This window comes from Myxocyprinus asiaticus, chromosome 44 (genome assembly GCF_019703515.2).
Source record: "Myxocyprinus asiaticus isolate MX2 ecotype Aquarium Trade chromosome 44, UBuf_Myxa_2, whole genome shotgun sequence".
In the NCBI taxonomy this organism is placed as follows: Eukaryota; Metazoa; Chordata; class Actinopteri; order Cypriniformes; family Catostomidae; genus Myxocyprinus; species Myxocyprinus asiaticus.
Window position 1 is genome coordinate 6,832,347 of NC_059387.1, and position 121,896 is coordinate 6,954,242.

Sequence of the window (121,896 nt, forward strand, 5' to 3'; positions counted from 1 at the left end):
TGAATGTCGATGTTCTCTGGACTTCGACTTTTCTAAGAAAACTATCCTATATTAAGACTGCTACACTCTCTGGTTGTTAGTCCCTGATTCCAGGGTGGTGCCCCGGCAATATTAATCCTTATTAATATTCTATTGATTTTGATAATTGATAGTTATCTTTGATTTGAATTATCTTTGATATTTATTAATTATTGCTGATAACCAAACCCTCTCCTGAATGAAGCCCCAACAATTTCAATAACTGTAATTCTACTAAGTCTAAATTAATGGTAAAACAAACACACAATGATTATTTAACAAACTATCATTTTTAAAACTTTTTATTTACAACTTTTTTAAAGCACATACACTTCATACAAGTAGGCTACTAAACACAACAATCCATATCACACAGCATCAAGAAATACAAAGTAAGATTTAAACAAGTTTAATTAAATTTTAATAAGTTTAATTCTGTGTATAAACTGGATGTTAAAACAAACATGCTTACATCGAACATATATCAAACTATCATGTATAAAACTTGTGAATTTATGTTTTATTTGTTATTTAAAGCTCAAACTCCTCATTATGACTAATGATTTGTAATTATTAATATGTTTAAGAAATTTATTATTTTACAGTTTTTATTTTATTCTCAATCCTAATATGTACACCATTTAAACATTATCGATTTAACAGTTGAGATACAGAGAACTATTTCAAAGTAATTTATTATATTTTATATTAAAATGATTTGTAAATTCTACAGTGTTGATGATAATTAAACCAAATGTTAATCATAAATTACTTTTAACATGATGCTAAAAAACACACTAACTTATAGTGGTCATGAGTTCATGCTATTCCACGAATCTTTCAACAATGTCCTCTGGTAATAAAACAACAACTTTTAAAAGGCCTACCCAGATAGCAAGTAGACCGATTCAATGTCTATTTTTGGTTGTGAAGGTCAAGATCAGTCATTAATACATTTTCGATGTTGAATCAACATTCACTTTTTGGTTAGTACATCAGAACGTTATTAGGTCGAAAATAAAACATCTATGGACTACTTGCACTGAGCCTCATGACGTACTTCTACTTTGAAATAGTGCGTCCCGCTAGTTTCCTGTTGTGGGTATACATCCGCCATTGCTGTTAAATTTACAAAACAACAGTTCAAAATGAATGTCCACAAAACGATTTGTACATTTCAAAGACAGCAAAAGCAATACAAGGAACACTGTTGTGTTCCGCTGTGTGCATCATATTCAAAGTTTAATGGGACGTTAAGTTTTCTAATCGAGGCCGATTTGAGAAAGCAGTGGTCAGTAAACATACGGTGAGACCATTTCATCGCTACTCCTCACCAAGGGCGTAGATTTGGCTTGAACATTGGGGGTGGGGTTACAGTGTGAAGAATTTACATGTTCCTGTCGATCATGGTATAAATATTGGGGGGGTTGTACTTGCTTGTTTTTATTATTGGGGGGGGGGGGTTACCTGTAGATGTAAATGTAAATGTAGCAGACATTTTACACCAGATCAACTTACTGAACCGTAAACCGCAGAGGGTCGAAGGAGACTAGTGAAGGGTTCTGTACCAGTGCTCTTTCATTGGAACAACTACATCCTTCCTACACCGCAGCCCAGTGTATGGGAGAGGTGAGAGACCTGTCAAGGTAAATGCTGTTGAACCCATACCCATGGATGTAGCAAGTGATCATGATTACTCTACAGTTCTCATGATCATACTTAAGTAGTTATAAAATACAAGAACTATCCAATGAAGTAGAGGACCTGAGGAATCAGCTACAGGAGCAGCAAGATTTTGGATTGCAGTGGTTTGTCAGCTCTGATGATGATATCCGATTCTACACCAGATATGCCAGCATTTAGCATAGCTAATGACATTTCTGTTAAAAACAAGCTATGGTGCATTATGTTGAGCTTTTTTGACGCTTGTTATAGCCTTACACGTTAAGTACAATTTACACAAGTGGGATTTAATGTAAATTTTATACATTATAATACAGTACATACACTGCTTCTTTTGTAAACAGATTTCCCAGCTACGATCACCTGATATCCTTTTGGTGGCTAATCGAACCATCTATTCACAAAATAGTTTGTGTTTCAAGGGCCAAAGTTGCTGCTAAGAAAAATTAAGAGGTTACCCATGCACACCCATGACTGTAACAGATACAGTACATTAGTGAGTACTAGTCACAATGATTTTACATTTAAGGGTGTTTCACCCTAAAATGAAAATGTCATCATCCACTCACCCTTATGTTAATCCAAACCCATATGACTTTCTTTCTTCTGTGGAACACATACTGCAAGATGTTATGCAGAATTTAGCCTCATTCATCATTCAGTTTCATTCTTTGGAGAAAGAAAAAGCTGTAATGAAAATGAATGAACACTGAGGATGACATTTTGCTAAACAAATCCTTTTTTTCCACAGAAAAGGCAAAAGTAGGTCATTCACGTTGGCACAACATAAATAATTACAATTTATTTTGGGGTAAACAAAAAAACTCTCAGTTAAAGATTAAACTTCAAAACACTCACTCAATACAGTATAACTTAACAGCGTTGCCCAGCCGATGATGTGATAAAACTTACCTTTAACATGTTATTACCTTCCCGGAGACAGCTGCTGCAGCCAGTCGATGAGATTTTTCTGTTCCTCATGTATCTGTCAGTTGGTTTGAAGGAGAGAGACCTGGGACATCGCTTCCATGTTCATCCATCCACAGTGAGCAGAATCATTTCAACATGGACAAACTACCTTTACACACTATTGGGATCAGTGTGTGTGCGGCTGTCACCAGCTGAGGTCAGAGCCAACCTCCCTGAAGAGTTTAACGACTTCCCAGACACTCAGGTGATCCTTGACTGCACTGAGCTCAGGTGTCAAACACCATCCTCACCACTACTTCAAAGTGAACTGTACTCAAACTACAAATCTCACTGCACTATGAAAGGACTCACTGGGATAGCCCCACATGGTGCTGTGACATTTGTCTCTCAGCTTTATGTTGGATCAATGAGCGATAAGGAGATCATTAAACAGTCAGGAATAACCAGTTTAGTGACAGAGGACATGGCACTTATGGTGGACAAGGGCTTCCTGATCAATGCCAGCTTACCAGGTGAGAGAAACACAAGTCATAACACGACTGAGAATGCATGTGGAACAAGTCATCAGGAGGATCAAAGAAAACAAACTGTTTGATGGTGTCATCACTCTTTCCCATTCTGTACACATTAATCAGTTGTTTACAGTTGCATGTAAACATTATCAGAACAAAGCACTAGTTAAGACATGGGTCAAACAAGAATCTCAATTATTTTTTGTAAACATTTATTTTGCTGTGAACTGTAGCTGTAAATGCTAAAGTACAAATAAGAAAATCACATTTCATATTTTAATAAACATTGTTTAATCACTTTTATTTCATTGGCCTTTATTTCGCTAAATGTAAATGTTAATTCTGATTTAATGTTTCATTGACAGGTATTTGTGCATGTATGTGTAAATGTAGAATAACAGAATAATAATCTGCCTTCACTCTGATATGTTTCTGTGTGTCAGTGTCACTGTAGATGTGCTGAACAAAATAGTCTTCCTTAGCCCACACCACAAAGTCACACCACTGCATTCCAGAGTTGTGATGGTGCCATGCTCCATTTGCAAATATTTGCAGTCATCAAAGTTTTTGGCATTAGGGCATTTTATATCAACAAGCCAAATTGAGGATATTCTGTGGGATCAAACACTACACCGCCAGGGGAGGCACCAAGCCAGGGGGCATCTGGGTGGATGAGTAGACCACAGGGTGAGTAGATGACGTTAGTCAACTTGCAGTATTCAACTGTAACCTCTGACTCCATTTCTGCTCTTCTCATTTCTGCTGTCTGTTTGCTCCTCCTGATGATGCGCTCTGCAAGGGACTCTGCGGAGCTCAGGCCTCTGACATGGCAGACCTCCCGAAATCGAGAGGGGGGTCACACTTGGTTTCCAAAGTTGCTGCCAGTCAGGACAAGTGCTTTGCTCACGTGTTGCAGCCTCAATTTTGTGAGCCATTTCTAATGGTGTGTTTAGGCTTTTAAGGTGTATGAGCTCTTCCTAAGTGAAGACAAATATATATTCATTGGGAGCGAGATTGTATCCTTCCAAAGGCAGGGGTGGAGTTGGTGGAGCATCATGCAGCATGATGTACTGTGACACTGAATTGGGCTGCTGGTAAGACAAGACACTCCCCTCATGGACCAACCCAAATGCACTGCGCACAAGTGGCTTGTCATGTGTCATACTCATGGTGGCAACAAGGGGCTTGTCTTCAAGGCTGAATTTTGAAATTGAAAATGTTTACAATTTAAACCTCCCAGCACTGCAAGTTGCACAACATGGTCACTCGACTACTGCCAACATTACTGACTGTTATGGATCAAATTTAGCAAATCTGGAGTGTGTTGACCTGTAATTTTTTATTTTTTTTTCACACATCCCAACCAGTTTAAGTAAAAAAATAAATTAAAAAAAGTATGTATGTGTATATATATATATATCAGCCACAACATTAAAACCACCAGCCTAATATTGTGTAGATCCCCCTCCAAAACAGCCGCTAAAATAGCGGCAACCCTCATCTCAGAACAGCATTCTGAGATGATATTCTTCTCACCACAATTTTACAGAGCGGTTATCCGAGTCACCGTAGACTTTACCAGTCTGACCTCTCTCATCAACAAGGCATTTCCATCTGCAGAACTGCCCCTCACTGGATGTTTTTTGTTTTTGGCACCATTCTGAGTCAATTCTAGAGACTAGAGGATTTTGTGTGTGAAAATCCCAGGAGATCAGCAGTTACAGAAATACTCAAACCAGACTGTCTGGCACCAACAATCATCCATACGATTATCTAATTAGCCAATCATGTGACAGCAGTGCAGTGCATAAAATCATGCAGATACGGGTCAGGAGCTTCAGTTTATGTTCACATCAACCATCAGAATGGGAAAAAAATGTGACCTCAGTGATTTGGACCGTGGCATGATTGTTGGTGCCAGACGGGCTAGTTTGAATATTTCTGTAACTGCTGAAACCTTAAGTATAGAGTTACAAGGTTTCTAAAAATGAAGAAATGGCTTCGTTTATACATCCAACTGAAGAGTATTGTGTGCCGAGGTGAATTTTTCACGATAGGGACAACCAAGTTTAGACCATTTTAGCGATGAAAATCTGTTGCAGGAGTATAGATTTGACGGTCACGCAATATGAGAAATCACTAACAAGCTGGAGGGCAATCTAATAGGAACACACATGAACCAGAAGTGTGCCCAGTATTATCTGCTCTCTGCATCTTTATAAACTGTACGAATGGAAGCATTAAAATCATACCGCAAGTTAATATCTCAAATTTTTAGGCCTCTACAGTATATCCTACACCACTAATATTCTTAATTTGGGATGGCAATCAGTCCTCTGCACAGTTATGAAAGCATCTTAACATCTTGCACCTCTAATACACCCCTACCTGGCACAGTATTTGAAAGGTGTCTTCCTCAAAAGGGCACTTGCCTGCCGGCTGTAAAAGCAGAATCCTCCATTAACTGGTCTGCATGCAAAACTCATTTACACAGAAAAAATGTGTACACACAAAAAAAGTATTTGAATCGGTTAAATTAGAGAATTGTACAGATACAAATGGAAATCCACCTGTGTATCCTCAAGAAAATAGGTTTGATGAAATATTTATGCAGTAGCCTAATTATAAACGACTGTGATTGGTGCATTCTGAAAAGTGCTGTGAAAACAAACAGGTGACACGTGACAATGCTGTTTATGTGCTGCTTCAGAGTCAGACAATAATTTACACATTAATAATGATACTGATAAATAATGATACTGATAAACTTTTAAAACCTTTATAATATGTTTTTATTTTAATTTTAAAGTTACAGTATTTTCTATGTGGTAAAATTGCCCAAGTGTTGTTCGGGGCAATTTCCGATCTTCTGAAAGTTGGCAGATATGCGGTGTCCATGGTAACAGTAGAATTGTATTATGGTAAAACCTCACTCATTGTAGTAAATCTCTTAACAGTTTCCCTTACGGCCCAAATGCTAGCTCCCCATGGGCTGAAGGTGTGGCGACACCGAGGCGTGATAGTCACATGCTGGGTGCCATGGCACCATGCCCACCACGGGACTTGAGTCTGCAGCCAGTGCTGAAGCAGTCTCATATGCATCAACCCGAGGGGAAGTACCGCCGCCGAGGATGCCATATGCCCCAGGAGCCTCTGAAATTATTTTAGTGGCACCGCTGTCCTCCACCTGAAGGTCTTCAGGCAGGCCAGCACTGACTGTGCACGCTTGTTCGTGAGGTGTGCTGTCATGGTGACCGAGTCCAGCTCCATGCCGAGAAAAGAGATGCTCTGCACAGGGGAGAGCTTGCTCTTTTCCCGGTTGACCTGAAGCCCCAGTCAGTGGAGGTGCTGAAGCACCGGGTCCCTGTGCGCACACAATAGGTCTCGCGAGTGAGCTAGGATCAGCCAGTCGTCGAGATAATTGAGGATGCGAATGCCCTTCTCCCTTAGCGGGGCCAGGGCAGCCTCTGCGACTTTGGTAAAGACACGAGGGGACAGGGACAGACCGAAGGGGAGGATCTTGTACTGGTATGCTCGCCCCTCGAAGGCAAACCGAAGTCTGTGTCAAGGGAGGATTGATACATGGAAGTACGTGTCCTTCAGGTCGATGGCCGTGAACCAATCCCGATGTCACACCGATGCCAGGATGTGCTTCTGCGTCAGCATCTTGAACGGAAGCCTGTGTAAGGTTGTGTTCAAGGTACGCAGATACAGAATTGGGCGCAACCCACCCCCTCACTTGGGCATGATCAAATAAGGGCTGTAGAAGCCCTTGTGCATCTCGGCTAGAGGGACGGGCTCCGCGCGAAGGACCGAGGCATCCTCGATTCGCACCAAGGTGGAGAGGATACCACTGAACCTGGGCGGACATCAGGTGAACTGGATCTCATAGCCAAGACGGATCGTCCTGATAAGCTATCGCGACTGGCGGGAGAGCACTAACCAGGCTCCCAGCCTCTGCGCTAATGGCACCAGAGGGACAATCGGTTTTATCATTTCCGGGGTGGGTGGTTCGTGGCGAGGTAGAGCCGACGCCCGACCGGGAAGATCATCCGGGGGTGGCGTACTGCTCTGCCAGCCCGCAACAGTGGCCGGAGGTTGGGGCGGGTGAGTGGCCCCGAGAACCGCCGAACTTACCTGTTTGCTGGCTTCCCATCTATGGAGAACAAGGGAACACGAGGTACTCGCGTCCCGCTTGCTGACCAGGAATACTTTCAGTGCTGTCGCGAGGGAATTAGGGAATGACCCAGGGAGTGAAGAAACTGTTCTTTTACCGACAAGTTGGGTGCCAGGGTCCAGTGGGCACCCGGCGATGTTATAGGTGGAGGTGCACTCATCTCGTGCTGGCCCAGGGGTGGGAGTGCAGCCCGTGTGCTCACCTGGGTCAGGCCAGTCGGAGTCAACAACCTCATTCCTGGGTCGCCTGTGTCAGGGCCGCTTCGAAGCCTGTCCGGGGTTCTTAGCGGCCGGCTGACAGGCAGGCGGTGCCACCTTCCTGCGGGAGAATCTTCTTCTCTGGGGGGAGCCGGGGACGACGCCACAGGAGGACGGACTTGGCGAGAGGCAGACAGAGCGTGGGAATTCAGAGGCCTGTAGGTAGCCGAGTCATGCAGTGGCAAGATGTGTTTTATGGCCTCCGTCTGCTTCTTTACTGTCGAAAACTGAATGGTGAAGTCCTCAACAGTATCGCCAAAAAGCCCCCCTTGGGAGATGGGCACATCGAGAAAGCGAACCTTCTCGGCATCACACATCTCCGCAAGGTCGAGCCACAGGTGTTGCTCTTGGACCACCAAGGTGGACATCGTCTGACCCAGGGCGTGCGCTGTGACCTTTGTCATCCGTAGAGCGAGGTCGGTCGCGGTGCGCAATTCCTGCATCAGCCCTGGGTCGGTCCTACCCTCGTACAGATCTTTAAGTGCCTTGGCCTGGTGAACCTGCAGCATGGCCATGGCATGCAGGGCAGAGGCAGCCTGGTCTGTGGCATTGTAAGCCTTTGTCACTAATGACGAAGAAAACTTACAAGCCTTGGAAGGAAGCCTTGGTCGGTTCCTCCAGGTGGCTGTGCTCTGTGGGCATAAGTGCACCGCCACAGCACGCTCTACCTGGGGAAGCGCGAACCGGCGGAGAAAGGCGCCTTCCACGACTTCGCGAGCTCCTCGTGCACTTCCGGGAAGAAAGGCACCTGGGCAGGGCACGGCTGCGAGTCGCGCCCCGAGCCCAGAATCCAAATGTCCAGCTGCGAACGCTCAGGGCAGGGCGGAGGGTTCCACTCAAGCCCGATGTTCGCAGCTGCCCGGGCAAGCACGGATGCTAACTCAGCGTCCGTTTCAAGAGCAGGAGCTCAGTCGATTTGTCCGCTTCCAAAAGCAGCAGCCCACCCTCCGATGATGCGACCGACAACTCATCCTCATTGCGAGCCCCGAACGAGACATTAAATCTGCCCTGAGGCGGACTGCCTGCATCGCTCGTGAACTCTACCGGGCAGAACGAGCTTGCTGGGGGATGGGAGGTCCGTGGGGACTGAGCCGGCGGATAGACTCCCACAACCCCATCCAAATTGCCCATGCTGCTCGCCGCCCCAGCCGCCTGTGCTTCATCACAGGATGGACCGGGTCGGGGAGCAGCCGCGGTGGCTCTCTGCTTCATAAAGAAAGAAGAGTACCACAACTGTCATCTGTCACCTTAAGCACAAGATTTCATGCTTACTGATAGTGGCACCTGGTGGCTGAGGCTGGTATCGCATGCTAATTATTAGCTAGCAAGCAAAAAAACAAAACAAATTCTCATGTGTTGCCTATTGAAGAGAAAAAAAAATTGGGGGAGATAAAACTATTTTTGGAGAGAAAAATTATATTTTTGGAGAAAAAAAATAGTACAACATAAACTCCATTAGGCACAGACACATAAAAAAAAAGAAATGTACCTAGTGAAATGTTATTATTTTTTTACAGTGCGGTTCAGGGCTTCCGTAGGTATTAATGGACAACAATAGATTTGGATAACCATCAGGAAATAAAAAAGTGTGAAAGTGTATCTATGCAAATGTTTGGGCATTTGTAAACGCCCCATTCACAAAGCAGCATGCTTTTCAGTGCTTTATTTAGGAGTTAGTGACGGTGATGAATTAGGAAAGGAACAGACACAACCATGTTCATTGCACCAACAAATGATTCTTCAGGTAACTAGTATTAAAAAATGTATTAACATATGTATTAACCAATTATAGGTTTAAATAGTTTGCAGAAGTGCAAGTTTGAATGTTTTAAGCTACAAAAACATTTTTTTTTTTTTTAATTTTAAGTACAAAACTTAGTTGTTATTGTTTTTTTGTTTTGTTTTTTTATAAGATTTTTAATGTATTGTATAAATTTGTCTGTATATTAAAATAATATATATGACTAAATTAGGTTACTAAAAAAGTTTTTTTTATGGGTTAGATCCTGTAAAAATAACTCCTAACAGTAAAAAATGCATGCAACCACTTTTACAGTTTTGGTATAAGTTTGTGTTTTATCAGTTCACAGGTTAAGGCAACGTCACATTTGTGTATTACTACTATGTCTTTGGACTTTAACCTGTATGGTAAGTTCATAAGAAAACATATTAAAGTATTAAACTCAATTAATATTATTATTATATAACATTAGTTTGACAGTAACAGTTTACAATAAGATTATATTTGTTAAAATCATTTAATGCTTTAGGTACTGTAGACTAACAATAGTTACTAATTTCAATTAATTTAATGCTTGGTTGATTATTAATCTTGGTTAATGTTAATTTATCAACTTCTACTGTTCATTGTTTGCTCTTGTTAGTTCACATTGCATGAACTAATGTTACTGTATACAATTTTAAATGTATAAATAAAGTATATATGTATTAGTATGTAAGTCTACAAAGATTAAGTAATGCTGTATTATTGCAAGTATGAATGCAGAAATGCAAGTATTGTTAATTGTTAGTTCATGTTAACTACAGTATGGCGTTAACTAATGTTGATTAATACAACATTCTATTTGAGAAGATTCTATTTGCAAACATTAGCTTATGCATTAGATATCATGAACTAACAATGAACAATAATTATTTGAAGCATTTATTAGGCTTGGTTAACTTTTATTAAGATAAGAAATGCAATTATTCATTGTTAGTTCCAGTTAGTTCTGCATTAATTAATGTTAATGTGCACAACTTTTAATTTTAAAATATGTTTGTGTATGTTGAAATTAACAATAACCCAGATTAATAAGTGCTGTAAAAGTATTGTTCATTGTTAGTTCATAATAACTGATGTATTTAACTAATGTTAGAATACAACCTTGTTGTGAAATGTTTTCAATTAATTATATGCTAATATGTAATGAATGTTTCGTCAGGTAACCTAAAAATGTTCATCGTTTGGTAGCAGCTAAATTAACTGGTTTCATTCAAGTTAAAATTATTATTGAATATGACTAAATTATCCTAAATACTTTAGGCTATGCCAACAAGAGTGCTTTTTAAGGGTCAGATCAAGTAGAAATATTTCAGAAATGCTATCTGAAACAGTGTACATACGTTTTGTGTGTGTGTGTGTGTGTGTGTGTGTGTGTGTGTGTGTGTGTGTGTGTGTGTGTGTGTGAGCTTTTACATCATGAAGGAATAGTCAACCATGAACATTCCTTGCCTGCCTCTTAACATAGTATCAAATGGCTTGTGGCACAAAGTAATAATACTACGTGGCCAAAGGTACGTGGCAAACAGGTTAGTTAAGTTCTTCTACACCTGACTCAATAAACAATTTTTATGGACCTCTCTTTGTACAGAAGGGCATTGCCATATTGAAACAGAAAAGATATGCTGACTGAAAATGTTTGTCTAAGGAAATTAATAGAATTAACTATATTTTTTATATATTTTGATGTTTTATTTTTCATAAATCAAAGAGATAATGCAACAAATCAGGACAAACCTAGAACAGGATTCGTTACTTTCACACTGACATTTCATGAGACGCAACCGGCTGTCAAAAACATATCGAGCTACACATAACACATAAGCTGCACGTAAGTTACATGTAGGTTACACATCTGTATTTTCTCAGGCACTTATTGAGTCTAAATAGATTCACAACTTACATTATTTCAGTAGTACACCCAAATGACAATAGTCATATCATACTGTTCATGTGTTGTACTTGCTATAGTTTACTTTTATGCTGTTTCTTCAACAAATAGCACATCAAATGTACATCAAATCAATCACTGAAACATCAGCACCACCTGTATGTGTATGTGTGCACACGCATATAAAATATTGATAATTTACCAGTGTTGACAATTCATTGCTGCACAGAAAATTAACGTGATTTAGTATTTAATTGTATGAACATACTACTCATGTCTCTATCCTGTGATAAACTTATATAGATATGAAATAATCATAAAAATATAATTTATGCAAAAAAGAAAAAAACAAATTATACTGTTACATACCTAGGATCTCTATTGACCCAATACACTTTTGGAACTTAAACCATTACAATCAGTGGTGAAAACAGTACAGATTTTTTTTATTTATTTATTTATTTATTTTTTTTTTTTTTTTTTTTTACTAAGTTAAAGTACTGATACTCAAGAAATAATTAACTTGAGTACAAGTAGAAGTACTGAGAAATATTATGACCCAGGATAGAAAGGGAAGTGGACAGCAAGATGCACAACAAAAAGAAAGTAAATCACAGTCTCTAGTTTGAGAAACAGACTCCTCGCAGGTCCTAAACTAGCAGCTTCTAAATGCCAAAGACCTGCATTGCTGCAAGAGGATTCTTGGACAAACAGAACATTTTAAGAATACAACATTTATTTAAATAGAAATAGCCATTTTTAACATTCTAAATGTCTGTCTACAGCTTCTACAAAGCTACATCATGTGCATTATGACTGAAACACATTCCTATTTCAGGTTTATTCTCATTCATGTATGCCCAAGTATTTTGGCTATTAAGTTAACATACTGTACAAAACTAATATAATGCAATATCATAGAGGAGGAATTTTATCCTCTATGATATTGCAACAATTATCCAGATATGGAATGAGTTTATTAAGCAAACGGTTATCAACTCCTGCATGTCAACTGAATAAAATATGGGAAAAATAAACTTTTCACACAGTGTTTAGTGAGAGATATGATTAATTCAAACACTAAACGTGGTTGTTCTGTGTATGTATTATTGTATTACAGTTGTAATAATAAAGTCTTAATTAACATTATGGTTATTTAACATATTGAGATATTATTATTATTATTATTATTATTAAGTAAATTGTAACATTTGGGTACATTATGTTTTGTGGTTTCTCATACCTTCTTTATATAACATCCATCCCTTGCACACTTTTGGCCTCTAGCGGGTAAGACAGGGCAGGTCAGTACAGTACAGCACCGGAAGAGAGAATGTTACCCGCTAGGACAGTTTATTTTGAACAAGAGGGGTGAGCGGTTACGGAATTTAATGCGGGAGTACAATACCGAACTGATGCGGATTGATAGAAGCGGAGAGCCCGTCTGTGCACGCGATGGTGTGAGGAACCAGACGGTGAGAGAAAAATATCAGATATTAATAAAACATGGGAACTTGTTGCGTGGGCATTTTTTGCCCCCATATTTTGAATTTCTGGGATATTTTTGTCAATTTTGGTGGCATTTTTGCCCCGAGGCCCTGTTAAAAAGTTTGTTTTAGACATATACTAGTAGTAAAGTAAACTAGAAATCCCCACATATACACTATATTGCCAAAAGTATTAGCTCATCTGCCTTTAGACGCATATGAACTTAAATGACATCCCATTCTTAATCCATAGGGTTTCATATGACGTCGGCCCACCCTTTGCAGCTATAACAGCTTCAACTCTTCTGGAAAGGCTTTCCACAAGGTTTAGGAGTGTGTTTATGGGAATTTTTGACCATTCTTCCAGAAGCGCATTTGTGAGGTCAGACACTGATGTTGGACGAGAAGGCCTGGCTCGCAGTCTTCGCTCTAATTCATCCCAAAGGTGCTCTATCGGGTTGAGGTCAGGACTCTGTGCAGGCCAGTCAAGTTTTTCCACACCAAACTGGCTCATCCATGTCTTTATGGACCTTGCTTTGTGCACTGGTGCGCAGTCATGTTGGAACAGGAAGGGGCCATCCCCAAACTGTTCCCACAAAGTTGGGAGCATGGAATTGTCCAAAATCTCTTGGTATGCTGAAGCATTCAGAGTTCCTTTCACTGGAACTAAGGGGTCATGCCCAGCTCCTGAAAAACAACCCCACACCATAATCCCCCCTCCTCCAAACTTCACAGTTGGCACAATGCAGTCAGACAAGTACCGTTCTCCTGGCAATCGCCAAACCCAGAATCGTCCATCAGATTGCCAGATGGAGAAGCGTGATTCGTCACTCCAGAGAACGCGTCTCCACTGCTCTATAGTCCAGCGGCGTGCTTTACACCACTGCATCCGATGCTTTGCATTGCACTTGGTGATGTATGGCTTGGATACAGCTGCTCGGCCATGGAAACCCATTCCATGAAGCTCTCTACGCACTGTTCTTGAGCTAATCTGAAGGCCACATGAACTTTGGAGGTCTGTAGTGATTTACTCAGCAGAAAGTTGGCAACCTCTGTGTACTATGCGCCTCAGCATCCGCTGACCCCGCTTTGTCATTTTACGTGGCCTACCACTTCGTGGCTGAGTTGCTGTCATTCCCAATAGCTTCCACTTTGTTATAATACCACTGACAGTTGACTGTGGAATATTTAGTAGCGAGGAAATTTCACGACTGGACTTGTTGCACAGGTGGCATCCTATCACAGTACCACGCTGGAATTCATTGAGCTCCTGAGAGCGGCCCATTCTTTTACAAATGTTTGTAGAAGCAGTCTGCATGCCTAGGTGCTTCATTTTATACACCTGTGGCCATGGAAGTGATTGGAACACCTGAATTCAATTATTTGGATGGGTGAGCGAATACTTTTGGCAATATAGTGTATGTCTAACTACATTGTGTTAATGTTTGACACATTTAAAACATTGCCTACCTTAAAAACAATTGAAGTTTGATCAGTGGTTAAATGTGTTCAGACGGTTCCATCATACCTGAATGAACGGCTCCTTTCCAGAATAAAATATGCAGAAAATCAGAGTATTACAGTTCTTGTATAGTGACAGGGCAGATTGTCTTGGAGAAACTAGAGAAGAGAGGACACTGGTGGCAGTTTATGCAAGCTGCTGTGATCATGATGATGTGCCCTGCAGACTTCCGTCGTGCTGCGCACAGCATGTTTTAGTTTATAAACAGATTTAGCGCTTATAAATTCTTCCCAAAAATTCAGAAATATGATGTTCCCTATCTGTCACTCACTCGACGTTGTGTCGATGTAGTGACACTAGGGGTCGAACTTGGGAGCCCCAATCACCTCTGACATTTGAGAAAAGGCCAATGAGAATTGGCGAGTGGAATTTGCATGCCACTCCCCCGGACATATGGGTATAAAAGGAGACAGCTTGCATTCACTCATTCAGATTTGTTCTTTGGAGCCGATCAGTGCAGAGCTTCTCACTGGTGTTTCATTCACCTCAAGAAGTGTTCAGGCTGTTGGATATATGGTGCATTTACAGCGGGTTCTCTTTCCTCACACGGATAATTGCAGAGAATGCCCCAGGGCGCTTCAGCAGCCACACAACTAAAGAGCATCTTTTTAAAGATGCCTTCCGTCTATGTGCAGTTCCTGGTTGCAGTCGGTATCTTTCATCCTCTGATGGCCACAATCGCTGTCTCACGTTTATGGGCCGTAGTCACGCTGAGACAGCGTTCGTTGATGGCTCGTGTTCATGGCAATGTTGCGATCGTGGCTTTCTTTCTTTTATAGAGGAAAAGCCACTCCAGCCACTCCCTGTCCTGGTCCTTCTGCTTGCATGCACAAGGCCACGGCGGCTAGCGCTGGGGGCGATTTGGGGGCTTCAACTGGAGCATTTCTGCTGGGTGAATCCCCACGAACCTCACATTACACACCATGCTTGTTTCCACCGGTTGAGTTCACGGATGAGTCAGGAGGCTCGCCCCAGGGTGTGCTTAATGCTCATTCAGGGCTTGAGATGAGGATGAGGTGTTGATCACAGCATCAGAGAGTGGACTTTTGTGGACACGGAGCTGACGGCCATGCTTGCCTGGGCCGACGCGAGCGTCGGGCTGGAATGGAACCCTCTACCCTGCCCTGAGCGTTCGCAGCTGGACAATTGGTTCCTGGGCTCAGTTGTGTGTGGTGCTCTGAGCCCAGGAACCAATTGTCCAGTTCCTTTCTTCCCGGAGGTGCATGAGGAGCTCACAAAGTCATGGCAGGCACCTTTCACTGCCCGGTCCCATTTCGTGGGTTCTTCCGCTCTCACTACCATCAATGGCGGGGCAGCCAGGGGGTACACGGAGGTTCCTCGGGCGGAGCAAGCAATTGCAGTGCACCTGTGCCCACAAAAAAGGCCATCTAGCGGAATCATCCTAGGCTCCCATCCAGGGCCTGTAAGTTCACATCGTCCTTGATGACCAAGGCTTACAGTGCTGCAGGACAGGCCACCTTCACCGTGCATGCCATGGCCATCCTGCAGGTCCACCAGGCCAAGGCTCTGAAAGAGCTGCACGAGGGTAGTCCTGACCCAGGATTGATGCAGGAACTGTGCTCGGCAACCGACTTTGTCCTGCGGGCGATGATGGTCACGGTGCGGGCCCTCGGGCAGGCGATGTCCACTATGGTGGTCCAGGAGCGCCACCTGGGGCCACTCACATCCCAGGCAAACTCAATCACGCAGAGGACATGCTGTCATGACAGGTGATGCTCAAAGGAGAGTGGAGACTCCACCCCCGGGTGGTTCAGCTGATTTGGAGTCAATTCAGCGAAGTGAAGGTAGAATTGTTTGCTTCCCAGGAATCCTCCCACTACCCACTATGGTACTCCCTGACCAAGGCCCCTCTCGGCACGGACATGCTGACACACAGCTGGCCTGCTTGCACAGACTCTGTGCAAAGTCAGGGAGGACAAAGAACAAGTCTTGTTGGTGGCGCCGTACTGGCTCACCCAGAATTGGTTCTCTGAGCTCACGCTCCTCGCGACAGCCTCTTCCTGGTGAATTCCCCTGAGGAAGGACCTCCTTTCTCAGGGACGGGGCACAATTTGGCACCCACGCCCAGACCTCTGGAACCTCCATGTTTGGCCCCTGGATGGGACGCAGAAGACCTAAGTGGGATACCACCGGCGGTGGTAGACACTATCACTCAGGCCAGAGCTCCTTCTATGAGGCAGCTATATGCCTTGAAGTGGCATCTGTTCATGAATTGGTTTTCTTCCCGAGGTGAAGACCCACAGAGGTGTGCAGTTGGGTCGGTGCTTTCCTTCCTGCAGGAGAGGTTGGAGGGGTGGCTGTCCCCCCACCTTAAAAGTGTATGTGGCTGCCGTAGTGGCACATCACGATGCGGTAGATGGTAAGTCCTTGGGGAAGCATGACCTGATCATCAGATTCCTCAGAGGTGCCAGGAGGTTGAATACCCCTAGGCCACGCCTCATTCCCTCGTGGGACCTCTCTGTAGTCTTGCTGGGCCTACAGAGAGCCCCGTTTGAGCCCCTGGAGTCAGTCAAGCTAAGGCCTTCTCATTGAAGACAGCCCTCCTGACTGCGCTCACTTCCGTCAAGAGGGTTGGGGACCTGCAGGCATTCTCTGTCAGTGATACGTGCCTAAAGTTCCCACTGCTCCTTTTAGGGATCAAGTGGTGAACTTGCAAGCGCTGCCCCGGGAGGAGGCAGACCCAGCCTTGTTGTTGCTTTGTCCAGTCATGCCTTGCATGTTTACTTGGACTGCACAGAGAGCCTTAGATGCTCTGAGCAGCTCTTTGTCTGTTTTGGGGGACAGCAGAAGGGGAAGGCTGTCTCCAAACAGAGGATTGCCCACTGGATTGTGGATGCCATCGCTTTAGCATACCAGGCCCAGGGCGTGCTGTGCCCCCTAGGAGTACAAGCACAGTCCACTAGGAGTGTGGCATCCTCCTGGGCTCTGGCGAATGGCACCTCTCTAACAGACATCTGTAGAGCAAAGACCTGGGCGACACCCAATAACTTTGCGAGATTTTACAATCTCCGGGTTGAGCCAGTTTTGTCCCATGTGTTAGCAGGTACGAACAGGTAAATATGTGGGTAGCTGGCTGGGTGACCGCTTGCACACAGTGCCTTTCCCCTCCCTGAGGGGATAACGTGCACTTTTTTTGTCCACGTGAGTTCCCAGGACTGGTGAACCCTGGATGTCATTCTTCCCCCAGCACACTGCGGCAGGCGAATTCGGCAGAGGAATACGATGCCAGGCCCAGTACTTGTGTAGTATGCCCTGTCAGGTCAGCCCATGTTCTTGGTGTAGGTGCTCCATATGTAGTGGTTCCCTGTCGGTAATCCCATATGAGGTGTTTTCCACAGTACGGTTTCCCTGTCAGTAAACCTGTGTCTTCCCCTGGGCAGAGCTCTGCTCTGCCACCAGTCGCTGCGCTTGTGGAGCTCCTCCCTTCTAGGTAGGACCTACCGCAGGGACTCCTTTCCATGTGTGGTACTTCCCAGTGGGTAAGACCATGGGATGTATTCCCCACATATTAACCTCCCTTCAGGCAGGATGTGGTCTCCGAAGTGTCCTTTGCTCCATTGGGGAAAATAACACCTTCCCCAGCACTAATATATCTTGGTCCCAGCTGTGAATTTTTATTTTCAAAGAGGAAAAGAGAGAAAAGGTCTAGAACAGCTGATGCGACCTATTCCCATTGTAAGTACGTCTTTTCCCCCCCTTGGGGTACAAGGGACTAGGCAACTTATGTGGGGCATTGGGAAGGTTACGACGTGGCGGTGTGCACTTGTTACTAGGCACATGGTAGCCTGCCTGCATCTGCACCTCTGATCCATGTAACACAGTTCAGCTGCTTGTGGCATTTTGTAAAGGGACCCCTAGTGTCACTACATCAACACAACATTGAGTGACAGATAGGGAATGTCTTGGTTACTATTGTAACCTCCGTTCCCTGATGGAGGGAACGAGACTTTGTGTCCCTCCTGCCACAACACTGAACTACCTACTGAAATGGCCGGGAGGCTTCTCAGCACAAATCTGAATGAGTGAATGCAAGCTGTCTCCTTTTATACCCGTATGTCCAGGGGAGTGGCATGCAAATTCAACTCGCCAATTCTCACTGGCCTTTTCTCAAATATCAGAGGTAATTGGGGCTCCCAAGTTCGACCCCTAGTGTCACTACATTGACACAACGTCTCGTTCCTTCCATCAGGGAACGGAGGTTACAATAGTAACCAAGACATATTTTTTTGTACTTTGTAATTGTGGTGAAAAATAAATGTAGCGAAGTTGAATACATTTTTAATCAACTCAAGTACTATTATTTATTTATACTTAAAAAAAAGTTGAAAAATGTGAAAAATGTACTGAAGTACTGTAACGAGAGTAGTTGTAATTCGTTACTTTCCACCACTGATTATATATATATATATATATATATATATATATATATTTGTAATTTTGCAAGGTTTCTTTTTCTTTTTACTACACTATTTATAAGAGATACTGTAGATTGAGTAATACTATAGAGGTGTGGATACAACTCCAAAATAATGGATGAGGTACAGGGGGTGGTCCTGGGTCACTAAAGACCAGAGTTATGTGTTTGAGAGTTAATAAAGCTAAATTTAGACAGGAAAAAAAATATAGTCTATAGGCACACTGGCACCTGCTTCATTCTCATTTTCTGCAGTGTGTTTTCGCAAAAGATTCCAGTATCCATCTACAGTGTTGGGTGTAACGCATTACAAAGTAATGTAGTCTAATCAAATTTCACAGTAACACAGTAATGTAACATGTTTCTTTTAAAATTAAGTAATCTGATTACAGTTACAGACATTAATAAAATTATGTTGCTTGGATTACACATTTATTGCTAAGACAATAATATTAAGTAGAATGTATTTTAAAATGTATTACGTTCCTATGTTGGTACTTTTATGTGTGTTGCTGTGTCAGCTAATGAGCATACGCTCCAACAAACCACAATGGCATAGAGGACACGTATCAAGGCGACGGCAGATGAGTGAGCGACGTTACTTTGGACGCAGTGGAGTGTAGTTGTTTATTCAGATTGAAAATGAGAGCGAAGCATTTCAAGTTTTCATGTGCTCACAGTCAATGTCAGCGAGCGCTGTGTCAGCATGCTCCCAGCCCTGGCTGGAGGAGAGAGGCACACAAGGCTGGGCCGGTGACAAATCTCCCTCAAATCTCCGCGCTCTACCCCATCCTCATGCGTCTCCCTCATGTGTCCCTCTGCAGCTGCCGCGGGAGGAGAGGGGATCGGCTTCGGGCGTATAAGGAAAACAGCGCTCATTCCCATCTGACAGAGGGATATATCGCTCACAAGGTGGAAACATTTGTGATGGCTCTTTTATGTTCTTTATGTATTGTACACAATAAAACACAATGCAATAGTGTTACAGATGCGCAAGTGATAATGGATACTCAATTCTTCCGAGCACAAGCAGGGAGGTAGAAATAATCCACTTTCTGTAAAGTTGTAAACACACACATGCTGCACATATACACACACAAACAGACATACTGTGTGTAACAGGTTCGAGGAATGAGGAAGCAGGAGAAGGTGAATTAAACTCAAAGGTAAAATTATTCTTTACATAAATACACGTTTTCTTGACTGCGTAACGGTAAAGCTTCACACAAGAACACTCAAATGCTATATATAGTGGGACTGGCAGTGGCCAACACACTCGAAGCTTCATCTGGGCTCTCTACCCCTCACTCTGAGGTCTGGCCCCTTTTATTTCCCCCGTCTCTCACCGTGAACAAAGAAACAGCAATTACCAGCAATTCATCTCAGGTGAAAACGTCATGGTTACTGGTGTAACCTCCGTTCCCTGATGGAGGGAACGAGACGTTGGTGTCGATGTAGTGACACTAGGGGTCACTCTTGGGAGCCCGAGACACCTCTGGTCTTTGATAAAAGGCCAATGAAAATTGGCGAGTGGTATTTGCATGCCACTCCCCCGGACATACAGGTATAAAAGGAGCTGGTATGCAACCACTCATTCAGGTTTTACGCTGAGGAGCCAATATAAGGTCCGGCCATTTCAGCGGGTAGTTCAGCATTGTGGCAGGAGGGACCAACGTCTCGTTCCCTCCATCAGGGAACGGAGGTTACACCAGTAACCATGACGTTCCCTATCTGTCACTCACTCGACGTTGGTGTCAATGTAGTGACACTAGGGGTCCCTATACAAAACGCCACAAGGCTGAACTGTATTACGTGAACTGGCGGTGTGTGGTGGGCAGACTTGCTGTGTGCCTCATAGCCAGCACACCAGGTCGACACGTAACCTCCCCAACACAGTTATGAGTGTCGAACGGCCGTTTTTGGGGACAAGTCGACTACCCAAAGATAGAGACAGGCTTAACCCAGGTGTGGCCTCTTTTCCCTTTCTCTTTTTCCACTCCCTAAAAAAGAAGGGGGATTATCCGACTGGGTCTAGTCGGGGGGTGTCCCTCCCAAGGGGATGACACCGCGGAGACCACACCTTGCCCCAAGAGAGGGGGGGATATTTAAGTGGAAGAATACGTCACATGGTCTTTCCAACCATGTGGAGAGCCTTCAAGGTAGATCCTGCCCAATGGGGGAGGAGTTACTACAAACATGGAGACTGGGGCAGAGGGGCTCTGCCCAAGGAAGACACAGTTTGCCAGCAGGGAAACGAATTAGCAGAAGATATAGATCACATGGGGTTAGCCTTACAGGGAACCGCCACATGTGGAGCACCTACCCCAGAACCAGGCTCTTAGTTAGCGCGTGTACTGGGCCGGCAGTGAATCTCTCCAAAAACTCGACTGCCACAGGGCTCGGAGGAAGTCAACCAGGGAACAAATTTTATGAACACTACTGGGAATTAATGGCGCACGTCTTCAGCTCAAAAGGAGGTGGAAGGCGCTATGTGCAAGCGATACACCCGGCTGGCTATCCCGGGCTTATCTGCTTGTGTTGCGTGCCACTACCTGGGATGAAACCGGTTCCACCCGGAGGTTGTAGAACCTTGCAAAGGTGTTGGGTGTTGCCCAGCCTGCTGCTCTGCAAATGTCTCTTAGAGAGGCACCTCTGGCCAAGGCCCAAGAAGCCGCTACACCACGGGTAGAATGGGCTCGTAGCCCTACCGGGCACGGCATGTTTTGGGCGAAATATGCCATAGTTATGGCGTCAATGAGCCAGTGGGCGATCCTCTACTTGGAGACAGCGCTTCCTTTCCACTGTGCACCAAAAGCAGACAAAGAGCTGCTCAGAGATTCTAAAGCTCTGCGTGCGATCCAAATAGATGCGTAAAGCGTGCACCAGACACAGCGACGACAGGTCTGGGTCTGCCTCCTCCTGGGGCAGCACTTGCAGGTTCACCACCTAGTCCCTAAAGGGGTGGTGGGAACCTTGGGCACATAGCCCGGTCAGGGTCTCAGGATCACGTGAGAGTAACCTGGACCGAACTCCAGGCACGTTTCACTGACAGAGAACGCTTGCAGGTCACCTACCCTCTTGATTGAAGTGAACGCAGTCAGGAGGGCAGTCTTCAAGGAGAGTGCCTTAAGCTCGGCTGACTGCAAAGGCTCAAAGGGGGCTCTCTGTAGACCCTGAAGAACTACAGAGGTCCGATGAGGGAACGAGGCGTGGCCTGGAGGGATTCAGCCTCCTGGCACCTCTTAGGAACCTGATGATCAGGTCGTGCTTCCCTAAGGACTTACTGTCGACTGCGTCATGGTGTGCTGCTATAGCAGCAATGTACACCTTCAAGGTGGAAGGGGACAGCCTCCCTTCCAACCTCTCTTGCAGGAAGGAAAGCACTGATCTGACTGTGCATCTCTGGGGGTCTTCCCGACGGGAAGAACACCACTTAGCGAACAGACGCCACTTAAAAGGCATACATAGAGGAGTCCTAGCCTGAGTGATCGTGTCTACCGTCGCAGGTGGGAGACAGCTTAGGTCTTCTGCGTCCCGTCCAGGGGCCAGACATGGAGATTCCAGAGGTCTGGGCGCGGGTGCCAGATGGTGCCCCTTCCCTGAGAAAGAAGGTCCTTCCTCAGGGGAATTTGCCAGGGGGGAGCTGTCGCGAGGAGCGTGAGGTCCGAGCACCACGTCTGGGCGGGCCAGTAGGGTGCTATCAGGATGACCTGGTCCTCGTCCTCCCTGACCTTGCACAGGGTCTGTGCAAGCAGGCTCACTGGGGGAAACGCATATTTGCGAATGCCAGGGGGCCAGCTGTGTGCCAGCGCATCTATGCCGATGGAGGCACAGCTGGACCACCTGAAGGTGGAGTCTCCACTCTCCCCTGAGGGTAACCTGTTGTGACGGCGTGTCCGCCATATTGTTGAGGTTGCCCGGGATGTGAGTGGCTTGCAGCGACTTGAGGTGCTTGTGACTCCAGAGGAGGAGACAGCAGGCGAGTTGTGACATACAACGAGAGCGCAAACCACCTTGGCGGTTGACATATGCTACCATTGACGTGTTGTCTGTCTGAACCAACACGTGCTTGCCCTGGATCAACGGCCGAAACCTCTGCAGGGTGAGCAGAATTGCCAACAACTCGAGGCAGTTGATGTGCCAATGCAGTCGCGGACCCGTCCAGAGGCCGGCGGCTGCGTGCCCATTGCAAACGGCGCCCCAGCCCGTTTTGGAGGCATCTGTTGTGACCACGACACGCCTGGGAACCAGTTCTAGAAGAACACCTGCTCGTAGGAACGAGAGGCCGGTCCAAGGGCTGAAAAGACAGTGACAGACCAACGTGATGGCCACGCGGTGTGTCCCATGGTGCCATGGCCGTCTCGGGACTCGAGTCTGGAGCCAGTGCTGAAGCGGCCTCATATGCATCAACCCGAGCAGGGTGGCCACTGCCGAGGATGCCATATGCCCCAGGAGCCTCTGAAGAAGTTTCAGTGGAACCGCTGTTCCCTGTTTGAACGCCTTCAAACAGGCCAGCACCGACTGGGCGTGCTCGTTCGTAAGGTGCGCCATCAAGTAGACTGAGTCCAACTCCAAATCGAGAAAAGAGATGCTCTGAACCGGGAGGAGCTTGTTCTTTTCCCAGTTGACCTGAAGCCCTAGTCAGCTGAGGTGTGAGAGCACCAGGTCCCTGTGTGCGCACAACACGTCTCGAGAGTGAGCTAGGATTAGCCAGTCGTCAAGATAGTTGAGAACGTGAATGCCCACACGAGGAGACAGGGACAGGCCGAAAGGGGAGGACTTTGTACTGATACGCCTGACCCTCGAATGCGAACCGCAGGAAGGGTCTGTGTCGAGGAAGGATCGTGGCATGGAAGTACGCATCCTTCAGTTCTACCGCCGCGAACCAATCTTGATGCCGGACACTCGCCAGAATGCGTTTTCGCATCAGCATCTTGAACGGGAGTCTGTGTAAAGCCTAGTTCAGAACTCACAGGTCCAAGATTGGCCTCAACCCACCGCCTTTTTTCAGTACAATGAAGTAGGGGCTGAAAAAACCCCTTCTTCATCTCGGCTGGAGGGACAGGTTCTATCGCGCCCTTCCGTAGGAGGGTAGCAATCTCCGTGCAAGGTAGCAGCGTTTTCGTCTTTCACCAAGGTGAAGTGGACACTGCTGAACCTGGGCGGATGCCTGGCGAAGTGAATCGCGCAGCCGAGTCGGACGGTCCGGACCAGCCCTCGTGACGGATTGGAAAGAGCAAGCCATGCGTCCAAGTTCCGCGCAAGGGGGACCAAAGGGACAACGTCATCGGATGTACCAGCAGGTGGGGCCTCGTGGCGGGGCAGAGCTCGAGGTGCCACACCACATCGTGGCCGTGCTGAGTCTAAGGACATCGAAGCACTTACCTGGCTCCTTATGACCACCCCCGGAACAGCCTGGGATGGGGGAGGAAGAGGCCTGTCCCTGTGACCCGTGGAGACTGTCACATCGGGGGTGGATTTGTGCCACAGCTGGGAGCTCAGGGGCGGGAGACCGCCGCTGAAGCGCCAAACCTGCCAAATGGAGCGGTGGATACGTAACCCAGGGAACAAGGAAACCGCTCTTGCTGAGCTCTTGAGTACTGCAGCCACTTGGGCATGCAGCACAATTAAATGCAAAAGGTAACAAAAAGATGAAGATCTGCTTACCAGCTCCAGAGCAGCGGGTTTCGTTGTCCCTGGGTCGCCCGTCACAAGGGCGCTTTGAAGCCTTTCACGGGTTCTGGGCGGCCGCGAGACGGGTGGCGTCTGCTTCCTGTGGTGGGCTCCACGCCGGGGCCGGGCCGAAGAGGTGGGCTGCGGCGGAACCGGTGCAGTCACCACAGGGGGACGTCCTTGGCGATGAGTAGACGGGGTGCGGGATCTTGAGCCGCGCCGGGGCAGGATATGCCGGCTAGCATCCATCTACTGCTCTACCATCGAGAACTGCTGGGCAAAGTCCTCGACGGTGTCGCCGAATAGGCCCGCCTGGGAAATGGGGGCAGCAAGGAATCGTGTCTTGTCGGCCTCACCCATCTCGACCAGGTTGAGCCAAAGGTGGCGCTCCTGGACCACTAGTGTGGCCATCATCTGCCCGGGAGACCGTGCCGTGACCTCTGTCGCTTGGAGAGCGAGGTCGGTCACCGAGCGCAGTTCCTGCATCAATCCCGGGGTGGAACTACCCTCGTGCAGTTCCTTTAGCGCCTTGGCGGACTTGCAGGAGAGCCATGGCGTGCAGGGTGGAGGCGGCTTGTCCAGCGGCACCGTAGGCCTTGGCCGTCAGAGACGACGTAAACCTACAGGCCTTGGACGGGGACTTTAGGCACCCACGCCAGGTGGCGGCGCTCTGCGGGCATAGGTGCACCGCGAGCACCTTTATCCACTGGGGGATTGCCGAATAGCCCTTGGCCGCCCTACCATCGAGGGTAGTGAGGGCGGGGAAGCTGAAAAGATCGGGACCGGGCAGTAAAAAGTGCTTCCCGTGACCTTGTCAGCTCTTCATGCACTTCCGGGAAGAAAGGAACGGGGGCGGAGCGTGGCTTTGAGCGGCGCCGCGAGCCCAGGAACCAATTACCGAGCCGCGAGGGTTCAGGGAAGAGCGGTGAAATCCACTCTAACCGACGCTCGTGGCTGCCTGGGAAAGCATGTCATCATCTCCGCGTCAGCCTGTGACTGGGCAATCGACCCCGAAAGGAGGAGCCCAGCTGAGGCTTCCAACTGGACGAGCCCGCTCTCCGATGCTGCGCTCGAGAGCTCATCACTTTCGCGGGCTCCGAATAAGAGGTCGAACTCGCCATGACATGAGCCGGCGGACTCACCCGGAAGCCCGATCGGGGCAGACGAGCGTGCTGGGGAAAAGTAACTAGTAATCTGATTACTTTCCCTTGAAGTAATCAGTAAAGTAATCAGATTACAATTTTAGAGAAGTAATCAGCAATCAGTAGTTGATCCTCCAGTAGTATTTTTTGAAAGTAACTTACCCAGCAGTGTCCATATACTGTATATTGTTTGCTGTGCTTCACTGGTATGGTTCACTGCCATTAGAATAATAACATCTCCACTTATTGCGGTGCCTCATGTCTACTCACATTAATGTAGGGAAGAGAGGCAGCACACATGAAGTGGGAAATAGTATCAATTGCATGTTCAGGGCTAGAGAAAGATATTTGAGGATATAGTGCTGAAAGATCAGCTCTTTCTACACCTTGAGTGCTTGCAGTGTATACAGCTGTGTAGTTTTGCAAGCTCCTCACATTAAGTGTAGAAATTGTAAGATGGGGAAACCACTGTCATGATGCCTCACAGTCTGGATGCAACCAATCTGCAGGCCGCTAATTGGTGACCCCTAATGTAGTGTATTTATGCCCAAGTCCAGAACTTATCTGCCCATCGCAGAAAAATGCAAAACTTCAATTTTTTAAAGTCTAAATTTTTAAATGTAAAACTAAAGTACCCTAGGCAAATGAAACCGGTGTTTATACAACGTGCTGCGTAATTTTACAAATAATTTGTTGAGAGTGACATCAAGGTACAGTTCCAGCCACAGAAGTAATGCCTAAGTATAAATTAAATGGGTCACAGAATGTTGGTTAGTTGCTGTTGAGTCAGGTCAATTCATTTTTATATCTATATTACTTTTAACAGTACAACTCTTTTCAAAGTAGCTTTACAGAAAATCATGCCTTGTGTCTTAAAGTCCTCAGTGAACAACTTTACAGAAAATCATGCTGTAATATTTAGAAACGCTTTTGCTAAGAAAGTTGATGTGTGGTCTTAAAGGTGCAATTAAGGTGATTGTGTTCATAAAAATGTTGTAAATTGCAATTTACAAAACAAGAACATGTATTAGAATCGGATGTGATTTACATTTTGGTTCTCTTTCAGGCTCTATGGGGACTGATGAATTGTAGAATCCATGTGAGAAGATTTTATTCCCCCCACCCTAAACATGCTCTTCAAAATAATAATTCAATTATAATTTCAAAACCTGACATGGAAATCAGTCATGAGGATATGGGAATCAGTTATGATGAGTGGAAAAGTCTACAGAAGGCTCTGGACTGGCCTAGTCCAGATCAAGAAATCACTCAGCTGGATCTGAGCACAAGTCCAGTTCACTCAACATTCTCTATTGTGGGACTCAATGAGAGTTACAAAGTGGGAGAAAAGATTCATGTTACTATCACAGCCAGAGACCACAACAACAACCTGAAAGCTTATGGAGGAGACTTTTTCCAAGCAAAGCTTTTTAATTTGAAGTTAAAGGTATGTTTAAGCATTTTGGTGAACAAACATTTTGAAAATTATTGAAAAAGAATGTGGACATAGTATAAAAATCTGCTATTTTTATACATTTTATCATCTGCCTACATCAGTCTCACATGAACCACAAACTGTCACTGTGTGCAATAGCATCCTTGTGCTATAGTGTGATATTGCAAGAGACAGACAAATTTTTTTAAATTTTTTATTAAATTAATAAGTGCAATTAGTGTGGATTAGACTGGATTAGTAGATCAGTCTTGAAATGACCAGCGCTTTGACAAGGAGCTGCACATCATATTCAACCAGGAAATGTCTCAATTTCTTGATGTTGTAAAGTGAGAACATGCAAGACATGGCTATTGATGAGAGGTCCTGGCTGGCTTTAGTGTAGTTGAACCAAGATGAATTGTGAGGTTGTGGTCAACAGACAGGATGGCTGGAATCACTAAGAGTTCTATCTTGGCAAGGTTGAGGTGAAGGTTGTGTTCCTTCACCTCAAGGCCGAAATAATAGAGAGACAGGCAGAGATATGAGCTGAGACGGTGGGGTCATCAGGCTGGAACGACAGTTAAAGCTTTGTATCATTTATGTAGCAGTTGTAGACAAAGTTATGTAAAAGGAATATTCTAAGTTCAATACAATTTAAACTCAATTGACAGCATTTGTGGCATAATGTTGATTACAATAAAAGTACATTTTGACTTGCTCCACATTTTCTTTGAAAAAAGACAAAATCTGGGTTCTAGTGAGGCACTTACAATGGAAGTGAATGGGGCCAATCTGTAAACATTAAAATACTCACTATTTCAAAATTATAGACACAAGGCATAAACAATATGCGTGTTAACATGATTTTAGTTTGATAAAATTGCTTACTAACCTTTTCTGTGTAAAGTTATAGCCAATTTTACAACTTCATTGCCATGACATTGTAATGTCAACAAACCATAAACCCCTAAAACAACCGTAAAATTATGATTCTAACAACTTTACAGCTCAAATAATACATGAGTTTTAACAAAATAATCCATGTAAGTGCTTTTATCAAATTATAAGCTTCACATCTCTGCCTTTAACCTCTTAACGATGGGCATTTTTTTAATTTAGCACAAAAACATGACGTATATTTTCTCAGATCTACAAGCAATCTGCATAAGCTATATATCATTTGAAAGCTTAAATCCTCAAACATCAACCTGTGCAGTCCGTTTTTCAATCAATTCACATTCAGAGCAGTCAATCAATCCAGTTCAAAGTGCACAATGGCTCATCCAAATGGCCATTGGACACTTCTGTGGAACGAGCTGGCCAATGGTTCTCTATTCAAGATCTGTCAGGCAGCTCATGTTGCAAATAGAATAACGTTGCCAAGGATACATGGGTTGGCCTAAATTGGTTTATGTAAGTGGCTTCAGTGACATCATTTTTTGTGATCTCCACGTGGTCACCCATAATGACAGCGGGTGATCGGCACCCACACATATGATTTGTGGGACATATGACTTCTTTTGAGAGATCGATGTTAGATTAACACAACTCAAGTATATTTGAGTATTTAAGAGAAAGTTGCATAAAGTTTTGATAAGAAATACCCTCTAAAATGGCAGAAGCATCAGACCCACGTGGAAGCTCTGACGGCTGATGATATACAGGTTGTGCGTGAGCTTATAATATTGTTCAATTTGCTTTTTTACTGCATTAACAAACATTTTCATATTTTATGACCACGAGATTTAATGTAATCACATTGTAATTTAATGTAATCACATTGTAATTACACTTTATAAATGGCATTGTTATGATAGTTATAACCTATTGTTGTGTTGTCACGATACCAAAATTTCAGTAGTCGGTACCGATACCAATGAAATTTCACGATCTCGATACCACAGCAAAAATATTCTAATATGGTAAAATGCTTTTGAACACACTCCTTTAGCCTATTTAAAGTTAAATTTCAATATAAATAATATTAAATTGCAAATGCTGTGATTTAATTCTATAAATATATAGTCTACATGTGTTTCACATTGGATTAGTGCTCTGTTTGTTTGTTTGTTTGTTTGTTTGTTATGATCAGAAATAAAAGTGTCTTCAAATTATCTGTGTTATTTGCTAAATATAATGTGCATATACAGTATCTTATTCTGTATCTTATACTGTATTTTATACTGCATATGTAAAAAAAAAAAAAACACCCCCAGAATGGCTTTTTATAAAAATCCAGCTGGACCTGTCTATAGAAAAGGCTCTCATGAAACTCTGTTTTGGTGACTATTATTCTCAAATTTGTGTTTTTATGGCCCACAATGACCAGTTTCATATATTTTCACCTCAAAACATTTCATACAATAAATAAATAAAATACAATTCTAAACACTTTCAGGTACATTTGAGCTTCTCTTATTCTAATCCTGTAATATTTTTTGTTAAATTTGACTTGAACATTAAAGTCCCACTTGCCACCTTTGAAAAGAGACCAGGGTTCGGCCTCTATGCCCAAGGGTAGAGCTGTTTTTTGCTTCTTATTTATTTTTTTTTATTTATTTTTTTAAGAATGGACATATGAGTCAAAAATGTTTTTTGTGGTAATCAACATTATGCCACAAATGCTGTCAAATATACCTTAACTGAAATAGAATATTATTTTGATGATTGGTCCGAGTGATGTAGTGTAAATAGATAAGATTCCTGAGGAAAACCAGTGGTTAGCTGGTGTGACTTGAACACCTCTCCTCTCCAGGGGACCTTAAAGGATCTGCCTGTGAGGTATGAATCAAACCATCCTAGCACAATTCCTGTGATGCCCAGGTCTGAGAGGGTGGACAGAAGGATCTGGTGGTTCACTGAAGCAGTGTAAAAAGCAGCAGACAGGTCAAGGAGGATGAGGATAGATGATTTGGAGCTCTTACCAGTTGTAGGGTTTCAGTTAGTGACAAGAGGGCAGTCTCCGTTGAGTGTCCTGTTTTGAAGCCAGACTGATGTCTGTCAAGTAGATTGTTCTTTGAAAGAAAAGTAGACAACTGATTGAATACAACCTTCTCAAAAGTTTTAGCCAGGAAAGGTAGGAGAGAGACCGGTCTGTATTTATCTACTACTTTGGGATTTTGAAGAACAGGAAAACAGCTAGATCTCATCCTTACCTGGAATTGCATTGGGGTTACTGAAGCCTGCTTGAAAATGCTGGGAAAGTTTCCAGTTGTAAGAGATGTATTGGAGATTTTTGTGAGCATGGGCATGATTGATGGAGAGGCAGTCTGCAGAAGATGGGAGGGGATAGGGTCAAGGAGACAAAAGCACTTTGTAGACCTCAGTCTCAGAGAGAGGAGAGAAAGAGGAAAATTGGGAAAAGAGCAATTATGGAAGTGTGGTATAGAGAACAGGCTGCTGATGCTTGCTACTTTGTCAGTAAGTCAAAGAAGTAGTTGGAGGATAAAGAAGAGAAGATAAAGCTGAAACAGTTTGTGCGAATCTGAGGTGTTACGGATCTTATTCTTGTAATAGTCAATCTTGTTAGCAGAAACACTAGAGGAGAAAGAGGAGAGAAGAGATTAATACTTGCTCAGGTTAGCCGGGTCTTTTGTCATACGCGTTTCCTCTCTGCTCCTCTAAGCTTGCTGTGGTGGTCACGGAATTCTCCGACAGCCAGGGGCTAGAGGGTGTGGCATGTGATGGCCTGGAGATAAGAGTACAGACACTATCAAGGCAAGAAGTCAATGATGCACAAAGAGCATTTGTGGCTATATTCACATCAAGTGAAGAGAAGTAGTTAGAGGAGGGAAGGGATGTAGAGATTATAGAAGAGAAGTGAGTGGGGTAGTGAGAGAGCCGAGGTTACAGCCATACAGAAGGATTACAAAAGGAGACCATAGGTGGCGTTCGTCCGGAGTGAGAGAAAGCGGTAGGGGTGCACACACCTGAGCCTGATAATATCTAACACCTGTTTCTAGTTGCAGTAAGCAGTGGGGAGAGCGGTATAAAGCGACCACGCCAGTGACGAGACAGAGAGAGAGAGCTACCAGACACAAAGGACTGTGCTGAGTGTAATCTGTTGTGTGATCCTGAGTGTTGTGCTGAAAAGCCTTTTTGAGTTGTTCTTAAAAACCATACCTTTGAGTTGAAGAACCCAGTTCCTGTGTCCGCCTTTCCCACCCTACGTCAAATCCTTTACAGGATGCTATAGCGGACATTATTTTGAACAGTCCACTGGCTTGAAAGAGAAAACATCTATGAGTTTTCTCTTTCAAGCCAGTTACTCTCATGGCACAGCAACAGTTAGAATAGAATATTGCTGAGTAAGTAAGATGAAGTCAATACATTTATAGAAATGTACCTAGCCCTCCTCAAGTCAAGTCAAGTTAAATTTATTTGTATAGCACTTTTCACAACAGACAGCATTACAAAGCAGCTGTACAGGAAATTATGCTAAGACATTTATGTTAAGAACTATTAGTGGTTAAAATGAGTAAACTAAGTAAGTGTTGTGGGTCAATGGTTAAACAAAATGATTTTGTATGCACTATAATTTTAGTGTTAAAGTCCTTTAAGTCATCCCAAATTAAGTGAGGAAATACACGTTGATGCCATGTCTTTGATTTTGGCGAATGGAGGCTTTTGTTAGCGGTTAATTCATTTTCTATGTAGTTCATTTTTTTAAGAGAGTGTTGTCCCTCCTTTAACCAAGATGATATAGGTATCATTCAGTGAGGAGCATCGCAGTCCAGCTGGAAGCTTATGGCATATCATTTTGGTGAACTCCATCCTGAGCCCATGCTTCAGACAGTGGCTCATGAAGAATCCCATGTCTTTCAGTTTGCATCAGTTCATCCTCTGTGAAGTCCATCTTAGTAAACTGAAGTGAAGTCTGATTGGCACATGCTGCAGTTTGTCATCATCACTCAGCAACATGCAGCAGTAGAAGTCAGACATCAGGCAGGACCAGAGATGGATCTGGCAGGCTCTGGTAACTTCAGGATATATATCTGATGTTTAGAAAGGGAAAGAAATAGAATAAAATTAGCGTAGAAGCCATTCACTTTAAAGCAGGGTTAAAGAATAAGAGAAGTGTTTCTGGTTCCGACAGACCTAATTAAAGCAGCAGAACTATGAATTGAGGGATAAACTAGGTGTATGCCTGGCTGAATAAATGTCGGGATAAATGTTTTTTTTTTTGTTTGTTTTTTTTTTTTTTGGCTTACTCTGAGTTTGTGTAGGAGTCGGTGTTGTTCTGGGAGCCGGACATTTGCTGGATTCCATCTCTAAGATAAAGTTACCTAGTGTTGCAGACTGCTTGTAGACGCTGTTGAATAGCAGAAGCACTGAGGCAAGGTTCTCGGGAGCATGCATAAATGTCACATTCTTTGGATTTTCCCAGCAAAAGCAACCCACTCCCTTCACATGAAATTCAGTCTACAGGCTTTAATAAGCAACCTAGGAAGTCCGGGAAGGGTTCATTTTTTAAGTTGCGTTACAAGCCATTCACACATTGGCAAAAACAAAAGGCGAATATTACATGAAAAATGTTACATATTGCACCTTTAATGAAGTGCATATTTTAAATCAAGTGAAAGTAATATACAATGGGTTTATTTTATATGAAAATAAATGGTGTAATTTGGTAATTTAGAGGTATATTAGGTATAAATACCATTTCAATTACAAAAGAAATGCTTAGGTTTAGTGTTATTACTTTAGTGAAGTTAGTTTTATTACATTTCTTAAAAAAATAAATAAATAAAAAAAATACATAATTACTGTATCTGGTGAAATTTGACCAGAATGCAAAGAGTGTCGGCCTGTAACAAACACTGTAGAGGGGCTAAATAATAACACATTCAGTTTAATAGCGCAGACTTTTGAAAGTCACTCTATCGCCCCCTTGAGTACTTATGTTTGTTAGGTACCGCCACAGTAACACAAGAAGCATGTTCAGTGAGTTTAAACAGACTGCACGTTGACCAAGCGCTCGCATCTGCATTTGCATGCTTGTTTGCATAGTTCATAAGAGACAGTTGTTCTTTTTCTTGTTCTTGTTCTTGTTCTTGAAGGCAGGTGTGTTTGGGGAGGTTGTGGATAACCGTAATGGAACTTACTCTGTTGCTTTTCTTCTGCCATGGGAAGGCCAGGCACAAGTGTCTGTACGTTTGATGCACTCCAGTGAGGTTGTACAGATACTTAAAAAATACGGTGAGTCATCATTCCCACGAAGCCACTATAAAGGTCACTTTGAGGGGCCAGGACCAAATGGAGCCTGGATCAGAGAAGTAGTAGAATGTAATCTTAAATGGGGCCCAAATGGAAGTTGGATTAAAGGTAACTGCTGCTGTGAGTATAAGGATGCCAAAACAGGGACGGTGTGGCAGTGTGAGAGACCAAAGGCACTGTCCTGTGACTACTGGGTGTTTCATGAAAATGGACATTTTCAAAGCCCATTAAATCCTTTTGAGAAGAAACTATTTGCAAGGTAATTCGAAATAAGAGGCACTCACTTGAAAACTATCATACACATTCTTAAAAATGTTGTATGTATTTATAGCATGATGTCTTATACAGGACGGTTACAAACAAACATATTACTGGAGACACACGTGCCATAAATGTCCTCCCCAACAATGCAGACCTCGGTATGTTCATATCTTATAAAGCTGATGCCTGAAACTAGTAATAAATAGCTAACACACCTTTTCAGTGCATGTACATTTCTTTGATTTAGGCTCGAAGGACAGATGTAGATCTGGCCTGACAACACCAGTTCCCGCAGGGTTCTATTTTCAAGATGTCTGGAAGTCTTTTGTGTGTAAAACTAAACACTTCAGTCGTACAGAAATGGGAAATTGTCTTAAAAACAAGATTGTCTACATGATGGGAGATTCCACCACAAGGCAGTGGTTTGAGTATTTCCTACGAACTGTGCCAGGCAAGTCAAGGTTTGGAGGGGTCTTACATCTTGAACGATTCACCCTGGCCGAGAGCCCCCCTTTTATGCTGATTTGGCACACCCCTTTTTATGGCTTATTTTTGCGTTGCATATGCTGCTTGCACCATTATTGTGCCACTAGATACGTAGATGAATCTATAAAATTACAAATAATAAAAATAACATAATATTACATTGTCACGTTATGCAAGGTTTGATGGCAAGAGTGAAAACACATATTGCTATTATACTGTATAATGTGACTGTACCTTTTTTTAGGCCTGAAAAGAATGGATCTCCACACAAATCCTAAGAATGGACCCGTGATGGCTGTAGAGTTGAAAAATAATATTATTGTTCACTGGAGAGCACACGGTTATCCTCTGCAATTCCGTAAAATGCCAGCTGCTGATCTGCATTATATCAGCAATGAAATTGACTATATAACAGGTGGCCGTCATACAGTTGTTGTCTTCACAATCTTTGCCCACCTGGTTTTTCATCCGATAACATTCTATGTGCATAAAGTTGCCAAAATTCGTCAGGCTGTCCTTGCGCTACTGAAACGTGCACCCACGACTACTGTCATCATCAAGTCTGGCAACACTGGCTTTACAAAGGTACACTGCATTTTAAAATTTTGTTGTTCTTATAATTAGAAGTGCCATGGGACTATAAATTCTGAGCATGAGCATATACATTCTATGGCCTCATCCACACTAATACGTCTTTGGTTGAAAACTGTTTTCTGTCAACATGATCACACAGAACTCGACATTTTGCTACCGAATGTTGCAATACCCTGACATCCACCCCATTCTGCTGAGTTACTGACAAACACCATCTCCCATCAGACATCTCTTCACCAACTGAAATGTGTTCCGCTTTTCCAGTGGTGCAAATAATAGCATGTTGCGTAAGCTGTTGAGCATGTTGCGTGCCAGACATGCGGGTTCTGGACCCACGGAAACCAGAAAGTAATTGGGTTCAAAATGAATCAATGAAAAGCGCAATAAGTGATGATAAATGATGTTTCATTTTCCCTCTAATGTAAGATTTTAAAATATTTAATCCACTGACAGTTAGGTTTAGGGTTGGGGTTTTGGGATAAAGTAAATAAAATATGCTTTACTCTTCACTATACTAAATTATTTATAACTAAAAACAACTCGCTTTCCATCACGTCCCTCTGTGGACATTTCACCCAAAAACTGGAGATCTCACTAGCCCATGTGTTCAACAAATTTCCAGTGTAAGTCACAGGGGGGCGTGATTAAAAAATTTTAATTAGTGTGGACGTGGCCTATAACTGATAGGAACACTTTTTGTATGTTTCTTGACAGTATTGTGGTCTGTTGCAGGATGAATATGGAAATGACTGGTACAGGATGCAGCTGAACACTGTGATGAGGGAGATGTTCAGAGACATTGCAGTGGTCTACTTGGATGTCTGGCAAATGACTTCCTGTCACTACACAGTTGAAGACATTCATCCAGCTGGTGTGATTGTCAGCAATGAGATTGATATGTTACTATCATATATCTGTCCTAGCTGAAACCTTATGTAAATACTTGAATTATTGTTGAATCTTGCCTTGCTTTTATGTAGGTGGTTACACAAATGACATGTGGGCATGTTAAATTAAAGGCCTTTTCTACAAATATTTACCTTAGGTGTAACATATAAACACTATGTTTAAAGACACATTTTTATGACCATAGACCAGGGCATCGCAACCATGTTCAAATAACTTTTAGACTGCAATATAGTCTCTTGTTTGTTCACTTTAAAAGTACAAATTCCATCTAGATATGCAAGGGTGCGCCTTATGCAATTTAAGATTCTACATAGACTTTATTGGACCCCTTGTAAATTTTATAGGCTTGGTCTTAAGGACACACCCACCTGCTGGCGATGCCATTTAGAAGATGGCGACACAACCCATGTTTTTTGGGGGTGTCGTAAGATACAGGAGTTCTGGTTGAGGGTCCAGAATTTATGGCCGAAGTATTAGGTACTCGGATCTCCTTTTGCCCCAGGCTCTGTATTTTGGGTGAGGGGGGCGGTCATTGATGTAGGAGATAAGTACATGAAGAATTGGATCATGGCCGGTGTTATGGTGGGCAGACAGGTTATCCTTAGAGGATGGAAGTCAGCTGGAGCCCCCTCGTTTCGTGAGTGGTGCGAGGAGATGGGCAGGGTGTCAGCTTGGGAAGAGTTGTCATATAGAAGGCTAGGCAACATGGATATGTTCATCAGGAGGTGGGGCAGCTATTTGGCCTTTTTGAAGGGCTCTCGGGGAGGGGCAGTGGAGGGAGACATGTTGTTTTAAATGTGTATGTTGTAGCCTTTTTGTTTTTGAACATATCCTTTTTTTTTTTTAAATGTATTTCTAAATATTTTCTTCTGTTTTATTGTTTGTTTGTGTGTCTTTGTCAATTGTATTTGACCACTGGGGTATCTGTTTGTGTTGGGTATATATATATATATATATTTGTTTTATATATATATATATGTTATATGGAATCAATAAAAACTTTTAATAAAAAAAAAAAGAAATAAAAAAGTACAAATTCACCCCATCCCCAGGTCCACCACTGCTGGTTAAATTCAAATCCCACTCACTGCTGGATGCCAATTTGTTATGCATCTAGACTGATACAATAAAAAAAAACAAAAAAAAAAAAAACATTTAAAGCAGTGCTGTTGCCATTAATGCATTAATGCATGTGATTAATTTAAAATGTATAACACAAAAATTTTTTCTTAATCGCGATTAAGGCATGTACTGATTTGACATTAGATTCTGACATTTTATTCAGCTCCGTGTGAGTTCTGAACACTCGTTAGAGGGTGAAACCCTTGTGATGTGTCCATCGGGGACATTACACACTACAAACAAACACACCACAGTGAGTCCGTGCTGTAGAAAGGACTTCTTAAAACAAATGCTGATGAGACTCAGTGTTTGTTTTATAAGTTTTTACAAAGTCAGCATTTTACACCATAACATAATTTCAACTTTGTACCTGTTGCTGCCGAGCTTCTGAAGCATGAGCTAATGATTACCAGACAATTCGGATGAATTATTTTTCCATTTGCAGTGCCAGCGCTAAAAGCAGAACAAGACGCACTTTTCATATGGAGTTCAACGCGGCGCTTGATGCCCTGAAACAAACTATGCGCATTCTATATTCAAAGTGAAAACACAGCCTGATGACGATAAATATTGTGGAGGATGAGGGTTTAAAGAGATTTAATTTGCATTGCAATGAATAGTAGTACTATCGATCAGTCAACATCCCACTTAGACTTTGGTAAATGTTTAATGTTACTTGAATTGGTGCTATTGTAGTGAATTTCTGTCTTTGTACTGTGGAGTTCGGAAAATGTTAATTAAGCATTATTGTTACATATTGTTTTGTTATATTGTGTTGTTCTTTCCAAAGAAGGAAATAAATGCATTCTGACAGGAAATAAGTAAATATATAGTCAAGGCATGTGACTGAATAATTTGTTCACAGCTGGACTAACCAGCGTCTGAAATGTTGCTCTGGTCATCCTGAAATAATGGTGTCTAGAAAATCCAAAGCCTGTATAGAGTTTGCAGAAAAAAAATAAGTCGAATACAAATTGAACTGCGCTGAAAGGTAAGTTTATTGACACTTTTGAAAAATATCTTATAGATCCGCACGCCAAAGTCATAAAGATATAGGAACGCACACATACTGCTCCCAGAACTGTGTGATGCGCTGTCGCTCTGAGACATGAGACAGTATTTTACAGTATTTTGTAGATATTAGGTTATACATCAATGGAAGAACCTAAGCAGACTAACCTGAAAAGTTATGTAGAGCACAGCTGTAAAGTTGGACATGTTTTGAGAACTGTAGATAATAGTTTATTTTAAAGCATATATTGAGTCTAGTCAGAAACTGAAGAGTGTGTTGTACCAAGATTATGTACAAGCTGAAGTCAGAAGTTTACATAAACCTTAGCCAAATACATTTAAACTCAGTTTTTCACAATTCCTGACATTTAATCTTAGAAAACATTCCCTGTCTTAGGTCAGTTAGGATCACTACTTTATTTTAAGAATGTGAAATGTCAGAATAATAGTAGAGAATTAGTTATTTCAGCTTTTATTTCTTTGATCACATTCCCAGTGGGTCAGAAGTTTACATACACTTTGTTAGTATTTGGTAGCATTGCCTTTAAGTTGTTTAACTTGGGTTAAACATTTTGGGTAGCCTTCCACAAGCTTCTCACAATAAGTTGCTGGAATTTTGGCCCATTCCTCCAGACAGAACTGGTGTAACTGAGTCAGGTTTGTAGGCCTCCTTATCGCACATGCTTTTTCAGTTCTGCCCACAAATTTTCTATTGGATTGAGGTCAGGGCTTTGTGATGGCCACTCCAGTACCTTGACTTTGTTGTCCTTAAGACATTTTGCCACAACTTTGGAGGTATTCTTGGGGTCATTGTCCATTTGGAAGACCCATTTGCGACTGAGATTTAACTTCATGGCTAATGTCTTGAGATGTTGCTACAATATATCCACATAATTTTCCTTCCCCATGATGCCATCTGTTTTGTGAACCGCATCAGTCCCTCCTGCAGCAAAGCACCCCGACAACATGATGCTGCCACCACCATGCTTCACAGTTGGGATGGTGTTCTTCGGCTTGCAAGCCTCACCCTTTTTCCTCCAAATATAACAATGGTCATTATGGCCAAAAAGTAACATTTTTGTTTCATCACACCAAAGCAAATTTATCCAAAATGTAAGATCTTTGACCCCATGTGCATTTGCAAACTGTAGTCTGGCTTTTTTATTCTGGTTTTTGAGCATTGGCTTTTTCCTTGCTTAGCAGCCTTTCAGGTTATATCGATACAGGACTCGTTTTACTGTGGATATAGATACTTGTCTACCTGTTTCCTCCAGCATCTTCACAAAGTCCTTTGCTGTTGTTCTGGGATTGATTTGCATTTTTCGCTCCAAACTACGTTCATCTCTAGGAGACAGAATGCATCTCCTTCCTGAGCGGGATGATGGCTGTGTGGTCCCATGGTGTTTTTTCTTGCGCACTATTTTTTTTACAGATGAATGTGGTACCTTCAGACATTTGGAAATTGCTCCTAAGGATGAACCAGACTTGTGGAGGTCCACAATTTTTTTTTGCTGATTTTTATGTTTTATTTTCCCATGATGTCAAGCAAAGAGGCACTGAGTTTGAAGGTAGGCCTTAAAATATATCCACAGGTACACCTCCTATTCAGTACACCTTCTATCAGTAGATAATTGTCTAATTGTCTACAGGCTTGACATAATTTTCTGGAATATTCCAAGCTGCTTAAAGGCACAGTTAACTTGGTGTATGTAAACTTCTGACCCACTTGAATTGTGATATAGTCAATTAAAAGTGAAACAATCTGTCTGTAAACAATTGTTGAATAATTACTTATGTCATGCACAAAGTCCTAAACGACTTGCCAAAACTATAGTTTGCTAATATGAAATCTGTGGAGTGGTTAAAAAATGAGGTTTAATGACAACCTAAGTGTATGTTAACTTCTGACTTCAACTGTGTGTGTGTATATATATATATATATATATATATATATATATATATATATATATACAAATTGCCATACATGTAGTCTCACTCAGTATTGTTCAGAACAAAGTGATGTCACATATAACTATCGATTTTGCGATTCACCCAATTATAGGCTGTCAACATGCAGTGGCGCCTGCAGCTGTACAGTCGTACGCTCTGTGTGTACCATGAGTGCTCCAACTGACCTGAGAAATATTTACTCTCAGAATGTTTCACCAATCATGAAATGTGTCCTGTATTTCTGTTGGCTCTTTAAAAGAACTAGCAATGCCCAATTTGCGAATGAATAATTATTTTGAGTCAGTTCTTTTCAGTGAATTGGCCAAATGGGCTTGCAAAACGGTCTGAATCGATTCGTGATTCAGTACAATTCGTTCAGAGCGCTCTCTCACTGAATCACTTGGAGTGGTTTCTCACACAGTAAAACAGTATCTTGATATTTACGAATACAGAGAACAAACAGCACTGAATTCAGTGGAAACTTACCTACAGTCAACTGAAACAAAAGTCTGTCTTTCTGAGAGGTAACTGAGAAACTTCAGCTAGTGCAGTGGCATGTGAACAAGGGGCTGTTCAAACTGATATGTGTTTTTGCGTCCACTCATGCTGTTTTTCAATCGTTTTCCATATAAACATTCGCTAGATGGATGTCTTTTGACAACTGCGTCACATTTCACTGTGTTTTTAGCATATCTCACTGGTGCGCTGCATTTTTAGACTCTGTGTCAAGTTTAAAAAAAAAAACGCGTCTAGAGACACCAGCGTTCTGATCTATTCGTTGTGCGTTGTGGTGTGTTTTGCTTTTTTAGCACGAAAACTTCCTGAAAAACTCTGTATGAACGGTTACTGGAAAAAAATGCTTTAGCCAGTGCTACTCATACTCAAGAAAATAAAACAAATGCTTATCTCAAAGTCACCAGAATTGAGTGCTTTAGTGTTTTTTGCAACAACAACAACAAAATAATAATAATAATAATAATAATCTCCCGGGGGAGCATGCCCCTGGGCTCCCCTAGATATAAGGTTTATTAGGCAGATTTCTGTGGGTACCCTCAGATTAAATCCTGCAGGCGCCCCTGTCAACACGTTCTTCTGTCATCCATCGCTTATGCTCCAACAGCAGGAAGCGCGCATGCGCATTCACAGCATCATCAGCACCATCGCAACACAGCGATGCTCCAGCCTGCTCTTGTGTTTGTGATCGCTTGGAGAAGATTTGTTTACAAAGATCTTTAGATTATCGTCATACATGCTGGTTGATGCTTCCTCTACCTTGTCATACACATAAACCGAGACGCGGATGTTATATAGGTCTAACAGGAATAAACATCTGTTATTTATAGTCCAGGCCTTAACAGAGCGCATAGCATCCTTAACATCAGGACTGATCGGGGATTGTGTATTTTTTATTGCGGTTTCGGGGGTTTCATGCGTATAAAGGTGTAAAGCTCTGTTCAGTGGGATGCACATCAGTGCTTTGCCGTATTCTCTCTCCGTTATAATGGCGGCTCTTTATCAGGGCACGGACGCGTCCTCTCCGGATAAATATCTGGCGTTAAAAGACGTCAGAGAGGTGAAGGAGGAGACAACTCTGGATGAGAAGCTCTTTCTGCTGGCATGCGAGAAGGGTAAGTTCATGAATCACTTCAGAGAACATAAAGTATATTCACAAAAATAAAATACACACCTTAATTCCAATACTAAATAAAAAGATGTAGGCGTATACTGGATATATTTTGGGAGGCATATCCATTTTTTGAAGGGTTCTTATTTTAGGTGTAATATTGTATAATGTTTATAATGTTCTATTAGGTTGTATTGTTATTGTAAAATGTTTGACATGGTATTATTTACTGTTCTTATTTATTATGATTTCATAAGATTCAGTATATTCTAAAGATAGTAGAACTATGCTAAATTTGTGAGTCATGACAAGTTGAGTGGCAAGCTGAAATGAAAAATTGTGAATTTCCAAATGTCTTAGTATTTGATATGTTGCCCTTTTGTTTTAATAACAGCATGTTCGAGTTGACATGACCTCCACAAGTTTGTGGTCCATGTTATCCCTGCATGATCTGAGAATGTTTCAAAGAGCATGATTTTGTGCCCCAAATTTGCTTACATTTCATACAGGGGAGACAAGGGCTAGTTGTCATGTCCGTGAATGTTTCTCAGGGTACACTGAAAACAAATGTGTTGGATTTACTTAAAATATACAGTATATGTAGCATATTTGCATCACACTTCTAAGTAAATTCAACTTATGGTCATTTTAAGTCAGCATATAGAAAACCTTTGTTAGTTATATACAAATGTAGTTATATAGAAATATAGAAACTTTATTTACTTAAAGAGTAATTTAACACGCATAAGATTTAACATTTAATAGCATGTTGTTTCAAATTAACTTTAATATTACTGTTTCTACTTTATTTAATTAGCTCAAAAGAAAATAATGTCTGAGGTCAGTCATTAAACTTGATTCCTAAATAAGTGCTGATAAAGCTGCACTTCATTCACATGCGCAACAGGATCCATCTTCACCGAAGGCAACACTAATCACCCTAATGGTGACTTTACACTAAACGTCTAATTACAGTAAAAAATCAAATATAATTAATAATACTAAAAAGAGATAAAATCTCTTTGAATGAACTCTGTGAAGGCTCAAGTGGACCGACTAGTTTATATTTTCTTTGTTTTGACGTCAGAAAACAGTGCTGCTGCATCAAAACAGTCAGCTCCGACGGTAACGGCTTTATACTTTTATTTGTTGATTATTTGAATGCTTGTAACAAAAAAATAAAGATATTGTTATGCTGAAAAGACTGTTTGAGCATCATACGGCCATGTGCGTCTGAGCCCAGTGTAGTGTAGTCAAAGCAGTTTGATTGTATGTGCGAAAGGGTAAATGCCCCAATAAGTTCCTTTTAACCAAATAAACGTGCTTGAATTATTCAAACGCAAGGGCTTATGGGTATTCCCCACAACCTCAGTTCTGTACATAATCGTTTGAGTTAGTAGTACTTAAAATCTTAATTGTATGAATTTTTAAGCCAAAGAAGTTCAAGGAAATCACAATTGTTCTTTTACTTTATGTATCACTCTAAGTTCAACTTATAATTGATAATTTGTGTTGTACACATTAATGTAAATTAAGTAAAGCTAAAAATTTAATAAATTTGTACATTTGGATAAGCTATTTATTTTCATACGTTATGGATGTTGAGCCAACTAATTTTATTTATTTATTTATTTGTTTATTTGAAAGTCAATTTCTGCATAACCACATACATTTAAGTCTTGGCTACAAAAATGCAGTTGAACATTTTCACCATTTTTGCCTAGGAAAAAAAGATGTAGTTCACTGAATATGCGTTTATCTTTTTTCTGACAACTTGCCCCACTCACGGGGAATGTTCTCACACTATATGGTGTATGTTGTCACAATGGAACCTGCCATTACACCAGTGCCGTAGGTTACTTGTGAATATTGTGGGATGAATTTCATCTTCACTCCACCACCAAAACTAAATCTATGCCTGCATTAAACAGGCTATTATTGGCTTTTCATCCAAATTTGAATAGTAAAACAATGATTGTGTTTTGAGACACAAAATGATTAATGGAAAAAAAAAAAAAAAGGAAAAGGTAATGTAAAGAAGTAATATAACATTGTTTTGGACACTACATGTTCTAATTGATAAATTGTATATACCCATATTTATGACATTTGAAACACATGTGAAAATCTGCCTTGCTAAAATTGTGATAACATGCCCTCATGAAAAACATAGTTGTCCCTAGAACACATTTAAACCTTTCAGTAAAAATTCATAAAATAGTTTAAGCTTGCCTGAATATATGCCAGTGTGGTTTGATTATGTTTGCTTGTTTACCCAAGAGCTGTAACAAAAATGTTATGAAAGTGAAAATTTACTGCGCAGGGTAGAATTCACACACACACACACACACACACACACTGTGTTGGTGCAGCTATCATTATGAGGACTCTCCATAGACATAATGATTTTAATACTGTATGAACTATAGATTCTATCACCTAACCCTACCCCTAAATCTAACCCCCACAAAAAACTTTCTGCATTTTTACATTTTCAATAAAACATGGTTTAGTATGTTTTTTAAGCAATTTGAATTATGGGGACACTAGAAATGTCCTCATAAACCACATTTATAGAATAATACCCTTGTAATTACCAGTTTGTAACCTAAAAAATATCCTCATAAACCACTTAAACCTGCCCACACACACACACACACACAAACACACACACACACATATCCATCCATATACAGTAGATGACAATTAGTAAGTTTCTGTCCAGCACATTACCTATGAACATGTTCTACTAACAATTGATGACTAGAAAGTGTCCAAATAAATGTGTATTGTTTTACCATTTTAAATCTAACAAACTTGTTTGGTTTTATTTTGTGAAGTGTTTTGCTTGACAAGTGTGCTTGTGCCCTCTTTCTATACAACACAATTCCACTTGGTTTGATATTTAAATATTTAATGCAATGCCATTTATTCATTTTTAAGTATGGCTTTTTAAGTGTCAAAACACTTTTTGCAGTGATTGTAGTTCTATTTAGTGTTAACCAGCAGCGCATAGTTTATTTCCAAGCATTCCAGAAACTTTTTTTTTTTTTTGCTTTCCTTTGGTTACATTGTGCAGACAAGAGTCAATTGTCATTCTTACCATATAAAGAAATCCTAAACATGACTCTGTGGAGGATATCTCTTCTTTAAGGGCTTCATTATTTTCCCTTGACAGTGTTCTCTTGGTGATAACCTATGTAGGTGTGTTATATATACATGAACTCCTGCACTGATGTATCGTTTCCTGACAACATTTTTAAGGGGACTACTACATGGTGAAAAAGCTTCTTGAGGAGAAACGACATGGTGAATTAAACATTAATTGTGTGGATGTGCTGGGAAGAGATGCTGTCACCATTTCAATTGAAAATGAGAATCTAGACATATTGCAGTTGCTGCTGGACCATGGCTGCCAGGTATACACACACCCATGTTATCATAGCATAACATTATGAACATAACATTAGATGAAACCAATCTGTTCATTTCAAAAGAATGTGTGTGTGTGTGTTTCAGGCCACAGATGCATTATTAGTGGCTATTGATTCAGAAGTTGTAGGAGCTGTTGACATCCTGCTAAACCATCGGCCCAGACGCTCTTCCAAGCCTTCTATTGCGGTTGGTCTCTTTTTAAATTCTTATATTTTCACGTTCTTGTCTCTTATGACTCTTTTTTTTTTTTTTTTTTCAGGATTCAAAAAGTTAACATTTATTAATTGGTCATGTTTTGTTTCCTCACTGACCCCTTTGTCTCCTCAATAACAGTATTTTTATCAGCTCTTAAGGGGTGTTCACACCTTTGCAATGACAAAGCGAGCCTAAATTGTTAATTTTCAATGAGAATTGCAGACTTCCAGCAATATGAGCAACAGTGGCCATTTATCATGCGATGTGGGCATGTTGCAAAATCAAGAAAAGTTCATGCAAATGAGCAGTGAGTCAGTGACACAATGCGGCGACTAACAATGTGAGTAAAGACAGTGGCGCTCACGCGATCCATCTCCTTTGAGATACTGTAGTAAATTGGAGTTAAAGGAATATTCCAGGTTCAATACAACTTAAGCTTATTCGACAGCAATTGATTACCACAAAAAATTATTTTGACTTTTTTCCAATTGTTGAAACAATAAACGTGTCATTTTTTTGTATTGTTATGAAAGAAATGTAACAACTCTAAATAAAATCACGTAAAAGCACTAAAGTTGTGCATTTTGGGGTATTTTGACCCTTTTTTTTTTCTTTATGAATATTTTCTCAAATACTGAACCAATCTCATAAATTATTTACCATTCGACAGCTTAAAGTCTCAAGAATCAAATTTTGCTGTCCATTTAAAAAAAATAAAAACCAAATGGAATTACAAGTATAAAAACTAGATGGCTACAGAGAGCTACTTATTCATGCCTGGTTGAAGAGAAGGTGATTTCTAGATTTTGTCACATGTTCTGCTTTTATATTTAAACATTATCAAAGACTACTTTTGTCAAAGTTTAGCATTTTTATTTGTTTGATGTTATTTTTGTCAGTTTTTGCATACCTGAAATGGGTAGAATAACAAGTATTAACCTAATTTATCCCTGGTTGTAACAAGATGAATGTGTGTGTGTGTGTGTGTGTGTGTGTGTTCAGCACTGTAGATGTGTTATGGCTGTCATGACACACACAGACACAGATGACAGGTTGAACCCAGTTGCGGGAGCTGTATTGAAGATACTGTACAGGTAAGTCAACAGTTATACGAGGAATTGGTAACTTAGCTTTGGATGACAGAGTTCGTGTTCCCAGGGAGAATACTGGCGGATCGCCACTCCAGGAAGTCGAAGGAAGAAGATGAAACTTCGGAATATCGAGGACGAGGGATACAAGGGCACTAATGTAGCTTCACGATGGAAGTCCAATGAGCAGGTAAGTCTGAGAGTTCCTTGTGGAGACTAGACAAGGATGGAGTGGTGGGGTGAGTATTTATAGAGGTGAGGTAATTGTGTGATGGATTGGGATCAGGTGTAGGTGATTAATAGTCCAGGGAGAGAGAGCGGAGTGTTGAGTGAGAAGGGGAGTCCGGTGTGGATGTGACATTACCCCCCTCTCCACTCCAGAGGCCCGGAACTCCCGATGTCGAGGCCGGCCCCATCCACGTGGAGCAGAACGCTGGGGATGGTCCGCGTGGAAGCTGGTTAACAGGGCCGGGTCCAGGATGTTGTCCCGAGCCACCCATGATCATTCTTCTGGGTCTTACCCCTCCCAGTCGACGAGGTACTCAAGACGACCTCTTCGATGTCGAGAGTCCAGGATCTCACGCACTGCGTAGACTGGGCCGTCATCTAGGAGCAGCGGTGGAGGGGGCCCACAACCTCACCGGACCTAGGGGAAGAAGACAGAGATGAGTGAAAAGTCTTTTAGAGGGATACATGATGGGTAAGTGAGATACGATAATGTGTGGGGAGTTGGAGATGGCATGTGACTGGGTTTATCTGGTGTGAAATAGTGAAGGGCCTATGTATCGGGGACTTAGCTTTTTGCAGGGCAGTCGGAGTCTGATATTCTACATGGAGAGCCAGACCTTCTGTCCGGGTTGGTATGGCGGTGGAGTGGAGCGTCGAACATCCGCCTAATCTTTGTGGCATCGGACAGCTCTTTGGAGGTGTACATGGGTGGCGTCCCAGACCCTTTCGCTCTCCGAGAACCAGTGGTTGATGGCTTGCACGTCGGAAGGTTCCCCTGACCACAGGAACAGGGGAGGCTGGAAACCGAGCACACACTGGAAGGGAGTTAGGCCAGTGGCTGGTTGGCACAGGGAATTTTGGGTGTACTCATCCCAGTGGAGGTACCTATTCCAGCCGTGCTGGTTGTGGTGGTAGTAGGTCCTAAGGAAGCGTCCAATCTCCTGAATCTTTCATTCAGTTTGTCCGTTGGTCTTTGGGTGATCCGGAAGAGAGGCTTACTGACACACCTATAAGGGAGAAGAAGGCCTTCCACACTTTAGATGTAAATTGGGGACCGTGATCAGACACTATGTCCTTCAGTAGGCCGAAGTTCCAGAAGACATGATGGAACAGAGTTTCCGCGTTCTCCAGAGCAATGGGAAGAGCTTTCATGGGACCAGACGACATGCCTTGGAGAATCGGTCCATGGTGACTAGCACACACGTGAAGCCATCTGAGGAAGGGAGATTGGTGATGAAATCCACTCCTAGGTGTGACCAGAGTCAATGAGGAATAGGTAGTGGTACCAGTTTGCCAGAAGGAAGATGATGGGGGGACTTTGAGATGGCACAATCAGGGCAGGAATGGACAAATTGTTGAACCTTCCGAGACATTCGGGGCCACCAATAATGGTCCTTGAGAAGCGAGAGGGTCTGGTGGACTCCAGGATGTCCCATTCCCAGGGAGCAGGCGGAGAGGAGTGGGGACGTAGGTGTGTCTCTCCGGGCACCCCGGTGGAGCGGGCTCGGCGTTGGTGGCCTCAGACATCTGGTTGTCCAGGGTCCAGTGGATGGGACTGACTATCAGAGAGGATGGCAGTATGGTCTCAGGTGTAGTGGTGATGGAATCTGGAGCATGTAGTCGGGAGAGAGCATCCACCTTGGTGTTCTTGGACCCTGGACAGTATGTTACGTGGAAGTGGAACCTGGTGAAGAACAACACCCACTGGGCCTGACGGGGGATCAACCATCGTGCATCCCTGAGGTACTCCAAGTTATGATGGTCGGTGATGACTTGAAAAGGGTGACGGGAACCCTCCAGCCAGTGGCACCATTCCTCGAGTGCCAGCTTGATGGGCAGAAGCTCCCGGTTGCCGATGTCGTAGTTCTGCTCCACCGGGGACAGCCTGCGTGAGAAGAAAGCGCAAGGGTGCAGTTTGGTGTGACTCCCCTGCCGCTGGGAGAGGACTGCTCTGACACCGGTGGTGGAGGCGTCTACTTCAACCATGAAAGGTAGTTCAGGATCGTGGTGTACGAGGATGGGAGTGGAGGTGAAGGCATCCATGAGTCGTTGTAAGGCTGCAGCTGCAGACGTAGGCCAGGACAGGGACTTGGGCTTGGAACGGAGGAGTGAAGTGAGGGGTGCGGCGAGGGTGCTGTAATTTCAGATGAACCGGTGGTAGAAGTTAGTAGTTATAACCAGGAGTTGGACAGAGGGCTGATGGAAAGTGCACTTCTCTGACTTGAGGAACAATCGATGTTCGCAGAGCTTCTGCATGACCTGTGTCACATGATGGATATGCTCAGGGAGGTTTCGGGAGAAGATGAGGATGTCGTCAATGTATATGATCACGAAGCATTGGAGGAATTCCCTGAAAATCTCATTCATGAAACCTTTGAAAACGGATGGGCATTGGCCAGACCATATGGCATCACCCGGTATTCGTAATGCCCTGTGGGCATGACGAAGGCGGTCTTCCACTCGTCCCCCTTCCGTATCCAGACCAGGTTGTAAGCGTTGCGCAGATCCAGGTTAGTGAACACCGTTGCTCCTCTAAGCAATTCCAGGGCGGCCGGAACCAAGGAAAGGGGATAGCGGTACTTGATGGTGACACTGTTGAGGGCATGGTAATTGATGCAAGGTCTTAAACCTCCGTCCTTCTTGGCCATGAAGAAGAAGCTGGAAGCAGCAGAGGAGGTTGATGGTCGTATGTATCCCTGGGACAAGGCCTCCTCCACATACTCCTCCATTGCCTTCTGGTCAGGTAGTGAAAGGGATAGACTCATCCCCTGGGCAGTGGGGCACCGGGAAGCAGATCGATGGCACAGTCCCATGGTCGGTGTGGAGGGAGTTGAGTGGCTAGCTGAGGGCTGAAGACATCCTGGAACTCAGAGTAGGCTAGGGGAATGGAAACCTGGCGTTGTGTAGGGGACTCTTGAAGGAGGTTGCAAAGACCTGGGTAGGAGTTGGACTCTTGGAGGGAACAGCATTCCTTGACTGCCAATGGGGGAGGATTAGACACTCGTGGAAACAATTTGGACCCCAGGACAGCACCTCTCCTGACATACAGAATACCACAGGAGAATGTTGAACCAGCCAGGGACGACCAAGGATGATGTCGGAAGTCGAGCCATCTAACACCAGGAAGGAGACGTCCTCAAAGTGAGTAGCACCCATGCACAGAAGAATGAGAGCTGTCTGATGGGTAATGTGTCCCTTCCCCAAGGGCAGGGACCGATGGAGTGGATTGGGTACACGTTGGGGCAAACGGTTAGTTGGAGGTGGAGCTGCCGGAAGAGCGCCAGTGAGATTGGCAGCCGTACCGGAGTCGAGGAGGGCTGACACTGTGAAGGAGAGGGTCGCAGAGGAGAGTAGATGGTTGGAGAGGTGGTGACGGAACTCACCGTGAGTCTAGGTGGTCAGATTGAGCATTCAACGATGTGATGGCTGGCGGCCCCGCAGTAAAGGCAGAGATGGGTTGAATGCGGTGTTGTCACTCAGAGGAGTTCAGACGAAATTAATCTACTTGCATGGGCTCCTCAGAAGGCCCGGGTAGTGGACGAAAGGTGTTGGTTTAGGTGGAGAGAGGGTTACGGTGGCGCTCTCAGCCAGGCAGGTCTTCATCCGGTTGGTCACGCGGATCGAGAGTTGGATAAAACGCTCCTGCCCCATATTGTCATTGTAGGCAGAGAGCTGAAGACGGAGGGCTGGTTCCAGTCCCTGGCGGTAGGTGGTGAGGAGAGCTGGTTCATTCCAGCCACTGGCAGCCGCCGCGGTCCAAAACTGAACTTGAGAGTCCCCAATGGGGTGGCCGAACACCTCCTTAAAATGTGCGACGGAAGCACTGTAGGTTTGGATCACGGGGCTATTTTGATTCCATATCGTAGTAGCCCACTGCAGAGCTCGCGCAGTGAGCAGTGAGATAAGATAAGCCACGTTTGATCATTCTGTGGTGAATCTACCAGGCTGCATCTCCATAGACAGTGAACACTGCAGAAGGAATCCCCCGCCGATCCAGAGAAAGGCGCTGGTGGAAGTGGGGAGATACGTCGAAGAAGATGCAGAAGTAGCAGAGGCCATGGCTGCCGAAGTCTCGCTCGGGTCTTGAGATGTTGCCAGAACGTTAATGGCTGCAGCGGTGAGGCACTGGTGGAATGGCCACTCCAGGAAGTCGAAGGAAGAAGATGAAACTTTGGAATATCGAGGACAAGGGATACAAGGGCACTAATGTAGCTTCACGATGGACGTCCGATGAGCAGGTAAGTCTGAGAGTTCCTTGCGGAGACTTGACAAGGATGGAGTGGCTGGGTGAGTATTTATTGAGGTGAGGTAATTGTGTGATGGATTGGGATCAGGTGTAGGTGATTAATAGAGAGCGGAGTATGTAGTGAGAGGGGGATTCCGGTGTGGATGTGACAATGGCAGGGCTCTTCAACTACTTTCTTGTGGGGGCCAGATTATCCAGATTAAAATTTGGCAGGGGCCAAAATTTTTCCCCTATTCATTTTAACTAGCACTTTCATCACAAGTGTATCTTTAAAAACACCCTTAATACTGTGCATTTATTTGTATTAAAATAGTCACAGAGTATACTATATATTGAATTATCATTTTTTAAGGTCTGGCAATAAATTCCTTCATAAGATCTGGCTGAAGAACAAACATGACTTATACTCTTAACTAACAAATCATTTTTGATCAACTTTAATTTTGAAAATAAAATAAAATAAAATAAAAAAAATAAACAAAACATAATGATCATTTTAACATTTTAGGGCTATAGTTTACAAATTCTGAAAACTGAGGAGGAACATTTAGATCTGCTAAAGCCCTCTCACAATATCAACCCATATATGAAAACAATGGTCATATAGAAATGTCATGTTTACTTAAGAATTAATTAATTTAATTTTCATTTTGGGAAAAAAAAGAGATAAAATGTCTATCCTTCCATTTTCTCTATAAAGTATCTTCCTATTCAGTGAAGGAAAAATGAGTCCTGCATATATTGTGAATTTGCACACAATAGCCAGTGCAGGAACACAGATATTTGTGCAGATAATCATAGGGAAAAGAAGAACAAACTGAGTTGATGCTGTCTCACAGCTGTATGTAGAACTAAATATAATCAGGATATTTGCAGGCTCAGTTTCGTTATCACTTTTTTCACGAGCCCTACAGACCCTGAACAGATAAGACGCACCCGTTTGACACTTCAAAATAGTGAATAAAAGCAAACTTTTCAGCGCATTTGTTTTGAACGTTCTGTTTTCATCATCGATTTCTGTTGTGTTGCATAAGATATGCATATGTGCTGACAACATTTCTGTAACAACTGCAGTGATCATTTTTTACATGTAGATTTGACCGCACTCCACACAACTAAGCAATTTATATAAATACATTTGATATAAAAAGACACAATCAAATGCTTGTCTAAATGATTTGATCTATATTTAGCAAAGCAATGTAACTAAACTATTGCCAGAAAAGATTAAACACGCGATTCGGTCTGGACAACTGATGACAGCTGCATGTGGCTTTTTCTCCCCTTTTCTCCCCAGTTTGGCATGCGCAATTCCCAATGCGCTCTAGGTCCTCGTGGTGGCATAGTGACTCACCTCAGTCTCGGTTGCCACCGCATCTGAGACCGTCAATCCGTGCATCTTATCATGTGGCTTGCTGATTGCTGAGATTCGCACCCACGTATGCTGAGTTTTGTGCAGAGAGTGCTTGGGTATTTCAGACTGCGAGGCAGTTTTATCAAAAATCGATCGGAGGGCCAGATAAAGATGATTGACGGGCTGGATTTGGCCCACGGGCCACCAGTTGAATAGCCCTGTGTTATGATCTCACCAATTCATTTTGATATGTGTGTGCTCAGCATTGTGGGTGATTTTTTTTTATTTATTTTTTTTTTTTACAAATTTCAGAAAAGAAAAAAAACAATTCTGTTTTAGACTCTGACAAGTTCAGTTTTGTGTGTGTAAGTGTGAGTGTGTGTGTTTTTTGCATTGTGGCTGTTCTTTAGATTTTATATTATAGATAATGAAAAAAAAAGTGTAACTTTTTATTTCTACCACTTAGATTGATCAAATCAACTCCAATTTCTTTGTGTGTGTTCATATATCAAATGGATGAAAAGTCACCAAGCTGCATACCCATCAGATAAAGGAAACCAGTTTTATTGAAGAAACAAAATTGATTTTGGTCAAAAATGACCGAACAGTCATGGGGGTAAAAAAAAAAAAAAGCAAAAATCAGAAAATCTTAAAAAGTTAGAGTGAGGCATTTACAATGGAAGTGAATGGGGACAATCCACTGACTTAAGAAATACATCAAAAACAATGTAATAAACAATATGCATGTGAATTTAAGTCGCTTACTAACTTTTTTTGTGTAAATCTATATGCAATATTACAACTTCATTGGCATGATGACCTAATGGCGTAAACCCGGCTCAAATTTTAATACGAGCGTGAAAACGATGATTTCAACAATATTACAACTCAAATAATACAAAAGTTTTTACAGAAAATGTTTTGCTTTTTTAAAATAAAAATAAGGGACATATTTTTTGTGGTAATCAACATTATGCCACAGAATGCTGCCAATTGAGCTTAACTTGTATTGAACACGGAATATTCCTTTAATTTTACTGTGTGTGATTTCACTGTTCCATAGTACAGTATTTGCCTCTGACCACAACAAACAAATGACGCAAACAAATGATGCATGGAAAACTGTGAAATTACCAGCACTCTAAGGGAGTATGATTCATGCATTAATAATCCTTCATCTTGTTCATGACATGATGCATTATGCACTGCTTCAGTTTATATACAAACACTTTCCTCTTTCAAAAATCAACATTTTTAAGTGAAAAGACAACTGCTTTCTTGTCAATTAGAAAAATATCTTGATATCTGCCTACAATATATATCATTTGTGATCAGATTTTCAAAAGTTATGGCCAGCTGTGCAGCCCAAAATTAACTTAAGAGTGACTAGTGCAGAAACATCCACTACAACCAACAATACAGACACTTGGCGACCTGGGGACTTGGCAATGTGTGTAGAGTCATACAATACAAAAAAAAAAAAACAGTGTTACTGTTGTTAACGGAAACTAAAATGATATGTTGATTTTTGTTAACTGAAGTCAAAATAAAAATTACCATAATTGGGAAACTGAAACAAAACTAAAATACATTACATTTAACAATACATTTAAAATAACTTTATAACACACCTTTATTATGCATTGTAGGGCTTTACTGGTTGTTTAGATCAGTGTTACTATCAGAAATAATTAATTATTTCTTTAGTTATTAATTAATATTTAAATTAATTAATTGAATCTAACTCATTAAAACCTCATGTGGGGCTCCAGTAAATGTAGTGCGCTACGTTTAGGAGCGGGTTTGGTTATTAGCAATAATTAATAATTATCAAATATAATTATTAATTATTAAAATCAATAGAACATTGATGAGAATCAATGTTAGCTTTTTTAATCCTTTAAATCAACAATTATCAAAGATAATCATTAATTGTTAACATTGATGAAACATTAATTAAAATTAACACTAGCTTATTGATCATTCAAATTCAACAATCATCAAAGATAATTATCAATTATCAAAAATCAACAGAATATTAATAAGGATTAACATTGACGGGGCACCACCCTGAAATCAGGGACTAATAACCAGATAGTATAACAGTCTCAATATTAGATTGTTTTCTTAGGAAAATTGATCCGAAGAATATCAATTTTCGGGAAAAAAACAATGAATGAAGGCTTGAATCTGAGCACTGACATCCCGTCAGCATGACACAGGCATATGCAAAACAAACCAAAACACTTCTCTTTGTAATATAAACAAAGTTTATTTATGCAGTAATATCAATTAATAATTAATACAATGCAGTCAATAAACTTCCGACTTACAACTACAAACTAAACAGTGATATGATTAGATATGGAAATAAAAATAATCCTATAACACATGAGGGTGTGTGTGTATGTGTGTGTGTGTGTGAGAGCGAGTGTGTGTGTGTGTGTGTGTAAGGAGGGATGCGCACAAAATGGCGGACGTGACTCTCGTGGAGAGTATGTCACGCGAGACTTCCGGCCAGGGAATATGGCCGCGAATGTGGGCGGAGAGAAACCAGTCAATGGTGTCTACCTCATCCAATAGGAGTTGAGAGTTCGATCCTTTAGTGAGCAAGGCTTCATGGGATTTGTAGTCTGTTTTGGACTCCCTTTGTTTGATTTTGGCGCGGTTTTTATCAGTAAGATTTACGACTTGGTATGTGGGGGCTGAGTTAGGTTTTACGACTGTGTTAGGCCTGCCTTTGTCTTCTATCTGAATACATGAGGCCCAACAGCATGAAAAGGATACTAAAAAGTGATAACACAAGACGGCCCTGAGAAATGTAACAGTGTTCCAACATATTTAAGTGAAATCAGTAAACGCATTAACTTTGTTGGGAATAAATATTAAAATACAACTAAATATACTGAAAAACTTAAAGTAAACAAACTAGAAAACACTGAAAAAAAAACTAAAAGTAAACTAAAATGATATGAAACTAAATTGAAAGGACAAATTAAAATGGAAATAAAAAGAATTCAAACACTGTAATGACCTGAAATTAAATATGCGTAATTTATCTTGTTCAGACAATATTTCCATCTATGTATTGTTTTTATTAGTGGAATTTTCTTTCTGCTTAATGATTTCATCTTTCTTCTCAGTGGGAGTGACTTGAAACTGAATTCTTGTTTCTAAATTGGATCTCCTTGTCCTTCTTGTTTTGTAGAAATTGATGCAGCGCATCCAAAACCCAGAGTATTCCACCACCATGGATGTTGCTCCAGTTATTCTTGCTGCCCACAGGAACAATTATGAGATTTTGACAATGCTCTTGAAGCAGGACATCTCTCTGCCCCGACCTCATGCTGTAGGGTGCGAGTGCACCCTCTGTAATGCCAAGAACAAGAAGGACAGTCTTCGTCACTCAAGGTAAACACTTTTTCTGTGCAAACAATAAAATGAATGAAAGGTTCATTTAACTTGCCCATTTCTGTAATCTCTCTTCTGTAAATCAACATTAAAAGGCCTTCACAACCCATGTTATTTCCCTAAAATGATGCATTTCAATTTCAGACAAACAGATAGTCTCACCCAATTGAGTTCCAGACCCTTGTTTAGAAAGTCTTCCTTCATCCCTCTCCATCTGTGTCTCTTGCAGGTTTCGTCTAGATATCTACAGGTGCCTCGCCAGCCCATCGTTGATCATGCTGACAGAGGAAGACCCCATTCTGAGAGCATTTGAACTCAGCGCTGACCTGAAAGAGCTGAGTCTGGTGGAAGTGGAGTTTCGGTAATGCAAGAATGATTAGTGAAAGAGGTCTAATAAAGATATCTGATAAATGGAGATTGCTGATTGGTTTTGATAACGAAGTAGATATAGGTCAAGATCTTTAGCACTATTTGAGTGCCAGTTGTGTCCAGTGTTGGGGTGTAACTAACTATAAGTAGCATTGCTACTAACTAAAAAAAAATGTGGTTGCTCAGCTGTTTTCAGAATTTTGTAGGGTTTTCAATTACTAGCTGCTGCTTCTTCTTATCGTGTCCAGCAGCAAAGCAATCTATATAAAGTCCATCCATAGTTTCATGCAGTTCTTCTCAACATCATTATATTCTACTAGGTCAGTCATGTGGCAAGGTGAGGCCAGCAGAGGGCATGTCAGGAGGTGTTTTGGTGTTTTGTCTATGGTTTGTTGGTCTGTCCCACATTCACAGCTGGTGTCTCCATTTAAATGACCCCATTTTGCTCTGCTGATCTTACATCTTCCGGTGCGTAACCTCAGGCGATTAAGACACCTCCACTCTCTCCGTGAAGCATCAGCTACTGGTGGAAGGTTCTCACTGGCTGGTAGCTTCATGGAGACGTTTGGGGGCAGACCCTGGAGTCTCTCCTGCCACATAGTTGTGCGCATAGTGCTAGCTGTGATGGAATCTGCTGGCAGCACATGGTGGAAAAAGGCCTTCCTTGATCGAAGCATTTGTTCTGCTGGTTGGTGGCTAAAGAGGGGGTTTCTGTGGTTGCTGGCTTGGCGAGATCTCTCTCTTCTGTTTGCAGTGGCTCTCCTCACATCTGGAGGTGCATTACCTGCCAGAATGTAAAGATTGTTGTGTTGATGGGTCTAAGGCACCCAATGATCATACTGCAAGTACTGTTGAGGGCGGAGTCAAGCTTGAAGGCATGTGCTGATCTCTTCCACACTGGACAGGCATAATCTGCAGTAGAGTAGCAGAGGGCTAGTGCGGTAGTCTTCAGTGTCTGAGGATGAGCACCCCATGTAGCAGAAGTCAGTTTGTTGATGATGTTATTTTGAGCGCACACTTTGGACTTGGTTTTCTCAGTGTGCATCTTGAAGGACAGGGTTCTATCCAGGGTGAAACCGAGGAACTCACAGGACTCTAAAAGAACTCCATTCCAGCTCACTTTCAACTGCAGTTTAGCTTCATGGTTCCTAATGTGAAATGCACTGACTTGGGTCTTGGCAGGGTTAGCACGTAGATGGTTGGCCTTGTAGTGTGGAGTCAGCACATTGAGGGCGTTGGTAAGGCATTGCTCCACCACTTCAAACTCCTTATCTTGTGCAGCAATAACTAGGTCATCAGCATAGATGATCCTTACTGCATATTCACTTCTTGGTTGGTCATTTGTGTAGACGTTTAATAAGAGGGGTGCCAGGACACTCCCTTGAGGTAGACCATTCTTGAGTCTTCGCCATCTGCTCTTCTTACCACTAAGATGTTTAATTTCCTCTTTTGCAATCTTGTCTTGACCAATGGCTTTCCCTGGTGTTAAACTGGCTATTCCAGCCTCCAGCTCCTCCATGGTAAAGGGCTTTGTGAATCCAGGGTCATCAGGGTATTTCTTTCTGTCAAGTTTGTTCTTTCCATTCTGTCCTTTTTGCTTCTTTTGATTTAAAAACACGAGATGTTCTGCATGACCGTGTGATTGCTTAATTTATTAAACAGGAAAGGAGGACTTATTTTCACTTCAAGCAAATTGGTAAGTGCTTTTTGCATTGCTATAGCAACATCTAAGTGTAAATTAGGCTGCTTGAGCATTCAGTGTCGGATCAAGTTTTGAAAAGTTGTGCTGCATTCCATTCAACTCGGAAAGTCAGATTTTTACAACTTCCTACTAGGAAAAGTGCAATGAAATGCATCTTTAAATCAGAATTACAACTTGTAGGCTCATGCAGAAATTCTCAACTCAGATTTCACCGAGATGCAGATCACACAAACATGTCGACACTCGAGATAGTGATTTACAAAGTAAGTGATACACATTCACTTTATTAAGTAATATTAATAAATGAGTTTGTTTCCACATTACATGATATTAAAGCTTGTTTAACAAACGCCTGCAAAAACAGGTGTTCAAAACATGGTAAATTATAATCTCTTTTGATAATTGTACACCTGAAGCACAAATGCTAGTGCTGCAGCATTGTTTATCAGTTGGGTTGCTAGGAGACATCTCTTATGAGAGTCAAACCCCTGCTGAGCTAACGGGAGCATTGCAGTTTTGTTTCCTTAAATGTCATCTTCCAAATATCGGGGAATGGAATGCATTTATGGTCAGCGATATCAAGTAGGAATATCCCACATCCAACTTGAATGGAACGCAGCATAACCGTGTACCCTGACGAAATTAAAATTATTGCAAGCAACATTTTATTAGATAGATTTTTCTAGGTATTATAGACCTACTTGGTAGATTCATATGAAAAATAATGATTTTTGAATGTCTGTTCGGGAGACGTTCATTTCACATAACAGTCATGCTGCAGTTAAAATTAGGCTTGCTTGAGCATTAAGTGTCATTTCAAGTTCTGGCTTTTGTGCGTGGACGTGTTTTTAAAATGTCAATTGGTATTATTAGTTAGCTGCGACATAACGTATGATGCCCAAAGGCATAGGGTGTCTTATTCATTGTGAAACTGTGTTTTCTTAATGGCATGAATCACACTGAAGGCCTAGACATTAAATGCACGGCCCGCCACTGTTCCTGTGGTCAAAGCCTAAATTACACCATGCACACGTTTAAGCAAACAAACAAAAGAAAATATTTGAGAACATAAAAAAAATCAAAAATCAAAAAATCAACAAAGAGAAAAGAAAGAATCCCACAAAGAATAGAATTTACAATTACCACCACAATTCTGTTTCTCTCCACATGGTCTTCACTGAGAGCCCCCCAGAAAGGCCAAATACCTGTCCCAAGCTGATTATATGACATCTTTTCAAATGCTGCCACCCTACCCAATTCAGTGAACCATTCTTGAAATGAGGGAGCGCCAGCTGCCAGATAAAATTTTGGACTCTTACCCAGAATTCTTGAATCTTAGCGTAGAACCACAGAGCATTGGCCATGTCTCCATCCTCCAACTGTCATCCGTAGCAGGTAGGTGTGTCTTTTAGACCAATCCTAAACAATCTAGAGGGAGTCCAGTAGAAACGATGCAAAATCTTAAACTGAATAAGGTATACCTTTGCATCCCTAGACATAGTTTTAATATTTTTTAAAGTCCTTTCCCACTCCCCATCCTCCAATACCAAGTTCAGATTTCTTTCCCATAACCTCTTAAGAGCAGTTAAGGCCCCGTCATCAAAACTCTGAATCAATGAGGAATAATACACTGACGCTTCATGACCCTTTTCCAAAGCTGTTAGCACCATACAGAGTGTGTCTGCAGCTTAAGGGGGCTGTGCACTACCACCAAAAATAGTACAAAGTAGATGGGGCAACTGTAAATACCTGAAAAATGGAAACCTAGAAATCCCAAATTGCTGGGTTATATTTTCAAATGATCTCAAAGCACCAAGTGTAGCAACACCCCTTGCGATCCATTCTTTCCGCAAAAGGGGGCCTTGTTAATACATAATTCAGGGTTCAGCCATAAACTTTATGAAACATTTAGTATCAGAATTGAACATGCGAGAAACCTTTGTCCATGCTGAATGTAAATGTGAAATAATGGGATGCATTTTTGCTTTTTTAGGCAATTTAATAGAAAGACTTTGCAACGGTGATATTGGGGCAAGGACCTCTTGTTCAATGCTGTACCAGTGAGGGGCTCTCTCAGGTGGAAGAGACTAATGGGCCAGGTGTCTGAGATTAAAAGCATAGTAATAAAACAAAATTTTGGGGTGGCCTAAGCCTCCTTTATCAGTTGGTCTATGCAGCTTACTGAAATGCAACCGAGGTCGTTTACCATTCCAAATAAAAGACTTATATATTCTATCAAATTGTTTAAAAAAAAGAAAGAGGAACTTCTAGAGGAAGATACTGTAGTAGATAATTGAATTCGGGGATACAGTTTATTTTTATAACATTGACCTTCCCTGCCATAGACAGATGTAGTGAAGCCCACCTATCCCACACAAGAACCTTTTCATTAATGAGTCAAAATTAACTCTAACTAAATCTCTCCAATTTGCTGTAAAATAAATGCCTAAATACCTAATGCAATATAAAATGCCTAAATACCTAATGCCTTGCTTGGGCCATTGAAAGGCACCAGGTTGGAAAGCCGTGGCAGGGCAATATGCTGTCAGAGCAAGAGCTTCCGAGTTAGACCAATTCACCCTATATCCTGAAAATTTGGAGAAAGATTTAATAATTCTTTGATCTTTTAGGGTCAGAGACAAATAATAATATATCATCTGCGTAGAGTAGAAGTTTATGCACCACAATTCCTGCTACAATGCCAGGAAAATCATCCTCTTTTCTTATAGCGGCTGCTAATGGTTCCAGGGCAAGACAGAACAATAAAGGGCAGAGAGGACAGCCTTGCTGGGTTCCCACTACCAAGAGAAAAAAAATCTGAAATTAATCCTTTAGTTTGCACTGCCACTACTGGTTGTTTATAAAGTAACTTATTACACCCAATAAAAGTGTTCCCAAACCTGTGCATTTCCAAAATCTTAAAAAGATAGTCCCATTCCACCCTTTTAAACGCCTTCTCAGCATCAAGTGAGATTGCAGCGATTGGGGTCTGGTCATTCACTACTGACCATATAATATTTATAAAAACAATTATTAGAAGAACTATGACCACATATAAACCCCACTTGATCTATATGTATAATTGATGTAATTACTCTACTTAAACGATTAGCCAGAATTTTAGACAATATTTATACATCTAACTGGATCAGTGAAATTGGATGATAACTTTTACATTCGTTTGGGTCTTTATCTTTTTAAGAATGAGACTGATCAGGACATGCGCCATGGTTGGCGGTAGTTCACCTTTCTTTAATGACTCTGTGTAAACTTCTAACATAAGTGGAGCCAGTTCTGTGACATATGATCTAAAAAATTCTGCAGCAAAACCATCTGGCCTCGGTGCCTTACCTGTTGGCAAGACTTTAATTACCTCAGCAAGATCCTCCAAAGTAATATCTGAGTCAAGAAAGTCTTTTGAATCATTCGTCAGTTTAGGAAGTTCTAATGGCTCTATGAAGTTGCTAATATCCTTATTGGAAGATGTGGACATGGAACTATAAAGATCGAAATAGAATTCTTTATTCTATAGAAGGCTTTATTAATATATGTGGGAGAAGTATATTGCCTCCAGAAGACTTCACTGAAGGAATGGTGGAAAAAAAAAACTCTCTCTGTTTTATGTATCTGGCAAGAAGTCTTCCTGCCTTGTCCCCCAACTCAAAATATGTCTGTCTTGCCCTGAATAACCAAAACTCTATCTTCTGTGACAAAATAGTACTGTACCTATATTTTAGCTGAGTCAACTCTCTAAGACCATTGGATGACATTCAGTGCTTCAGGTCTGTTTCAGCACTTTTAATACTCATTTCCAATTCTATGAGTTCCTGTGCTTTAATCTTTTTAATGAATGAGGCATATTGGAGGCCTGGGTAGCTCAGCGAGTATTGACGCTGACTACCACCCCTGGAGTCGCGAGTTCGAATCCAGGGTGTGGTGAGTGACTCCGGCCAGGTCTCCTAAGCAACCAAATTGAACCGGTTGCTAGGGAGGGTAGAGTCACATGGGGTAACCTCCTCATGGTCGCTGTGATGTGTGGTTCTCGCTCTCAGTGGGGCGCATGGTGAGTTGTGCGTGGATGCTGTGGAGAATAGCGTGAAGCCTCCACACGCACTATGTCTCCGCGGTAATGCCCTCAACAAGCTATGTGATAAGATGTGCGGATTGACGGTCTCAGACGCGGAGGCAACTGAGATTCGTCCTCCGCCACCCGGATTGAGGTGAGTCACTACGCCACCACGAGGACTTAGAGAGCATTGGGAACTGGGCATTCCAAATTGGGGAGAAAAGGGGAGAAAAAAAAATTAATGAGGCATATTGTATGATCCACCCCCTAAGAAGTGCCTTAAGCGCCTCCCATTCCATGCCCACAGAGGACACTGTGTACCAACTGGCTTCTACATAAGCATTAACTTCTATCTTTAACATTTGTTGAAATGCTGGGTCCTGTAGAAGGGATGTGTTAAAGACCATCTATATGATATCCTTTTTTCTGTGGCAACATCTCAAACTAAAGCATGATCTATAACTAAAATGTTCCTAATTGAGCAGTCAGTGGTAGATGGAATAATTGACTTAGATATAAAAAAAATAAAAAAATCTATTCTAGACTAAATTTTATGAACTGATGAAAAAAAGGTGTAGTCCCTTCCAGATGGGTTCAGAAGTCTCCTAATGTCTGTAAGACTTAAGATTTTCACACATCCTCTGTAGTGTCAACATTGCTCTAAAGGGTCTAGACACCTTTGCATCACTATGATCATGGACCGGATCCATTAAAAGATTGAAGTCTCCACCCAAAACCACATCATGAAGGATCCCAGCAGCTTGTAGCTTACCCTCAAGATATAAAAAAAGTTCTGATCATCACTGTTGGGTGCATATATATTAGCCAAAATCAGATTTTAGGGGATTTCAGCCCCTGTATTTCAGCCAAAACAATAATAATTCTTCCTAAATTATCTTTAATCTGTTTGAGACATTTAAATTGTAAATGCTTACTTATCAATGTGATGACTGCCCTGCTCTTACTCAAACCAGCACTACAAAACACATGCCCACCCCATGCCCTGCCAAGTATTTCAACTTCCTTTGAAGAAAGGTGCGTTTCTTGAAGGAACACTACATACAATTTTTTTACGCTTAAGAAAAGGTACAACCTTCCTTCATATTATAGGGTGCCCCAGCCCATTAACATTCCACGTGGAGAGAAACATTTTGCCTATATTAAAGTGTGACATATTAACATGTAAAGATAAATTGTGTACCCAAGGCTAAATTACATAGACCACTATCCAGCATTGATGTAACTATAACATCCTTAATAACCCAAAGAACAGAAAGAAAATGTGCTTCAACCTCACGCATAACAGTCCCAACTGGTGTACATCGCCTAGAAATCCGATGGTCCATACACTCTCACGAGACTTTCCGCGACACTATTGCTACCAGATTGCTCAAGTCCAGGGATTTTTGCATATATATGTATATATATTATTTGTTTGTTTGTTTTGTTTTGTTGTTGTTTTTCCTTTTTTCTTAATGGAATAGTTCACCCAAAAATGAAAATGACACGCTTCCTGCCTCCTCCTCCATGCATGACCTTACCAACAAGCTTACATCATCCCTCTCATGAGCGCACGTCACAGAGATGTACAGAAGCAAACATTTGTAGTTAAAAAGTATATAAGTATTGTTTTGTTTCTAAAAAGAATCAATCGTTTGGGTTCAGAAGAACTTTATTTGTTGACTGGAGTTGTGTGGATTATTTTGATGCACCCTAAATATGCATTTTGGACCGTCAAAAAAATGGAGTACATTCACTTGCATTGTTTAAAGAGGAGGCCTGAAATGAAATCCTAAAAATCTTAAATTCTGTTTTGATGAAGAAAGAAACATACATCTTGGATGACCTAAGGGTGAGTAAATTATTTGTAAATTTTCATTTTTGGGTGAACTATTCCTTTAACATAAACCATGCTATTAAATTGTACATAAATATGTTCAATAAAATAAAAAATAAAAAAGTAAAATAGGCCCCAGTAAACAATAACATCGAACCCACAACATGAGCAAATGAGCTCTACAGCAAGTTAACAAAGGGAGGAAAAAAAAGAGTCAGTCAGGAGCAAGTGGGTCGAGTGCAGGCAAAATTACCCACTCACTCCATTGATTTAATGAAGGCCATAGCTTGTCGTGGGCGTGTAAATGTCTTACGCCTATCCTTGCTGTCAATTCTCAGCTTAGCCGAATAGAGCAGTGTGAAGATTACCTTCTGTTGGTGCAGTAATTTTTTACGCTCTTTGAATCCGTGCCGTTTCGCTTGAGTCGAGCTAGCAAAGTCTGGAAAAACCATGCTGTTGTGGTCCTCCCAGCACAGATTGCCTTTATTCCTCGCTGCTCATAGAACAAAGTCTGTCAGCCAACCACAAGAATCTTGCCAGGATAAATCGGTGTCTGTCACCCACCCCGTAAAGCTGACCGAGAGCTCTGTGTGCACGCTCTATCTCGAGCCGGCAGCCCGCTGTGTTGATCAATTTCAGAATAAGCCCATCCAAAAGCTTCACCATATCCTGACCTTCCTTTCCCTCAGGGATTCCAACGAAAAGAGCATTATTACACCTGCTCTGATTTTCCATATCCTCTGGTTTTTCCCACACCCATTCCACATCAGCCTTGGAAGCTGGCGGGTTAGCCTGTAGCTCAATTTCGGCCAATTCCAGAAACATAACCCGTTTTTCAACATCGTCCATTCTTGTGATCATGGTGGAAAGTTTCGCCTCCATAGATCACTGTACGTATTTCTACGAGGCCCTCCATGTCGGTCAAGATTTTCGTCAGCGCTGCATAAATGTTCGAGATATCCCGACCTACGTCACAAAACTCGCTGCTGTCACTATCGACTGGACCTCTGCCATCTTGATCCTGCTGGGCATCCGATGCGTGAGAGCATAAGTGCTTTTTAATGTCCCCACTGGCCAACAGTTTTGATTTATTTTGACATCCTGCCCTGCCAGCACAGTTTAATAAACAAAACTATTACAGTTCTCACCAGTTAAACTTGCTTAAAAGGATAACTGTAGCAAAGTGTAAGTGGAGCTCACCTTTAAGCGACCAACCCTCGCATAGCATCACGTGACTTCAAAAGTCATTGTTTTTTAATGTAAAACATTTATTAGTATATGTTGAGATTAACATTAATCAAGATTAATGAATCATATACAAGTTTGCTCACTGTTATTTCATAACTAATTTAACTATTGTAGTAACTAACATTATACACAGCTCTCTGGTATACTCGATTCTGATTGATCAATGGCACCATCTAGTGGTCTGAGATCTCTGATCCGCACATCCATGTATCAGACCGCTGATCTGGGTATTTGAGCCATCTTTACTATTTCTCGAATCACTGTGCGATCTCTACAAGTAAGCTAATAAAATCATTTCAACTCAAATCAGTGTTTCATGTCCATCTATTTAGTCTTTAATTGAGCTGTATAATGAGGAGTCAGACGTTCGTTAATTACAAAATAAACACCACCAGAGCTCTGACGTAAACCGAAGGTGGATTTCAGCTGTTCAGTGACTTATTTCTTCTCACATAATTATATAATTGTAGTGCAAATCAATGTTTTATTTCCATTTATATATTTATTTGATTAGAAACCATGTAATAAGCGGTCAGGGTGTGCTTCGCATCGGAATCCTGATCACCCTGTCTGGGTTTATTTTGTGATAACAACTGGCTGACTGTGCATTATCCCTTTACGAATACAACCTTATTGTAAAGTGTTACCCTTCACATCTTATGCAATTTTGCATTATATAATATGCAAGTAAATTTATATTGTTTTACGGTTGTTTGGATTTTTTACTAGGAAAATAAGACAAAAATACTAAAAAAATTAAGATGCTGAAATTACCTCATAGCTGTATATCAAACAATTACTGTCCAAATAGTGTAATATTCTTCTTTGATTGAAGTCAAAGCAGTGGCACCCAAGTCCATGACAGATCTGTAAAGACGTTTTCTCCTGCTCACTGAGTGTCTCATTCTCTTAATATTAAAGGAATGATTATGAAGAACTCGCCAAGCAGTGCAAGATGTTCGCCAAGGACCTGCTGGCTCAGGCCCGCAACTCTCGCGAGCTGGAGGTGATCCTGAACCACACTTCCAATGAAGACCATATTAACAAGAGAGGCCTAATGGAGGAGCGCATGAACCTCAGTCGCCTCAAACTGGCAATCAGATACAACCAGAAGGAGGTAAAAAAGGATGGTTTACTGTTTTTAATGTAACTAACACTAACAGTCAAAAGTTTGGAGACACTTGACTTAATATATGTTTCTCTGTAATCTTAAAAACCTTTTGATCTAAGACTTAGGCTTTAATGTTTGACATTAGTTTAAAAGACAAATATTAATTGTGCCTTCGTATTAATTAGTTTATACATGTATTTACTAAAATTTTAATCATTATTCTTTTTGAAATGGATGTGTGTTTGTTAAATGGATGTGACAACACCAGTCTGTTATATAAAATCGTTGTCCTTTTTCTGATATTTTTTCTCTTGGTCTGACCTGTACAGTTCGTTGCCCAGTCCAACTGCCAGCAGTTTCTGAACACAGTGTGGTTTGGTGAGATGGCGAGCTACCGGCGCAAGCACACAGGCTTAAAGATTCTGTCTGTTTTGAGTGTGGCGCTGCTGTGGCCCCTGCTGTCTGTCTGCTACCTGCTGGGGCCTCGTTCTCGTGTGGGACAGGTCATACACACGCCATTTGTCAAGTTCATCATACATAGCGCCTCCTACTTCACCTTTCTGCTGCTTCTGAACCTCTACTCACTGGTCTACAATGGGAATAAAAAGAATATAATGGGCCCCGCTCTGGAATTGATAGACTACCTTCTAATTCTCTGGATTGTAGGTGAGGATGGACAGTATATGTGTTTTGTACTAAGTTTGGCATCGCCTTTTTCACGCATTGATAATCAGAAATTTTATCAGCTAAATCGGCAGTTTTTCCATATATATATATATATATATATATATATATGGCTACTTGTTGCACAACATTTTTTGTCATCCTTATTTCTCAACAGAATTTTGGTAAAGTGTGAGCGGCAGGCTTACTTAAATGGGGGGTCGCACACCAGACACGTCTGGTAGGTTTTCTATGAGGGTACAAACACCGCCATCACTGCTCTGCATCTGTCTTGGCTGCTCAGCTATGACTCCAGTGGCTGCTCAAAATTCTGCAACGTGATGGAGCGCAACTCGCATAGTTTTCCATGCAATTTGACCCAAATCATTATCAAAGGACATAGATTATTTACTTTAGCCATCACTGGATGATATATTGTGTACATTTATCTTTCATATTGCCTGCTCAATGTATTTCCAGTAATAAGTATGTCTTTTTGTGGTTTGATAACTTGAATGAAATCTATTCAAGGCTACATACAGGGAAATTGCATTCTAAATGACGGCATTTCTATTCGTTTTGTTTGCGCAGTTACACCAGTTTCATGCACTAACCTGCAAACTCATCAACGTCAATGAAGTACAAAAACCTTCATTACTTTTGTGTGTATGGTTACTAGATTCACAACTTTGGACTGCCACCTGCCGCATCGATATTTTGTCTGTATGTGCACACATTTCTCGTGAATGTGAGATTGTTTTGTGTGTATACGAGAGGTAAAGTTTGAATTATGGCCTAAACTGACCCTCATAGCCACCTGCACCCCATCAACACGTCCTTCAGTATTTATTACAATAAATGTGATATCACCCCCTTGGGGTCTCCCAAAGCTATTACACCAGACAACATTAAATGGAAGGCCAACTGACTGTGAATTGGAAAGCTCACAAATTAGGCTTCTAATTTAAATGTCGCTAAAGTTAACCTATCGATGCCTCGGAAGCCTATCGAGAGTAAAAATAAAAGATTGTTTTGTTTCAAACTAAGCCAAACAGGATCAACTGTTGCATGTCATTGAGCAACATGCAGACTGATATCTTTCATGTCTGAAGGCCAAAAGGTGTGAGACAAGTTACGCATGAGCAAAACTGTGTTACTTTTGCAATGGGCCGTATGTTGGAGTGAATTGTATAGGGCGGGATTGTGAAATGTGGAAAACTTGTTTTTGTTTTCTTTGGAAATAACATGCACTGGTGAATTGTGCACAGTAATACCAGGAACATGCATTAAGAAAGTAAATAGGATACATTTTGATTTCATTTGGATTTTTATACACATAAAGTTAGAAACAATAGGAGAAATCAACTTTTGGGAAACATTTTATGTATGAAGTGAAATTGCCAGTGGAGGCACCAGTCTGGGGTTCGTTCTCAGTGAAAACATTTATATTATTCAACTGTTCCTCATATTCTGTGTGTATTCAGACCATTAGTATGACTGATAAATTACTTAGATAATGTTCCTTGATGCAGAAGTTGCACACAACTTGTGGTTACTGTCTCTCCAGCATGAATTATCAGGATACCACTGTGTAATTTGTAGCTAATGGCTCTTGTTTTAGCTCAGTCATTTTTCTTTTTTTGGGGGGGGGAATTCCTCCAATGAAGAATGAATTTGCCAAATAACCAGATTTATTTACAGTACAGATGCACATCTGTTTCTGGCTTCATGTTTGTTTTTGTTTTCTACATTTAAAGGAATGGTTCACTTAAAATTCTGTCATCATTTACTCACCCTACTGTCCTTCCAAAACTTTTTTCTTTTTCCTTCTGGTAAGAATTTGAGAAGAATCATTACACAGCTTTTTTCCAAAAAAAACAAAAATCATAAAATACTATAAAAGTAGTCCACATGGCTTGTGTGCTATATTCCAAGTCTTCTGAAGTCATAAGATGTTTTTTGAGTGGAGCAGACTGAAATTTATGTCATTATTCTCAGAAAATCTTCCCCTCTGCAGTAACTCTCAAAATCTCATTGCCTATTCTGCATATTCAAACTGATGAGTCGTGTTTTGTTACAACACATGCAAGAACCAGTGGTTTTGCATAAATGATGTTTGAATCTGAACGCGAATGAGATTTCAGAGCTTTTGCGGAGGGGAAGCTATCGTATTGCTTCTGAACTTGAAGTATGAACTGCTTTTGTGATACTTTTATGGTACTTTTTGCCATTTTTAGAGCTTGACACCCATGGTCAATATTAACTGTTGTTGTATGGTTTGGATCTTTTATGTTTTGGCTTTTAAGGTCAAAAATGTTAATTATAAAATTATTGTACACCTTGACTAAAAGGAAGACTCTAAATGATGAACTTCTGCAGAAAATCTTAACTGCAAAATGACCACAAGAGGGAGCAAGATGATCCTTTCACACTCCACTAACTTTAAGAAAACAAAAATATCATTAGATACTGTCAGTGTGCACAAATCACATGAATATGACATCATCCATAATATGATGTTGTTAAGTGCTGGTTTACTAACAAGCCCAGTATGTGGTAACCACACAAGTTTCCTAGTTCCTATGTGGTAACCTAGTTTCCATTCACTTTTCGCGCTGTTTTGTTATCGACAAAGTGAAAATGCGTAAAAAAAAAAATGTTTTTGAAATTTGCCATCTTCTGCCTGTTTCCATTCAAATGGACTTTTATTGATAAAAATGGTGTGCATGATGACGTCATGCCTAAAAAAAACACTTTGTTGCATAAGTTTTGGTTTATCGCAAAAGAAATCTGCCCTTAAGCCATTTCCATACAGCCATTTCCAATGCTAATTGTGTACCTTTCGCCTCCCAGATGTCCCTAATTTTTTCCTCCCTGAAGTCTTTGTAAAATGGGGAGAGTATTGAGACAATCCATTGAAATTAGCCAGCTTACTCTCATTTTAATTTCACAGATAAATGCAGTCAGAAGATGAGGAATTGCAATCAAAAGGGAGCTGTTGCCCTTCTGATAGGACTGTAATATTGATCCTGATGTTGCGCCTATCGCAGGTTGCCACCGGTTCTGACCCGAAAGCGAATCGTCATGGCCCTGTTCAAGCTGGCAACCTGCTCCAAGTAGTGGGGGAAACTTGAACACAAGAGGGAGCAAGATGATCCCTTCATACACCACTAACTTTAAGAAAACAAAACTGAGATCATTAGATACTGTCAGTGTGCATAAATCACATGGACATCACATCATCCATAATATGATGCTGTTAAGTGCTGTTTTACTAACAAGCCCAGTATGTGGTAACCACACAAGTTCCATGTATTGTCCATATACAACATCTTGCATTATGTATTACTGTGGATCATATTCAGTCCATCAGTCATCTTGATCCAGCTACGTGGCTTCTTTGTTTGAATTTCCAAACCAATTGGATCATTGCCAAATCACAAGACACCTGTGTAGGGCTTTACTGGTTGTTTAGATCAGTGTTACTATCAGAAATAATTAATAATTATTACACAGGTAGAATGTGTTTTCCTCCGTCCTTTAACTCTGACCCAGTTCCTTGAGGCTCGGGTGATGACGGGAGGCCATTTCCTCGCTCTGTCGGCGGGCGGTACGGCTGTTGATTGTCAGCGGGCGGTACGGCTGTTGATTCTCAGCGGGCTGGCGGAGAACTCAGAAATGTCGACTTGATTGAAGATGGAAGAGAAATCTTTAATCTCTTCACTTCTGTAGGCAAACGGATGAAGATGCAGATTGCTCGGCGGTCTCCTTCGGATCCGTTAGAGTGTTCGGTGGAACACAGAGTAATCTCAATTCGTCCAGCGAGATGGAGATTGTATGGCTACAGTTTCAAGTCGGACGTTACTTCCTTGTGCCACGAGGTTGCACATGAGAGCAGCGTTGAACTGCGTCCACACACTGCAAGCAAAGTTGCTGGAAGCAAATCCTGAAAGCATTTCAGAGGTATTTCAACTCCTGATGATGTCATGTTTGAGGGACGTTCTGTTGTGTGCCTCATCCAATAGGAGTTGAGAGTTCGATCCTTTAGTGAGCAAGGCTTCATGAGATTTGCAGTTTGTTTTGGACACCCTTTGTTTGATTTTGGCGCGATTTTTATCAGTATAATTTACGACTTATATGTGGGGGCCTGAGTTAGGTTTTTACGACTGTGTTAGGCCTGCCTTTGTCTTCTATCTGAATACATGAGGCCCAACACCTGCCTTTGAATGCATTGCCTTTTACACATCAAGTTGTCATAATATAAAATTCAACAGCACAAGTGTTTGTTCTAGTTTTGTGTTGTTGTTTTTTGGGTGCATCCATTGAAATTAGCCAGCTTACTGTCGTTTTAATTTCACAAATAAATGCAGTCAGAAGATGAGGAGCTACAATCAAAAGGGAGCTGTTGCCCTTCTGATAGGACTGTAATATTGATCCTGATGTTGCGCCTATCGCAGGTTGCCACCGGTTCTGACCCGAAAGTGAATCGTCATGGCCCTGTTCAAGCTGGCAACCTGCTCCAATTAGTGGGGGAATCTTGAACACAAGAGGGAGCAAGATGATCCCTTCACACACCACTAACTTTAAGAAAACAAAACTGAGATCATTAGATACTGTCAGTGTGTATAAATCACATGGACATCACATCATCCATAATATGATGCTGTTAAGTGCTGGTTTACTAACAAGCCCAGTATGTGGTAACCACACAAGTTCCATGTATTGTCCATATACAACATCTTGCATTATGTATTACTGTGGATCATATTCAGTCCATCAGTCATCTTGATCCAGCTACGTGGCTTCTTTGTTTGAATTTCCAAACCAAATGGATCATTGCCAAATCACAAGACACCTGCCTTTGAATTCATTGCCTATTACACATCAAATTGTCATAATATAAACTTCAATAGTACGTGTTTCTAAAACTAGTTCTTCTAGTTTTGTGTTGTTGTTTTTTCGGGTGTGTCCATTATCATGTTTATCATCATCACTGCATTATCATCAGATCCCCTCCTAGTATCTCAAAGGTCATTGTCATGGGTGTCACTTTATTTTTAACTGTGGTAGCGATATTTCGGTGGGTGCACAGTCATGACGGTTTGGACGTCACAAAATGGTGAAGATTTAGCTCATGAATATTAAAGGTGCTTTAAGCGATATTTTTCATGGAAAAGTATGCAAACATTTTCCTACTCCCTTAAAGATATGAATGAAATAATGTCCTGTGATATCTCACCGGTCTCTGTAACAGCTGTAGACTTTGTAAACCGCAAACAAAAATGTTTCTGCGGACCACAGACATTAACCTAGTTTCCGTACACTTTTCGCGCTGTTTTGTTATCGACAAAGTGAAAATGCGTAAAAAAAAAATGTTTTTGAAATTTGCCATCTTCTGCCTGTTTCCATTCAAATGGACTTTTATTGATAAAAATGGTGTGCATGATGACGTCATGCCTAAAAAAAAACACTTTGTTGCATAAGTTTTGGTTTATCGCAAAAGAAATCTGCCCTTAAGCCATTTCCATACAGCCATTTCCAATGCTAATTGTGTACCTTTCGCCTCCCAGATGTCCCTAATTTTTTCCTCCCTGAAGTCTTTGTAAAATGGGGAGAGTATTGAGACAATCCATTGAAATTAGCCAGCTTACTCTCATTTTAATTTCACAGATAAATGCAGTCAGAAGATGAGGAATTGCAATCAAAAGGGAGCTGTTGCCCTTCTGATAGGACTGTAATATTGATCCTGATGTTGCGCCTATCGCAGGTTGCCACCGGTTCTGACCCGAAAGCGAATCGTCATGGCCCTGTTCAAGCTGGCAACCTGCTCCAAGTAGTGGGGGAAACTTGAACACAAGAGGGAGCAAGATGATCCCTTCATACACCACTAACTTTAAGAAAACAAAACTGAGATCATTAGATACTGTCAGTGTGCATAAATCACATGGACATCACATCATCCATAATATGATGCTGTTAAGTGCTGGTTTACTAACAAGCCCAGTATGTGGTAACCACACAAGTTCCATGTATTGTCCATATAGAACATCTTGCATTATGTATTACTGTGGATCATATTCAGTCCATCAGTCATCTTGATCCAGCTACGTGGCTTCTTTGTTTGAATTTCCAAACCAATTGGATCATTGCCAAATCACAAGACACCTGTGTAGGGCTTTACTGGTTGTTTAGATCAGTGTTACTATCAGAAATAATTAATAATTATTTCTGTAGTTATTAATTCATATTTGAATTAATCAATTGAATCTAACTCATTAAAACCTCATATGGGGCTCCAGTAAATGTAGTGTGCTACGTTTAGGAGCAAGTTTGGTTATTAGCAATAATTAATAATCTAGCACGACATAGAGTTTAAATGGAAAAATATTATATCGACACTTGTGAAATTTTAGTGATAATTTGCGTTTCCATCAGCTATTGTAGTAAACTTTTTGATGCGCTGCACATTTTGTCACAAAAAAAACCTTGGATGGAAATTTAGTTACTGACGCTGACCTGTCAATCATTTTGCTCGTTCTCATAGAGTTGTATTTGAAGCGGATCATTGAAGCTATGATTCATAATGTTTTTCAGTTGAGGGCGCTATTGTGCCACTGTTGAATTTCACAGCCACAGGAACAAACAATTTTGCTCGGTTTTGGTATCAAAATTATTTTTGGAGGGCGGGGTTTGGGGATGAGGGGGCATGGCTAATTCAACGGCTCGGTCACGTGAAATCTTCAGAACGCTAAAATCACTTTCAGCATCATTAATGAGGTTATGCAAAAATCATTTAAAATGATCTTTTACTGTTTTGATAATGTGATGTATTGACTCTGTATTGACAGGTCTTTATAATTTTTTATTTTAGAAATGTCCGAAATCATTTAAACAACAATTTCAATCACACTGAATTTCCAGTAAATAATATTCCAACCAAAGTTTTTGTTACACTGTGCTCATAATGGACTTGTGACATATTCTATTCGACAACTTGATCCCTATAATACTTGAAATACCTCAAAACTTGTATTTTCTGGCTTTAAAAGCTGCCATGCACAGTTACACTACTGTGGACTGGCATTACCAAGGAACCTTACCATGGAATCTGCATTAAGGATACACCCTGTACCCTGAAACTGGGATTACCATGTAATTGAAAACTGTCAGGAATAAGGAATTTCTGCCTTGCTGCTTGGATGCTTCTGTTGCTGATGGCGCATTCCTCTCTCTGCAGGCATGGTGTGGTCGGATGTGAAGCGTCTGTGGTATGAGGGATTGGAGGATTTCCTGGAAGAGTCACGGAACCAGATGAGCTTCGTCATGAATTCACTTTATCTGGCCACCTTTGCCCTTAAAGTGGTGGCTCACAGCAAGGTAAAAAGGGGTGTTCTGGACCCCTTGTCTTGAACATTTTGAGTGCTTTACAAAGCCGTTAAATGTTCTAAATCAGTCATTAAACTGCATTAAGAAAACACCATGTATTTGCTCTAAAGATGCAAACTACAGTTGTGTGAATCACACAAAACCTGTCAAAAACATGTCCAGATCATATTTCACCCCAAAATCAAATGAAAGAAATTGTTAAAAGATAAATAAGCCCATTTTTATGAGATTAAGATTTCATGACATTTTTTGTTGCATTATTTTCATGACAATAAAACAAATTTCCTCCCAAATTCTCATTGCCATAATGCAAGGAAATGTCTTTGCTGTAATACAAAATAATAATATTAATTTATTGTTTAAATTGTAAAGTACAATAGTACGTATACATCATAGTCATAGTAGTATTTGTTGTACTGAATTTAATTAATGCAGATTAAAAAAAGAAAAGAAAAATCCTTGAGTCCAGACAGGATGATTTTCATGACAAGAAAATAATGTCAAAAGCAAAATATTGATGGTCCTAATAGGCTTAATTGTCTTTATGCAAAATGTAATTTATTTTTATTTTGGGGTAACATTTGACCTGGACATTTCTTTGTGAAATTCATCCAACAAGGTTAACTGTAGTCAAAGACAACTCATGTACAATCATCAAATTATTATCTCAACTCAATAATTGTACTGTAATGACGTATTAATACATTTGACTGGTATCATAAAATAGTTTTATTAAGCATAACTTGATTTCTTAAAGGAATTTTCTGGGTTCAGTTCAAGTTAAGCTCAATCGAAAGCATTTGTGGCATTATGTTGATTACCACAAAAATTCATTTTGACTCTTCCCTCCTTTTCTTTAAATAAAGCATAAATCTGGGTTACAGTGAGGCACTTACAGTGGAAGTGAATGGGGGCCAATCCATAAATGTTCAAATACTCACTGTTTCAAAAGAATAGCCACAAGACATAAACAATATGCATGTAAACATGATTTTAGTGTGATAAAATCACTTACTAAACTTTTCTATGTAAAGTTATATCCTGTAAACCCTGTAATCCCAGTAAACAATGATTTAAACAACTTTACAACTCAAATAATATGTGTTTTAACAGAAAATAATGTGTTTTCTTAAAATTATAAGCTTGTTATTTCTGCCTTTAAACCCTCCAAAAATTGGCATTAAATTTAAGCAACAGTCTTTTTGCAAAAACAATTTTTTTGTTTGAAGTGTTAGTCTCACTTATTTTTATGCCAGAAATGGATAATGCATGTTAACAACAGTCTTTCCTGTGTCCTTTGCTTTAGTTCAAGGACAATGTAAAGGACAGGAAGGACTGGGATGCATTTCACCCCATACTGATCGCTGAGGGACTCTTTGCTTTTGCCAATGTTCTGAGCTACCTGCGTCTCTTCTTCATGTACACCACCAGCTCCATCTTGGGGCCTTTACAGGTAATTACTGCAACCTCTGTCTGGATTCACTGCCAGACCCATTGGAATCATCTAACAGTATAAACACTGAAGCTTTTCCTCCTGTTGTGATTATGTAATGCTCACCAGCCGTACCGATAATGCTCTGAATTCCAGAGAATTCTCTCGTCTCCTGTATATGTAATCTGTGCTATTTTGGATCTGCCAGATCTCTGCTCAGCATCTGTTTTTCAAGTCCTTATTTGATCACCCCTGTCATGGATTTTCATTTCTCATTTATTGGGATTTATTGCTGGAAATGTCTCATGGATAGTGGAGGGAAGAATATCAAGAAATGTACGGGTCATAATTCACCCCAAAATCCAAAAAATAAATAAAAATAAGAAGAAATTATAATTTGCTTTAAGGAAATGAACCTTATTTTTCCCAGCCATTTAGTTTTGTGTGTGTGTGTGTGTGTGTGTGTGTGTGTGTATGTGTGTGCAGTCTGATCTCACATACAATTCGGCAAGTGTGTGCCGATTTTTCTTTAGCCAAAATCAGTATATGTTGACAGAATTTGAAAACACTGCCTCCAGAGGCTAAAGCGGAATGTGTTTCAGAGCATATAAATAAGTGTGACATCCATTTATATCCAGGAGAGGTCGCCAGAAGCCAGTTGTAAAAAGAATTGTTTTCAGCTGAACATGGTGTAAAACAGTGAAGAGAAATGCTTATTTTATTTAATCTACCCCCCAACCAAAACCCAAATCTAACCATAACCATTACATTTATGCATTTGGCAGACGCTTTTATCCAAAGCGACTTACAGTGCCCTTATTACAGGGACAATCCCCCTGAAGCAACCTGGAGTTAAGTGCCTTGTTCAAGGACACAATGGTGGCGGCTGTGGGGATTGAACCAACAATCTTCTACTTACCAGTTCAGTGCTTTAGTCCACTACGCCACCACCACTCCATTAGTAGAGTCAAAATGCAATGTGAGGGATAAAAATGCAACCTCCTCATGATTGTTTATACAAACGTGATTACTTTCTCGTTTGATTGGGGATTGAACTGTGGTCTCCCATGCAACTGACGTTGTTGAGCCATTCCAAATATGTCTGATGGGAGATAGAGCATGTCAGTGAGTCGGCATACTGTTGCCGATCCTAGGGTACCGGAACTTTCGGAAACAGCATGCCAACTTCACGTGTGATCATGTTGGGGTGTGTGTGTGTGTGTGTGTGTGTGTATGTGTCTGTGAAAGTATTTTCATGAGAATTAAGTACATTGTTCAAATTCTTATTTCCATAATGCAAAAAGACAAAATACTAAAATTGTCCATTGTTCATTTCATTGCTGTATTACAGTATAAAAATCATCCTTTTTATTATTTAAATCAGCATTTAAATCAAATTAAATTCAGCACAACAATACTACTTAGAAATGTACTATACAGTAAAGTAATATATCTCAAATTTAAGTAATACATGTTCATATTTAAAACAGGTAAATAATGGGTTTTTTTTGTGTGTGTTTTTTTGCAATTTGTTACCAAAAAACTGTTCTCAAATAGGTGTGTCTCAATCAGCTCCCTATGTTGTAACAAATGCCCAACTCGGAGGTACGAGCCAAAGTCTTTCTAGCGAGTCAGTCCACTGTCGGCCATCTTTGGAATAGCATGGCTATTTCCAGTCATGCCAGTGCAGCTCCTATCTACTTGAATGGGGAATGACCGAAATCTAAAAAAATGGTTGGTCAAGATTACGATCAAAGAACCTATTTTAAAACAGCAGTAAAAAATCTTACAATGCTGGAATCATAAATTGTGCTTCTTTACCTCAGATTATGCAAAAAAAAGTTCACGTTTTCCTGGCTGATATATCTAATGCGCATGCACGTTCTCTAGATGATTGACCAGCGATGTCTGGATCTAAACGGCAATTGGCACTTTTACCTGTAAGGTGGGACTTCCTTTCTACATCCGTTGACTGTTGGGCGCTAGAGACTCTTGGTTGGGCATTCCAGTTTCCCTCATTCATTTTAATGGAAGTAGTCCATCTCTGCTAAATAGTCTCTGGCATGAGCTTCCCAGGTCCACTTGAAGGCAGCATATATTCCTTCACCGGAAACATCGTCATGTCTTCTGAAGTCTCTCAAGTGGTTAGATGATGAGCACGAGTGTAAAACTATGAAGTCCAAGCCTTATTTTCTCTTTAAAAGAGCTATTGTTTGTAATGTCTTTCATTCATAATTACCATGAAAGTGAAACAATTTTTTAAATATTTGAGTTGTTAAAAGGTTTAAAATACACTCTATTTATTTCTTTATTTATGTAATATATCTGTTATAATAACACTGTACGTTTGAGTGTCCTCAACAAAAATATACGATAGTGTCATTTATACAGCGATGTTGTTGATTAATAACAGCTGCACTTGAATGCGAGAGCTCATAATGGTGTCGCAGGTGATTGAGTCATAAGAGTCCCAATGTTCAGTGTTTCAGTACCCTCACCAGTGCACGAATTCATGTTCACAATATACTGATTCATGACATAGGGAGCTAGCGAGCTGATTGAGGTACACGGTAGGTTTCCTAAACACTCCCCCATCTGCCATTGGTCAGTCAAACAAATAGCCCTGCCCTAAACTCATGCCATTGGTTGATCATTGAATAGCAGGCTGTTTCACCTTTAATATACAGTATATTGAAAAAAAAAAAATTCACATAATATTTATGAGAATGAGACTTGTTCGCTTAATGTGCTTAAATATCATGAAAATAATGTCACAATGCAAAATGAAAAAAATAATAAATAATAATGGTTCTAAAAATAGGCTTCATTTTCTCCATGCAGTATACTGTATATATATATATATATATATATATATATTGTAATTTTATATCTCTTAATTTTGGGGAATAATATGAATCCAACATTTTACATTTAGCATACACTTTTAACCAAAGCAACTTCAGGGGATTCAGTTCATTCAAAGTAAACTTTTTAATCAGTATGTGTGTGTCTGGGGATCCAACCAATGACTTTGGTGTTGCCAGCACCATACTTTTCCAGTCAAACAACAGGAACATTTCAGAATAGTTTTCATGAGATTCAATCATAGACTATCAAACAGGCTTCAAAGGCTCTCTGTCTCTTGCTCTCAAGGACAGATTTTTCTCCAGTCGTTTCAGAGAGATTGCATAATATAGGATTGCTGTGCTCTGAAGACTTTCACTAGTGAATGCAGATGGTGCTTGTCATTCATCAGACCATGTCAGTTCTGTGCATATGAGTCTCTTTCAGAAGTGCTCTTAGACTGACATCAGTGTCTGGCACTGCAGGACAGAAAAGAAATGTGCTCGAGAAATGTGGTCAGAATGATGCATACACACACACACACACACACACACACAGTTTTAATGAATTTACACAGACACACTCCTCGCAGGTTAAATTGAAACAAGTCTGAAATTATAGGTTTACTGTAAAATCAGGGGCCTAGCCACATATTAATGGTTTCTATGTCACTTAATCTAACAGATAAACATATGATGCACATTTACAGGCATTACAATGACCTGACTCAGTATTTATACACCAGACCTCCACAGGGGAGTCAGAGGAGCAAATATACAGACATTTACTCCCTTCTGGTTTATTGTTTTTCTAAATGTGTCTGGTAAATCTCCAAGTTTGCAAGTGAAAAAAAAAAAATCCCTGAATCACCCCTGGTTAAACCACAGAAAACATGTGTGGGCAAGAGTTGACACGTCAAACTGAATAATAAAAAAAAATCACCCCAAAATTAAAATTCTGTCATTATTTAGTCACCCTCATGTTGTTCCAAATCTTAAGGCAGCTCTATTCCATACAATGGCAGCTGATAGTGAGTGAGTCTGTCAAGCTCCACTATGGACAAAAAAAGCCTTAACCTCCTGAGACCCCCGCATGACTGCTGTGTGCACTTTCCTTTTCCCTTTTTGATTTGTAACTAGTAGCACCTAATAAACAAACAAATAAACAAAAATCCTAGAGAAAATAGTTTTCCTAAAAATGTATGTCCACATATGTGGACAGATGGACTATGTTGTAAAATATTAAGTCATTTCAAGCTATAGAAAGTCATTGAATGTATCAAATAGTTTATGTGACCAGGAGTGTTGGTTATTCGTGTTTCTGAGACGTTATAGACATTACAGCTGATTTTCTATAAAGCTGAATTAATAATTCTGATTAAAAGCAATGGCCAGCATCATCAAATCATTGCCTACCATGTTAAAATAACATTTTGCATTATAAAATTCCGAATTTGTGTACTGATTATCATTGTCCCATGTTTGCCAAACATGTTGAGTGGTCCAAACATCCAATGAATGACTTAATTAGTGAATGACTTAACCTCCAGGTGCTGTCTGTCTTCACTGGTCTCAGAACAGTTAGAAATGCATTTTATTTTCATCCTAACTCCATATACAGACTCTGAAAGCAACATTTTCCAGCTTTTGGATATGTCCATTGATTCTCAATGTGATAATGCACAGTGAATATATGATTTTTATGCAAAGTTAGTCCTATTGTCCACGTACATGGTCATTGTGTTTAACAGCCTGCTGTTTCGCAATAAATCGATGCAATTTTTGAAATGGCATATTGGATGAATCTAGTGACTCTACTGTTTTGACTCAAACAGGTTTTAATGTGACTTAAGCTGATTTCTTACCGGATGTAGTTTTGTTGCCGTTTATCCGAAACTCGGCTGAGATTGGCACCATGTTGTTTTGTCACATGACTAGGTGCGCTGAAAGTTTGACCATTTAATGACAGCCTCGAGCCTCCTGAACTGAGATCAGTTGGTTTTAAAATAATTAATTAAGCATAGCCTATAGGGAAGCCATAACGTAATGCCCACGCATGTGGGCACGGGGTCTCACGAGGTTAAAAGCACCTTAAAAGTTGTCAGTTTGACCTGTGTGCTATTTCCAAGTCTGCTGATGTCATATGATGGTGAGGAACAAACCGAATGCATAGATCCAAAACAAAACAGCCTCCAAAACAGACAACTTTAATGTAATAGATTAAAAATGGCCAAAGAATAAAGTAAAATAACATAAAATAACATAAATGATCAGATGCCATAAAATCATTATATACAGTTACTGTTTACAAACAAACGCTCGGCGGCAGCACCTCTGGGGTTGTTTGGCACCCCAGAAAAGAACTGCTTTGAATGGCCGCTTCAAGCAAATAGAGATTAAAATGCGCAAAAGTGCTTTTTGCACCCTGGGTTTCCAAAAGAGTTTTGGAGATTTAGGCTGCTTAAATTTCCATTAGGATTGGTGGATCAGAATCAAACTCAGGATTTGACATAAATTATGATATTTAATGGATCACTATCATTGTTATCGCGTCTGCACTAGTAAGAACCAGTTGCCCCACAGCTGCTATTGGTAGATTGGAACTTTTACCGAAGGAATTGCACAAACCGATCTCAAACGGCTGTTTTAAATTTCCAAAGCATAACTGATGTGACAGATATGAAGCCAGAATGGTCTAACGATGATCTTATACCACCATATAAGATCTAACAGGACAAACCAGACCATGTCTCACCACTACAGCAGCACGTACTGGCTGTTTGTGAAAGGTTATGTGAATAAAAATAATGTAATATGTCTTTGCATTGATTTTGAATTATAGAAGTATCCAGCTTATTAAGTTGTGTTATAACTTTGAATATTGAATAACTCAAGTATTAGCCCTAGTATTTACCAAATGTGGACCAATGATGGTGGTTTCTTGTTGCACACACAGAATGAATGATGACATTAGAGTGCACATCAATATGAAAAACTGAAATTTAGACATCCTGGCTTTTTTAAGGCCTGAAAAAGACTAGAGAAGATGTATGGTCACCTTAAAACTACATACTGTACATCGACACGCAATATTGTAGGATTTACAATGAGGCATGTAATAGAATACCCCGAGCAATGGAAGCGTTTTAGTGTCCAATGGGGAAAGAATTTGACACAACACCGAAGCATCATATCAGAGAGTCTGAAATTTGAAATGACTGCTGCAGCTCAATCATGGAGCTACAAAGGTGGGCAGTCAAAGATGTGGAAAATATTTAGCAGGAGTCTGAGAGTGACAAGAAAAAGAATTCAAGTAATGGGGGTACACGCACCGTTGCCAAAAATCCTGGCTGTGTTTCAGAGCAAACATGCAGAACATTATGGTTCACTGGTCAGCTTTGACACAGGGAATTCATCTTGTCCGTCACCTCAACCCACACTGGAATGGCCAGTGGAACTTATAAGGCACAGGTAGAAGCAGGCACAAGAGCTAGTCTACTGTATGTGTGCTGAAACATGTCGCCTAATGTACAGAGAAATGTTCCCCTGTCTGTTACCCCCCTAATGGGCTTAACCAGTATTTACCTGAGCTATGTTTATCAGTGGGTAGTTGTTGTCTGACATATGAAGTTAAATTTGACATTCAACACACACAGAAAAAACTTAGGTCAGAACATTGCCATATTTACTTAACCAGTTTAGATACTCATACTTAGATACTTGCAGCCCAAACATGTGTGATAATACTAAAAGATACATTATATGCAGAGTCGTTTCAGACCATTCTTCTTGCTGCACACATTTGGGGGGTGTTGGGGGTCTCTATTTGGAACCCCCCCCCCCCAGCAGGTGGCGCTCTAGGCGACCGCCTAATTCACCTATGCCTAGAAACGGCCCTGATTATATGTACACAAACATTGTGTACATCAACCCATAAATAGCTTTCCTCAAATATATACAGTATCTCTTAAAAGAATATTCCAGGTAACATACTGTGCAATTTATTTTCTAATGAGTTTTTGTGGTCTGTTGTTGATTACGACAGCAAAACTAACACAAAATGTAGCACACTTACTGTACAATTGAAGCCAGGCAAGTGTATGGGAGGTTTTTTAAGTAATGTGGTAACAATGTGAAGCTCATATTTATGTCAACATCAAGCATATGATTTCTTTAGTAAAAAGAAAAAAAAAAAATTGTGCTGTTCAGTTGTCAATTCAATTCCTGTGTAAACAGTGATTTATGATCAGTTACAGTATGTCACTTTAGTTATGTTACTTTTCAAGTCCATTTGTAGTATCCTTGTTTTTGCTTTGTTTTGTTTTGCTTTGTTTTGCTGTGTTTATGTTACTTTAGTTATGTCACCATCCAATTCCCTTTCTGATATACTCACATCAGTATCAAGTGAACTACTGAGTAGCTTGGTTTACTTTTTAACCGAGTTGAAAGATTGTATATTGTTTTGCACAGACAATTAGTTGGTTAGTGATTCTGTCACCTGTTGTTTTGTTTTGTTTTTGTTTTGTTTTGTTGAAAGATTGTATACTATTTTGCACAGACAAAATAATATACAATTAGTTGGTTAGTGATTCTGTCACCTGTTGTTTTGTTTTGATTTGATTTGATTTGATTTGATTTGTTTTGTATTTGTTTTGTTTTGTTTTGTATTTGTTTTGTTTTGTTTTGTTGAAAGATTGTATACTATTTTGCACAGACAAAATAATATACAATTAGTTGGTTAGTGATTCTGTCACCTTGTGTTTTGTTTTGATTTGATTTGATTTGATTTGATTTGATTTGTTTTTGTTTTGTTTTGTTGAAAGATTGTATACTATTTTGCACAGACAATAGTATTGGTTTTTGTTTTGTTTTGTTTTTTGTTTTAATTTGTTTTGTTTTGAAAGATTGTATTTGATGTCATATTGTGTATTACTTTGCACAGTCAATGTTGATTTGATTCTATCACACTAATCATGCATGTTTTGTTTTGTTTGTTTTATTTTGTTTATTGTTGTGTTTTGCTGACCCTAGTAAGACATGCGCAGAAAATAATGCAAAAAATAAAACAAATAATTTGCAGAGCTGCCAGCTTGTCTGCTTGGCTTCCATTGTGTTTTACTTGACATTCTTTTATAGTTTGTTTTTCTAAACTGAGGGACGGTTCAAAATTATTTTCCATTATTTTCAGGCACAGATGTTTTCGATAGAGCGTAAGTCGTATTTAACCCAGGATATTTCTTTAAAGCAAGATGTCTGTTGATGCTTGTGGTATCTCCATGGATTTCTCAGACTGGACTGCTTTGGGTTTGATGTGGAAGGGTTGATGATGTATTTGTGGTTGCAGATCTCCATGGGCCAGATGCTTCAAGAGTTTGGGAAGTTTCTTGGCTTGTTCATGCTGGTGCTCATATCTTTCACCATTGGACTGACACAGCTGTATGGAAAAGACCAGAAGGATCCATCCAGAAGCAAAGACGAAAGCAAAGACTGCGAGGGCATCTTCTGTCAACAGCAGAGCAATGACACCTTTCACACGTATTTCATCAAATTTTCACTTTGTTCATTTTAACTGATCTGAGAGCTATCTGGTCATGAAAAGACCAAGTTTAAATGCCCTCCAATTTGAGATGAATAGACATCTGATAAATGAATAAAAAAACCTTTGTTTGAGGCGCTTAACCTGTTGACAATGTTTTTTTTTTTTTTTTTTTTTTTTTATTGTTATTTTTCAATATGTGGATCTGCTAAATATTAATTTGGTCAACCTTACACTAGTGTATAGATGACCTCAAAGCAGACATGGACTAAAAGCTACAAAACTCCAATTTTAAATCTACCCTAATCATATATCTTGACTTTCTCCAGGTTTATGGGGACATGTTATGCCCTCTTCTGGTATATTTTCTCCCTGGCACACGTGGCTCTGTTCGTCACGAGGATCAGCTACACAGAAGAACTGCGTTCGTTTGTGGGAGCTCTTATCGTCGGTACCTACAACATTGTTGTAGTCATCGTTCTTACCAAGCTTCTGGTGGCCATGCTGCACAAGAGTTTCAGACAAATCGCTGTGAGTGGACGTAAAAAAATATTTATGAAAAAACTTAAATGTGAATATTATGAAATGCTAGGTTTTTAGTGTTTTAGGTTGTATTTAACAGACAAAAAAGTAGATTTATAATAGTAGCCATCATATAAGTTATTGGACATAACAGTAAAAAAAAAATATATATATATATTACGAAGCCATTTTTTGCTTCATCTTAAAGTCAACAGGAAACACTGTTTGCAACCTGTATTACTTTCTTAATCAAACGTAATATATTTCAGAGTGAAATAAGATATTAAATGAGAAAAATGTAGGTCGAAACATTTTATCCTTAGGGAATTGATTGGATCGTGAAAAAATGGGGCGTTCCAAAACAGAATGGAGCCAGGTGGTTAAAGGGGAGAGGTTAAAAAGTCAAAGGGATTTGTGACGTCATCTGAAAAAAATAAAAAAAAATAATAATAAAAATTGTTCATAAGCAGAGCAAGTCATTGCATTTTGATGAAAGATTACAAAGACATACCGTCTATTACAGTCAGAGACATACAGGAATTGCACACACCGATGAATCGTTTATAATTAGACCAGAAATGTACTTTAAGAAATTATAAATAGGGCCCATTTTGATTTCATGTTGACTTTCATGATTTTGCCTGCTTGCAGAACCATGAAGATAAGGAGTGGAAATTTGCCCGTGCCAAACTGTGGCTCAGCTACTTCGATGACAAGTGCACCCTGCCTCCACCCTTCAACATTCTCCCTTCGCCTAAAACTGTGTGTTACTTGGTGATCAGCTTGAGCAAATGGGTCTGTTCTCACACCTCCACCGGCAAGGTCAAGCGACAGAACAGCCTCAAGGTACATGGGAATAAAAGGAAATAATGGGAAAAGTAAAATTACATTTTGCTAGTAATTGTACTGCCTGATAGAAGCGTTTAAAGGTGCATTCAGTAAATTTTTTCCTCATTAAAAAAGTTTTACTTTTACAGAAATAAGAAGTAATATTGAAACCTATGTATGAAATCAAGACCACTCATGTGAGATGAAGAGTTAAGTCATATATCAGTAACCTTATAAAATTTATTTTGTTCTACATGGGGTGGGGGTGCCCTCATGCGGGTAGTCATGTTATGATCACATGACCAGCTGAATACTACTCGCTTAATCTCAGTAACTGCCCTGTTATTGGACACTTTCACTCATGGATTAAATTAATCCTGGTTTACTGTGAATAGTGATTTTCTACAATGGCATTGGTAACTGAAAACTACTGTGTTTGAATGATGTAGCATCCAGGACACTAGATGTCAGTGTAAGCCAATGTAAGTCACTATGACATACTTAAAAAAATTACTGAGTGCACCTTTAAGCACAACATTACATAACACAGTAACAGTTCTGATTTAATTTCCAGTTGGACATGATGGAAGTCATAATTTGCGCATCAGTAAAATTAATTCAGTAACCATTTCAACAGGAGTTTTTGATTCATAAATAGAACCAGCTTGTTCTGGAATCGTATTACACTGGTCGTGTTGTATGTTTCGAGCTGTAGAGTCAAAAGAACAGACTCTACAGAGTCATTCGTTCAAGAACTGGGTTCCCACGCGTCCTAGAAAGCCTGGAATTTTGCAATTGCAATGCAGTTTTCCAGAAAATGAGAAAAAACCTAAATGTCCTGTGTGGCGGAATGACCCGCCCCTCCCTCTCGTCATCGCCGCCCCGCCTCTGAGGGCCATTTTTCAGCCAGGCTCATGACGGGACTTGGGCAGGAGAAGAGGCGCATAATTAATATGAGAATGAGGCACACCTGTTGTGTGTTTGGCCTCGTCATCGCTTCCAAATAAACGTAGAGCGCACCTCTTCTCGGGAAGTCGGCTTCTATTCTCCACGTGCGCACACACTGGCATCCTCGCTGTTCCAGGGCAGAGCGGGCAGGGTGCTCGCCGCTTAAGAAGAGCGGCTGGGCCTGATCTTCGGAACCCTGGCTGGGGTTGGAGATGTCGCCGGGGAGTTGAGCACGTGTTGCGGCTGACAGGCAAGAGGCCGGGCTGCCATTCCCTCACACCGGCCGCGGGCCTGGGAAGACAGGCCGCCAGAGATGCCGCCAGCCCTCGTACCACGGACAATAGGAGGGGAGCGTGTGTGGCCTTTGAACCCCGCTCATGCCCTGGACTTTCCACTTCTCTGACCATCACAAAGTCCCATTGCACCGCAAAGATGCCAGATCCCCCTTTCATTTGGACACCATTCCCCCTGGACACTTTGTTCGCCATTTTTGGACATTTTATGTTTATTATTATTTTCAATAAATCCCTCTTCGAGACTTGATGCGAAGCCCACTGTGTCTGTCTCTTGCTTACCCAGCCACACCTGGAAAATAATTATTTGTTCTGGCAAATATTTTAGTATAATAAAACTGTCACATGAACAAAAACATCGTAATGATGGGAACTCAGGATAGGTGTCAAATACACAAATTCGTATTGTTTTGTCACTGCCAGCGGCTTCACATTATTAAACAACATTAATGGTTGATTGTCATGAACAAAGCCCTGTCACGTGTATTCTCTGTTCATCTGCTGTCATCTCTACTTTGCTCCGAAATAAAAACTGAACAGCTCTACAAATCTGCACCTTTTTACCCATAATAAGTATAATGATGGGATGATGATACAGTGCAAAATAGGATTTTTTTCATTCATTGTTGTAAGGTTAACTACAAAAACATTTGAGTTGTAAATTTAAAATAATGAGGATGGTCGGACGGTGCCCAGGTGGTAGCATTGTTTTGCGGCCTCGGGAAGTGAATTAATTTTTAATCATTAATTGGTCATAGTCAGCTTGCCCCGCCGTTACCACCTAAAGGGCCCTGTGATTTATGCGATGAGGAAAATATGGACGGAATCACTGATTCCAGTCATTGGAATGTCATGGAATATAGCATAATTGGTTACGAATATGAACGTTTGAATGCACAATTTATTACATTAAAATCAATATGTCTTAGTGTGATTATTAAAATGCAAAAGACTTCAGTTTAATTCAATAAATATATAACCTTCATGTTCTGCGTGCTTCAAAGTGAATGTGTGAAGCTGGCCGCTCATACACTGAAAACACCTTATCATGAGCATCATGTGTGCTCTCTCTGTGTGTGTGTGTGTGTGTGTGTGTGTAGCTTTTTGGGGTTTAATAATCACATTTGGCCATGTATCGAACTGCTTATCCGGAGGTGAGATACTACTGTCAGAAACACACAGAAATGGCTAAATAAAAGCTTGATTTCAATGGACATGAGAAATTAGGATAAGATGACAATATATTACTACTGTATAGTTATGTTAAATTTACTGTAATTATTATCTCCAGTGTTTCGGATTGTGCTTTGAGGATTTTGTATAAAAAAATTAAAAAAACTTAATTTGATAAAACATAATGTAATGTTATGTTGAAAATTAAATTAATTAGATTTCTATTTATACAATATTATTAAACTCTCAAATACATACACTGGTGGCCAGAAGTTTGGAATAATGTACAGATTTTGCTGTTTCGGTAGGAAATTGGTACTTCATTCAACTGATCACAAAGTATAGTCAGGACATTACTGATGTAAAAAAAAAAAAAAACGGCACCATCACTATTTGAAAAAAGTCATTTTTCATCAAATCTAGACAGGCCCCATTTCCAGCAGCCATCACTCCAACATCTTATCCTTGAGTAATCATGCTAAATTGATCATTTGGTACTAGAAATCAAACACAGTTGAAAGCTATTTGATTCGTTAAATGAAGCTTAACATTGTCTTTGTGTTTGTTTTTGAGTTGCCACAGTATGCAATAGACTGGCATGTCTTAAGGTCAATATTAGGTCAAAAATGGCTAAAACGAAACAGCTTTCTCTAGAAAGAAAGATTTCATACAAAGGTGTACACTACAGTCTTCAAAGACAAAGGACAACTGGCTCTATCAAGGACAGAAAGAGATGTGGAAGGACAGATGTACAACTAAACAAGAGGATAAGTACATCAGAGCCTCTAGTTTGAGAAATAGACACCTCACATGTCCTCAGCTGACAGCTTCATTGAATTCTACCCGCTCAACACCAGTTTCATGTAAAACAGTAAAGAGAAGACTCAGGGGTGCAGGCCTTATGGGAAGAATTGCAAAGAAAAAGCCACTTTTGAAACAGAAAATCAAAAAGAAAAGGTTAGAGTGGGCAAAGAAACACAGACATTGGACAACAGATAACTGGAAAAGAGTGTTATTGATCTTAACCCCATTGAGCTTTTGTGGGATCAGCTAGACTGTAAGGTGCGTGAGAAGTGCCCGACAAGACTGCCACATCTATGGCAAGTGCTACAGGAAGTGTGGGGTGAAATGTCACCTGAGTATCTGGACAAACTGACAGCTAGAATGCCAAGGATCTGCAAAGCTGTCATTGCGGCACGTGGAGAATTTTTTCACGAGAACTCTTTGAAGTAGTTTAAGAAGTTCTGAACATTTTTAATTGTAATAGTAATTTTTCATGTTATTAATGTCCTGACTATACATTGTGATCAGTTGAATGTCACTTTGGTGAATAAAAGTTCCAATTTCTTTCCATAAGAGCAAAATCTGTACATTATTCCAAACTTTTGGCCGCCAGTGTAATTCAGAAAATATTACCATCCAACAATTACAATATACATAATGACAACTTGTGTGTTTTTGCTTAAATGTTACACCTGTCGGGCACATAACATGTCCTGGAAATGTCCTGAAAAATTGTGCCTTGAAAAGATTGAGAACCATGGAGAATTGGACTACTCTGGTCACGCTGAATGTTTCGAGCTGTAGATTCAAAAGAACAGACTCATAAGAGTCATTCATTCAGGAATTGGACTACACTGGCTGTATGTTTCGAGCTGTAGATTCAGACCCATGCCGCACTAACAAAGAAAGGGTATCACAGCCTCAAGAAAACACATCATAGCCCCATTATGACTACAAAGTGATACATCCTTGCAGCTTTATGAGTCGCCGGTGCTGCACTAACCACCATGCAAACCCATCTGACTGCCCTCAGTACCAAATCTGTACACCCTGCAGGAACCAGCACCAAAGCCCACTGACATCACCACCCAACTTGTTGGAGGATCAATAATCAGAGTTGTTAGAAACAAAAGGATTCATATGTTTTGTTTTCCTGGGGGAGCAGTACGATGCATCACGGAAATAAATCTCCCAGATCATGAGGGATAAACCAACAACAAACAAAATAATTTTGCATGCAGTCTCAAATTACATTTCCAAACAGCAATCAGAAGTTTTGAAACAGGATTTTCTTCATCTCCTTGACTCTCTGAAGTCCTCCTCAGTCAAAATACACATATCAGGCCCAAGGTTTTGCCTGTTTTTACCACTGTACTTTATGCTGTGAACAAATTTCTCTGGGAGAATTTTAAACATTTGAGTACCTTACGGTGCATCTCAAGAGTGAACAACCTGTTCTATTATTAGTAATCTACTACCCTTCTAGGCTCAACATAGGTTTTCTTTGAGGAACTGCTCTCTAGGATTTAAACTGACTTTGAATATGTTTTAATTACTGAATATTTCAGAATTCATATGGATGTACTTGCTAATCCATTGACAGTCAATTTCACAGGGTTAAAAACTCATTTGAACTTATTCAGCATAATCCTTCAGATCGTTGATGTTGACATTTCTGACCTCTGTTTTGCCTTCTTCGAAATATCAGTATGTACCAACAATGTGAGTGATAAGAGGACTGTCTCTAAGTGCTATCTCACTACTGATACTGCTTTGACCTTCATGGTGCTCATATCATCTCTTCCTCCTCGAACATCTTCCTTCTTTGACACTATAGTGGGCAGCTTTAATCTCAGGCTATGTGAATGTATTAACTCTGTTGCCCTCTTAAAGACAAAGTCTGTCACTGGGACCACTAAAGCCCCCTGGAGAAATAGTATCTCCTTTGTAAAATTAAGAAGGTACTGTTGGAAAGCAGAAAGGCAGTGGAAAGGTATAAGCTAACAGTTTACCATTCCATCTTTAAAAATAACGTAAATATTAAAAATAACAAACATACTAAATAATGAATGAGGTCTGCCAGAAAATCTTACTTTAGGTCTTACTAATGCGGCAGGGACTACTATGTTGCATTGGGGAAACACCTCCTGACGTCATGTGATATATTGTGGTATCCGCCAGGGCTCAGTTCTAGGCCCGTTATTATTTCACTTATAAATGCTTCCATTAGCTGGTGTAATTAATCAATATAACATATTTTTTCATCAATATGCAGATGATATGTAACTCTACTTTTCACTTTGCTCCAGACCCCCCAAAAATCTATTAGCACCATGCTGGAATGCACATTTGTTAGGAATCTATCTCAACAAAGATAAGACAGGGGACTTGTTTTTGGTAACAACATACAGAGAAGGTCTATTATGCCTTATCTTGACTCCTTGCCTCTGAGAGCCAACAATCATGCCAAGAATTTAGTAATCGTGTTTGACATTGACCTTAGTTTTGAGAAGAAAAAAAAAAAAGAAGAACAAAAACATATTAGCCATGTCTGTAAAACAGCATAAAATCACATTTGTAAAAAATCACATTTTCAACATTTAAGTATGCAAATATTCTCTACCCTGTTAAGAGTGAGAAACTCATCCATGCATTTGTTACATCCAGACTTGATTACTGCAACAGTATTTTGGCTGGCATACCTAAAAGCTCTATCAAACACCTGCAAAGAGTTGAAAATGCAGCAGCTAGAATCCTGACCTGTACAAGACTGAGTCAGTACCCTGGCACTCAAATCCCTTCACTGGCTACCTGTATCTTGCAGAACTGATTTCAAGGTCCTCTTAATCATCTTTAAATGTCTTCACAGCTTGCTCCAACATACCATAGCATTACGATTACTAATAACACCACCTAGATCACTCAGATCATCCAACTGCAACTTGCTGGTGGTACCTAAAATATAGACAAAGAGTGGGGCGTCATCTTTGAGTCATGATGGTCCCAAGCTTTGGAAATCTCTCCTTACGAGCAACTGACTCAATCAGCACTTTTAAAAAGTACACTACCGGTCAAATGTTTTAAAACACTTACTCATTCTTTATTATAATTTTTTTTCACATTTTAGAATAATAGTAAAGTTATCAAAACTATGGAATAACATAAATGGAACCATGGGAATTATGTTGTGACTAAACAAAATCCAAAATAAATCAAAACTGTGTTATATTTTAGCATCTTCAAAGTAGTCACCCTTTGCCTAGAATTTGCATACATGTACTCTTGACATTTTCTCAAACAACTTCTTGAGGTATCACCCTGGGATGCTTTTTAAACAGTATTGAAGGAGTTCCCATCTATGTTGGGCACTTATTGGCTGCTTTTCTTTATTATTTGGTCCAAGTCATCAATTTCAAAAACGTTTTTTTTAATTTATTTTTTTTTTACAATGAAATAAATTCATGTGGTGGCACAATTATATTTTTGTTTACAAAACTAATTTCATACATTTAAGCATACGCCTTAAGATCAAAAGATTTTTAAGATCATGAGAAACATTTCAGTCAAGTGTTTCAAAACTTTTGACCGGTAGTGTATCTCAAAGCACACTTATTCAATAGGGCATTTAATTCTCTTCTCTCTTAATTGTTTTTAGTACTGTTCTGTGTCTTTATGCATTTATTTGTTCTTTTCATTATATTGTATTTTATTTCATTGTATTGTATTTCATTTTTTATATTGTATTATGTTTTTTTTTTTTTATTATTATTATTTTACTCTATGTCTGTAAATCACTTTGTAAACACTGTTTTAAATGCTATATAAATAAAGCTTTACTTATACAGTGCTGTGGAAAAGCATTTGCCCCCATCCTGATTTCTTCTATTTTTGTGTATTTTTCATACTAAATTGTTTTAGATATTCAAACTAGATATAACATATTACAAAGGCAACCTGAGTAAACACAAAATACAGTTTTCAAATATTAATTTTTTTATTGAAGCAAAAAAGTTATCCAACACCTATATCACCTGTGTGAAAAACTAACTGCCCCCTTAAACTTAATAGCTCATTGTGCCACCTTTAGCAGCAACAACTGCAACCAAAGGCTTCTGATAACTTGAAATCAGTCTTTCACAATGCTGTGGTGGAATTTTGGCCCACTCTTCTTTGCAGAACTGCTTCAATTCAGCCACATTGGAGGGATTTTGAGCATGAACTGCCCATTTAAGGTCCTGCCACAGCATCTCAATCATGTTGAAGTCAGGACTTCGACTAGGCCACTCCAAAACTTACATTTTGCTTATTTTGAGCCATTCAGAGGTGGACTTACTCCTATGCATTGGATCATTGTCTTGCTGCATAATTCAGTTGAGCTTGAGCTTCAACTCACGAACTGATGACCGGACGTTCTCCTTTAAGATTTTCTGGTAGAGAGCGGAATTCATGTTTGCCTCAATTATTGCAAGTCGCCCTGGCCCTGAAGCAGCAAAGCATCCCCACACCATCACACTACCACCACCATGCTTGACCGTTGGTGTGATGTTCTTTTTGTGGAATTCTGTGTTTGATTTACACCAGATGTAACGGGACCCCTGTCTTCCAAACAGTTCCACTTTCGACTCATCAGTCCACAGAACATTCTCCCAAAAGCTTTGAGGATCATCAAGTTGTGTTTTGGCAAAATTCAGACAAGCCTTAATGTTCTTCTGGGATAGTTGTGTTTTTCACCTTACCACTCTTCCATGGATGCCATTTTTGGCCAGTGTCTTTCTGATAGTGGAGTCATGAACAGTGACCTTTATTGATGCGAGGCCTGCAGTTCCTTGGATGTTGTCCTTGGCTTTTTTGTGACTTCCTGGATGAGTCATCGCTGTGCTCTTAGAGGAATTTTGGAAGGTCGGCCACTTCTGGGAAGGTTCACTACTATACTAAGTGTTCTCCATTTGGAGATAATGACTCTCCCTGTGGTTCTTTGGAGTCCCAGAGCCTTTGAAATAGTTTTGTAACCCTTCCCAGACTGATGTATTTCAGTCACCTTTTTCCTCATCATTTCTGGAATTTCTTTTGAACTTGGCATAGTGTGCTACTGGCTGAGACCTTTTAGCCCACTTCATGCTGCTGAAAAAGTTCTATTTAGGTGTTGAGTTGATTGAACAGGGCTGGTAGTAATCAGGCCTGGATGTGTATAGTCCACAAAAACTCTATTTTGTGTTTACTCAGATTGCCTTTGTTTCATGTTAGATTTAGTTTGAATTTTTGAAACAATTTAGTATGAGATATACACAAAAACAGAAGAAATCAATACTTTTTCACAGCACTGTACTTATTATTTACTGGGCATGCTGTGTGATTCGTGCTCTAGATTCAAAAGAACTGGATCATAAAAAATCATTTGTTCGGGAACTGGAATATACTGGTCGCACTGTGTGTTTCACATGGTAGATTTAAAAAAAACAGGCTCATAAGCAGGCTCATAAGCAGGGCTTGTTATTGGCCACTGTGGCTAGTGCTGTTCCAAAATCAGTAGCCAGTAGCTTTGACTAAAAAGATTTCGGCATAGGATGCGCCTGTGCTTCCTTGCTCAAGTGTCCTTCGTAAGCTTCCTCAATCCTTTGTCCTTGCGATACATTTGGAGAATTTATACATTCTTCATGATGCCGAACTTTGGTCAGTTTCTGGATCACGGGCTAGAGGACGGAGGAGAAAGTAGAATGTGCAATTTAAGAAATGAGAAGCACATCTTTTTCCAGTTACGTTGTTCAGTCAGTTAAGATCAGTCCAAATTAAGACACAGGGGTGCAGGGTTATTAACGTGCTGGTGCAAACTAACTACATCTGTACGATTGTTTGCATTTTCCAAGAACATGTCATGCAATTCCACAAAAGGAATCAAATCTACTCAAATCCATAATCAAGTGCCTATTCGCTGTTGTTTATATGTTGCTTCACTCATGTGCCATCTGTAGCCGAAAGCCATTCACACATCTTCCCAAAGTGAGATATGCTACTTATCATATTTTTTCCTGTATTCTGACCATTAACAGTCTTTTATACAGCCATCTTTACAGTAGTGTCAGTGTAACAAAGGGAAACCGATGCATATTATTGCTTCATGTAGCATGTTAGCGCATTAGCATCATGAATGAAGAATGTAAACATGACAAATAACACATCAACTACTGCTTATGGATTACTTGAAATCATCAAGTGGTCAGAACAGCTTCTTTTACTGATTTAATGTGAATTCTACTCATAGAATGAGGCATGAAGTCATTGATAACACATTATAATGTCAAATTAGTTAAGGTTTTAAGTGTACTCTTGTGCGTCCTCATATTTAAATGCTCCTCCAAATGCCTCTCCCAGCCACATGGCCGGTGACTTAATGTTCGCCAACAGTAAACTATTGCTCAGCTGTTTCGAACTTCTTTTTAGCTCTGAGAAAAATATGGAGAAGAGCTTCACCATTAGTATACCTGTGCCTTATCTAGCCTTGCTTGTCAAGGAATCGGACTACACTGGGCACACTGTATGTTTTGTGCTCTAGATTCAAAAGAACCGGCTCATAAAGCCCAAAGTATGTGAATGCTTAACGTCTGCACGCAGTTGAACGCTAGCCTTTCAAAGTATACTGTCGTTTATTTGAGAGTGTGCACATGGACGGACTGCTATGAGATGCAGGACAATTGCTCCTCAGGAGTTTAGACACACAAAGATGTCTTTACATTCCTTTAGACTCGAGTTATACAAATGCGGATATCTCCTGACCTCTTCACACGCAACTTCTAGATGTGCACATCCACTGTTGTTGCTTCCACCTTCTTCTCCTAATATTTACCAGCGATTACATCTTCTAGTGCTTCTTTGTGAGAGCAATGGCTCAACTATGAGGCTTGCCACCTTATGACCACACAATAAGTGCATATAATTCTAGGTGCATATTTATTCTGCGTGATTAGGGGTCGCACGGTTAGAAAAATCAAGCTGTACACGTTTAGTGCTTTGATGACGAAATCTGCATCACGCGTCCTGTCTGCAGACACCTAGCGTTTGCATTTGACCAAAGTATACTTTGGGCTTAAGAATAATTAGTCGAGGGGGGGCCTAGGGAGCTCAGCGAGTATTGACGCTGACTACCACCCCTGGAGTCACGAGTTCGAATCCAGGGCGTGCTGAGTGACTCCAGCCAGGTCTCCTAAGCAACCAAATTGGCCCAGTTGCTAGGGAGGGTAGAGTCGCATGGGGTAACCTCCTCGTGGTCGCTGTAATGTGTGGTTCTCACTCTCGGTGGTGAGTTGTGCTTGGATGCTGTGGAGAATAGCGTGAAGCCTCCATACTTGCTATGTCTCTGTGGTAAAGCGCTCAACAAGCCACGAGATGAGATGCGCGGATTGACAGTCTCAGATGCGGAGGCAACTGAGATTCGTCCTCCGCCACCCGGATTGAGGCAAGTCACTACGCCACCACGAGGATTTAGAGTGCATTAGGAATTGGGCATTCCAAACTGGGGAGAAAAGAATAATTAGTTGAGGAATCGTACTACACTGGCTACGCTGTATATTTTTGATTTACTAAAACAAACCAGCTCATAAGACTCGTTTGGTCGGGTAATCAGACTACACTGGTTGCGCTGTGTGTTTCACGCTATAGGCTCAGTAGTGTGGCAGTGCTGGCACTGAATTGCGCTGAAGGAAACACTGTCAGTATTTTTTACTACTGTGTTTTCCCTCACCATAAAAGGAAAAATGCAAGTTCGGGAACCATTAACAGAACCAAAAGTCATGAAAATCATATGGTTATGTTTTTGTTTTTTGGAACTGGTTATGGACAAAATCTAGTTCTCGGTTTCTAAACCTAGTCAAGAGTCTTTTGGTGTTCCATTAAGTTTCAATGTACATCATGCTTTAGAGTCAAGAACTGACCCTGTAGTTTTTGTTTTCAGGAATGGAGGAACCTGAAGCAGAAAAGAGATGAGAACTACCAGAAGATCATGTGCTGTCTAGTGCACCGCTACCTGACATCCACACGGCAGAAGATGCAGAGCACAGACCAGGCCACGGTGGAGAACCTCAATGATCTGCGGCAAGACCTCTCTAAGTTCCGCAATGAAATGAGGGATCTTTTGGGCTTCCGTACCTCCAAATATGCCATGTTCTACCCCAGAAGCTAAGCCATGACCATTGACCCAGCATGCACAGAAATGCTTTTCTGCTGTTTCTTTGACAGACATACGGTGACAAAACTGTCCTGGAACTTTACTGGAATTGTATTACACTCTGTTTATTCTACACCAAAGCCTCCATCATAACTTAATATTCTTGCATCCTACTTGTTTTCTAAAAGTGTAATTCTTTTAAAAATAAAAAACATTTATTATGAAGAAAGTTTTTATTTGGAATTTTCATCTATCTATCTATCTGTCTGTCTGTCTGTCTGTCTGTCTGTCTATCTATCCATCCAGCCAACTGTCCATCTGTCCGTCCATCCATCCATCCATCCATCCATCCATCTAATGCTGTATGTATGCCTAATGCTATGTACTTTTGCTTATACATTATGCTCAGATACTATGGCTATACTACACTTATTTTTCCCAACTTTTCGCCGACATTTTTTTTAAGCCTCCATTTAATTCAAAATTTCTAATTGAATCTAAGATGCAGATATGGACATGATATTGTCATTAGAGGTATGAGCATAAATGACCATGCACATTTACATAACACCTATACAGTAATCACTACTGTATAGTGAATAACTTGGCAGGGACGTTGTTACTCATTTTTTCCTGCAAAACATTAGCCAGTAATAACAAAGTCATTTACACATAAAATTCTTAATTGTACAGTATAAAACAGCCTGTTTAATTTTAAGGGCAATAGAGAGGTCATAAAATGGTCCTGGAAAAATAAACTACAACTATTTTTGGTTTAAGAAACAAACAAAAAAATACATCAAAATTGTTTGACATGGTACCTTTAAAGGAATATTCCAGTTTGAATGCAAGTTAAGCTCAATCAACAGCATTTGTGGCATAATGTTGATTACCACAAAAATGAATTTCGTCTCATTTTCTTTAAAAACAAAAGCAAAAATCTGGGTTACAGTGAGGCACTTACAATAAAAATGAATGGGGCCAATCTAAAAACATTAAAATACTCACTATTTCAAAAGTATAGCCCCTAGAAAAATATGTTCACATTATTTTAGTGTGATAAAATCGCTTCCTAACCTTTTCTGTGTAAAGTTATAGCCAATTTTACAACTTCGTTGCCATAACGATATAACACCATAAACCCTAAAATGACAGTTAAAACAACAATTTAAATAACTTTATTGTTTTTTCACAAGTTTTAACAGAAGAATTACTTTTATAAGTGCTTTCATAAAATTATAAGTTTCACTTTCTGTCTTTAAACCCTCCAAAAATTGGCCCCATACACTTCTATTGTAAGTGCCTCACTGTAACCTCCATTTTTGCTTTTCTTTTTTTTTAAGAAAAGGATGGATGAGTCGAAATAACTTTTTGAGGTAATCAACATCATGATAGGAATGCTGTCCATTGAGCTAAACTCAGTGTTGAACCCAGAATATTCCTTTAAGAGCTTCCCAAACAAGTTAAATGTCTGAAAAGGTCCCTTCATAGTCAAGCACTGTCTGAGCTCCAGGCAATTTTGGAAACAGATGTTCCAACATGACCATGTGAACTTACTAAGTATTTTGAACTGAAAACATATTTCAAGATCTCCCTTTCAAGTTCCACTGCAATATAATTTTGAATAATAATAATAATAATAAACATGCATGAATACAATTTCCATGGCAAAACTGATAAATTGATTTTATTTCTATCTCATAAAACAAATCATTTATAAATTAACATTCACCATTGGGAATCAGTTTCTATGATAATATTTTAAAGGCAAAATGTAACATAAATCCAGCATGATTCCAAAACACAGCAAAAAGATGGTACTAAAGTGTTGCCTTTTAGATACCACAAAGGAAACTCTAATTTCACTATTTTGACAGAGAGAAAACCAAGTGTATCTTGTGAACTGTGCCAAAATCTTGATCTTACTGTATGTCATGTCTTACTAGGCCATTGCGATACTCTCTCTCTCTCTCTCTCTCTCTATGTAAAGAGTTAATTTACTCATTTAAAATTATTCATTCATATAGTTCTAAACCCAAATGTTGTTGTCCAATTTAAATGGAATACTTGTACTTTTACTTAATTAGATTTCCAAAAAAAGTAGTACTTTTTTATCCTTAAAATTTTATTTAAGCTTGAAAAGTACTCGATACATGTTTGCAGATCATTTTCTATTGTCTTACTGGACTGAAGCCACCTTTTCACTGCATCCGACAAACGACAGATGACAGACCAGAGGTCAGTCATTTCAAATGGAGCATCACACGGCAGCTGTGTGGAGTTCCGACCATCTGCAGAGGCGGAATTTCAGCTCTGATTTGAGTTTCTGATGTTGAAATATTTGTGCAACTAGACCGTATGTGACTGCCTGAATGTGATGTATTGATGAGAAACACTGACGCTTTTTGTCCTAAACTTTATTCTAAGACGCCTGCTTCTTCTACAGATTGGACAGTCATGAAGTCAAAAATGATAATACACGTTGCAATTTTATATATATATATATATATATATATATATATATATATATATATATATATATAAAATAAACAAAAGGCTTTTGTAATTGAATGAGTACATGTCATTTATTTCTACACTTGCCTTGACATTTAAATCATATATCTATTAATTTCTACTCCCTATTTGCTGAATTATTGTTGTTGTTGTTGTTGTTAGGCAACTATTAATTATAATAATAACTATCAAACCAGCAATGATAATGATGATAATAATGGTAATAAATATATCCATCTGCTCAACAGCAAGGTTTGGTAGCAAACCTCAGAAAACAGTTCACAAACCCAACAACATTACTAACTTTCTTCAAAGCTTATTTGGAATTGTTATGATATTTCTCTATGTCTTAAGGGGCTTTGTACTCTGACATCGCAATTCTCAAGTACCTTCTCCCATGCAACAGACATTGTGTGACTGTGGCAATGTTTTTGCAAAATAAAATGATGTGGTTCATTATGTCTCAGGGCAGTTCCGAAGTGAAATGTCCACTGTGTGGCGCTAAAAGCGAGTGAAATGTTCTCCCAAACAGATGAGGTTTTCAAGGTTAATGTTCTATCGAGTTTTAAATCAACAAAACCTACCTCCTTACCCTAAACCTTAAACCGATAGTGTCATAAAAAGCAAATGTGACATGAAAAACACAATTTCTGAAGCAACCACGTCATTTTGTGGTGCTTCTATGACACTTTCAGCTCACATGTCAACTCGCATGCTCTTCTGGACTTGTACCCCAGTCCTTTGTATCACTTGTAACACTCAATCAGTTGAGCTACCACCATGAGTGTAATATGTAATATATTTACTGTACTAAAGCATAAAATGATTATAATATGTTATCAGAGATTTAGGAAACATGCTAAGTTGAAATACTGGCTTCTCTGAAAACAATGCTACAGTCAGTATTTTCTACTATGTCCGTTCCGGGCCAGAATTTCTGTTTGTGTTTTGGCCTGTGTGATCCCGCCCACTGCCCATTTCCCAATAGTGTTTCAACAACCCGGGTTGCCAGGTTTGACCGTGCTGCAGCCATGGAAGCCAGCAATACATCTAGCTAACATTGACAGAGTTATAAAAAATCCACATGAGCTGGTTTATAATTTGCAAACAATAAAAACATTGCAAACGTATACATTAGCTGATCAATTTACAGTGTAAGGCTCGTCGCTTGCCATTGTCAGTTTGCTCGTTCCTGTTGCGTGTCCTCAACCTAGCAACCCGCGTGAGCTTCGAGGAGGGGGCGGGGGAGACGAGTCTCTCCAATATTTTGAATTTGGACTGCAGTACGCATTTTAAATGCTTGATGTCAATGTTACATATTGCTCCTTTAAACAAGCTTGTAAAAGTAGTTGGTTATGTAATGCAAATGTTAAAATGAGTCATGCGCTATAGTAAAAGTGTTTATATGTCATAAGATAGCATTGTGTGAGGAACAGAGCAAAAAGTAAGTGTTATGAACTGATAATCTGCCATTTTACTTGTGATTTGAGTGAAAGGGGATGAAGTCATTGTCGTTTTAGAACCTCTATTGTTCATTTGATTAGAAAATTGCTGTGTTATGTACAACAGGCCACATAAAAATCATTTTGCAAAAATGTAGCTATTGTAACATGATTCTATGACCAGGTTACGTATGCCACTGTGGGAGAAATTTGACAGTCGTCAGAGACAATAAAAAGGTGACTTCACAAACCAATCGAATTTAACAACATCCTCTCTCAAATAATCTCCTCTCTTGATTTCATTCTAGCTAGGAAAAAGGTTACTTTGTACTTTTTTAATACTTAAGTACAACTGAATGTGAATACTTTTTTTTTTTTTACTTTCAAGTATATTTTTGGCTAGATACCTGGACTTTTAATTGAGTAAAAGTTTCACTCTGTATCCATACTTTCACTTAAGAATCACTTTTTACACCCCTGACTCTCTGTATGGAAAATCTGTGTACAGATACTTAAAAAATTCTTCATTTGTCTTCTACAGAAGAAAGAAAGTCATACAGGTTTTGAATGTCAAGAGGTATGAATAAATAATGGATGGATTTTCCTTTTTGGGTGAACTATCTCTTTTAAACTAGTTCTTGCTGACATTTTGATCACAAGAGTATGAAGAGAAGTAGGATCAAGAGAGCCCGACCAGGGGTCTGTTATGTGCTTCAACAGTCCTCGTCCCCGGCTGAAGAGGGTGATGAAGGTAGCTGGGTCATGCAGGGTGGGAATGAAGACACCACACATCCGTGTGTGGATTCAGAGACCGAGTCAGTCTGTGATATCTCAGCAGCGTTTGTTCTTCAGCATGTTAAAGGCCTTCTGGTTCTTGGCCTTGAAAGCCATGATGAAATGATGTGGGGCGATCATTCCACGGCCATCCTCATCTGCCTGACCCATGAAGATGTAGTTCAGACCTAGTGACACCACACAGAAAGAACCTGAATGCAGTGACGGAACGGCAGAGACATTCAGGAAGGGCTTTCCATCAGCTTCTCTCTCACTATCTGTTCCATATGTTTATGGCGTGTATAAACATATGACAGTGAGATTTCATAAAAGGTAAACTCACAGTAAAAACATCTAAGAGGATCTAATGGTTTGTAGCCAGAACAGAGTGTAAGTCATTAGGTTGAAAGTAACCTGGAGAATTAATGTAATTTAAAACACTGATCAACAATCTATTAACAGAAACACAATTCCTCATATGAGAGGTAATACTGTGCTTATGTGACTGAGGCAGATAAAATTGTTCACTGCATTATGGCAAAATTATGCAGTCCATTGCAAGTGGCAGGCACTTACCACGCCTGACGTATGGGCACTTTTTGCACAGGATGACAATCTTAGTGCTCATGGTTTTGCCAGCCTGCTGAATGGCAAGGTTGCCCTCCTTGTAGACATTGATTATGGAGATAGTGGCGTACATGCTACCACCCCGCGTTACTGCGGTGATGACTGTTCCTGTGATCACTATAGGGTGAAAATAAAGACAGAACAGCTTTAGAAACCATCACTTCCCATAAGCTAAACTTCTCTGAATCCGTGTTGGGGAGTAATTAACAAAAAGTATTGATGTTAATCATGTACATTTCTCAGTAGCGCAGCTGTTTTTTTTTTAAATGAAGTTGAATTTGCAGCAAAGAGCTGCTTTAGCTAACAGTAGTGGCGTACTACCATTACAAAATGCCATATGGCTGTTTTTGTCTCACTATATTGCGCATGCAGATTTACAGCCAAACGAACTGAAGGCAATAATCAAAAATACTTTCCTAAAATGTCCTCTCTCTCTCTGATGTGGCATTGAGAGATCATTTAGTGAGTCATGTAGAATTGGGAAGTCCGAGTCATTTAAGCAAATCATGTAGTGTTGGGATGTCTGATTCATTTAGTGAACCATGTAGCGTTGGTACTGTATGTTGCATTAGGAAGTTTGATTCCTTTACGGAATCATGTAGCGCTGGAAAGTCTGATTCATTTTAGCGAGTCATGTAGTCTTGGAGATTCATGTTCATTTAGTAAATCATGTTGCATTGGGAAGTCCAACTGATTTATGTTGCATTGGGAAGTCAGATTCATTTATTGAATCATGTAGCATTGGAAAGTCTGATTCATTTTAGTGAGTCATGTAGAGTTAGGAAGTCAAATTAATTTATTGAATCATGTAGCTTTGGAAAGTCTGATTCATTTTAGTGAGTCATGTAGTCTTGGGGATTCATGTTCATTTAGTGAATCATGTAGTGTTGGGAAGTCAGATTAATTTATTAAATCATGTTGCATTGGGAAGTCTGATTCATTTTAGTGAGTCATGTAGTGTTGGGAAATCCATTTCATTTAGTGAATCATGTAGTGTTGGGAAGTCAGATTAATTTATTAAATCATGTTACGTTGGAAAGTCTGATTCGATTTAGTGAGTCATGTAGTGTTGGGAAATCCATTTCATCTGGGAAATCCGTTTCATTTAGTGAATCATGTAGCGTTGGGAAGTCAGATTCATTTAGTCAATCATGTAGTTTTGGGAATTCAGATTCTACATGAATCATGTAGCATTGGTAAGTCTGATTCATTTTAGTGAGTCATGTAGTCTTGGGGATTCATGTTCATTTAGTAAATCATGTTGCATTGGGGAGTCCAACTGAATTATGTTGCATTGGGAAGTCCAATTAATTTATTGAATCATGTAGCGTTGGAAAGTCTGATTCATTTTAGTGAGTCAGTAGAGTTGGGAAGTCTGTTTCATTTAGTGAATCATGTAGTGTTGGGAAGTCAGATTCATTTATTAAATCATGTTGCATTGGAAAGTCTGTTTCATTTAGTGAATCATGTAGTGTTGGGAAGTCATTTATTAAATCATGTTACGTTGGAAAGTCTGATTCGATTTAGTGAGTCATGTAGTGTTGGGAAATCCATTTCATTTGGGAAATCCATTTCATTTAGTGAATCATGTAGCGTTGGGAATTCAGATTCTTCATGAATCATGTAGCATTGGTAAGTCTGATTCATTTAGTGACTCATGTAGCATTGGTAAGTCTGATTCATTTAGTGACTCATGTAGTATTGGTAAGTCTGATTAATTAATTGAATCATGTTGCATTTGGAAGTCAGATTCATTTAGTGAATTATGTTACATTGGGAAGTCCAATTCATTTTAGTGAATCAATTTGTTTGAAACTGTAAATTAGCCAGTTTTTTTAAAAAAAATACACCAAATCATTTGAGTCACTGCAAAGAAGTCCCCCATGCATATGTTCTTGCACTGAAATGCTGCTTTTTATCGCTGTGTTGTTGACTCAGTTATATACATTTTTGTGTCTTCTATTTTTATCAGTTGTATTCTGTGTAAATAAAAAAAAAAAAAAAAAACAGTTTAATGCTGTCACTTAATTTGAGATCCCCACTGTTTTTGTGCCAGATATACTGCTCTGATAATAAAAAATAAATTATATAATTTGACAGTAACATTAAAAAGATCTTGTCATCTTAAACAGCTAACTACTTTTTTGTGTAGCTTGACCCTAGTTTAACAACTTTAAATTATGAGTAGCTTGTACACCAAACACAAGAAGCATCCAAGTATTACATTTGGGAAAAATCAAATATGTCTTGTGTAATTTATTTGAAAAAATAAATAAATAAATAAATACATTTAAATTATTTTCATCTAGACAGTAGGCACTAGTTGTTTAGCCATTTTCATAGCACTGTGCAGTAAATAATGTGTTTGATACTACAAATTTGACTTGATGTGCATGTAATTTTCCACATTCGTTCACATTCAGGCCTGGTTTCTCAACGTGACTCTGGTCTCCACTAAGTTTTCCCCATATGCAAATCCAAGTAAACTTTAGCAGAAATCATAATGAAATAACTGCTTGATTTTGTAGCTCCAGGGGCGGTGACTGTGGCCAAACAGCTCGACTGAATCAACACTCATATTTACCAACAGTTTACCCACTGCAGTGTATTTACACTGCACAACTGTGTCCCAAACACCAATCCACTGTACTGCACGGCAAAAAATGCTCTTTTAAAACACGCCAAAGATAGCGTGCTGAGAAAAGGGGCATAAAAACATGCTTGTTGTGAAGAGTAACAAAATTTGAACAATCGTTTCTTGTTTCCACTCACTCTGATGCCCACCCGCCCAAAAGTAACGGCCTCACTTTGCTCTTTTGGGGAGTGTGTCTAAGTGTGTCTCGGCAAAAAAAATTATCTTACCAAAGTTGCTGGAACAGTAATGGCTGTCAGGCGTTCCCTTTCGTTTGCATTTCTGTTGACACAGCGCTGCAGAATACTTTAAAGCTGGAGAGGCAAATAGAGACAGAAAAAAGCCATCAATATTTGTTCTACTGTAGCATACTAACTCTCGCTTTTTCTGATTGAGATCCAAACATTGAATAAAGCCTGTATCAGAGAAGAAATTGATTACCTGAAACTGTCCATGACATAGTGACCCCAAAACATATTTGGACACTTCAAATCGCACTTAATATGAATGTAATTGGCCATGGGTGAGTATTTTATATAACAAGGCAAAAATATTAAGAATTCAGTAGTGTAAGCTTTTTGCAGCTGGTCTTTTCAGTAGGGATGTTTAATGAGTTGACTTTTAACCCATATAACAGCCAATATAACATAGCATTAAACTTACCAACTACCTCTGATTAGGGTGAATGACTGTAACCAGTAGGTTTTGTGAGCAGTACTTACGTATAGGTCTGGTGGTAGTGGGTGGTGCTGTCGTGGTGGGTGGAACAGTTGTGACAGCAAACTTCTTGGGTCTAAATTTGTAATGACCAATAAAACCATCCGCTGTTAAACTGAGATCAGAGAGGAACTGTATGAAGAGTTGATTTCCCTCCGAGAACACTGGCCTAAAACATAAATACACAGAACATTATGTAAAAGGACAAATAAATAAGTCTGCTATACATATGATATAATAGATATGATGATACATACGCTGGAGGGCTGTCTCCACAGTATTTTCCTATTCTTTTAGCATCATTAATTTCTCCACCATTAAAAATTGCTACGTAATCGTAACGGCAGTAGTTGTCCCTCTCCACATCAAACTTCTCAAATTTCACCTCTATAATCTGAAAAAACATAAAAACTAACTATTTTAGCTGCAAATTAAATGATCAAGGAATATCCACCTTATTAATCACATCACGCTGAAACGATGAATGTTCGTTATCGTTACACGGGATTACAGTGCTTCCAAAAAGATTGCACAAGTAAGTAGAAAATGTGAGTGGTGTTTGCCGATGCAAAACTTAATAGAAAGAGCATAGCAAATTCGCCACTGCTAATTTTCACATGCAAATTAGCTTTGTGGCAAACTTGCGGAAAATTGTCAATTGTTGCCAAAGGTTTGCCGGAGGTTCACCACTACCTGCGAAGAGCTGCAAACTTCTGGCAAACATTTGCGATGAATCAAAATCTAATTTGCATGTGAAAATAATGAGCGGCAAATTTGCTGCAAATTTGCGTCAAGTTTTCAACTAGTTTAGATTTGTAAGGGTTATGACCATGATGCTAGGGTGCTGTGGGTGGTTGCCAGGGTGTTGCACAACAATGGAGTTGCTAAGGTGCTAAGAGTGTTTTTTAGTATGTTGCTAGGCAGATGCTATGGTGTTCTGGGTTTTTGGGCTTTTCTAGGTGATTGGTTGCTATATGGTGTTCTGGGTGGTGTCTAGCGAGTTGCTAGGCGGTTACTAAGGTGTTCTGAGTGGTTGTTAGCATGTTGCTAGGTGATTGCTATGGCATTCTAAGTGGTTGTTAGCAAGTTGCTTACGGTGTTCTGGCAGTTGCTATGGTATTCTGGGTGTTGTCTGGGCTTTGCTTAGTGGTTTGGTTGCTAGGTGGTTGGTTGCTAAGGTGTTCTAAGAGGTTTTTCGGCATGTTGCTAGGCAGTTGCTTAGGTGTTCTGAGTGATTGTTAGCACATTGTAGGTTGCTAAGGTGTTCTGGGTGGTGTCTAGCGACTTGCTAGGTTGATGCTAAGGTGTTTTGGGTATTTGTTTTTTTGGGCCTTACAAGGTGGTTGGTTATAATAGGGTTTTGGGGTGGTTGTAAGGGCGTTGCTATTGACCTGTTTCATGTGACGTCAATCTATGAACGCGCCTTCATGTTTTTGACCAATATTCCATATACCTTCATTGTGCTGTGCTGTGAGATGCGACAAAAACCTTCTTCAGGAGTTAAAAGCAGCTCCTAAATTCATACAAACGGGATCATCACAGATGTTTTTTAATACTGTGACTAAATCAGACCTGAAAACAACACAAAAACGTTTGTAAATTTTGAATGAGAGATGATTCACTGCCATTGTTTCCTCTCGCTGATGGTCACAAATATGGCAGCTGTGGGGAAAAGTGATGTCACTGAAACTGGTCAATACTACGGTGCTAAGGTGTTCTTAGTAATTTTTAGCACTTTGCTAGGCAGTCGCTAAGGTGTTCTTAGTGGTTTTTAGCGCATTGCTAGGTAGTTGTTATGGTTCTAGGTGGTGGCTAGCTAGTTGCTAGGTGGTTGCTATAGTGTTTTGGGTGTTTTTTGGGCTTTGCTAGGTAGTTGGTTGTAATAGGGTGTTCGGGATGGTTGCCAGGGCATTGTTCAACCATACAGTTGCTAAGGTATTCTCAGTGGTATTTAGTGCATTACTAATTGCTATGGTGTTCTGTGTGGTGGCTAGCGAGTTGCTAGGTGGTTGCCAAGGTGTTCTAAGTTGTTGTTAGCACATTGCTATGTGGTTGCTAAGGTGTTCAAGTGGTTGTTAGCATGTTGCCAGGCGGTTGCTATAGTGTTCTGGGTGTTTTTTGGGCTTTGCTAGGTAGTTGGTTGTAATAGGGTGTTGGGGGTGGTTCTGAGTGGTGTTTAGCTTGTTGCAAGCGACTGCTATGGTGTTTTGGGTGGTTGCTGAGGTGCTCTGAGAGGTTGTTAGCACATTGATAGGTGGTTTCTAAGGTTCTAGGTGGTTGTTAGTATGTTGCTATGCTAGATGTGATTCAGGTCCCTCTTTCAATTTGGTTCTATGTGGGGGTGTTTTTTCATGCAAAAATCTTAAGTCTGATCACTTAGAAAATTAATAGTACACTTCTCCTATACAGGCCGCATGATTTGAAGTATCATTAATGTCCATAACTAAAACAGTGTTCCAAATATGTGCTTGCTTTGGCAAACACCACCAATAACAGCTTAAAGTATAAAAATCAAATGAGAGAATCAGTCTACCTGGTTTTTTGGTGCCACTATATGCCAAGAACACGTGACTCCAGCAGGATAGTCTTTCTCGGGCCAGTTAGGAGTCTTGAAGGATCCTGACGGCTTTACTAATCTGCCACCACAGTACTGATCTCCTGTAAACATCCAATCAGACAGGAATTTAGGAAATCTTCCCTTTAAACTCTGCAGAACAACACTAAATATAGAGCAAGTATCAAGCGTGAGGTCATTCACCCCTAATTAAAAGGAATTCTTGGCATAATTGCACAGCAGCATCATTGGCAGACTCTACAGTGTACTTTCCTAAAGTCTTGTCATTAAGAGTGATTTTACAGACTTCTTAGTCCCAGCATGATCCTTATAAATGTGATTTTGAAAAGAAACCATGTGTAGAAAGATTAAGTGTGCAACTGCACATGCTGAGAGCTGCTTAAGCCCTGGAGATACCTTCGGAGCATGTTTCTAGACTTCTCTCCTGGCCTATTATGGTCAACACTGGTTGCCCATTAGCTGGTGTGTGGTGACCCAAAAATGGGTTGCAGGTCAGTTCCGAAAGGGAACAGCAGGAGACAAAATAATCTGGGCAAATATTCAAATGCAAGTAAACATAGTGTTCATAGTTAGGATAGCAAAATAAATAGGCTGAATTTCTAAAAGGGAGAAGAAAATGCTTCCCATTTGTCATTGTGTGTTGTTTAATCAAACTCTACAGTATTTTAGAGCAAATTCATCTGTCACATGTTAGAGGCTAGCCAATGTTGACAGGTTGCTTGCATGGCCCTCATCCTCAAAAAACATGAACATGAAAAAACATGAAAAATTGCAATAAGGATAAACAAGGTTTTTGTCCAACACAATGTATTTTTGTGTGGAGAAATAGTGTGTGCCGTGAGCATGAAACCATTAAAATTCAAGAGACATTTCAAAACTTAACATGCTAGTAATTTGGGCTCAAGCCCCGAAGTGACTTGGCAAGGCAGCCTATAGAAGACAAACTATATATAGCACCACACCACCATCTGCTCAAAGTTTCACTTTTCTTTTGCTTGTCACTTTTGAACCCTTTTGATGTTGTCGCTCATCATGGCGAGTTGACTGAACCAGATGTTGTCAATTTCTGACTTAAGGGGGGCGGTCACACTAGGTTTTTTGGACAATGCAATGGACCAGGATATGATGTCACGCGTGAGGGCTTCTGGTTTTAGTATATAATAAATTGCAAATAAACAAAAAATTACAAATGTAAATGTATATTACAAATGTTAGAAAATGGGGGCCTGGGTAGCAAAGCAAGTAAAGACACTGACAACCACACCTGGAGTAGCAAGTTCGAATCCAGGGCATGCTGAGTTACTCCAGTCAGGCTTTCTAAGCAACCAATTGGCCCAGTTGCTAGGGTGGGTAGAGTCACGTTGGGTTAACCTCCTCGTGGTTACTATAATGTGGTTCTTGCTCTTGGTGGGGTGCATGGTGAGTTGTGTGTGTATGCCGTGGAGAATAGCGTGAAGCCTCCACACGCGCTAGGTCTCCATGGTAACGCGCTCAACAAGCCACGTGATAAGATGTGCGGATTGACGGTCTCAGACGCGGAGGCAACTGAGATTCATCCACTGCCACCCGGATTGAGGCGAGTCACTACGCCACCACAAGGACTTAGAGTGCATTGGGAATTAGGCATTCCAAATTGGGAAGAAAAAAATAAAATAAATAAGAATTTTTGAAAATACCGTCTACTCACTTCCCAGCAACAATAAAAACACACAGCATTGAAATATGTATACTTTATATTGAGCCGAGAGGTCAGTGTGTGACGTTTCAATCTTCTATTGGTCACACGTCTTCTCGTCATCCAGATTCGCAGGTCAGAGTTCACCAAACTTGAACTTTTGTAAGCAGTGAACTGCGAAATTTCTACCCGGTCTCCTGTATTCGGACCCATATTAATGGTAGTGAAGGGAGCATGAAGTGTAGTGTGACTGCCCCTTAACAGACCGGCCGATATCATTAAATACATCAACTGTTTTTTTTCCGCTTCTTCTCCGACAAATATTTTCCAATCTTTAGCAAATTTAGCTCACGACTTCCAAACCAATCCGCACAAAAGTTATTTAATTTTTTTATTTTATTTTTGCAATCGTTAATTTTACAATGTGTGCAAAAAATGGAAGTCAATCTGTATATCTGCAACACTTTGTCATGATTGATGTGAAACTTAGTATGCGTCATTGTCACCTAGTGGTTGAAAAGTAATATGTTTTTTATAAGATTCCTTACCAATTTATTTTAATCCTGGTTATAAAAACATGATTGTGTTTTCTTATTCCTTGGGTGATGCAGAGTCCACTGATATCCCATTTGTCAGTGTCTGCCTTTTTAGATTTCCGCTATTTTATTGAAAACTGTTTTTTCGCTTCTCCTCCAAGAAAGTTGGTCCAGTCTTCTTGCAATTTGGGTCAGAAAATATTTTCACGCCATGCTTGACCAAAGTTATCGGATGCATTTTTTTATTTTCTTAACCATTAATGGTTTATTCTCTAACGAAGTCAGCAAACTGACAGGAAATGGAAATCAGGCTGTTTTCGGTAACAATTTGTCAAACTGAAATGAAAGTTTTTAGGCATCATTGTCACCTTGACCTAAGCCTGTCAAGTTTGGAGACTGCACCACATACTGGTCAGAAGCTGCTAACATTAGAAAAGGCTGCCAACAACTTTTCAATAGTTTTGCCAAGTGTCTCTTACAGAATCGATAGCACGTCCTCAGGGTATATGAGCAGTTTTGTTACAACGCCACCTGGTGTTAAAATTTTCTATAATTTTGTAATAACATTTTAGTACAATGCAATGTATTTTGTGTGCCTTTGGGCTTTGCCCTGATCATTGCTGCTTGCAGCTATATTTTTGCATATTGTTGGACCTTTTTGGTTGATTTTGGAACTGTGTTGGGTCGCAACTTGATGTCTGGGTCCTGAAGCAAACCGAAACCTGCCAAGAATATCTCCGGGTGATTTTTCACCCCAAAATCAAAAGAAAGAAAGAGGAATTTACAGTATATTCTGCTTTAAGAAAATTAAACTTATTTGTAGGAGCATTAAGATTTTGAATGGAAACCTTTGGAAATTTTCATTACTGTAATCTTATTTAAAAAATATAGTATAATATTATTTAATAGTTGTAGAGGGGTTTGAGTAGGAAGGACACGGGAGCCGGTTTCACAGTCCACGTGAGTCAACTTTTAATGCAGTTGTCTTCAGCTTCACAACTAAAGTATTGGCTTTCAGCTTCACAACAAAGTATTGGCTTTTCAGCTTCAAAACATAGTATTTAGAACACACATAGCATCTCTGGTCTCTCTCCCAGTATGTCGCTCAGGTGGCCTTTTAAAGCCTGACTCTGACGTCCCTGAAACGAGACACAGGTTTTTAATATCAGTAATCACCAGGTGATGGCCCTTACCGCTTCCTCTCTCCCCAGTGACAGACACATGACCACGTCCCGCTCCGCATACCCCCACCACCTGACTCAGGCCAGGGCCCCATCCGACCTGCTAACCCCCCCCCAATTCCTGGAGAGGAAATCAGCCACAACCATCTGCAGCCCCGGCCTGTGGACCACCTTAAATTTGAAGGGCTGAAGAGGTACCAACGAATGATCCGCGCATTGGTATCCTTCATGCGGTGGAGCCACTGAAGCAGGGTGTGATCCGAGCAAAGGATGAAGGCCCGCCCCAGCAGGTAATAGCGCCAGAAAAAACAGTGGGAACACAACTGGCCCTGGCATGCACCTGTTACCACACGGCTCAGTCCCCATCCCATTTCACTCTCGTGAAAGCCTATTGGCACGCCTCTGTCCACTGGACTGGATCTGGCGCCCCCTTTTTAGTGAGATCAGTCAAGGGGCTGGTGACATCAGAAAAATTAGGCACAAACCTTCTGTAATAGCCAGCCCCATGAACTGTCTCACCTCCTTTTGGACTTGGGACGTGGGCAGGCCCCTATTGCCGTGGTCTAATCAATTTGGGGCCATACCTGCCCATGACCCAAGTGGAAGCCCAGATACCGTACTTCCACCCATCCAATTATGCACTTTTTTGGGTTTGCCATGAGTCCCGCCCATCTCAGCGACCTCAGAACAGCTCTTAGATGCTGCATATGCCTCTGCCAGTCATTACTGCATATAATAATGTCGTCCAAGTAGGCAGCGGCATATGCGTCGTGTGGCCGTAGAATCTTCTCCATTAGGCATTGGAACGTGGCAGGAGCCCCAAACAAACCAAACAAAAGAGTGACGAATTGGTGTAATCCAAACGGTGTGGAAAAGGCCATTTTCTCTTGGGATAATGAAGTTAAGGAGATCTGCCAATATCCCTTTGTTAAATCTAGTGTAGAGTAAAATTGAGCCGCATCCAACTGATCGAGCAGTTCGTCAATTTGGGGCATGGGGTATGCATCTAATTTAGACACCGCGTTGACTTTCCGGTAATCTACACAGAATCGGACTGACCCGTCGCTCTTAGGTACAAGAACAACCGGGCTGGCCCAATCGCTATGCGATTCTTCTATTACCCCCATCTCAAGCATTGCCTCTAATTCGCCCGAATCACTTTTGTCTTATGTTCGGGTACGCGGAACGGCCGACTACGCACAGCCACTCCTGGTGGGGTCTCGATATGGTGTTGTATGAGGTTAGTATGACCGGGAAGAGGAGAGAACACATCCGCAAATTCTTTTTGCAACTTGGCCACCTCTGTGAGCTGGAATGGTGAGAGGTGGTCTCCACAAGGGGGGTGAATGGATCAACTTTGAACTTCACCTCCGGCCCGAGCGCTGCCCTCTCTGGAACTACCATCATGGCGATAGTAGGTGGTAGTAGGTGGAGGGCCCATTTGGTTCGCGGCCAGCCGGAGGCGGTGGCTGACTGCTCAAAAAGGCTCACAAACGCCTCCAGGTCATCCTGGGGACCCATCTTGGTGAGCAGGAGGTGCGGCTAGCCAGCCAGCTCCATAGGGCCTGCCGATCCTCGGCCTGGGCTTGGAGGAGCTCCTGGAAGCTGTGTCCCTGCTCGAGGAGAGCTTGCTGGTGAGACTCTTTGATGCTGGCCAGGGCACGGATGACTTCGTCCAGCGGTGAGGTGTCCATAGTGGCCCGTCTTCTTCCTTAATTCCCAGGTTTCAGCACCAGTGTAGAGGGGTTTGAGTAGGAAGGACACGGGAGCCGGTTTCACAGTCCACATGAGTCAACTTTTAATGCAGTTGTCTTCAGCTTCACAACAAAGTATTGGCTTTTCAGCTTCACAACAAAGTGTTGGCTTTTCAGCTTCACAACAAAGTACTGGCTTTCAGCTTCACAACAAAGTACTTGCTTTTCAGCTTCACAACATAGTATTTGAACAAACATAGCATCTCTGGTCTCTCTCCCAGTATGTCGCTCATGTGGCCTTTTAAAGCCCGTCTCCATTGTCCCTGAAACTAGACACAGGTGTTTAATATCAGTAATCACCAGATGATGGCCCTTACCGCTTCCTCTCTCCCCAGTGACAGACACATGACCACGTCCCGCTCCACATACCCCCACCACCTGACTCAGGCCAGGGCCCCATCCGACCTGCTAACCCCCCCCCCCCAATTCCTGGAGAGGAAATCAGCCACAACAATCTGCGGCCCCGGCCTGTGGACCACCTTAAATTTGAAGGGCTGAAGTGCCAGGTACCAACGAATGATCCGCGCATTGGTATCCTTCATGCGGTGGAGCCACTGAAGCAGGGTGTGATCCAAGCAAAGGATGAAGGCCCGCCCCAGCAGGTAATAGCGCCAGAAAAAACAGTGGGAACACAACTGGCCCTGGCATACACCTGTTACCACACGGCTCAGTCCCCATCCCATTTCACTCTCGTGAAAGCCTATTGGCACGCCTCTGTCCACTGGACTGGATCTGACATGGGGGCCATCTCTCTCCATAATTTAAGGAGGTTGAGGTGGTAAATTTGACATGCTCCGCCTCTATCCATTCATTTAACCTCATAATCAAGATCCCGACTCGCCGTGTAACCTCAAAGTGTCCTTGCCACTTGGCGAGTAATTTTGAGCTCGATGTGGGGAGCAATACAAGTACTTTGTCTCCCGGTGCAAATTCCCGTAGCTGAGCATCTATTATAGAGCCGGCTTTGTGTCTCTTGAGCTTGGAGCAAATTTTGTTGTGACAACTGACCCAGAAGGGTAGGGGGCCGGCGGGGCGCCGGTTTGGGAGGAACCACTCTTCGTTTCCGGTTAGCGGGTATATGGCGAGAGGGAGGAGAGGGAGGGACAAGAGGAGTAGGAGAAGCAAGAGAGAGAGAGAGAGAGAGAGAGAGAGAGAGAGAGATCTGGACTGCTGCTCACCGGCTTCTGGGTAGGCTGCCATGCGGGCTTCGGCCAGCTGGACGGCATCATCCAATGATGTGGGGCGATGCACTAGACCCATTCCGCGGTTCCTCGGGGCAGGCGAACGGTTAGCTGCTCCAGCACCATTAGGTCGATAACATCCTCCATGCCGCGCCCTTCCTCGGCCAGCACCCATCTTCGCCAGGCATCACAGAGCTGCTGGGCAAACGTGAATGGGCAGCTGGCGTCGCTCAAGGTAAGGGAGCGAAATTGCTGATGGCATTGTTCGGGGCTATGGCCAACCCGTTGCAGGACAGCGATCTTCAGCTTGATGTAGCCCAGGCGGTCCTCAGCTGGTAGTTGCTGCGCCGTGAGCTGGGCCTCCCCGGAAAGCAGCGGTAGTAGGTGGAGGGCCCATTTGGTTCGCGGCCAGCCGGAGGCGGTGGCTGACTGCTCAAAAAGGCTCACAAACGCCTCCAGATCATCCTGGGGACCCATCTTGGTGAGCAGGAGGTGCGGCTAGCCAGCCAGTTCCATAGGGCCTGCCGATCCTCGGCCTGGGCTCGGAGGAGCTCCTGGAAGCTGTGTCCCTGCTCGAGGAGAGCTTGCTGGTGAGACTCTTTGATGCTGGCCAGGGCACGGATGACTTTGTCCAGCGGTGAGGTGTCCATAGTGGCCCGTCTTCTTCCTTAATTCCCAGGTTTCAGCACCAGTGTAGAGGGGTTTGAGTAGGAAGGACACGGGAGCCGGTTTCACAGTCCACATGAGTCAACTTTTAATGCAGTTGTCTTCAGCTTCACAACAAAGTATTGGCTTTTCAGCTTCACAACAAAGTGTTGGCTTTTCAGCTTCACATCAAAGTACTGGCTTTCAGCTTCACAACAAAGTACTTGCTTTTCAGCTTCACAACATAGTATTTGAACACACATAGCATCTCTGGTCTCTCTCCCAGTATGTCGCTCATGTGGCCTTTTAAAGCCCGTCTCCATTGTCCCTGAAACTAGACACAGGTGTTTAATATCAGTAATCACCAGATGATGGCCCTTACCGCTTCCTCTCTCTCCAGTGACAGACACAGGACCACGTCCTGCTCCACAGTAGTATTTAAAAGTAACATTAACAACACATCATGGTAGTTTTTGTCATGCTGTCTATAATGGTATCATATTCTTTATTGTATTTAATTGTAATATTAACAACACTATGGTGGTATTTGTCGTAACACCTTTAATTTATGCTGATTAAAATGTACTTTATAAAAATAAAAAAAATCTTTATTACTGTTAAAAAGAATCTATTAAAAATCACAACTAAGAATAATGGGAATTACAAAAAAAACAAAAGAGAGAAAGAGAAAGAAAACGTCCAGACACGTTAAAGTAATAAAGAAAATGTGCTTAATCATGAAAATAATGTCACAATCTAAAAAATATTAATGGTCCTAAAACAGGCCATTAAATTTTTATTATTTTTAATGTTTTTTTTTTTTAGGCTAAGTCTGGGGTGAGATTCACCCATGAAGGTAAATCAAACATGGGATTGCCACAGCTTTTAGCATAAAACCAAAACATGAAAACATCTGTTACATGTGCTTGATAGCAGGTTTTCGTTGTTAGCAACTCACATCACTACAGCTGTCTGTCAACTACCGATGGGACAAAGATTATTGCCATTTCAGCTGTTCAGCTCCGGACAAGCAGACGTCTTGTCACTCATACAGTTACTGCATGAGTGAGAAAACATCTGGGGCTCTGACCAATCACTGAATTACTGGTAAAAACATCTGTGAGAAATTCCACGTCACACCATGAAATACACAGCAATGTTCTCCAGAATTCCCCCTCCACCAGTGTGTTTTAAACCAACTGTCAGTCAACAAAAGGAGAAAATCCTATTATATTTAACAAGCAAAAGCAAAACCTGGTATTTCTTCATTTTGTAAGAATCATTATGTTCTTCAAACGATTTATTTGACAGAAGCTATTGCTTATGATGAAATATAAATCCATATTCATCCATCTGTTTTCTTTGGCACGATGTTGTCATTTGACCTCTCTGGGAACTGTTAGAGCTTAAATAGCCCTTAACCACTCATTAAACATGACCTTTGCCCTCTAACACTCGATCCATGCCTAATAACCTCATCTGAATTTATGGGCGGAAACAGGTTACATTATTTAAAGGAAATTAAGAGGATTTCTAGTCCACTCAATAGCCTAAAGGCCCTTTCACAGCAAATTTAAATTTTTGCCACCATAAAGATTTTGAATAGAAACAATGGATTCCTATTTAGCCTTTCACACTGGGAGTGAACACTGATTTTTAAAATTATGTAATTTTTATTGCTGTGCTATCATAACTTTAAAATACCAAATCATGAGTCAGACTGAAGATGGGTTTAGTTTACTGGGATTTGTTTTTTATTGCTTGCAGTATACAGGGCCTTGGAGCATTTAGAGGTTTAGATGTCATCACATTTAGTTAAAACATGCAGTGTTTTTGATCTAATGTAAATAACTCAAGCAGATGTACAATGGCAATACAGATGGCAATAACACTTAATCAGTATTGTTCAAATTGTGCCACCTTTTGTAAAGGCATGAATGTGCTAACGGCAAGTATTAGTGTCACTTTTGGTGTGAATGGACCATTTGTCTGCAAATTGTCTCGCTTTTTCGCGCTACATCCGTTAGTAAACTAAGACTTTAGTATTAGAAAAAAATATATATATCAAATGCCCTGACTCCCCAACAACTGTAGTGACTCTTGGTCATTTCCACCACTGGCTAGGACTGGGCGGTATGATAGTATATGCAGCAGTAAAAATGTATAAACCAGAAGATATACAGCAGTATTTATATTTACGCAGCTAGCAGTGGGTAGACCTGCTTTATGTTATTTACAAGCGAGAGAAACATGAAGTACTACAAAAAACAGAGCGGGACATGTCCCAAACATGTCAAGATGATAAATCACTTGTTATCAAAGGGTGTTTTTGAAAGCAATCTAATTTTTTCACTTAAAATACTTTCTCCTATCCCAGCTTACTACACAAAGACAATGATAAGTAAGACATTCATAGGTTGATTTCCCTGAAAAGGGTAAACACTGCAGGTCTGTGGTGATATCAAAACAATGCTCAAATATTGTTTGTTTGAACATCCTGACCAGACTGACATTGTCTCAACCAAACATGAGTTTGGAGTGGGACTCTCTGATTGGTCAAGCAAAGGAAGGCGTTTGGTGATGGTAGTGGTGCAGCAATTACACCCTTCACCATTAAGCACAATGCTAAGCAGAGTTACAGTTGCCAAGCAACGTCACAACTTGCTGCATTAATGCAAAATGAGGTAACGTACACACTCATATGTTTTCGATTGAAAACGCATTGATTTTGCTAGGTTTACACCTCGCATCCTAAACAGAACTTCACTTTCCTCCACCAAAAATTGAGCGTTTCGAAAATACTTCGGAAAACAATGGCATTAGGAAACTGAAAATGGAGTTTTGAGTCTTTTGTTTTTCTCAAGTAATAGATCATGTAGAGGTGATTTTGCACTGATGCAGACTTGGGTGCCGTCCACACTCATTTTAGTTTGAAAATGCATACATACATTCTGAGAACGGCGATTTACTTCACCAAAAACCGAGTGTTTCAAAAATGCTCTTCATTCCTGCATACTTTGCAAAACAGTGAGCCTGTTTACATGCACATCAATACACTGATTACTCTCTATAATCATCTATTTGAAAAACCTGACAAAGCAAGAAATCCGTGTTTACATGACATTTGAAATAATTGCGTAATTCTCTGCTTTTGACGCCAAACTGTGAAGAAGCATGCGCTCAACACGTGCACACATTGGATGAGCCAGTATGAATGCAGGTTAAGGTGTTTACATGCAACACAAAATCGGCGTAATGGGCAAAATGTTGATCAGAATATTCTTACGCCATTCATGACCGTATACCGATAAAGGAATGACGTTTATTGCGTTTACATGTCTACACGCGTTGTCGGCTTATTAAGCATAATCAGTGTAATAACGTGCATGTAAACATGCTCAGTGACTTTAGGAAATGGTAAACAGAAATTTTAAACAAAAACGGATTAGTGTGGATGGGGACTGAGACGCGTGGTAACAGGTGCATGCCAGGGCCAGTTGTGTTCCCACTGTTTTTTCTGGGGCTTCATCGTGCCTCCTCAGGGCTTTCTCGGGGCCAACAGCCAATGTGATTACCCTTGGGCCAAACAAGGCCAACTGGGGATTGCGGCAGGGTCAAAGGCGGCGTTTCGCTAACTTGCTAGGTTGTGTATACAGTGCGCAACGGTACAGGTTCAGGCAAAATGAAAAAAAAAAATAGCGGGCACAGTACAAATCCGTTAAAACACATAATGGACAAAGCCTAGCCCAAAGAAAGAACTTTCCATGGTCCGAGATCATGGACGATGTACTGGGACATCGTCTCTCTGTTAGATGAGAGACCACTTGTCAATGCTAATTTGTCTTGCTAGCTAGCTAATGTTTACAAACAATATAAACTCAATATTCTAGATAACATATATTAGGCATTGCCCCATGGTTATAGTCTTTTAACCCATGATAAATAGTCTCACAAAATCATGCTTCAGTACTTATGGTAAAATAATGACATACTGATGAACTACACCTTAACATCTAATAAATATCCCATTTAACAGAGAAAGACAGCTGCCATTTTTATGGTATTTTAATAGAGTTGTGTCTTACCGCGTTCATGTGGGTTGGCAGCAGAGTACACAGCCAGGAATCCACTTCCAGCTGTATTGGCATCGGATACCATCTGTATGAGCATCTTATTGCTGGTGGAAACTAGGGCTCCCGGTCTGAACGTGCCACAGAAGCGGCCGAGGCGCTGCCCATTGGTGTGACCACTGTAAACATCCACATAATCATACCTGCACAGGTTGTCACTCTCTAAGTCCAGGAAACGAAATGAGAGTACGACCACTTTTCCATCTGGAACCTACAAGAGGCAGATGTCATATTATTGATGATGTTACAAGAGATACAGCTACACAGTGACTACAACAAGGCAGATCAACAAGCACATCACTGTTAGTTCCTTAACATATACTTTGAAAAATTATATAATATTTAACAAGACAGCACATACAATTTTACAGAAAAGTGTATTGTAAATACTGTGTGTGTGTATATATATATATATATATATATATATATATATATATATATATATATATATATATATATATATATATATATGTGTGTGTATGTATATGTTTTTCAAATGTTAAAATTATTATTTACATTACAGTTAATAGGGAACATTTATTTTATGTTTTAAAGGACAATGTACTTTTATGGTTAACTATTGTTAGAATTACAGTACATTGAAAAACAATAATGGAGTGTTCCCAAAGGTCCCTGCATGACCCATCACATTTCAGTATATTTTACTGAATTTGCTATGTTTTTCTTGCTATTTATTTTTCTAATTTTACTTGAAAAATAATATAAAAATGCTAGTCAAAAAAATAAATACATAAAAATGGTGGTTATACTGTGAAAAATTATATTTAACAAGGCAATACATTAAATTTTACTGTACAAAATAAAAAATAAAAATAAAAAACATTTAGAAATAGTTTCACAGAAGTAACCAGAGAATACATGTACTTTTACAGTAAACTATTGTTAAAATGTTGGTTAAAACCAATAATCTGGTGTTCCCAGAAGTCCCTGTGACCAATCACATTTGATTATGTTTTATTGAAATAGTTTTGTTTTTTTTCTTATTTTTGATATCAGTTATGTAGTGACCAAGAAATAGTGCAGAATCTTAAGAATTTCTTGTTCATTTTTACGGTACAACTTTTATTATTTTTTTTACACTAAAAAAGGTTTGTACTTTTACTGTGAAAAGAATATAAAAATGCTACAGTAAAAAAACTGGTTGTTATACCACACATTTGTTTTTAGACAACACATATAATTTTAAAGTACAAATTTGTGACATTGACCATGTTAACACCTTTGTACAAGAGGTCAGATTTCTTCGCCTCCACTGAAGCACAAGATGGATCATCAGGTTTAGTATAAGCCAGCTCAAATACAAACTGTCATTATACGAAAAGGAGAACACACCAAATACTTAGACATTCTTACATTCATATTTCTCAACCTTTTACAGCTGATTATACAGTTTGTAATATAGCTATATAAATCAAGTAGAATTTTACTGCTGTAGCATGGGATAAAGAAAGTTTACTTCTACTCTACTTAATTGAACACAGGCTGTTTCTGGCATGATGATGTTTCCTAAAATAAAGTGGAAAATATAAAGCCTGTTATTCAGACCCAGATCACCCATTGAGACTCTTAAATGCAATGATGGCAATGCAATAAAATGCTAGAATGAGTCTGGAGTTGCCACAAGGGATGCAATGTGGCCAGCAGCCAAAGCAAGCACACATCACAAGCACACACAGTCTGAATCTCTTCTGAATACTTGCCATTGCGTCATTTTATCTACTATTATAATAAGTTCTCAGACACTGTGCGTGTCACTGACAGTCAGCATTCTGCTAAATGAATACATAATACAACAGTTCCTGTTCAATACCACTTACTGTAATTCTCCACACACATTTGGTATTGGGTGGATAGACTCCAGGATAACCCTGACTGCCGATGACACCCGACTCTCCTGTTATATTCCCACCACATGTGAAGGTCTGTCTAGAAAAGAGAACTGCATCATTCAGTCATGAAATAAACGCGCTACACTAGAGCATCACAGTGAACATCAAAAGAAAAAGAAACTCCCACTGGAATGAACAGAACATTTTCGAACGCGAAATTGTATCAATAATGTGTGTAACAGAATGTATATGAACAGTTGAGTTGAAGTCAGGTGTGATCATACATGAGTATACATGCGTGCATCAGTACATGTTACTCAAGTAAGTTACCTGCTTTGAGACTGTGCTCGGACACGCAGTGTGAGCAGCAGAAGAGTCCAGGAGATCAGAAGCCCGCAGATCTTCCACATTATCAGACGGTGTGTGACCCTGCGTCCAGCTGCATTAATGATATTATTGTGCTCCGGCTCGAGGGAGTCTCAGATGAATGTAGCGTTTGTTCTGCTCTGTAGGAGGGAGCAGCGAGACAGCTGCCTCTCGATCAAACACATGGAAAGAGAGAGAGAGAGAGAGAGAGAGAGAGAGAGAGAGAGAGAGAGAGAGAGAGAGAGAGAGAGAGAGAGAGAGAGAGACAGAGAGAGAGAGAAGAGAGAGAGAGAGAGACAGATAGAGAGAGGGAGCGAGAGACAGAGAGAGAGAGAGAGAGAGAGAGACAGAGAGAGAGAAAGATAGAGAGAGAGAGACAGACAGAGAGAGAGAGAGAGAGAAACATAGAGATAGAGAGTGAGAGAGAGAAAGACTGAGAGAGAGAGAGAGAGAGAGAGAGAGAGAGGAGAGAGGATTTTCAAGCAATAAATTTAGGTCAGGTGACAGGGTGAATCTGGTATAAACACTGTATATGTATATATTTTACAAATATTATTCATTTATATTATTTAATATTATAATGAATTAATTAATTATAATGTATTTTACTAAACATTACACAATTCAATTTGATGATTTTTTTTCACAATACTGTACAGTAATGCATATTATATATATATATATATATATATATATATATATATATATATATATATATATATATATATATATATATATATATTACACGGCTCTCTGGAATACTCGATCAATGACGCACATCCAGCGGTCAGATATTGCTCTGTAACAACTGCACATCCGGGGATTACATTTATATTTACATTTATTCATTTGGCAGACGCTTTTATTCAAAGTGACTTACAAGAGAGGAAAACATAAGCGAATCATCTTAAGGAGACAGTGGTATGAAAAGTGCCGTATTACAAAGTATCACTAGCATCATAATAGTATTCAAATCAGAAAAAAGTGCAACAGAATTTATTTATTTATTTTATTTTATTTTATTTTTTTCTATGACTGGTTAAGTGCTCATGGAAAAGATGTGTTTTTAGTCGTTTTTTGAAGATGGAGAGTGAGTCAGCTTCACGGATGGAGTTGGAGGAGATATATATATATATATACAGTGCATCCAGAAAGTATTCACAGCGCTTCACTTTTTCCACATTTTGTTATGTTACAGTCTTATTCCAAAATGGATTAAATTCATTATTTTCCTCAAAATTCTACAAACAATACACCATAATGACAACATGAAAGAAGTTTGTTTGAAATCTTTGCAAATCTATTAAAAATAAAAAACAAAAAA

At 40.5% G+C, this 121,896-nt stretch overlaps 3 protein-coding genes across 10 annotated transcripts; 2 read left to right on the plus strand and 1 right to left on the minus strand.

Annotated features, from left to right (window-relative positions):
- The first annotated feature begins 9,268 nt into the window (after positions 1–9,268).
- On the plus strand, positions 9,269–37,363 carry LOC127434675 (NXPE family member 3-like). 7 transcript variants are annotated; one of them, XM_051687577.1, is made up of 9 exons: positions 9,269–9,321; positions 9,661–9,725; positions 10,786–10,889; positions 26,577–26,957; positions 33,005–33,420; positions 33,510–33,580; positions 33,670–33,873; positions 34,153–34,493; positions 35,235–37,363. In XM_051687577.1, the coding sequence occupies exons 4-9, from the start codon at positions 26,592–26,594 to the stop codon at positions 35,427–35,429; spliced, it is 1,593 nt and encodes a 530-aa protein (XP_051543537.1). In that variant the 5' UTR covers positions 9,269–9,321; positions 9,661–9,725; positions 10,786–10,889; positions 26,577–26,591; the 3' UTR covers positions 35,430–37,363. The 7 variants fall into 7 exon arrangements, with proteins under 7 accessions (XP_051543537.1, XP_051543538.1, XP_051543539.1 ...); XM_051687578.1 differs by having other exon boundaries at positions 10,786–10,874; XM_051687579.1 differs by lacking the exon at positions 9,269–9,321 and having other exon boundaries at positions 10,770–10,889.
- A 49-nt stretch (positions 37,364–37,412) lies between these two features.
- On the plus strand, positions 37,413–97,504 carry LOC127434671 (short transient receptor potential channel 1). Of its 2 annotated transcripts, XM_051687566.1 has the most exons (14): positions 37,413–37,524; positions 41,014–41,122; positions 44,383–44,537; positions 44,638–44,739; positions 54,873–55,075; positions 55,305–55,436; positions 65,219–65,414; positions 65,738–66,074; positions 73,309–73,448; positions 74,764–74,910; positions 83,077–83,267; positions 83,598–83,799; positions 84,442–84,636; positions 95,761–97,504. In XM_051687566.1, the coding sequence occupies exons 3-14, from the start codon at positions 44,394–44,396 to the stop codon at positions 95,986–95,988; spliced, it is 2,217 nt and encodes a 738-aa protein (XP_051543526.1). In that variant the 5' UTR covers positions 37,413–37,524; positions 41,014–41,122; positions 44,383–44,393; the 3' UTR covers positions 95,989–97,504. The 2 variants fall into 2 exon arrangements, with proteins under 2 accessions (XP_051543526.1, XP_051543525.1); XM_051687565.1 differs by lacking the exon at positions 37,413–37,524 and having other exon boundaries at positions 40,653–41,122.
- A 128-nt stretch (positions 97,505–97,632) lies between these two features.
- LOC127434682 (procollagen C-endopeptidase enhancer 2-like) lies at positions 97,633–120,741 on the minus strand. Its single transcript, XM_051687594.1, has 9 exons — positions 120,537–120,741; positions 120,195–120,303; positions 118,312–118,567; positions 107,213–107,337; positions 104,937–105,073; positions 104,685–104,848; positions 104,193–104,276; positions 101,280–101,447; positions 97,633–100,891 (listed from the first exon to the last, which is right to left on the minus strand). The coding sequence occupies exons 1-9, from the start codon at positions 120,614–120,616 to the stop codon at positions 100,761–100,763; spliced, it is 1,254 nt and encodes a 417-aa protein (XP_051543554.1). The 5' UTR covers positions 120,617–120,741; the 3' UTR covers positions 97,633–100,760.
- Between the last annotated feature and the right edge of the window lie 1,155 nt (positions 120,742–121,896).

What these genes read in the sequence shown, in the direction of transcription:
- LOC127434675 (XM_051687576.1), top strand. An exon ending in GAGAAGAAACTATTTGCAAG is followed by an intron (nt 33,421 to 33,509) that starts GTAATTCGAAAT and finishes TGTCTTATACAG; the next exon opens with GACGGTTACAAACAAACATA. An exon ending in GCAACACTGGCTTTACAAAG is followed by an intron (nt 34,494 to 35,234) that starts GTACACTGCATT and finishes GGTCTGTTGCAG; the next exon opens with GATGAATATGGAAATGACTG.
- LOC127434671 (XM_051687565.1), top strand. Translation starts at nt 40,957, where the DNA reads ATGCACATCAGTGCTTTGCCGTATTCTCTCTCCGTTATAATGGCGGCT. An exon ending in GACAGTCTTCGTCACTCAAG is followed by an intron (nt 55,076 to 55,304) that starts GTAAACACTTTT and finishes TGTCTCTTGCAG; the next exon opens with GTTTCGTCTAGATATCTACA. An exon ending in TCTAATTCTCTGGATTGTAG is followed by an intron (nt 66,075 to 73,308) that starts GTGAGGATGGAC and finishes CTCTCTCTGCAG; the next exon opens with GCATGGTGTGGTCGGATGTG.
- LOC127434682 (XM_051687594.1), bottom strand. Translation starts at nt 120,616, where the DNA reads ATGTGGAAGATCTGCGGGCTTCTGATCTCCTGGACTCTTCTGCTGCTC. An exon ending in AATGTGTGTGGAGAATTACA is followed by an intron (nt 118,568 to 120,194) that starts GTAAGTGGTATT and finishes TGCCTCTTGTAG; the next exon opens with GTTCCAGATGGAAAAGTGGT. An exon ending in TAGTGGCACCAAAAAACCAG is followed by an intron (nt 105,074 to 107,212) that starts GTAGACTGATTC and finishes ATGTTTTTTCAG; the next exon opens with ATTATAGAGGTGAAATTTGA.